Raw genomic sequence first — 144,179 nt, 5'->3', positions numbered from 1 at the left:
AAGTGTGCAAAATTTCATACTCATCCGTCAAAAACAATCGGTACAAAGTTTTTGCTTCACGTATTTAATATATCAAATTTTTGCCATCATTAAGGTAACAATATATCATATAAGAATATCCTAAATATACCGTAAATAATCATGACTTTACAAGGTAGAGTCGAAACTCTTTGAAAAAACTTTAAAAAAAGTCGTAGCGCATTTCCTTAGAAAATAGATAATAGCGATTTTTCGTAGTACATAATTTATATAGACCGAGAAACATAAATTCTGGGATGGCATTGCACATCTAGCAGGTGTGGCAGCATGCAGGTGTCATTGTGGGCTTAGATTAAGAACCATCGAATTTTGGGATTTTGGGGGAGTGGGGAGGGGGGGTGGGGCCTACTCCCGATACTAGTGCCACCCTTTGGAACCCCATGGTTATGGAGATATTATGGAGATATCCATGGTTAAAGTTTTGAGATTAGAAGAAGAATTTAAAGCTATTATAATAATTTTCGAGCACCGCGTCTGACTCCACCTTAGCACCTAGCTCCGGCGCTGCGGGAAGTGCTACTCATGCTCCGTTCTGTAGCTTTAACAAGTTATTTTCGAACAGGAGTACGTAAAAACATCTCAACTGCAAGATCAACAAACGATACAACTTACGGTACCCATGCTTCGTTCTGTAGCTTTCACACGTTATTTTCACATTTCACACGTTATTTTCACACTTCACAAGGAGAAGATTTGGAACTTAATCAACTACGCTACTCCGATGCGGGTTGGTGGATATATTCTCATTCTTATAATAGATGATACTCACAGGAGATGAGTAACGATCGCTATCAGATGTCTAAGATAACAAAGAGGAATGGGAGCTTAATCTGCTCTATGAGGCACGGTGGGATAGCCCAAAAAAGCAGATACCCAGACCAGTGAGAAAGATTTTTACACATACAAATATATGGATATTTGTATTCCCGAGTGGGAATCGAAACCGTAATCGTCGGTGTGTGAGCATCCACACGGTACACTCACCACTACACCAGAGCGATGCGAGTGATGAGATGATATAAAAATACACTTCCACAATTTTTCTCATCATTGTCATTAAAGAGACGTCTGAGAGAGTTGGGGCATTAGACAAGTGGTGCAATAATATAGTGTGTCAAAATATAGTGTGTCACTGTCCTGAAGCTTCACAAAATATATGCTACTTAGAAAATGGCTGATTTTACCTAATTTTCACGTCACAGTGGTAAAAGGCTAGAGGTTTGGACAGGAAAATGAAACAAAAAATGTAGATAAAATGTCACTTGAAGATTGCTTATCTACTTGGAACTAAACCGTATCAAGATCAGAAACATTTAATAATGGTAGGTCAACAAATTAAACGACTGTTACAACGAAAAATAATATTTTATACAAAGATAAAGTAAAACCAATATCAATGAAAGCTTTCTTTCACTCAACTTATATAAAAGTAGATATTAACTCAACGTCTAGACAGTTACACATAATTAAATTAAAGTCAAAATTTTGCACAATAATTTTATACAAAAAAATATTACAAAGAAATTTGGAACACAATCGGATTTTGCTGGCCACTTGGCGCAGTTTGTGCCCTGCTTTCTGTTGCGTTGTCTGCGGGTTGCGGGTTCGATTCTCACCTGAGTCTGGGTGTAATATAATATTTGTACTTATATATGTACTATTTCTATGTATGTTTATCAAAAAAAAAATAGTTATAGCAGTCGGCTGTTACCTATAACACAAGCATTAAGTTGCTTACCATAGGAACAGACGACCGTGTGTGTATATTATATAATATTTATTTATTTAAGTCATAGCCATTATTCATATTTTGAAAGTGGTTAACTTATTTACTAGATTGAAGACAGACCACCTAGTAGTCTATAGTGACGCTAAAGAGAACTATTGTATGATAATCAGTAATCTTTACAACGTAAACTTTTTGGTCTAGAATTCTCAATCAATTAATTATCTCGTGTTAAGTTATAATAGATATACAAACAACCTAAAATATACAAATTCATCATTACATTTAAGTGTACATTACTCACAGAAGAATATAAAGTTAGTGGTACCTATGCCTTTTTTTGGTATCTCAGGGGAACCCATTTACGGGTAGATCGTATGTCGACTTCTGCACTTGGGGGTGCAATACCGACCAAAGCCTTGCGAGGAGCCTTCGGCCGCTTTAATTGGAAGGTCCCGGATCTGCAGGCAACAAGATCCCTCCAGCGACAGGGTGGCCTCGGCGAAAAGGCCAGACTTCTCCTCTAGGGGACTGTCCGGCTCCGACGCCGTATCTAGCAGGACCATGTTCCCATCCCGGCCCAACACTGGCACAGGGGCGTTACTGGAGGCGCATTAAGTAGCGCCTACTACGCACCCCCGTTCGTCGCATGCGGAGGGAGGCCTCGTCGGCGACATCCTCTCTTACCCGCTCGTCATTCTCCTTCTGGGACATTACTGTCTCGCAGGAGGAAACCATCATCTTCCAGGACTCGTTGTCGCCGAGCATCGCGGTGATGACGCTCGGGAGTGACAAGTCCCCTGCGAGAACTGTCGTCAAATCACGAGGCAGCGCCGCCCATCTCGGTCACACCTCGAGGGTGTGCTGGGCCGAGTCCACCGCCGCGCCACAATCGTGACATCCAGTCGTCGGCTCCCTGTGGGCCGTCCGAGTCGTCCGACACCAGTATTCACCAAAGCAGCCGTGCCCGGTGAGAACCTGCGTCAGATGGAAGGTGAGGGACTTGCACTTACGGAACATCCACTGCTCAAAAACCGGGCGCAAAGCAGCCGTTACGCGTGTGCCATACTGCTGCTCCGCCAGGTCCTCCCCCCTCCTCCGCATTAGCGCTTCTTGCCCCTTCTGGCGTACCCGTAGGATCCCGTCCAACGCGGGGTTCTCACCGAGAGCCCTCCTATCCGAGACAGATGAGTAGGTCTCGGCGAGGACCTCCGCCACGAGCTCCCACGGGGTGTCGCCGGCTAGTGGTACCTATGCCTAAGATAGTCATCTCTTATTTTTTTTATTCTGATAAATCGTAATAACCTTAGGTCATCGTCATCACCTTTAAGTAAAGTACATTATATTATCGATTTATATTGATCACTACTAACTTGATGCTATTATCTCCTAGAAAACATTTTCGATTTTATTCATTTTACTTGAAACTTAATGTATATGTCACAACGATTTTCGATTACGTTGTCATAATATGAGACGAATTCAACTAATAGTCACAGGGCGCAAATAGTAACTCACAATATTTAAATTTCAACATATACTAATAATAATAATAATACATAATACTGGTGTGAAAAATAAATACACGATACTCTAAGATGAGTGGGTATGATTTGAACCAGCTACTTTACGAACCGTAATACGTCTTAAAATTACATGCTCCGTTTGTTTATTATATAACCCTATTTAATAAATAATTTATAACGATTATGCTTGCTAAAGGTGATGATAGTTTTAATCTGATTTTAAAAACCAATTATTATTTTACGTTAAATTTAGCGTATACATAGACTAGATATATAAAATTAATAAAGATTACTGTACACATTTCTTATTTTTACTAGTACGGGATATTAACAGGAACTTAAATTATGTTTTATCACAATATTTTATCAACCATTAATCATAGCTTTTACGACCAAAATAAGTAAAATATTATCCTACAACCATCACTTCGCGATAGTATTATGATAAATCGTATAAAAAGGAAGTGAATGATGAAACATAGACTGTTACTTCTCGTGTGCTATTTTTGTTTTAGTTGTTGATAACTTAAGTCGATAACGCAAAATGTTTCAGACTGTTTTTATACATAAAAAGAAACCACATGTTTATGAAATGTTTTTAAGTATAAGTTTTTAATCAAACATCAAACAAAACTTTTTTGAGCACGATTATGCTGCTAAAAACGTAACATAATTGTATATCAGTAATTGATTAGTTCGTAAAAGTAGTTTTTGACAGCATTGGATTTTCAAACTCTAATTGAGTTACGTTGTTGGTTATAAAAAAAACAGTTTCTGTTAATAATTACTGTCCGCTAAAAATAACTTAAATAAAGTAAAATCGGTTAAACCAGAAAGCGATTATAGGGGCGGATCTTGTTTCGCTCAAACGCGCGTGCGCCGCATACTATATTTACCCCGTACTTCCTTATTACACGTTCGAAAATTAATGCAAAATATAGTTTCCAATTTTGGAACGAAGTTCCTTACGGCAGGCTTGCCATTTGGCTGGGCGAGCGAACTGAAAAAAATGTGATACTAAAGCCGTAAGAAAAATACATAACGGAAGTGACGTAATATTAGTCACACAACTGTATAATATGACGTTTGTAAAAACTAAAATATTACAAGTAAACTTTTTTTAAATTATTTATGTAATTTTATACAGTCGACAAAAATAAATAAAGCCATATGTTTTTTATTTTACTTAATAGTTTGAATTATTATTATTATTATTTTGTTTGATTTATTTTATTTTACGGTATTTGTTATTTTCTAAAATACTAAATTTCCTAAATACTTTTATGTACTTAATTAAAAACCAATCAACAAAATTTAAAAAAAAATCAAGAACTAGAAAATATAATTATATAAAAATCAACATTTTTTTTCAAATTGTGATGCTTCTATGCTATCTGAGGGAACTTCGTTCCTACCTGGTGTCCCATGACACCATCTATTTTATATTTTCATTTGAATTACTTTGTATGTCTTTTTCATACTTACTCCAAATGTCGTTTATTATAATGATACAAGTATGAAAATATAATAAGTATAGTAATTTCGTAGTTCAGCCATTAGTTTATATTAAAATTTAATTTTCCATTCAGATAATTTCTGATGAGGTTGCGTCAAGGCTTACTGCGATGATTCAATTACGAGAAAACCCAAAGTCGGCTTATATTAAGAAAGCCGTTTTCGCCGCATGAGTGAAAGAAAGAAATGACTCGATGTCCCTTTCACGCTCGCTTTCGTTCCGCGGTTCAGAGGTACGCAGCGCGAGAGTGATCACGGGTTAGTTTTCAGTGATCGCGCGGCCGCGGCACTCTCGACCGGTGACCTCTGATACGTTTCCTAGTGCTAGTGTTGTGTATGTGTTCCATAACACGAGTAAACATACGTCAAGGAGCAAATTAATTGATACACAGGTATATTGTTTCATTTAAAGCGCTCTCTGCACGCGGCGCGGCACACACGACTGTCAACATCCTTGTCCTCAATTAAAACAATTTACAGCGATCCTCGTTTAAATTATATACTACTTGCAAATTATTACCGATAAGTATTTAAATATATCCGAGTATCGTTTTGCACATTAACGATTTATAAACTGCTGTATTAGTAATTTATTTTTTATCACACGAAAGTTTTTCTTAATAGCTTGTACCATATTAGTTAGTTGTATATTTCCTAGGTCTTATTATTTTTATTACATAAGGCTTAACATCAATTACATCCATAGATTGAAAGCACGATAAACGATCAAAGCTCGAGATTCATATTGAAACTAATCCAACCTTTAATCTTTCCCTTAATTATGTTATGTGATTTTCACTTGTACATGTTGTAAATCGTAACTATTGCGAAGTGTATACAGATTGTTCCGATAATAAGTCTATAAGTTTCAATTGTATAACTTCACGCTCTAAAGCAAAAGAGTAAAATGTTTCAACATCTACTGCTTATCACAACTTCATGATTTCTGTTCTGAAACTAATGGATTTAAAAATATATATATACTTGCATATTATTTGGTTTTAAAATTGATTACTATTGCTTAAATATACAAAAAACGGCATTGTTTGAATCAATAATAATTGCAATGTCATTTTATTTTATATATAACGTAACATTTTAATTAAAATTATTTAATTTATTAATTTAATAAGTATTTACTAATATTTTAATTATTTAAAAAATATACCTACAATGATGGAAATTTGTAGACAAAACTCTATCAGTATTCAGATGAAAATTATTATTAATAAAAAATAATAAATATTAGATTAAAATATTGATAATAATATTAACATCAAAATAATTTTATGATATTAATCTCAAACCGGTAAGTCGAGCCACAAAACCGGTAAAAGGCAACAAGTCCTTATAAATATTGCAACACTGTAATGCGACAGCCGCCTACGATCTTGACATTTGACGAAAACGCGCGCCATTCTTGTCTCACATCTAACTTTCGTATATATCTATCCCATTCATAATTTGTCTTAAATAAAAACTTCTTGAATTTTTTTTACTAGTTATTTAACGTAGTAAACAAACCATACACTTAGGGATTAGTTAACACTTTTGTTTATAACTTCCGTTCTTTGTATGAATTATAATACCACATGGTATACGGGGAATTTTGCAGGTGACTTGAGCCCGTCAGAATAGGTAACATACTTTGCACCTTGTGAAGTACTTCAACCATATAAATCTGTCAATAATATCTGAAAACTGAGAAAATTCCTTAATATGACGATTAAAAAAATCTATCCCTTCGTACGGTCATATACTCATCACGCAAACCGGCAGATTATTATTTTTCCCTTCTCAGAAACACGTAAAGCACATATATCTACTATGAAAATCTGTTGCTGATCTATTTGGCGCGAACTTGTGGAGGCCTATATGCAACAATCGATTCACTTCAGCCTATTGCAGTCTACTTCTGGACATAGGCCTCCACAAGTTAGCGCCAAAAATGGCGTGAACTCATGTGTGTTGCCATATCACCACGCTGGGCAGGCGGGTTGGTGACCGCAGAGCTGGCTTTGTCGCACCGATGACGCTACTCGGTCTTCGCGTCTCGGGTCTTCGGCCTGTTTATTTCAAAGCCAGCAGTTGGATGGTTATCCAGCCATCGGTCGGCTTTATAAGTTCCAAGGTGGTAGTGAAACTGTGTTATCCCTTAGTCAGCTTAGTTAGTATATTCTTCTAGCTTCTATACCTATTTCTTTGTGACTAACTATACCCTCTTCCTACCGCTGAACGTGCATTCATCATATAACCTTTTTTCTTTTTAGCTTCTAACTTCACAATCCAATAGGGTCCCTTTGAGTAAATCTACATTTAGCTTCCTGGCCTCCACTACCAACAGCTTTATGAAATAAAAGCATACATACAGATGAAACAAAATCTTTACCTACTGCAGAAGTATTTTTCGTTTCGCTACCGTCAACGCCGTCAGTTATTACTTTTATAAATACACCAATACGAAGTATCATTCATATATAGAATATTATTATTCATATAACCCTACATTAATCTTTATTATGTACTTATATGTTACATAAGGCAGACATATGAACAAGATAAAAGAAGTGTTGATTAAAGAACAATTTTCTGACGAGATAGAACTGTTATTTTATGATAATTTACATAATAAATATTGCCATATTGTGTATATTAATAATTTTGCTTTATGCATCAAACACGAATAGACTAATGCCATTAGCCGCCAAACTTATGTAATTCGATTGTTGAGCATTTATATTTTATATGCAAATAAATTTACGATAAATAACCAAAACTAAACGCATTAGTAATTTTTAATTCAATTGAAGTCCATCTCTAGAAATAAATTGTTGTATATAAAAAGTACGACACTCTTACGTAACTGACCATCCGACAAATATTTTTTACTGTCATTATTTGTTCTCAGTAATAAAATATGAAACTACTCGAATACGTGGATTACTAAACATATTGTTACCACTTGTTTCTAAACACTTGTAGTTTTTCTGACCTTTCATTTTGTAACTGTAAAAATTGGTCATGATATTATTGCTAGCTCCTTAACCTAGCTTTTGTCAATGCATGTGTTGAGTTTACTTGAAGACAACAAAATATTTGCAATATTTATGAATACTTAAGTTCTAAGTAATAAAACTATCAGTTATATTATATAATTTTTATTTAAGAAATTATGGAAAGTACTTAGATTTTATTCCGTTTAATAATTTATCAAAATAAATAAAAAATTAAATAAATGCTCTAATCTAATTATTTAGTTATTCTAGTTTAATCGCTAAAATTATAACTAACACACTAAATAGGGTGTTCTCATTTAATATATTACGGAAACAAAATTTAAGCAAATTGAAATACTATAGAACACTCCCACAGAATGTAGTCACGAAATTAATTTGGTTTTATTCACAATGCGTTACGGTTTCTCACGTACCCCTATTGTAAGCTACATCTATAGCTGCAGGAATTTACGACATGACGTAAACTATTGTTTTTACGCAACCATGTATCACCATCGCGTTATGTGATGACGACCGATGGCTACCACTATTTATGATTATTTTGACAACACAATAGCCTATACAAACAAAGACGTCTACTTAACAAAATTAAATAAAAATTTAAGTGATTTTAACACGCTCAGGCTTCAAGGTTTCAATCCTAAATGACCCTTCGAAAGTCAATAATGTATAATTTGCTATTGACAAATGATTAAATATAAGTATACCTAACTTTGTTTAATAGTTATACATATTCGTAAGCGATGTTAATTCAATCTACAGTAATATAAATATATAAACATATCTGCAATTGATTTCGATTATATATATAGTTTTGCAAAAGTGGTAATGAAGAAGTCACATAAACTTGGTTACCGAAGAATTTCGGGCAAGGCCGGTTGTGATCGATGTTTGACCAAAATGAGTCTTGCGCAAATTAACTACGCTTGTATACTGACGTGTTGACCGAGATGTATTCGTCTTATTTGCTGTTTCTTTTTTCCTTATGTTTACTTTTTTAATTTATTAACACGGTCAACCGTCTGATGGGCTAGTTTTAGATTGAACTCCTAAGTCTACCACAAAAATTTCATTTTCTAAATAGCATTCTAAAAACTGTTTAATGAATTTAGTACTACTATTGTTACAAATTAACTAAAAATTTAACAGTAAGCTTCCATAATATATACAAAATGTCTGGCAACAAATTACAAAATGTCGTCAAATGTTACGCAAATAAATCAAACATGTATCAACTTCTGTATAATGAAATATGAATCCTAACGATGTAATATACACACTATAGTATAGTCGTGACAAAGCAGATAATGGCGTAGAGATCGAAGATCCATTAGTGTAATGAGTAATTATAGACGCTTTGAGTTGGTGATTGCCTGTAAATGGTCCATGCTGCCTCGGGTCCTGCAGCTTAAAGATGAAGGCCGTCTTTTGCAATTTAATAGACATAAAATTTCTGGCGCCAAAAATTAACTCACTTAAAATTTAATTAGACTTTACAGCGACAGTTTTTATCTACAGTTTAAATATGACTTCGAATAATAATTGGAACTTTATAGTCCACGTTGTAAGATAATGAGCTGCTTTTTAAAACGTGGAAAACATACTTTTACAGACTTTTAAATAAGAATATTTTAACAACGGAAGTTAATTGAACATCATGTTTATATAAAATTTAAATAAAGTTTAAATTCCGGTTACTTTGCAAGAATGTGCAAATATATATATCTTTATTTAAAAAAAAAAACACATATACACACGCACACATATTCAAACACACGCAGACTTTATCGTTCATCTTTGATGCAATAGCGTAGCATGGAGGGGTTACCCGGGGTTATGGGGGGAAGGGGGCATGGCTCCGTGCGGCACACGAAAGAGGGGTAGTGAAATCACCACGATTTTTTCAATTAAACATAAATAAAAATACAGTAAAATTGAGAACCTCCCCCTGTTTTGAAGTCCGTTAATTAACATTATGAAAATTATGCTTGCAATGAGTGTATTTAATTAATTTGGTACAAAAAAAAAATTAAAATGACCCCTACTACGGGTGCAAATTTTCGGTGGGCCCCGGACGGCAAAATACCATGCTACTCGTACGTAACTTGTTTAATATCTCGCAAATCAGAGCTTTGTAAAATACAAATTACAATAAAGCATTTTACAATACAATACCATTATTTATTGATACGGATGTCGATCAATTTTAATGCCAAACACTTACGAGAAACTTAAGTTTACATTGGCAAATACGCCAAAGCCTTCCATGTCGAATTCGAATGAATCGAAATCCAACTTCATAATACACACGAGAGAAGGCTAATCCTTTAAAAGGCGTTATTAAATGTATGTACAACGTACATTTATGCTAAGTAGCTCATAAGTGATAAAATTTGATTTTGAAATAAAGCGTTAGTACTAAAACACAACTGTTATTGATTTACTGTGCATCTGCTAACTTATTCCTAGAGATACAAATATATTTTGTGTATAAATTAGTATCAATTTTTAAAACATACTTTTATGCCTAGTGGAATCAATCATTTATTAGAAATTTCGTCGATTTAATTTTTTGCTTATATTTTATATTTATGCTTTTATTAAACATATCGTTTAAACAATAGCAATTAATTAAGTAAATCCCATTTAGTTTTTCCTACAGTAGATATTTTCCTCTTGGCAACCAAAGGGTATTCTCACGATGCAAACAGGAATATTTAATCGAAATAAATTGTCATGGAGCCAATAAAAACGCACACAAAAGATATTTTACGTCACAGACTTTGCTATTACTTATTGTATATAGTCAAACGGAAAAACTTTTAAAGACCTGTCTCTACGGGGGATCTTTAATTTTTACCTCCGAATTTTTTTTCATTTCAACAGAGCTTTAGTCTCAGCTAATATATAAACTGTAATACTTTTGATTTAAGTAATTCTTTCATTTAACGTACATTTCGTACTCATATTTAAAAAATCTAATGTTTTGATTGACGTCAATAAAGCGTAAGAAAAACCAGCGTATTCGACGTAGCTCCAATGCCCCTAACGCGATTATTTTATTATATATTGATATTTCCCAATATAAGACAATAATATTTTGTCTTATATTAGACAAAGATATTTATAAAAAATACAAAATTTCTTAATTTATTAGAGATATACATAATATGCGAAATACTTATTGTTAAATATTAGCGACGTGAGAAAGCTTAAAGAAATACAGTACTGTATATTATTATATATACCTTATTATGTACATATATTACTGAAAAAAATCACCTCAACACAACCTAAATTTTGTTGTTTATAGAAAATGTGCAAATATTACACTCCTATTCAAAAGCCTTCTCTCCAAGTAGAGTTTTCATTAATCACGAAATGTTGAAATGCTGTGCAAATAATCTAATACTTACTTGTAGGTAAGTAAGATACATAGTTACGTATTTAAGTAATCTTTCGGCTCCTAGTTACGAAAAACTGTTGCAACAGATTCAATATTGTGTCTGGACAAAAGCATGTCTAGACCAACGAGTACCACCCAAGCAACGGCCTACTTATACCGTAATATGGATCGCGTTAAACATTTCAAAATTTTAAACTAGCTATAGATAATAACGTCCTCGTTATCACGAGCATAAAGTTTTACAACTACTCGTACAATCATAAGCTTAAGTCAAAGTTAAATTATAACAATGTCGACATAGAGTTAAAAAAGCCATTAAAAAATATAAATTTTGCATACAGTTATAGATATACATATAACAATATATCAATTGAAGAAATAATATAATAGAAGTTTTTTCAACCTAATATTATTAATAAAAAAAATTATTTGTTCAACATCATACAACTGTAAAAATCGTTCTAATCATAAAATCTTAGGTTTATTCGTAATTTGCGCATTTTATGCTGAAATAAGAAAAAAAATATCAAGTTCAATGTCCACTTCAATTAAAATAGATCAAGTTTTTACATATTTTATAATATATTTTAAACGTATAAAACACAGTACAAAAATTAAATTGCAACGACAGGTAATAAAGTTTATTAATTAACTGAAATTAACTACGCGAATTTTTTATAGAAAAGGAAGTTGGTAATTAAGCGTGCAAACGTACATATTTCTGCATTTTTGTACTTAATGGTCAATATTTTGTAACAATATTTTCGTAATATAAATATTTCATATTTTAATTATTTTAATAAATTATTTTATTTGCAGGTCATACTCGTAAGCTGATGTCATGAGACTAACGTGCCTTGTTATTTTAAATAAGTGATAATGCCGTGATTATATTCTTCGACTGTAATTACGCGTGTGTTGTGAAATGAAAAGTGAAATATCGTGACTCTGGTTAGCACGTGGAAATGAAAAGAGAAAAGTACAAGAAATCGTTTGTAGGATTACGGTAAGTTATATAGATATACGGTTTTATTTTACATTTTAGATAGCTACTTGATATCGACCACAAAGTGAATTTATTGTTGTCACGTTCGACAAGTCGTAAAGTATTTACGCTGACACTAGACTACTAAGTTACAGATTCTGCAGAATCATATGATGACTTTATTGGAAAAATTTGTAGTTTCTTTATAAAGGATAACATTTTTGTGAAAAAAACTGAATAAACTACTCGACCCAATTACTCGATGTCAATCCCATCCATATATATTAAAATCAGTCAATATTAATACACAATCATGAGTGACATACTTACAAATGAATTTTTTTCTTAAAACAAATAACTTATATATTGACCACTAAATTTGATGAAGACAAAATTAAAATCAAAATTTACTATATCCCAGTTAAGTCCAATAATTTTTAATATGACGTAATCGAAAATTGAATTGTCTGAATATAGAAATATTACTGTTTACAAATTCATTGTTAATTATACAGCAGATTCGAGATAAAACCACGAAGAAAAAGTATAAAAACTAATTATCTACAAAAGTACAAACTCAGTGAGCCAGAGCCTCAAGTTGCATTACGCTAAACACGGCAATATTTGCGCAGTGAAAGTGTCGTCTTTGAATACATCATGTCAAGACAATGTTATAAAACTTTTTAATATTTATTTTAGGTGCGCACGGCAATCTAATATTTTTATTTATTGTTTTTTGTTACTGTTTATTTTAGAAGGTCGTTTCAAAGTCTACTATTAATAATTACTATTAAAATAAGTATTTTCGTTATGTGACGGCTCGTTAAGTGGAACTGTAGACATAAACGCGCAACTTGTCTCCGATGTCATTGAATTTTGATAGTTCTGTGTCTATAAGTATGGACTTAATTTTTTAATATTATTAAAGTGAAATCTTAAAATTTACTTACTATTTTTATAAGAGCATCTGTTTTGAGATTTTTTATTATTGAAATTAAATTACAATTTGAATTTTTTTTTGGAGTTTATTGGAGTTTAGTCCTTATGAATCGATTTTCATATCAGGAGGAGTATAAAACCTACTGAATTAAGGACCTAGTTACGTTTTTGTTAACCCTATTGGGTTCCGATAGATGGCGTTATTTGATTCGTATATTTACCATTTGATATGGTACTAATCTTTTTCTTAGACTAGTAAGTCTTTTTTGTACCTATTTAGACAGTCGATTTGAAGTCGGAGCCGACACACACACTTTTTTAATTTTATCTACCTTATGTTCATTTTATTTGACCGCATAGACGGAAAATATAATCCGTATAAGTTTATCACTTTGCCTACTACTTATCTTACTTACTACGAACATTTATGCAGGTATTTTTTAATTTAATTTTAATATTATAATAAATTTAAAAATGACGAATAAAAGATATAAAATAATACAAAAAGCCACTTCTTTCGCTCCCGAGTACCAAAAATATTTTATAACAAACACCGTTACGTACGTATTTATTATATGAAAAAGGAATTTATTTTTAAATTTAAAATATTTTTTTTAATAATTTTTTTTTGTCTGAAAATATGAAAATAAATTATTTATATGTATAGGTACGTAACGTGCGTTCCTAAGCCTAAGGCCTTATATTGCGGCGTATCGAGTCTTTGAATACCTTCCGTATCACGCAAGCATTTCTTATAGAATGTTATTCACTGCTACGTAAAGTCAAGAAATATCCTAAGCACACTGATAAAGTTTATTTTTAAATTTTAAAACGTTTTAATTGTCATTAAATTAATAACTTATTAAAAATAAATAAATATGCTTAAATATCTTTATTATACATGCATTTAATGTAACTTTAATATCTGACATTTAATTTAAACATACTTAATACAATACAATAACCTTTCTCTTAAGTCCAAATAAACAAAATATTAAAAATAAAGTAGGTCGCTGAAAGTAATTATATGCGAGTCCTGACACTGAGTAAATACTTAAGATAAAGAAAGCTGGCTTTCTACCGAAGGTACTCTTGCGAAATACAGAACGAGACAAGGTCGTCACTGTTGACAGCTTTGTTTTATTTTTGCGGCGCAAAAAAGATCATGACCGTAAATGTTAATGATATTACTCCGGCACCAAGGTGGTTTGAAATATGAACAGCGCTGCGGTTGTTACTATTGTTTTACATTCGTTCAAGTGTTGCATTCGTTCAATAGCCACGAAATGATTGTATATTTTTATTTCAATTGGAATAAAGAAGACCGTAATTTACTTTTATCTGGTCCTTTGATACTCCATACTTCTTGTTAGAGTTATTTTGTACATATGATGATCGTAATTTTAACGTATTAACCTACTAATATTATAAATGCGAAAGTTGGTATGTATGGATGTATGGATGTATGGATGTTTGTTAATCTTTCACGCAAAAACTACTGAATGCATTTTAATGAAAGTTTACAATAATATACCTTATATATTATAATAACATATAGGCTACAATTTTTAAAGATAGTGTGTGAATTGTTTAAAATACAACGATAGTTGTCAAGTAAGTCGGAAAAAAAATCTGTCATCGGCGAGCTAATTCTGGCGTACGCTGCAAATACTGTAGAGTTTACACGTAGACAATGTACAAGATAAATGTTAATCTTAATCAGTCCTACGAAAAAATCCGTGACAACATATATCTTTTCTGAGTAAACCATTATTAACAAAACAGTGAAACATAAAAACAATAAAAATTGATAATATATTTCTAATGCACATTTGGTAGTACCAAATTGGTTTTTATATCGCAGAACCAATTTTGATGAATTTTGTTATGAAGATAGATATTGAGAAGATAATAAGCTACTCGGTACTTACTAATCCTGCGCAGACGAAGTCGCGGGTAACAGCTAGTTTGTCATATTTCCCTAAATAATGCAGTATTTTTTTTTTAATATATATTATAAAGATATATCCACGGGCTTATAATGCCCGTGTTTTTGTTATTTTGTTACTTGGTACCTACACTACTGCAGGAAAACCAATTATTCTAACTTAGTATCCCCAATGCAGACGTGAGTCCACCGACCAAAATTACAAGTAATGCAGTAGGTAGATACATACTACTGTACATAGAGTTTAAAAGCGATTATATGTTATTTATTCTTCATACATTATTAACAGCAATACAGGTAAATTAATGGATACAAATACAAATACATAATAATACAAATACGTTTACAAATTAAAGTAACAGTATCAAAAGGACTCAATCATTTTCAATACAATACATGCTTGTTTTGTAAAATATAGAAGAAGAACAGAATACAGAGCACAAAGGTTTCTTTAGCACTGTTTCATCGGTTGCTGATAAAGTCTACCTCACACATAGGACACAAGTGCCCTTAGGCATGCAACGCGACGCAATGAATTCATGGTACTACTATTTACAAGTAACCTTTACGGAAACGCTACTCATGCGTATCGTTAACTCGTATTAATCCAACAATGGCTTAACTCGTGTATTTGTTCAAATAATTAATGATATTTAAACTGCTAAATCACGATTTGGAAAGTAACTGGAGTCTGATACCAAAACAAAACAGAAGGCTATCGCGATCGTCGAAATATTTAACGATTGTGCAAATCGGTTTAGAGTTATATTCGTGAATATTATGGATGTTTTAGCAATATGGAATTTAATAACGGAATTTATAAACGAATCTGTTAAATTTTGTATGTAACTTCAGAAGGAAGTAATTCATCTAAAAGTTCCGCCAGTGCATGATCAGTCTTTAAAAACGTAATATTTTTACTTTAATATAGTATTGTAAGCATTAATTAAAATTTCATTAAGATTTACCTTTAATAAGGTCATAGATTCCATCGCACGCTTTGCCTAGCCACCTTGAACAGTCACCTCAATAACCACCGTACCGAGATCAGTGGCCGACAGGAAGTGTCATGCATAATAATATCTCATACAATTTCCAAGCACGCAAACATAAATCATCTAGCAAGAATTAAGTTGTATGATCAAATCTCTAATAAGGTCACATGCTAATCATTCAAAACAAATTCTTTATTAATATCCTCATATACATATATCTATATATTAAGTATATTAAATTTGTTTTGTGTTTACACTAAACGTTTGATCAAAAATATCATTGATTTTTTTAATTTCATTTAAATATTGAATGACTTAATAAAATAAATATTAATTACAAATTAAATAACCGGCAACAAATATTACAATGATGGACGAATAGGAACCACGCGTCAATAATGTTCACTAATGTATTACTGTATTATACAGTAGTCCAATGCTGCATTGACGACAATTAAAAGCATTATGTATACAACACTATTGGATCCTCAAAAAATATTGACTACTGTCTTACTATCCCACAAATATTACTTGTAGTAATGTTGCCTATATTCCAACTAAACAATATATTTTTCTAATGGTGAAGAATTATCAAAATCGATTCTGTAGTTTTATAGTTATATATCACCAATAAATCTTTAGTCTTACAATCTAAAAAAAATCCGTACAAATATCTATACAATACACACGGTCGTCTGTACCTAAGGTATGCGGCTTCTTGCTTGTGTTATAGGTAAAAGTTCAATGATATACTGCAAAAAATTTTTTCGTACAAATAATTCATAAATTATTAAACATATATATCACACCCAGACTTGATGTCTGAAACGAACTTACAACCCCTGGAGCAGAAAGCAGGGTCACTACAAACTGCGCCAACGGGTTTGTCTGTATGTTATTGATATTAATAATCCCGCCAATAACCTTTCAGTTCCATTCAATAGCCCAGTATAATTTTATGTAAGCCTAGATTTTGACGAAGTGTCTATTTACTGTCATTGTGCTATTTAGACCAAATCGATCGTGTACCTTGAAAGGTTCACCTAAATGTTCAGTCTGCGAGACTTTCATGTCTAGACATCTAACTAGACCTCATAAATAACAATATTTGAATATGTAAAGAATTAAATACAGCAAGATATTAAAATTTATAATGTAAATTAATCACTTAGAAACAAAAAGTAACTATTGTACAAATAATTATATATTTAGGTATTCCTATCTACTTTGAAACTTTGAACATGTCTATTATTTTAATACATATAAGTAGGTACACTTGTCGATATATACCTTCCGAAGCCGAAACCAATATATTCGAATTTTTAATACTAAGCGTTTATATTTATACTCGTAATAATAATTATGAAAAATTCTTGAGTCAACTTACATTTCTTCTTGAAGATGAAATTTCTTTATTGGTTATGCTTATAACCAACTATCAAGACCAAATCAACTAACTTCAAGACAAAAAAAACAGTGCAGCACTGAATTACGATATTAAATACTACATTTGTTATACAACATAATATTTTTATGTTGAGGAACATTTCTGCAAGGTGCATTCTAATTTGTAACTACACGGTTGCCTCGCAAACCCATATTTAAAATAATGAATTCTATCTAACAGTACTTCCTATATGTATGTATGTAAAAAAATTACAGTGAGTCACGTTACACCACTTGCCAGACATCATACAAACATTCTTTACTTTTACTTATGCTAATACAAAGCCAAAAACCATCTGCATATCTATATATTGTATATAAGTACCGTTTTCATCTTTTTTTAAATGTAATTATTATGATATAACAAAGAGGTATCAATCTAATTTCTATAAATTGTAGAGTTAGATAAACGCTTATTACACACACATTATTATAGCGATTATTTATATCTAATTAATGAGGCACTCAGAATAGGATTCCATCTCGTGATGCAGCTTTTAGACAGAGTAGATATACAAAAATTCTTAATCAACAGTAGTAACTTAATTACCAAATAAACACTTAAATTGAGCCATTAGGCACAAACAGAGGAGAACAAGATACCTTTTCTTTAAAACAAAATATAACATTGCGATAGCTGATATCGTTCCATGGATCACCACTACAACTAATAGCCATCAATTAAGAGCAACGAATACATACTGCTGCGACTAAGACGTTGTGAGTTTCTCTTTGACTAAATACGAGCTTGCTACACTCTTACAACTCAAACAAACAACAAACATCGAAAGAACCAGCTAACCTCCTTAAATAGAAAAAACATATAAAACCGATTTCGTAAAACTCCAAATAATGCGTAGATTATAGTCTAACTAAAGATTCATAAATTGAATTCCATAATTTTAAATGGTCTACCGTAATGTTGGGAGGATATATAACCGCACATTAAAGTAGCGTTTCTAGCACATTTATATATCAACATCTTTGATTTTGTAACAAAAATCTTACAATTGCTTTAACTCTAATTGCATTTAACTTACACTTACAATAGGCATTTTAAAATAAAGAACATTAATTTACTGTTCAAATTGAAAACTAAAATGTCATCAATTTACTTTTGTGTGAAAATTTTATCAGTATTTGCCTTAACTATTAAGCAACAATGATAACAGATGATAAATATCGTTTCTTTTATCAAATCTTTACAAATTGTAATTATAAACAAAAGATGGTTTTTTTCTCATGTGTTCGCGACATTTACTTACGCGTGACGCAAATGATTGCGCTGACTCTAATGCTTCTATCTAAAAGTTGCATAAATACTTACAGTACGTTGATAACTATAAAGAATGTAGAATAAAAATGATATTTAATTCGCATTTAGATATTTTTATCACATTTAACATCCGAATACTAATATAAAATTACTGTTCATACATAACTACATCGTTTAAGCAGCACCTAAGTTGTAAAACTATTCTTAGTGACAATTTCAGTGTGTCAGATACATAGGCACATGAGAAATAAAATGACTTGGCAGTATTATTTAGCTGAGGTTATTATTTTAACTGAGGTAGGGCACAGCACGAAATTTCCTGCATAAAATATGCAGCAGCCCGACTGGGGTAGTACCTCGACCTTACAGAAGATCAGAGATAAATAATAGATACTGTTTTCAAGTAGTGTTGTGTTCCTGTTGGCAAGTAAGGTGACCAGGGGGGGAATTGGGGATAGGGTCGGCAACGCGTTTGCGATGCTTCTGGTGTTGCAGTCGTCTATAAGCTACGGTAATCGTTTACCATCAGGTGAACCGTACGCTTGTTTGCCGACCTAGTTACATATTTTAAAAAATGTTTACTTTAGAATTCAATAATCATTACAAATTTTTATCTAATTTTATTAAAAATTCGTCATATTTAAAAATAATTGTGTTTGCTCGCAAACGAAAAAAAACCGACTTCAATTAAAAAATTATTTGTGTAAATCTAAGTAAAGCCTGTAGCTAAAACGCATATTAGCTAAAATAAAGCATTTATTAGACACACATTTAATAATATTTTTAAGTACTTTACATCTAAATATACAACCAATAATATTAAATACCTATGTATACATAAATATGTATTATTGGGTGTATAAAAAAAAAAACAAAAACCTAACGCTTTGTCTTGTTATGAATCGATGCTACGTATCTTGTGTAGAAGAAGAAGAAGAAATATACTTTGTTGCGCATATTACAAGCGAACATAACATACATCTTTAAAAAATAAAATTTGCAAAACAATATTATGCACAAAGGCGGTCTTATCGCTAGGTAAGCGATTTCTTCCAGACAACCTTGGGGTAGAGGAGATTTTAAAATAAAAAGAGTATGGTTATCAAAAGGCAAAACAGAAAATTAAAAACAAAGTAGATCCTACAATATAATAATACAATATAATATGTATCTTGTGTATGTAGTAAGTAGTGAGATATAGAGATGTGGAAGTTTTTCTACATTGGTCATTACTTAGAAGACAACGTTATGTCCAGTTTATTACAATCCCCATGCTCGCGAAGAGACAAAAACATGAACTGTCATTATAGCGTTACGTAAAAGGGATATTGGGCGAAGAAAGCGTCGTTAAATACGTCAGTCATGCGGGTACATATCGACGCACACACGGCACACCGCAACAAATCGCTTTAAGCATATTTTATTTCGCAACGCATTTTCATAAGTGTTACTAAATTGTATGCACATATATATACATTAACATAGAGGTTATACATGTGTTTTTGTATGAAAAAACATTGTGTCCAAATGAAATAACCCCTACCTTCAAAGAACAAGTTACACATTGACATGATCTTAAACCTCGGCTTAACGTCCAGACAGAGATATTGACACACATACCTTTTACGTAAAGGTCAGTAGCGGAAGTGATATTACAAATCATTGCCTTATTATGGCCTCGGAAAAATATTAATAAATCATTGTCATCATATCACAGAACAATTTTAAGACAACATCCGTGATGTTTCTCCTTATTGTTTCCTTGAATATCTTTATTACGTCTTTAATCATGTATGTATGGAAAAACATTTGTAAAAATTAGTTTTTTATACATACAATAGTTCGTGGTTTTAGATTTAGTAGTGACATGCGGTATATATTTTAATATATAGCTATACTAAAACGTTAAATTAATTATAATTTACATATTTTGAAGACAAAAAATAATATAGTATTTAATTTCTTTAAAAAAAAACTAAACTGCTGTGTGTTGAACTTCAAAAAAAATCCATGAAGCTATAAAATATTTTAACACAATGTGTTTCTAAAATTTGGCTAAAATATCACAAAAACAAGTTGGCCTTTATTTAATTTTTATATTCAAGCTAATAATGACATATCAGGACCGATTAAGAATTTTCGCTTAAGTTAGCTCGAATATAATAAATATGGGAGTACAAATAAAATCTTATAGATATTCTTTACTCACTTCGGACTGCGGATAATCGGTTATTGAAAGCAAGCCAATACATAGGATTGTTTAGAAGATATTTGTTTACAACTGAAGGTTAACGATGTATGATTCGTTTTATTCGTTTTTATTTATCATGGGAAGGAGTTCTTATTTTTTATTCTCAAGGTATTTTTATATAAGTCCTATAATATATATATTTTTTTTAAGTTTCTTTTTATGTGATAGAATAATCCCCTCTTACGTAATGAGCGCATGGGAGAAACTGCTTGCGCAATGTCATACATGCTTGTGATTGTTGCCTGCACTTTCTTTGCTTAGACTTCTAACCGTTGCACACACAGCAAAAAAATGTCTTGTGTCACTCTGCTGCGTAGCAATATCCATCTTCCAAATTGCCTAAGCGAAGTTTCTCTTTTCGATGTTGTTTTACAATCTCTATTCTATTATTATTATAACATAACTATTTGATAATATTTTAGTTATAACGTTGGGTTTGAATGAAGGAGCTAGTTAAATGATCGGTACTAGATTTTATGAAGTGAAGTAAAATTTATACAATTGTATTTAAAAACGATAAACAATACTCACTCATCGTTAAGACCTTGTAAGATATATTATTCTCTCATCGGGTTAATATATTAGGTATTTGTATAACTTATATATATATATATATATATATATATATATATATATATATATATATATATATATATATATATATATATATATATATATATATATATACATATATATATATATATATACAGGGTGTGGCGTAAATAGTGGTCCACCGTTAAGGATTCGATAAACCAGGTAATTTCCTATAACATATTACAATTTTATCCATTTTTACCCAAAGGTTCCGGAAATATTTTTATTTTTTATTTTTTTACGATATTTGTACCCCTTGTTACAAATTTGGTTGTAGTTTTAACAAATACCACAATTTTTTCATTTTGATTACTGGCAATTACTGCTGAACACTAGAGCTATCGTTTAATAACATGTTTTTAATGTAAATTTAAGGCTTTTAAAGAAAAAAATTGGTTTTACTCTACTTTAAACCCAAATTTTTAACATATCATGCTAATTCAAGAGCGATTTTTGTAAAAAAAATGTACTAAGCTGTCAGTGCCCATTCATTTAAAAATATGCCTACTAAATACCAATTTCAAAATGGTATCACAATAGCAGATCCTATTGTTTAACAGAAAGATATCCAATTTTAGTTGAAGAAAGGAAGATTTTCATTAAAATACATTTTAAAATTTAGTTGCGTTAATACTTATGATTTTTGTAAAAAAAGTAACTACACTGTCAGTGCCTGTTCATTTTAAAATATTCCTACTAAACACAGATTTTAAAACGATTTGCCATCCCATTAATAAAAAAAATTATTGCAACTTTAATTGAAAAAGACTTAAAATTAAAATAAAAAATTACTACTATTACAGAGTGATCTTGGCCTAACTTGTAAATTAGAAAAAGGCATTAATAAATAATTGTGTTTGCTCACAAACGAAAAAAAAACCGACTTCAATTACATCGACGAGTAATACAACGTAGATCGACGAAAAAATAGTCAAGCAACTACGCGTTATCAAAGATTACTCAACAAGTAGGTATCAGATCTCAATAAAATTTATATGTGACCACATGATAAACATTAGCTTTCGATTAAATTAAAAATTATCAAAATCGGTACATCCAGTAAAAGGTTATTGCAGATTTTCGAGAGTTTCCCTCGATTTCTTTGGGATCCCATCATCAGATCTTAGTTTTCTTATCATGGTACCAAACTAGGGATATCCCCTTTCCAACAAAAAAATAATTATCAAAATCGGTACATCCAGTAGAAAGTTATGCGGTATAATACACCGTAGGTCGACGAAAAAAGCGTCAAGTAAAAACGCATTATTAGATATAGCTCAAAAAGTAGTTGTTAGATCTCAAATAAATTTAAATGGGCCAAATTGACACACATCACCTTTCGATTAAAAAAAAAATTCTCGAAATCGGTCCACACGGTCAAAAGTTCGTCGAATTGAGAACCTTCTCCTTTTTGGAAGTCGGTTAAAAACAAGTCATACTGTCATCGTTTATTATTATTCTTTGACATGATTACAAACACTGTATATTCGACGTTGCAGAGCATGTATAGCTGCGAATGGGGGCCATTTCGAGCATTTGGTGTAATTTTTAGAGTGTTTGTAATCATGTCAAAGAATAATAATAAACGATGACAGTATGACTTGTTTTTTTTTAATACCTTGTTCTAATTTACTAGTTAGGCCAAGATCACTCTGTAACAGTAGTAATTTTTTATTTTAATTTTAAGTCTTTTTCAATTCATCATTACAGCCTATACAGTCCACTGCTGGACATAGGCCTCCACAAGTTTACGCCAAAAATAACGTGAACTCATGTGTTTTGCCCATAGTCTTTTTCAATTAAAGTTGCAATAATTTTTTTTATTAATGGGATGGCAAATCGTTTTAAAATCTGTGTTTAGTAGGAATATTTTAAAATGAACAGGCACTGACAGTGTAGTTACTTTTTTTACAAAAATCATAAGTATTAACGCAACTAAATTTTAAAATGTATTTTAATGAAAATCTTCCTTTCTTCAACTAAAATTGGATATCTTTCTGTTAAACAATAGGATCTGCTATTGTGATACCATTTTGAAATTGGTATTTAGTAGGCATATTTTTAAATGAATGGGCACTGACAGCTTAGTACATTTTTTTTACAAAAATCGCTCTTGAATTAGCATGATATGTTAAAAATTTGGGTTTAAAGTAGAGTAAAACCAATTTTTTTCTTTAAAAGCCTTAAATTTACATTAAAAACATGTTATTAAACGATAGCTCTAGTGTTTAGCAGTAATTGCCAGTAATCAAAATGAAAAAATTGTGGTATTTGTTAAAACTACAACCAAATTTGTAACAAGGGGTACAAATATCGTAAAAAAATAAAAAATAAAAATATTTCCGGATCCTTTGGGTAAAAATGGATAAAATTGTAATATGTTATAGGAAATTACCTGGTTTATCGAATCCTTAACGGTGGACCACTATTTACGCCACACCCTGTATATATATATATATATATATATATATATATATATATATATATATATATATATATATATATATATATATATATATACATAGAATACCTATTATATATATATACCTATTATATATATAGAAACCTTAACACACGATCTTTCTATTTAAATCGTTTCTGTTTTTTGTAATTATTTACTTTATATTTTTTCAAACACAGGAATTCCATTACGAAGCTACCTACTTAAATAGTTGTGGGCGTGTGCAAAAAATGTTTGAACAACATACATTGTCGATCTGACGTCATCGCGCGTGACTGGTTTTGTGGTCGTTTCAATCGAAAATTGATTCAATCATTAGCTAATAACAACAATTCTTCACAATCACAATTACCATCACAATCGCGAATTTGTCACAATACTAAAATACCTGAACAGTCTTACAATGTCTTTGTTAAAGCGGGCTGTCCTGTATCAACAGCTTGGGAAAACTTGATGAGTGATAAGAGATGATGAAACATATTTGTTCCAATAATTTTTGTTGGAATGAAATAGCCTCGTAGAATATATATAAGTATTTGTAAAATACACATACTTTCTTCTGACTATTACTAGTTCCTAGTAAATGTATAAACACAATGCTTTGAACTTACAACCATAGAGCAAAAAGCAGGACCACAGCAACTGTGCTAAAGAACCAATACCTACGTAAATAATACGTACTCTAATGAGGCTTCAACTAAATAGTTTGCTTCGAAATATGTGAGGTACATGAACCTACGTAATAAAAACTTATGGTTGCCAGTGCCACAGTAGAATACCAAAAGGATAAAAAACGACCATTATGAAGCCGATGACCTACCTTTTTACACAAAGGTATTAGGGAAATTATAATCTTAAATCAAATTTAACGTACGGTCAAAAATAATAACATGGCAAAGTACCTTGTTTATTTAGTAATTTAATATTTTATATCGCAATATTATATAATTAGAATCTACAAAAAGCGGGCTTTAAGCAATCTAATATAAGTGTACATAATTGTGTTTGCTCGCAAACGAAAAAAAAACCGACTTCAATTACATCGACAAGTAATACAACGTAGATCGACGAAAAAATAGTCAAGCAACTACGCGTTATCAAAGATTACTCAAAAAGTAGTTATCAGATCTCGATAAAATTTGTATGTAACCACATGATAAACATCAGCTTTCGATTAAATTAAAAATTATCAAAATCGGTACTGCCAGTAAAAAGTTATTGCGGATTTTCGAGAGTTTCCCTCGATTTGTCTAGGATCCCATCATCAGATCCTGGTTTCCTTATCATGATATCAAACAAAGGATATCCCCTTTCTAACAAAAAAAGAATTATCAAAATCGATACATCCAGTAGAAAGTTATGTGGTATAATACAACGTAGGTCGACGAAAAAAGCGTCAAGTAAAAACGCATTATTAGATATAACTCGAAAAGTAGTTGTTAGATCTCAAATAAATTTAAATGGGACCAATTGGCACACAAAACCTTTCGATTAAAACAAAATTTGTTGAAATCGGTCTACCCGGTCAAAAGTTCTGATGTAACATACATAAAAAAAAAAAAAAAAAATACAGTCGAATTGAGAACCTCCTCCTTTTTTGGAAGTCGGTTAAAAATTAAAACTGAACAACTTACTAGTTTAAAAAGCTAAAAGAAAATCACAATTAAGTAGCAAACTCAATGGAAATACATATTGCATGTAACATGTACAGGTTCGCCCTTACCAACTTCCTATATTATAATGACTATCGTAAAAATTACTAAGTGCAATAAAGAATTTAAAAAAATTAATATTTTATTCCGGTTCGGATGTCTATCCTTGTTGGTCTCCCCACCGTGAATCGGATACCACGTTAACCTTCGAGGTTTCCAGGTTGTTATCATAAATACCTGTTAACGATCTTTGCTCATGGTATGGAATATATCCGCATACCCGCAGTGGAGAAGCGTGGTGAATTAAACTCCAATACTTCTCCTACATGGAAAAAGAGGTCTTTGCCCATGCAGTGAGATGTAACAGGCATATATTCAAACTATAAGCAAATATCTAGAATACTTTATTTTTTATAAGGCAGTGTAATATTTTTATTACTTTGGACATAAAACCTCCACAGAACTCTTGTGATTACATTTTAGGGGATATTTTAAACTTCATTAAACAAAGCAGGAATTATAATGATGCTAGAATGATTGTAATCTAGTCTCGCACCCCTCAACATATCGAAACATCTAGTCACTTTTATTAGTTGCCTTGACGAGACGACCTCTTACCGACCTCCTACAACGAACAGGAAAACCGGATGCTTCCGCGCACCTGCGTTGCTAGTGATGTGTGTATTTACATGTTATTTATCTAATCACTTCTTATTTGTAGCGTTTTTAATTGATTATTGATAAAGTAAAGAGAAGAGAATTCTTTATTTTTATTTTAAGTTTAAACTGACTATTCTAACACTTTTTGTAATTAATTTACAGTTACAAAGCTTTATTATCCAAAAAAAACGCCTCACACTCAACAGCTCACACTAGGATTAACTCTTGTGTCGAGGGGTCCAGAAACACACAATACACAAACACAAACACCCAGACCATGGGAAACCCTTATATTCCCTACACAAATGTTTGCCATGTGCCGGAATCAAACCCGCGACCGTTAGCACAATCACCCAATTGTGACTGCTGCTTTAAGGCGTCGTCAAATAACTTGAATCATGTTGTTACTGGTCATTAAACCGGATGTCTCTACCCTTCATCAAAAAGATCATTCTCAAAATTCTATTGAATAAATAAGCAATACAAAAAAAATTGGGAGAAATGTCAAGGAATGTTATTAATAAATGTACAAGTAAGATTCTAAGCAATTAATAATTCAAATCAATTCAATTCAATTCAAATAATATATAAGTTCAATAATAAAGTAATACGTGAATGTAGGCTAAAATTCTTTTATTTAATCGCAATGAAAATATTTAAATATTAAATGTACGCAGGAAGCTTTTATAGACTTTTGCAATAAAACGCTTAATACATTTAAACTGTATTTTTTATATATTATTTGCTGTGTTTATATTATATATTAAACATTCCAATTTAATGTGTATAAAAATAATTATCATGATTTTATGTCTACACATATTTTTATTTTACAAGCTTTCTTAAATTATTAGTATAATTTTCAGAACATTGTAAAATCGATTCGTTTTAAAGTTTATCTAAACACGAAAAAAAAACTTGATTTTTGGCATGTTTGTGTCACTGTGTGACCTTTAAATCTTAAAACGCATATTTATTAATTAAACTCTTAAAATATGTTTTCATGATTAGGGGATTCACTAACAAGACAATTATAAATAAACCATTCATCTTGTAAAAGCGATTTGACGGATTTCAAACTGAGCCTTACACAGTAAAATATTGTGATAAAAGAAATTTTGTAACCGCTTCAATGAGAACACATACTCAGCTTACAGTATGTACCTACATTAAACATAAATTATCATGTATCATAATATAGACACTCTTTGATACAATTTTTTCATAATTTAATATGAACAAGGAGATAATAAAATTTAAAAGCTGCCTTGTTTGTTTTTATTATTGTAAATCACTTTACAGTAAAGCATTTCCCTTGGAATCGTATTATAATTTTTAATTATCCTTATAAATAAAAAACCTATATGCGGAAGAAATCATGTATAAACAAATGGATGTGAACTTATGCGTCTTATACTGCCGTTTAACTTAGACTGTAAAAAATACCTGTAAAAGAGTTATTTAGTAGTAGTAGATTAAAAATGACATAGCTAAACTCCAAGACTTCGCTAGCATCGTATAAACTATATCTACAAAGTAAACAAAATGTAAAAAATAATTTTAAATATTTATCCGATATATAATTGTAATCCTAGCTAACATAATAGTTAAATTTACATATGTAAATACCTACTATAGTAACTGTGCTATTTAACAAAGTTAAAAAACTATAATGTGCGTATTACAATGTACATAAATACTATACAATACTTGTTGTTTTTCAAGAATACACAGTCAATAAAATGTATAATATGCATATATACTCGTATGGTGGGTAGACAACGTTTAGTTATGAGCAAAATACTCAAGTTATTTAAAAGGTAAGGATCCTATTATTCACAGTTTTAATAAAAAGTTTCGTTACTTACATTCGATTACAATATACGTACGAATTATACATACAAGTAAAGCAATTCTCATTAAAATTTAGACGAATTGCAGTTTCGTAAACTACATTAAGTTTTTTTTTTACCAAAAGCCAAAAGTATGTGCAGGATGTTTCACAAGTAACCTCGGTACGGACGTGACTGACTAGATCAGATGTCAGAGCACATCAACTACACTGATTTAAATTTAACGCTTAGCTGTCCTTATTGTTAAGAACAACATAAAACGATAAAATAATACACACAATATACTCTATGGTAACTAGAAGTAAGTAATTATCTGACATTGCTTTATTACGACTTACAAAGCCTTGGACTGCTTGGCTGCATTATAAAATAATATTTATTTCATATACACACATTAAAAAAAACCACATATGTTCTATACGGTTCAGTACCTTAAGTTTGAGAGAGAAACAATCATTCCGTCTATCAATACATTTTTTTTTTGTTTTTTACAATAATTTATTTTTCATGACTAGCTGCGCCTCGCGGATTATCCAGCATATTTTGTGATCATATGAAAACGGCTAGATAAAAAGTAGTAACATTATTCTTTGTCTCCAGCTATATACGCATCAAGTTTCACAACAATTAGTTCAGTATTTTTTTGCGTGAAAGTGTGACACAACAAAGTGTGACAAACCATCGCTACATCCTCGCAAAATTTCACATTTATAATAATAGTAGGATAGAATAGATATACGTTGTATGTGTCGCAAAACAGATTTCTGCAATCATGTGTATGTATGTTAACAATGCAAAATTTAGAAATACCACAAGAATTATGTTTTTATTCGACGCATTAATTAGCACTTACCACTTACCCAAAGCTAATTGTGTATGAGTTAATTAAGCCAAACTCATATATTTCTTTTAAGTTTCAGCGATTGAAATATTTTAGAGTTCTCTTTTATTTCGTTTGAATAAATTTTCAATATACTATATGCAATAATGTTATATTAAGCCAAAGTAAAACTGCCTTATAATACATCTTATAAAATACAGAAAACGACTAATTATACCTACTTACATAGATGATGGGTTTAATTAAGAACACCTCGCTGATGTTTAACTAATATTTTTTAATATTTAGGCACTATAATTTTGGACGTAATTTTTAGAAATAAAATGAGCAAAAAACGACTATAAAAACTCTTAGTTAAGGACATGTCTACAGAGTTCATTCAACCAATTCCATGTAAAATATAGACATCATTAATCTGAATAAAAAGCAAGATAATGAATGTTAGCAAAAACTGAAAGTTATTAAAAATAAAACAAAAGGCTTTTACCTAAATATTGATTGTATACTTATAAATTTTTACTTGTACAAGAAGTAGTAAAATTAAAAGTAGTTTTTATTGTATTTTTTTTTTTAATTTTTTTATTTATAATAACGAAACGTTTTTTAGTGTAGTATATACGAAATTTTATACCTTCTTTTCTATTACATTTTTATCATTAAAACAACTTATTTACCTCTTATACCTTTGACTAACTGCTATTTAAATTGTTACTTATCAAAATCAATCAAATGGTTTTATAGAAACTTGAAATAACGGCCAGCTTTATTAAAATAAATCTACTTTTGTATAAAGAACTATTTCGGTATTTTTTTGTTACACTTTAAAAACCTGAAAGGCAAAACCAATAACAACGATATCTAATAAGCAGTCTTATACTTTTTGCATTACGCAAAACAAAAAACCATACAACAATTGAATTATGTGTGTGTGTGTGTATGTCTTTGTGTGTGTGTTATCAATTACTGTCTGTGTAAATAATTACAATCAGAATTAATAAAGAGGAGCAGTGTCCTATTAAAAACTGCAGAGAGTCGGAAGTTTTTTTAATAAGTCACTTTTCTTGGTCTTATTGGCGCTGTTAGCAGATATCTTCTTATGATGATCTTATATCTTCCCACTATATTGCTTTCGGTGTTGATGGGTTTTAGTCGATATTCTGGCGCTCGGTAGAGTCTCACATTCCGCCGCCTTAGCGGAGTGCGTAAAAGAATTTCCCATCATAAAAAATGTTAGCAGATATCTTGCTGTTTACGTTGTATTGTTAAGTTAGATTTCCGCTTCAAATCTGATTATACTTTTTATATAATTATTATAGTTTGTATACATCTAAAAATATTTTTTATCAGTCGCTTGCTACGAGTATATATAGTCCTATAAAACAAAAATTAAGCCCACCTTACCCTAGGAATTGACGACTGTGTGAGTATGTAAAATGTACATTTTATTTTATTTAAAACGTTAAATATGTCCAAATTATCTCGGTTGATTACGGATCCCCAGAATGTAAGATAATTATTTAATCATTAACAACAGCAAAAAAATATTTATACTTACGTTATGTTTCAATAATTTTAAGGTCAAGATTAAGCAATGAAAAGTATTAAAACTTATTTAATTATGTTTGACCTTAAGATTGTAAGACTTATTGATCTTGGAGCACATTTCAAGCATACGAGCATACTTTTAGTTGTACTACTTCAAATTGACATAATAATTGTATTTATTTTAAATGCTTTATATATATCTTCAACCGATTGGGCTGAAATTTTGTATACTCGTTTACTTTGGATGATAATGCATGGTAAGCTATGTGACGTCATTCTAAATCCTACATGCTGGACTAGCTATTTTTAATGTATTCTTACAATATGGGCGTCAAATTACAGGGTTTGTTAGGAGTAATTCTATAAATAAAGTAACGTCACTCTAAATCCAATATGGCGAACTACTAAAGATGGCGGACTAGTTATTTTTAAAACATTCCTACAAAATGAGTAATGGCAGATTTTTTTTCTTTTCGATAAACATTTTTCAGTCTGGTATTCTCAGCAAATCGAAAAAGCATAAAAAACGTACTCCCCATCCCTACAAGTCTGCCATTTTTTATTTATTTATTTTAATTAAGTCCAATTTACTTGAAGGTAATATATTTACTTAAGTTCTCTTGTGTAAATTTTGTTTTAAGGAATAAATAATGAAAAAGCACACTGGTTCCTTGTGGCACAGGCTTTTGCCTATCACAAGAACCAGGAAACTCATTATTGTATGTAAATATTTTTATGAATAAAACATTATTATTATTATTATATTGAATTTAAAGTAACGTTACTTTATTTTTGTAGTTACTCTCTGCAAACCCTTTCATCTGATACCCATATTAAAGCAAAGCATAAAAAATTTGGTCGCCATCTTTACAAGTCCTTCATATCAGATTTAGAGCTGCGTTCGCAACCCTACGATAATTACGAAAAATAAACGAATGAGTTATAAGCCATAGAAAGGAGCTTCTTGGGTTTTTGTACTGTCTTAACGTCAGAGCTAATTATTTCTCGGAGTTCGAGGATATCATGATGAACTAGGTTTCTAAGTAATGTGATTAAATGTGTAAGGATGATCTTAATACATGTTTGCCAAAAAGTGACACCATACCACAAGCCTTCAAAATATTTGACATCCTTAGTGAATAATATGCACATTTTTCCCATTCACTCCTTTCCTAATAGTCGACCTTATTGACATTAATAGTCGACATTATCGACTTATTGACTTAATCTCAGTCTCTCAATCTTCTCTTTGTGTTTCGCATGGTCAAATGACTGTACCCTTCTCGTATCATGACCTAATTTACCTTGCTTACAAAGCGTGTCCCCCAAAGGTATGAAGCAAAGTTTTACTCCAGTACAATTTTAAGCATGTGAACCTAGAACAACACTTGAGAGATGATGGTAAAAACATCGACTGGTCAGCAATATTGCTGTCAAATGACATCGATACCAGGTAGACTTCTTAACTGCTGAACTGATTAATAAAGAGGATTTATTTGTACAACAAACACGCTCCGGTCAGGCTGGTACGCATGAAACATGTTCCCACTCCATGGCTATCACCAGTGCTTAAAAGAATTATGGTGATACGAGATAAGGCCAAATCCAGAAATAAAAGGCAACCATTGGCGAAAAACCTTGATACTTACAAACATTACGCAACATCTGCAAAAGAATGTTTAGGGACGTCATACGTCACTATATTCGCTCTACGATTCAGCATCTCGTCGAGCACAAGTTTACCCACACCCAGTGACCACAAGGAATATCTTGGGTCACTGGGTGTGGGCAAGGCCGCAGAAACTTATCCAAGTTCTGTGGATTTTAATGCTTTAAATTTTCATTTTACGACTCCACTCCTCCCCACTTTAGCTTTTAACATTAAATCTGCTACTCTTTGAATTTTATTAAATCTTTTATATTCAAGTATCAGTCGCAGTAGATAGTATAAAGAGGCTTTCATAGCTCTGTTAATAATATATCTAAAGTTATTTCTTTTCCCTTCCATCTTTATGCAGATTATTTTCAGTTATATCGACACTTCGAGCGGACCGAGTCGCATGAAACTATTCGTGCATTAAATTTGGACCTAGATGGAATTCAGTCCTGGGCTGATATTTTCAGCCTTATCGTCAATCCTCTCAAATTTCCGTGCATAGTTTTTGGTATCAGTAGACAGAAATGAAAAATTAACTGGCTCTTAAAACTTAAATGGCTCCCAATCTGCCTTCGCCGTGACATGCACATTCTGTCGTTCCTTTACTTAGTATTTTATGATCATAATTCTTCTGCATACTTCCATTCTTGTTTCCAAATTCTCCCTCCTCCCTCATGTTTCAGGCGACCTTGCATCACTACGATGCTCGACATACCGAAGAGCAACTCTAACACAAACTTCCTTAATATATATGTATATTCAACATAATCCTTTTTTTATACTTTTAAAAAGAAGCTGAAACAACACCTTCTCACTCAAATTAATCCATAATAAATTATTAATTCGTAAAATATAATAAATTACTTTACATAATAAATTACTTTTATTATGTATTGTAACAGTCAGTTCACTCACATTGTGTTTCCCTCAGTCAGTGTCAGAGACAAAGCGATGCTGCTTTCAACTAAATCCTTATAATACAAATTGTATATTTTAGTATGAAGGATTGAAGTAGACTTGTTATAACTGGGATCAATTTTTAAGAAGTGATTAGACTTCCTGTGCATGTTTTTGTTATCTTTTCTTTATATAAATCAATTATGGAGTAAAAAATAATAACAAAAAAGTATAAGTAATGAACAAAACTACAAGATAAAGATGTCACATTAAGCTCAGGTATTCATCGTATGGAAGAATAATGACGTGAGTTGTTTTACAATTACAATGTTTTCCGAACAACGTCCGTCTCGTGAAACTCTTCTTTATAACGAGGTTTTTATTTTATTAGTCATCGAGCTACATCCTTTTATAAATGACAAGCTGTCCCTCGCAGTTTTTACCACGTATTTCCCGATATTGTACCTTGCTTATAGGTTGGCACAGCCACATCAACTGTTTGTTACGGTAGTGATTACGAATTTGAACCCACTCGTAACAAATTTGAAAAAAAAAATGTATACACATGTTGTTCATGATCTGTGCGTGCTTCTGAATCCTCGAAACAGGTTACACACCTGTGTTTCTAATGTGTTCATTCATATTATGTTAGAGTTTAGTGTAATGCTTATTATCTACATTTGGTTTGTCATTGATTTTTCAAAAAATTAATAATATTTATGATTTATTAACATTATACTTTTATGTGGTGTTCAATAAAGTGATCAATAAATAAAACCTGCAGTTTCATGCACTCTAATAACCTGTAGAACGTTGATCGTACTTATTTACTTACTTCGAAATTATTTAAACCGAGTTAATATCAAATGACACATAAGGCGAGTAAAACGAATCGATTTACAAATACTAACTTGTATTTTGATTTTTCACAGTCATTCGGTCACGTATTATAAAATATATCAATTATATAACTGATTTTATATTAAAATAAAATTATTCAACAGAGTTTTATATCTATAATTTAATAGATTTATCATTTTGATTATTTATTATGTTAATTAACTGTTTATACGTCATCGTCTTTTTCGAAGGTCCTGTAGTTTCTCTTAAGGAGAAAGCTTTATAGTATAATTAATTAATTAAAGTATGAAATAGGTTATTGCAATAAAATTTATTGAGGCAAAGGTAATAGTTTACTGTATTAAAACTAAAATAGAAACCAATTTGCAATTGAAATGACAATGGAGTTCCAGAAAATTAACATTCAGATAATATTTGTTTCTTTAGTTTATTGACATATTACTTATACATATTTAGAGAACTAAATATGTACAGATAGTTATAGTTCAAATCATGTCCGCGTGAAATGGTGCCAAGAATGCTGGCGATATTTTCCCGTTGAATCGCTATGCCGATTCTCTGCAGGCCTAGCATGCGTACAACGAGATATCTCTTGACGAGAGAGAGAGATAATGTCTACATCGAGTATTTTCTCGATTACCCTAACATGCGCACTACGAGAGACAAAATTCTCTTCCGAAGACTTCGCCTTGTCGAGTAGAGAAACTTGTGCTGCCCTTACAAAAAATATACCATTTTTTTATAATGCAACACTGGTATCATTCTAAATTTACACTACGTTTAATTATATTTAATTTTTTATTGAGTACTTTGATTGAGTATTAATTGACACTTGTCAGCATTAGACGTGGGTTATAACAGGTGAAACATGTTTCCTGTTATATCTGTTACTGTTATAGAAAAATCAATCCAAAAAAGGAGAAGGTTCTCAATTCGAGTGTATTTTTTTTTTAATTACCTCAGAACTTTTCACTGGGTAGACCGATTCCGATGTTTCACTCACTTTTTTATTGAAAGACATTATTATGCCTAAAAAGGTAAAAATTGTACACCTAAACCTAAGTCCTCACAAATAATAAGAAAACAAACTAACTATATACTATTTTTAATCGAAATCTAAACTATATTTACAATGAATAAAAAGTGTATATACAATTTAAAAAATATAATATGGAAAATAAAACGGCGTAAGTAAATGAATTTAATTATATATGTAAAACAATATGCTCGTGTTGTGCTTTATATCTTGTCGCACATTAGATAATTGTAATTCTATCACGCATTGTTTTAGAATAAAAAGCAACAGGGCGCAAATACGTTTTTTGTGCCATTATATGGCACACTTCACTCGACTTTTCGCGCTTCCCGCTCTTCGTATACCGAAATTATATAATTATAATAGGGAAACGCCATGGTATGCAAAAAATAGGCACCCGGTTTTATTTATTTTTTATTTATCGTCTTTCTCGTCGATAATATTGAAGACGAGAAGTTTCTCTTCTTAAAACGTCTAAATTCGACAAAATTACGATGTCATGTTAGCTTCCGTAGAGATAAATACCACAGATCACTAAAATTTAATGATTATCTCTTCTATTGACGTAACGAGAAGAGTATCACGTGCACGCATGTTAGCTACTGTAGACATAGAGAGATAATACGAGAAAAGGGGTAGACAAAATTTTGTCGTGGCGCGCATGCTAGGCCTGCTGGTCACATAATGCACCAGCCCTCTTGTCAGATAATATTGATTATTATTTTTTATTTTATTTATTTTTTTGTCACGAAAACGCAGCGCAAGTCAACCACATTGGGCATTCGATCCCTCTAAATATCACAACTGAAAACTATTTAGTTTTATGCCTGTACAAAATACATATTTTCTAAGTATTGTACAGGAAATTTTATTTTAATTTCAGTAAAAAAAAATTAACAACTTATTCAGAGATAAATTACTAATTATTTTAAATGGTATAACTAAGGTAATTACCATTCATAATCAGGTGCGTCATCAACAACAACAACCTTTATTATTTTAAACAGCCCTTTATTGAGGTTGCTGTATTTCTTGGTGTGCACCAAGAAATATCTTCGGTACGTATTCCATGCATCTACAAGCTACGGTATCCGATTCTCATCAGGCGGCTGTTTGCTATTTTGAAATATAAAAAACAGACGTTGTAAATATTTCCAGCTCTTAGAACAAGAGTTTTATAAAAAGTAACCTTGCAAGTATAACATAACAGGAAGCTATTATTAATTCAGCGCAAAGGAACGCCTCGCATGAAGCAAACGTACGTATAAAAAGGTCGTCTTGTGTTATTTTAACTTCCGTTACTTTTTCTTTTATTAGTATCCGTGCAAATTAAGATATTATTTTTTTTCAAATGTTTTTCAATTTATTTATTGAAGTAAAACTTCTTTATGGACGCTTGACTTGGGAGTAAGCTGGTAGTAAAAGTGTGATCGGGCGAGGCGAACGGAAGTTGAGAGGGAGATAGACATAAGATAGTGAAGTTAGAAAATTTTACTTCAATCGTGTGATCTAAAGCATACTAATTTTTTTTTTTTTGTTTGAATAAAATTACCTCCTGTTATAAATATTTTGGTTAGATTAATATCGCTTGTTGTAGAATAATTATACATTACATATTATTAACCTCCTATTATAAATATTTTGTTTAGATTAATATCGCTTGTTGTAGAATAATTATACATTACATATTATTTGAGAAATATTTATATATAAATAAAAATTTAATGAATTTTACTAAGCGCATAACTCGAGAATGGTTCGACAAATTCGCCTAATTTTTTTTTTTTTTGTATGTTCCTTAAAGCCCACGCAAGGTTGAATACTAAAAAAAATTACTATGAACTTTTGACAGAACGAAGTCTGTCCAAACAGCTAGTAATGAATATATGTAAATCTATTACAAAATTATTATAAAGTTGATATACAAGATGACAGTGTTGAAAAGATTTACGTACACATATAATACAGCTATGAAGGATTTAATCTACACCCAAAATAGCTATCTATGTCAGTAGAGTAGAACAGCATATTGTATCAGAAATCAATGATGTCTCCATAGAGCAAACAAATTTTCTGACTCATACCATTCTCTAAGGAACCTACAACAACGCGTTCCATCAAAATGACTCACACGTAATATATGTATAAAGATAGATTCCGGCTGCGGTTCAGATCAGGAGAGAAGTTTAAAAAAATTACCAAGTGAACTTTATAGAGTATATTATAACATAAATGAATGAATAAAGCTCGAGCAGGCTATATCTATATCCGGCAGGCAGACTACTGCTCACACGTGGTGATTTTTTAATCAGTAGGAGTCTGACATAACCCTCTAGCGCTCCCGTGCCGGAGGGTATCCATGATGGATTTTCCCCACGTAAAAAAAAGGCTATGTCTATATCCTATAAGATGTAAATTTTTAGTTGATTGCTTGATATTTTTACTACCTTAATTTTCATTTATTATTGTTGTTTCTTTTTTGTAAGTTATATTATATTTGACATTCCCAAAGCGTGTGTATCACCTTATGGCGAAATGTTTTAATTTCATTTCATAGAATATAAAAAAGTAATCAAATAATGCGTTATTTTGTCTTGTATTCATCATTATGACAATTATAATGACGTTATAAAAATAACAGAATTTTTAAGTTCTTCGATTCGTTCTTCGACATACCAAATGATAACATTTTATTTTTAAAATCTTGTTTTCTATTTTTATCCTTTATTTCACATTTCTGATTAATAAGCTGGCCGACAGACTTTGTCCTGCCTACGCGTCTAGCTGCAATGATTGTTGTTTTCTTAAATTTTTAAATATTTTTAGGTGAGAATTTTTTACAAAGTATTAGAAAAATTAAAAAAATAGTTTATTACTGATGACAGCCGTTCTCGAGCTTTGCGCTAAGCAACACATTTAACGATTCATTTTTATTTTGTAAAGATCAAAAGTGACAATGCTACTAAAAGTGATTTTGTCAAAGGCAAATAATTGCAAATTTCATCACGTTATTGTTCGCCGTGCGTCACGCGTCAGCTGTACGTGAAACCGTGCACGGAGCCCGCACTGCGACCACGCGACGTCGGCGCCGATGCAACAGTACCTATCTACATGTTTGATAACACGTCCTCATATGTCCATTGAATACTCCGATAAACTGCTTTACATTTATTTGTAATGTATAGACGCAATATGACTAGAATAATAATTATATACTTCAGTTATACATAGAACTTAGCGGTGACATAGCGTCGTTTGTGCGTTATATTGAATGATTATTAGTATATTTTAAAAGCAAAATTTACATAATTTATTCGCTTGTTTATTTTTTCGATACGGAAACCTCAAATGGATTTCGATATTACTCATTCCGTAGCTTACATTGTGAAAATTCCTAATCAGGAAAAACCGATGGAGCATTTGAAGATTATAAATCAAAATATGAAATGTCAATGAACCAGGTAACTGTAAAATAATTAGTACATTGACAATCCGTTACAAAATACTATGTTCATCTTTACATGTATACATACAGTATAAATGTAATAGTGATAAAAGTCAAAGTATTCATCTTACTTTGAATCAAATCATATATTGAGATAGTGGCATGTTTTTAGATGATTAAGAAAAATTTAAATGCTTACTAAAAATTACAAACTCAGTTAAAATTGAACTTTAGCTCCATACATCTTTAAAAAAAAATACGCATAGGTACTAACAACGGAAAATATAATAATCAAACTTTTAATTTAAGCAATCATACTATATGCTACGTCTGATCAGAAATATTACAAAATATAGTCAATAACAAAATTTTCAAATATCTGTCGAAATGGTTAGGATCCGTTACCAGTTAGCGATGCCATTCATCATTTGTCACGGAGATTCACACTGTGTCAGTGATCGTGACGATTTCCGCGCGATACACGTAATGAGATGAGAAGAACGAGCGCGTCGTGAGCGACAAAGGCGACGGAGATAAGCCTCGCTGAGAGCTACGTGAGCCGCCAGCGGCCGCCGGAACCTTGAGTGCTCCTTCCCTTGATATAATAATAAACCGCTCAGTCCGGTTCGAGCCTCAACCGACACAACACGACACGATTTAACAACAATACAACAAGATATCGCGTACGAACAATGCACCCCGAACGACTTCCTCCCGAGTGATATTGTGCATAGTGGCAACATTTACTCAAAGTGCATAGTGATGTTATGTGCCAAGATTGTATGTGCCATATTAGGATACACATAAATTTTCAGATAAGACATAGACAAGTGAGTAAAGAAAAAATATTTTAATTTGTGTCATAATTACTATTGAACTTAAAGACTTTCATTGTTAATTTCTGGTTTAAGTTGAGGCTAAACTAACATAAAACAAAGTTATGTCTTACCCATATATTCATTACAGAAAATAAACTTCACAAAATTTTGACGCACACTATTTTACCTCAATGATTATCACTGACGAAGGTAGTTTAGTAATAAATACTTCTATAATACTAATATCGTAATATATTACACAGTAATTACATAAAAATTATTACAATTCAAACAGTGTTGTAATATATAATTATATCCATAAATTGATAGATTAAAAGAAAATAATGAATCTAAAGCCTGTTACCGTACAGAATTGTTACATGCATCGATGGAAAACGTTAAACGTTATCGTTACGGTTTATATCATTAGATATATTAAAGAATAATATATAACTAAAGAATAAAATTAAAAATAACATTTGCATTATTTTATCTATGTACACAATGTAATAAAAATTACTGCATAATTATATTTTTTTGTTTCTACTTTCTATACTCATTTAATAACTAAACGAAGAACTTCAATACTCATAATAATTTTTATCGCTAATTTTAATAATAATTTTATCGCTTTTTAAATAATTTATTTTATTTATAATTTAAGTTTTTACACAGCACTTCACTCAACAACGACAAATCCAATTTCGCTCTCATTTATGCTTACCCCGTTCTTATGAGTTCTACCGTAAGGTTTAATAGCCTACATTATCTTCTGCGGTAAACTGATTAGAAGATCATGAATAATATCACGTAAAATCGCTTTTGCTAAGAAATTCTTCTGCTTTGTAATCTTACTGTAGATACAGGCGTTTAATTAAACATATTTAAAGCTAGTATTCGTTACTCTTGCGGCACAAAAGCCGGAACATCGCGATGGAACCACGATCATCACAACAATGCAAATAATTTCATTATCATACACTTGCAAAATTCAGCACACGAAATGACAACGACTTATTTGTAATAACAATACGGTCTGATTGTTGCTGAGATCGAAACAGTCTTTGAAAAGGTCACACTTCAATCAACTCAGAATTCATCACATAATTACTGACTTAGTTTATTACATTTTTTTTTAAAATATGTTTTTGCTTAGATACATTAGGATGTATTAAAGACAAACAGTAGCACTAGGGTGCTTTGAGCAAATTAACCGTGAGGATACGGCGTAGACGGCTGATTCTGTTTTAGATATCAATGTATCGATCAATGTACATTTAATAAATGTTTATCGAGTATATCATTGTACTATTTTGTGGAAACAAATAGATTAAAATAATTATATTTATAACTAGATGTGCTCGCGACTTTGTCCGCGTGGAATAGTGACTTTACTTGTTCAACGTGATTATTTAAATTAGTATAACTTTTTTATTTATGAACCGATTGACATGAAAAAAACACTAAATTTTAAGCTAAACTTGCCACAATATATTATTAAAAACCACTTTTAAATCGGATAAGCTGTTTCTGAGATTAGCGTGCACAGACAAACAGACAAAAATTCTGACAATCATTCTTTTGGGTGCTATTTGCGTTGATAAAGGTCCCAATAATATTTTTTCTCATATATCTTAAATGTACAGACAGCGACCTGTTACATTGTTTTTTAAATGTATTGGTGACAATACATTACTGTCTCCTCGAAGACTGTTCTTGGTTTGCTATAGTAAAATTATAGTTGGATAAGATCCTTTAATTATTGAAGAGTTCTTTCTTAATTTGCATGAAAATGTCACAAAATAGTAACGTGACTAATCGATTTTATCATTTTCATACATTTAAAATTGCATTTTAATGTATTATGAAATCGCTAATACGAGTATAAGTACATAAGTGTTAGTCCCACTTATCAGTTTCACATCAAACACGTTTTTAGTGTATAAATTATTAATAATTATAAAAATGTAAATTAAGCTCAATTTATCTCCTTAACTATCATTAGGTTATATTTGTTTCATGTGCTCTTATCAAACAATCCAATGAATATAATCAGATAAGGATATTCAAATAATAGTAATCGATAAATCAAAAATAATAACATGAAGTGTCAACTATCTTACTCAACGTTGCAATACTTGTTTTCTCTCTGACAACCAACAATTGTAATGTATATTATTATTGTACCCTACAATTTGACATGATTTTGAAAGCTAATGTTTACTTTTATTTTAAGGATTGTAATGAAACTACAACTACCTAAGTGTACCTACTACCTATTTACTTGTCTCGATAAAAAAGTAAATTAAATAACTTGACGTGATTGATTTTAACTATTAAAATTTTCATACTAAGGAAAGACGAGTACTCAAATCTCGCGACAAGCTTTTCCATTATATAAATTATGTAACGACTTTATAAGTAAATTGTAAAAGATTCAAAGTAAATTTTTTTTTCGTATTAGCACATTCAAATAAAAGCTTGTTTTTTAAAATGGTTTTTTACTTTTAATTTATTCCACTTCAATTGCAGATATTAAAAAAAAAGTGATAAAGCAAAATCTTTTAATAGTGATTATAGTGGACCCTTTTATTTAACACTTTAATCAATATGCATTACATTTTAAGAAAAAAAAAAAACAATTATTACAATTATTATTTACAGAATATGTTTTTATTATAGCTTCATTGAAATTCTTTAAGTACTATTTGTAGAAATACTTTTAAATAAAATTCTATTAAATATTTTATTATAGTACACGAGCTCGGGACTCGTGACTTTAATATAGATGAAGGCGACATAACAATAGAAAATACCCTTCACTCAGAATAAGTACTATTAAAGTTTTAGCATGCTGAATTTCAAATTTCGTTTATAGAGTATATAATTAAGTGTACAAAATTTTATACTCCTCCGTCCGCGCAATTTTCGTAAAAAGGACTACAAAGTTTTCGCTTCACGTATTAATATATAACATTACCCAGTATCCGTTTATTTGTGACATTTTTGTCAGTAGATGATGCCGATGACGTCATTTTAAAATTTTCTTAAAAACATTCTTGGCAACGTGTAACGAAAGAAAAAACATTAAAATAATTTATAAATATATCCATATTTTCGCACAAAAATAATAGTTACGAGTACATAAATAGTAACTTATAATTGTATTTTACTCAAAAATATGAAGGCGATAAAATAAATTACAGAAGTTATGTAATTAACGATTCTATTAACTTTCGTAACTGACAATAAAATTGATAAGGTGCCTTTGAACAAACGGATTTAAAGTAATGGATATATTATATACCGAAACTAACTGTATTCTTAAGTTGTGAATTGTAAATATGTATGTTTTAAAATTTTAAAGTAAATATTACTTAGAAGTTAGAAGCAATTACTGATTTTCAGCAAATAATTAATTTAATTTATTTTATGATAATTTATTAGCTACAATAACTGTATAATTAACGACAACACAAACAAAATCGTAAACAAAAGAATCAGAACAAGATAATAAAACTCAATAAGCAGACTTTGTTTAAATAAATTAATGATTCGTCATTATTATTTTTGCTATTGATCTAATAGTTAAGCTCTTGCTCTAGGTCTAGATGATTCCTGTTATTTAGGGTCCGTTTCATCGGTGGCGTTATATAACAGATAAAAATTTATATTGTATTTTTCTTTTTCACCATTAAATTTCAGTTTGCTAATGCAATATTTCTATTCGCAATTATAATCTTAAAGCTGTAGTTTATTAATTGAGATAAAATAGGTCCTATTTTACCTCCAGCTGTAAAAGTCTATTGTAACTTATGTGTAGGATAAACTTTATCTACAACCCAGGTAAACAGGCTCTTAGCTGTAATGTTTTATCATAAAATCTAGTGACTTCTACGATCACATTATTATTAAATACAGCATAGGAACATCAGTAGATACTTTATATAGACCTAGACTTGAGGCTTTTGAAGAACAATTGTGATGATTCTTTTTTTAATCGAAAGCTATTGCTTGTCGTGTGGTCCTATTTAAATTTCAACGTAATCCGAGATAGTGTGTATTTAATTGATTATTGTTTCGACTACCTACAATGGATTATTTTTTGAATTAAATTATAATCGATAAATCAGTGACTAACTACTAATACAAAGCAGTGACTTTTGTATAAATGGATTATCTTACATCTTTACATAGGTGACTTATATCTTTACATAGGTGATTCTTGAGGAAAAAAAATCTCTATCTTACGTTAAGTAGGTATGTTATCTACGTATCACCCAAAAACTATAGAGTGTAATTTGATGAGGTTTTCACAGTTGTATTTCTGAAAGTCTAATTTAAAAACTATACATATATATCTTAATACGCTGCTTATTTAACTGAAATATTTACAATATATTTTTTTAACCACCGTACCTAGCACAAAAAAAAATATGGCATTACAAATATTGTTTTTTAATGTTTACGCAAATTTTACTCATTTAATGAAACAACTTTTTTCAGATTTTATCGCGGTTTATTATTAACTTTTGATTCCCGACGTTTCGGATACTTTACAGCAACCATGGTCACGGGAGGACTGAGGTGTCAGACGTGCTTGGGACCCCATTATTAATATAATTAAATCAAAAACCAAGCATAATTCACCACAGATTAAAGACTCAATTAGCACATTCTGCGTAGATAGGACTATATAAGATATTGATGTATGTCGGGTAGTTTCGAATAACTTTGTAACGTTGGGACGTCTGACACCTCAGTCCTCCCGTGACCATGGTTGCTGTAAAGTATCCGAAACGTCGGGAATCAAAAGTTAATAATAAACCGCGATAAAATCCGAAAAAAGTTGTTTCATTAAATGGCATTACAAAGTTAACGGGTTCAACCAGTTAATAAATAAAACATATAACTAAATAGCGATAAGAATGTTAATTAATACGTTGCTAGTCAAATGTCATACGCCCAAATATGTCACTACATAGACTCTATAGTTTCTACTCTTTGTGCAGTAAAATATAGGATTCGTCAACAAACTAAGTAAAAAATTAAGAAAAAACATCGAGCCATTTATCACATATAAGTCATTTTAACACCTTCCGTTTCGCTAATAAAGCTCTATTATCTAAGTGAAAAAATATATAATAGCCCAAAAATAATTATTAAGTCATGCTGTTTTCATCGAAATGCCATGCCATTAAGCGTCACTATTCAAAGGTAACATAGACGTACATTATAAATATTAATACCAGCATTCAATAGGTAAGGTACTTAAATCAAGCAATTAATATAATTATAGCTTTATTAATAATTAAGTCATTAATCAACGTGTGTAAGCCAGAGCAATATAATAATACACCTTTAATATCTTTGGTAAAAAATACGAAATTGAAAAAAACCAGCTAAGTGCAAATTGGATCCGCCCACGAGTTTCTTCCACTGTGTAAAAATAATATATTATAAAAAACATAATGATAATATAATATCATATAATGATAAAATAATAGAAAGTAGTAATTAATAACATAAATTTTTTTCGTAATATGCAGATTTTCTTTATGTGTTACCTTAGATCGTGAACGAGATTAACTTAAAAACCTAAATTTGAACGTAAATCGAAAGACTATTCATTTAATATCACAAAATAATCAATTGTCAATTAAATGTATTACTAGTAATCCTTGCAGCTTGCAAACGGATGCTGGTGATTGATGAATTAATCTGTCTGTTGATTCAATCAATGAATAGGTACATAACATAGCCTCGTAAACATATTTAAACAAATAGTTATCCAAGATTACGAAAAGAATAAATACTTAAAACAACGACTCTAGAAGTCTTTACATACTCATTATATACTCAATTATATACTCAATGTATATAATGAATAAAAAAACAAAACTTAAAGTATTCATGCAGTATAGTAAAGTGCTTGTAACGAACGACCTTACGTTGACCTCGCTGTTCTACGTACCATTTAATAGTAGAACTCACTTGCGGAAATTCTCTAGGAAGACGTTATACAAATGTAATGACTACATTCTTGTTATTTTTACCAGATTGTAGGTACTACCTATATTGCTTATTACCATTATTCAACTCGATGCGAAATTATTAATTTGTAGAACCATCGATATATTTTTATCAAACGTAATGCTTTATTTTATACATTGTATTTTGTTTATCCTTTCTACACGGTTGAACAATAAAATATAGCCTGAACAGAACCAACTAAACTACCAATATAACCAACCTACCTATATATATGTAATTCACATAGTATTTTACGAAAATTCCGTTTGATCAATGTTATGTTAATTTTATCATTTCCTACTACTCCAAATAAATACGTTGAATAAAATTACAATAGTTGGCCTTACTTATATCAATACTAATTTCTTTGAACTACAACAAATCATTTATTTGAAATCAAGAAATAAAAAAGTAAATTTGATTAAAAATAAAAGAAAATGAAAGACCGCAAATAAGCGAGGAAAAAAAACAAGAAAATTTGGCCTTCTAAGAACGCCCCTAAGAAGGCCAATTTGGGATAATATATGATTTGTTTTTTTTTCTTAAATCAATGTTAATTTAATTATTTTTTTAAATATCATAGGGGATCAAACCTACATCTCCGACTGACCGTGTCGGTGCTTTAGCTTTTTATCCGCTATATCGAAATTTTTGATATGATGATTTTATATTCGGTCTAAGCGACTGTGGTGATGTAATATTTAAAAAAAAATGTTTAGAATTTCCTAATGTGTGGGTAACACAAAAATAAATATCGTACAAATCAATGTTAATTTACTTGAATTCGACACGATATGCAGCAAAATTATATTTAAGACGTTACGTAGGTACAGCAAAATTATATAATTATTTAAAAGTATACTTAAGACGAGTTAATACGTTAGTTTTACTATCTATTGAAGTGATTATTATGAGATTATTGAATTTTATTTGCGTAAATAATAATAATTACCCTATAAAGCTACGTAATTGTAATTAGTTATTTTAATGGAATTTAATTATAAGTTTTACTGTTTAAGTATAAACAAAATAATCACAGCGTTCGTTAATGTTAAGCGTCTGATTTATTAATGCGGCCTTGCCTGGAGTCTTCTGCAAGGTCGTTCAGAAGGGTTAAGTAAAACATAAGTGAAAACAGATATACCTCAAAATAAACTCTTGTTTCGTATTATTATTTAGTTTGATTTATCTAAAAAACAAAAGAATATTTTTACTTTTTTACAAGGTTGTTGACGTCTCCATTGTTCACCTACAATTAACATGTTATTACGAAGCTCGTATCGTCTAACTTTAGATTACGTCAGAATATGTTTTTTTAATGATTCGTCGATAAGATTTTTACATTCATACTTACTAAATTCGTAAATGCACTTCAAACAGATATTTGGAGTCTAAAACAACAATTCAACCTATATTATGACGCCATAACTCAACAACAGCTAAAAAAGAAATAAATGTAATCACTAAATTTTTATTCAATTTTCATATGATTTGATTTGTTTGATAACTACTATTGTTAACCTCATTTGAATGTGTACTTACCCGTGTACTAACTCTCCTTTTTTGGTCCTTAATTATATATACTAACCTTTCCATTTTATTATTATAAAAATAGGTTAATAATACGTCCCAGGATTACTACATAAATAAATCATTTACCATCTCGGTTCTAAAGTTAGAATGATCCTTGCATATCTCTGAAGAATAGCGTTCACCAGCGTTCCTAATTATATACTTACTTCTTATAATCGTACACGATTTACGTTCACTCGTCTCTGTTATTCGAATAATATAAACATTTTCGAGGCATAATAAAACTTATATAGTGCATTCTAAAACGATTCGTAATGTTATATTCCGGTTGTGTAAGAACGGGTAGTGCAAGGTTGCCCACTTACCTACCATTAGCTAGGCTAGTTAAATTTTATGCAGTTATGCATCTATTTATAAACTAGCTGTGCCCGCGACTTCGTCCGCGTGGAATTTAACAAAAAAGTTATTATTCACTTTGCAGAGTTATAAAATAAATAAGTTTCTAAAATAAAATTAGCCCTAGTTACTCCTTACTACATCAGCTATATGTCAGTGAAGATCCCGTCAAAATCGGTCCAGCCGTTTCGGAGATTAGCCGGAACAAACAGACAGACAGACAGATAAAAATTGTGAAAAATGTTATTTTGGTATAAGTACCGTGTATACATCCATATATAGACCTCCACAAGTTTACGCCAAAAATAACGTGAACTCATGTGTTTTGCCCATAGTCACCACGCTGGGCAGACGGGTTGGTGACCGTATCCATATGCGTTTAGTAAAAAACGGTTATTTTAATATTACAAACAGACACTCTAATTTTATTTATTTGTATAGAGTATAGATAATTCTACTTTATTAACAAAACTTCAACGGCCGTTTTATGAAATTAACTTACATTTGTTGTAGTTAAATTAAGCTTAATAATAATCATTGCTGTGATATACATAAAGCTACGTAACTTGTTTGCGTGAGATGTTGACCGCTGTGGAAAGAACTCTTTTAGAACCGTAAACTAATTTATAGTGGTAATAAGTAGAATGTAGATCCTTAAAATATATTATTATACAATATATTAATGTTTGAGATACATATTACATTTGAACAAAGTTTATTGTGTTTATTTTTACTCAAACGCGCAAAAAATGTTGTCTATACATTTTTTTTGTATTTTATTAAAGCCCCAACCCACATTAAAGACAAAATTTATTATTAATAAAGTCATAATTTATTAGAATTATTTGATAATTTTTTTTATTTGAGTCGGACTCGAGCACCGAAGGCTCCGTACAAAATTATTAAAAATATTTTATTAACTAAAAAATGCATGCTTTTCGCAATTTTTCCTTTATATTTGCTGTAAGACAATCCTTCGTACCAAATTTCAAGATTCTGAGTTCACGGAAAGTACCCTGTAGATTTTGATTCCCTTGCGAGTGTCGAAAATTGCCAGCATAAACGGATGTATCTTTTGATTGCTTTGGATTAGAAGTTTGATTTTTTCACAACTCCAAGGGACAGCAGACCTGAGTTTTTGATATGAATTTCAGTTTGATACCTCCTCAGACCGACGACAAAGTATTTACTTTATAACTAGATAGTAAAAGTTTTAAAGTACAATTTTTTTTTTTTCTTTTAGAGTTTCAAATAAAAGCTTGCTTTTTAAAAAGGTTTTTTACTTTTAATTTATTTTACATTTTTTTAACATAATTATCTAAATAACAACCAAAACTTTTAAAACTTTGAAAGGACAATACTCAATTACAAAAATCAATATAACAAAAATATAGGTATTAACTATTTTAAAGATGGCGTTGAAGTCAGTCTCCTTAAAAAAAACCTGGGCGGCGCGCAACGATTTAGCTCTTCTATGGGTCTGAAATAAATAAATAAAAAACAAAACGTATTTTTAATCATTTTAAATAAGCCTTTTTTGTCAGCCTTATGTCAGACTCCTACTGACTAAAAACCACCACGTGTGAGCAGTCGTCCGCCTGGGTGGGGCGAGATGGGGTCGCGTTAACATTCGCCACCTCACCCCGGCAATATCGCAGGACGTAAAATTAAAATAAAACAATTTTGAAGAAATGGTGCGTAGTTGAATTTTTTGTTCGAAAATGTCTATTTTTTATCAAGTTTTGCATGTAAAAAAATAAAAATATTCATCGCAAATATTTTATTTTTCATCCTGCGATAGCTGTTAGTGTATTAAATAACATATTAAAATTTGAAACGAATTGACTAAGTAGTTTTGAGTTTTTGCCACGCGTCAGGCAGAAAAAAGTGGTTTTGGGACAAACGCGTTAATTCTCAAGAAAATTAGATTTGAACGTTTACTTACGATTAATCAGCTGTTCCACCACCGTTTTTCAGCTCTCAAAACTAAAATATTTCCCTTAACTACAACTCAGGTAAAGAAACCGAAGCACCGACCGATTACTTTAACACTGACCTTTTAATAGGTTTTACAACATCAAATACTAAAAATATCGTCACCAAATTTTAACTGTATACTTTTGAAATACTATACTTTCGAAATATGAATGAAAGAAAGATTTTTCGAAATTTCTAGACCATCGGGTCCTCTTAAAATAAATATTACAAAAATCAGTCGTTCACTTACAGTCAATATACCTAACTCAATATTAGCAGGTGAAATAGAGTATATTTATACATCAAAACAAATAAATAAAATTGGAGTGTCTGTTTGTAATAATAAAATAACCGCTTTTCACTAAATGCACGTGGATGTATATACACGGTACATATACTAAAATAACATTTTGTTACAATTTTTGTCCGTTTGTCTGTCTATCTGTCTGTTTGTTTGTTCCGGCTAAACTCCGAAACGGCTGGACCGATTTTGACGGGAGTAACTAAAGTTACTTTTATTTTAGAAATTTATTTTATAACTCTGCGAACTGAAAAATAACTTTTTGCTAATTTCAATGTGGATGAAGTTACGGGCACAGCTAGTATCGTAATAAAATGTCAAGGCGCAATAAATGGAATCTAATCAATTGCTGACATTTAAATAATTATTGAGATTCATATACTGTTAAATCTCACTGCGGGTTATTTAAAAAAAAAAATTCTTTCAACAATAAGTTCACTCTTCAGTAATTAATATCGCATATATAATATTTTAAATTTTACACTATAAGAATAAGTAGATAATACCAATTACCTAAATTTGTTTTTATTTAATCACTTCACAAAAAAACTGAGCCCCGTGTCTCGTTTATATCTGCAGTGCATAATAAAAACCGCTTGCAATATTAATTACACGGTTAGAGAAGTTATTGGTCGAAAAAACCAGCATACTCTTAATTCTCTTTGTACGGCAATCTTAAATATCTCATTACTGGGCCTTGGCTTGAATACCAAATATCTGTCGTTATGCTAGGCTGTCATTTAAGAAGGTTGTACTAAAGCACCACTCAATGCAAACTTGTTACGGTGGGTTCGAAGCCCACTAATGTCAGCACCACTCACTCGAAACATTACCAATCGCACAGGTGACTGATCCATTTATACTACTTGATTTATGATTACAGTGGTGAATAAGCAATGGAAGTCCAAGTGAGCAATATAAAGCAATTAGCAAACGCTCTGAATGTATTTTGCGAAATAGATCCGCGTACCAAACTTAGATTTAGCTCCGATTCAAGTGATATTTAACCAAGCGTACCAATTGCACAAAATGGTTTGCGTAGCGAATACTATATAAGATTTAATATTTACTCTAATCTGATACTATGAGTCGTGGCGCTGTAATTTACTAATAGAAACAGTTTCAACTTGAAACTCTCGTGTATTAAACAATTCATACAACAAGTACGGGTAAAAAAACAAACGCTCTTGTGTCGAAATACAGTGACCCAAAAGACGTAACCTCGTAATGTCTTTCCAACATATTTTTAAAGCATAATTCGTATTATATCAGTGAAACGGATGCTGTTCGCAAACTAATAGCAAGGTCAAGTTCCGTGTCGATCGGAACTTACATGTCGGTTATGTAAGACCGACTCTTGCGCCGCTAAAGTGAACTAATCGTGGGCGACCTATAACAAATAAAGAACTCGTTCACCTTAAAAAGAAAATATGACATCAAACTTTAGCCACCATTAAAATAATGTTGTTACAAGTATCAAAATAAGCATTCACATAATTGGCAACATGGATAACATAATTATCTACGAGTACTCGTAATACTTGTAATAAACGTGAAAATTATCTCTACATATTAATAGGTGAAGTTAAAACTTTTTTACGAAAATTGCGTGGACAGAGGAGTATGAAATTTCGCACACATATAGTTTATAAAGAGAAGGAGTGCAGAATGCTAATTTTTTTTTTTAATTATGCATAAAAATATATTAAATCAATAAAAAAAACATTACATACACTGCCATGTATTTGACATACATACACATGCATATTATACTCTTTTCTTGATTTTCAGTCAGTAGTCAAATTGAAAAATTAAAAAAAAAATTAATGGTAATTATGGTCGAATTTCGAACTATGGGCGACCACTAGTATGAATAAATATAGGTACGTCATTTATACGCCGATCTAATCAAAATTATTGGGCGTCATTGGAACCTGAAAATTGATATATAACCTAAATTACCGATGTAAGCCGACATAAGCGACTTATCTTAGAACTTGTTTCCGTATTGTGTACTTTGATTACGCGAGTGCCTTTCACCCACACTGATTGAGATGAGTTTCTTGAGACGACACTGACACGACAACCCACTATTTGAATGCTAATCGAGATTGAAATGAAGATAGCTATAATTAAGTACAGTTTGACCAGGGACAGTCAAATATTTTATAAACTACATGTCAAATTTAGTACAAGGAATTATTTTATATTTTCTATTTGAGTTAGTTAACCAGTTCGTAAAACTAGACAACTCTAGTTATGAGTTACTCTAAAAATATAGAACTTTACTTGCCATACTCTTCTTTTTGTCTGGAAAAGATATCCGGTGAAAAACAAACAAAGCGCAATCTTGGCAAACATCCATTTAAGGAAGTTAACAGCAATGAACGTACCATCACCTATAATAACGTGGCACGAATAATTTAATATCTACTAAAATAAGTAAATAAATATATACATACATTACTCATCATCACCATCACTTCACCCTACCGCAGTCCACTGCTGGACGTGGCCTCCACAAGCTCGCGCCAAAAATAGCGTGAACTCATGTGTGTTGCCCATAGTCACCACGCTGGGCAGGCGGGTTGGTGACCGATATACATACATATAAAGAAACAATGTATGTACTTAAAACATAAGTGCAAACAACTCATTATGCCCTAACCGTGAGTTTTAAAGGCCATTCGTAATAATATTATCTGCGGTTATTGTTGGGTAATATTTTTACAAGGACAAGCACTAGCTTGTTAGCTAATAATGACTGTTGACAAAGTTAGTAATAAACGATTGAACTTCCTTATAATTAAATGTCCAGTGACATAAGAAAAATCATTGTCAAATCTTTTTAATCTACTATTCATCTAAAATTCAAAACGTGAAGGGTGAAGGGAATCGACGAAAATTTCACTAATAAACATTCTAGGGTAGGGAACCTAGAATGTTTATTTTGAACAATTTTGAAATTAACAAAAAGCGAGAAAAATAATAATTATAAAAACATAGTTTTAAAACCTTTCATAATACAATTTGCAATTGCACTTAACCTGTATTATGGTTTCGTGTAAGTTGGTTTAATAGTGGACAGGAACCCTTAAAAATACGTTCCAGCTTATATCTCGAACAGCCGAGTAGGTACTTAGAATCTACTGGACCAAGGTACTTTAAGTTTGCTATACATTTGAAATTCAATGACATTCTGTAATACCTATAGGAAATTAAATATTATGTTTGTTAGTATTGGAGGACCATTTTTACTCAGATTTAAATATGAAAAGTGAACATATGCCCGTTACGAAAAAAAATTAAGATAACGCTGCTACTTATTGATAAGAAAAAATTCGGTTACAGTTACTGAGGCATTAATATAACAAAGAGCTTTAGACCGATTCTCAAACATTTATGATGAAACCATGGCGAAACAGATTATATGTAGTCATAGTTGACAATCAGTTAATCTTTTAAAATCCCACGGGTAAAAGCTAAAACATAGACTTGCTTAATGTAACCATTATTAATAACAAAAAGTGATAAAGGCAAGTAGATTAACAATCGACTGACTGACTAACTGATGACTATATTTCCAGTGCCGCCGAACCCTATTCCTGTTTTTCACTGAAAATGTCCTTTTACTATGACCGCTATTACACTAAATTAAAATGTTCTTTATACAAAAAAAAAAATCTATTTATTTCTATATCGTCATTATCTTTAAAAATATGTTTTAGCACTATACTAAAGTAGTCTGAGTATTGACATTCATAATTATTTAAATTATACGTAATTAATATCATTTTACGCGCTATATAACGAAGTGTAAAACTGGATTAAGAAAATTAATTCGATTTTGAAACAAGTAATACTCGTGATATATGTGCAATATTTCAAAAAATAAAGTTATGTTTACACCACTCAATTTTAGAAAATTTTAGTTATACATTAAATAATTTTTAAAGAAATTAAAAAAGTAATAAAACAATATCGTTATTCCTAATAAAAAAATTACACAATGTCAGTAGCGATTTTTTTATCATATGTTGTGGGAAAAATCAGTAAAAACGTGTACGTAAAAAGCTCGAAGCGGGTCAGTATGACCAAATACAACAATAAAAGAATTTTGTTTACACGAATATTATTGTTAGTCGAGATATATTTTTACACATTAAGGTTAACAGGGTAACGGGTTGTGAAGGTTGCATTCATTATATAACAGCATAATTAATTACACGTATGTATAATTTTATCTCACACATTTGTAATGCGATATATTCAACACTAGTGAAAACAATGCGACTTTTATGGCTGTTAATTAAAAGTTGTAATATTTTTTTTCCTGTATCAAATTATTGTATTCGCTCGCAAATAAAAAAAAAACGACTTTAATTTATATAGACATGCAGCCGAAAAAAAAGGCATTTGTCAGATTTCGATCATATTGAAATAAGACCACAAAATAAGCAGCAGATTATTAAAACAATAATAAACGAAATCGATAAATCCAGTAAAAAGTTATTAGGTAACACAAACAATTCAGTTGAATTGAGAACCTACTCTGTTTTTTGACGTCGGTTTATTAAAATATTAGCTACTCGTGCCTTAAATCATGTGCTCTATAATAATGTACAACATATATTTTAAAATCTAGTCACCTTATTGATGTCACATATCGGAACATAATCGTAAAGCAAGGACGAGTCATTAGTATCAATCGAACATCCTTATTATGAAGACCTTGCTTTTGACCGGCCGTCACAGGCATCCTAATGAACTCAAATCAAAATTATAATTTAAATAAATATTTTTGTTACTAAAATATTGGTAATTTGGTTAGTAAGCGTATGACTTGAGAACTACAGGAACTACTTATTTGTATAACTTTAGACCAAATTACTTCATACTTTTTGGGAAATAAAATTATGTGGTGTCATGGGACACGGGATGGTCATATTTAATCACCAACTATGAATTTTTATTGTTAATTAGTAGAACATTTTTTTTTTAATTTTGATGTGAAATTATCATGAATCAATACATATAATAAAAAGTTAATATGATATGTTTCTGCACGTTAATCTCAGAAACAACTTATCCAATTTAGATGTGGTTTTCATTAATATATTGTAATAAGCTTCACTTAACATTTAGTGTTTATTTCATGTCAATCGGTTCATAAATAAAAAAGTTATGCTTATTTAAAGAATCACGTTGAACATGTAAAGACCCAAACGACGGTGCTTATAATCCGAAATAAACCAAAAGATATATCCAAAAATACTGTCCAAAGTCACTTTTCCACGCGGACGAAGTCGTGGGCACAGCTAGTTTTAAATGTACTTGCTTCAGTGACATATAGCATATTGTAGAATGTTGGGTACTCCGTAAGGGATACATGTGAAATAAAAATTTAATAAATAACTAATTAATCTACGTATCACGATGTATGTAAGCGATAAACTCCGAAACTACTGAACCAATTTTTATCAAATTTTGTAAGCATCTGTTATTTGGTCCAACTTTGGAGATAGGGTAGTTTTTATTTCAATTGTTGATCTCAATATTGTTATTGTAAATTAAATGTTTATTATAGGACTTTAGTGTGTATTTATGAGTTAGTTCTGTAAAATCCTAATAGATGGCGGTTTGGAATCTAAGTTGCACAGATATCCAATAGATAGCGCTGTATCTCTATTTCTAGATTATAGATGGCGCGTTTGAATATAAAATTTACCTATATTTTGATAAACTATAATTACTGAGCCACAGCAACGCGGGGCTGGGTCAGCTAGAATAATAATAATTCAAACTAGTCATGACTTGTCGTTGTCATGACTTGTGTTGTCGCCCTCGCTACGACGGTCGGGTCATCGGGTGTATAATAATCGACCTTACCGCTTCTTCTTCCGGGACCGAGCTATGTCTTGATATATAATTATCATTAACATATAAACTTAATATGTGTGATTATTTCTTTTTGACTTAAATCTAAAATATTTATTTATAATTATTGAATGATTGTTATAAAACTAATACCTATAAAATATATCATAGCATCATTTATTAAAGGTATTTTTGTTTGGTGATTTTGAAGTTTGCTATTAAATTTTCGAAAACTTTCTCATCAGGCAACATAACATAACAGATATACACGCATAAATTCCAAGATACACAATACACTATTTTGTGGTACTAAAAATATATCAATCTACTGTATTATTATTATATTATTGTAACCTACAGCATTTAAGCTTAATCATTTTCAATTTAGGTTGATCAAAATAGACGATTAAAAATTTCTTTATCCTAATAAATTTATTTATTTGTTACAGCATATACAATAAAATATTTATCGAATTTATGATTAAGTATGTATTTTATTTATTTTTTTTTTTTTAGAATATTTTTCTTATTAGTAATTTTTAGAGACACTTAAAGTATTATTGTTTTATCTACAATAACATAAGAAATACCTGCAGGTATAACAGAATATTTCTCCGTGGTAAAACATAAAAGAATGTCAAAAAACAAACCTATAGAAAAAATATCATAAACCTCATAAAAACATGGACAAGTGCAGACCAAACTCTCATAGATCTTATAGTCTCTCATAATCCGGTATAGGAATTTGGTGTGTAAATCCATATTTTTATGATGTTTATGAAATTTTTTTTCATGGCCAACCATTACCAAACCCTGAAAAAGAAAATTATCTCGCTCGGATAAATTTATATGTTTTTGCCCTAGGTCATGACAAATATTTTATTTATATTCTTTAGTTCGACACATCACATTCACATTCTTACATCGTCTTTTTTAACAAAAGTATTTTTCGGATGTTTACAAAAAGTGGAACTAACTAAGACGCCTATTATATGTGTCCGCTGCATGTATCCGGTGGTACATTTTAAAGTTTTCATGTCAAGAACGCTGCCTGTAAGGCCGGTAATTTAAATACAAAATAATTATTATTCCTAACCGACTTTGAAACATTGAGATAAATGTCCCAGTTTAACAAAATAAATTTTATTTTTGCATTAGTTTTATATTATTTAGCCTGTACATTTACGTTCTAAATCGCTATTTGTAGAAACATACTATATTCGGTACCATCAAGCTCTATAGAACTTTTCATTAAGAAAAAAGAAGAGTCAAAAGAAGGATAAGCCAAAGAAACTTCAAAGATGCATAGGATAATTCTATCATACTTGTCAATGTAACTTTTCTTTAAAATATTTTTAAAGAACTTGTTGTCACAATAAGATAGCTAATATAAGCATTGTAATCTATTCCAATATTCCTCGTAATTCATTATGTTGAAGGAGATTGCTCAACTGATCAAAGGTTAAATATTTCAATATTACGAGTACGAACATTTATGTTAAAGCAGACAAGAGAAGACAATCAATTGCTTTACTTTATAGATAAGCGATAGATCTTCAAGTACATTTATGGTTAACGTTATAAAAAAAAATATCTACTTACGTTACTATAAAAATAAAACTGTGGAAATGCAATAAAACAATATTGTAATTTTCATCTTGAAACTCCTAGAATTAAATACTATTTATTAAAACAATACAATTACAACTAATTTATAAAAGACCATAAACTTCTAAGAGGCAATACACCTAGGGGGCTGTAACAAATTACTGATGAACTTTTAATTTGTATAGCTCATACCTTGGAATGCGCATGTTAGTTTTATAAAAAATAACCTTTAGAATGAAATCTTGCAATTAATTTTGAAAGATTCCATCTTCGAATTTAATCGATATTATCTTCCCTTGGCATAAAAAGTATAATTTATTTATTTTACATTGTTTAATTTAGCTATAATCGTATAATTACGAATAATATCAAATTACAACTATCTTTTACTTTACTTATACACATTCAGCCTGTTACATCATACATCCCACTGTTGATTTAGCTCTAATTTTTAAACTTTTGGGATTCGCCAACCCGCATTGGAGCAGCGTGGTGGATTAAGCTCTGATCCTTCTCCTGCGAATGCGTCTCGATGTAGTCACTTTATTGTCAACCCAGACAACGTCGCATCGAAATGATATGTAACAGTTCCGTTTTGTCTGATTGTCTACTGTGTCTAAATATTTTCGTCATCATAAAACTATATCCGGCCATTCTACTAAAATACTATTTTTACCTGTTTTACCTCGCTTCAGCCTGTAATATCCCACTACTGGGCATAGGCCTCTTTCCCCCATGCAGGAGAAGGATCAGAGCTTAATCCACCACGCTGCTCCAATGCTGGTTGGCGGATATATTCCCTACTATGAGTAACGATCGCTATCAGGTGTGCATGATAACAACCGGGACCGACGGCTTAACGTGCTCTCCGAGGCATGGTGGGGAGACCTACAAAGTCTGCACAAACACCCAGACCACGGTAAACACCTGTATGGCCAATACAAATGTTTGTCATGTGCGGGGATCGAACCCGCAACCACCAGCGCAACAGGCACAATCCATGGCTGTGACCGTTGCGCCAACGCGACGTCCAGCATCCGGCGTCTACCTGTTTTACTACGAGTATATAAAAACCCAATTTCTTTAGTGCTTTGTACAATGTTGATCTTGACATAAACAAGAAATCAGAATATTCCGTTGGGATGATGTTCAGGATTTTTATCTAATCTAGGCATTTCATTTTGTAAAAAGTTTGTGGACCACATTTCGAATAGCGCTTTTTGTAAAATCATCATATTCGTTAATAACACTCAAGCAATTTCTTTTCTTTTTTGGTGGTTTTGAAGGTCTACTTGATTTCGTGTCTCCAATAACCTTAAAAAACTAAAGACATCTAATAATCTAATACTATTAAACGAGCAATTCTTGTATGCATATATATATATATATATATATATATATATATATATATATATATATATATATATCCACACAATCCAATATCGGTACAACGATTTTCACGAAATTTAGTATGCAGGGGGCGATAAATTGATATAGCTAGAATTCATTTTTAGAAAATGTCGTTTTTTCTCTGTTTTTAGGCAATGAAAAAATGGCTACAATATCGTTAGAATACGAAGGTAAATTTTGCAATAGTCAATAAAGTTGTAATAGCTCAAGTGGGAAATCGACCGGCCGGGATCGACCAAGAAGACCACGGTTGAAATCCCCATGTCTCCAGATCGATTATTTCTTTCCTTTTTCTTGTAATTGCACTCATGATTTTTTTATTTAAATACCCAGTTCATATCTTTTATTATTATGTCGGTAAAATCAGATAATATTATTCATATTTTATCAATATGTAATTCGTATTTAAATATGATTTCCAAAAAACACTATTTACTAAAAATACCGAGCTAAGCTCGGCCACCCAGGTACTATATATAATATGATAATTTTATTTATTATTTACTTTTGCGTAATTTGTAATTTATTTTAAATGTTTAATTGATTTATCCATTTACAATAAATAATGTATACCTAATATTATATTTTCAATTAAGTAAAAATATTTACCCTGTACACCGTAGAGACATGAATTCCTATTGAATTTGATATTTCTGGGCAATTTCATTCAACTATAACAATCAGAATCTTTAAATGATTTAAACAAATTGTATATATATGTAATTTGTTTTTCTGTAGATTGCAAACAGTATCGTCTAGTTCACTTACTAAAACACGTGCACAAAGGTAGCCAGTTAGTGAACTGAGTGTGCATGTAACTATAGAGTTTGTGTGACATGAACTTTTTACTATGCTGATAACGTGGACCAATAACAACATAGGCAAAATTTTCGAAACTCGTTTGTTAAAAAAAACAGACTATAGCTGAAAAAAAGCGTCATAATCAAATTAACGATGAATATAGCGTTAATCGTGTCAAGTACGAGACATGAAAGGAACATTGCAATAAATTCCTATTCGCTTTATTTATCATTATCAAGAACAAGGTAGACCTAGACCTCCGGATGTAGTTTTTATTATAGTTATTTTACTCTTAATTTTTATTCAGAGATTATAATCAAACCTTATACTTATTTTGTTTTTTAAATTAAATTCATAGATAATATTATTCGCGGATTCCAGGGTCGCGATGTTTCTATTTCAATTTAATTTAAACGGTTGATTAACCAAAAATCTGAAAAAATCTAATATATAAAATTCTCGTGTCGCGGTGTTTGTAGTTAAACTCCTCCGAAACGGCTTGACCGATTCTCATGAAATTTTCTGTGCATATTGGGTAGGTCTGAGAATCGAACATGTATTTTTCATCCCCCTAAATCCATTCCAGTTGGGGTAGTCCACCCCAAATTTTTTTTTTTCATTTTTAAATATTTTTTTTTTATTATTTTATAATGATTTGGCGTTGAAAAATATATACAACCTTAAATTTTCACCCTTCTACCACCAACCCTTATTTTTAAATGGCGTTTAGCGGCAAGACAACGTTTGCCGAGTCAGCTAGTTTTGATATAAAATTTTAGTTTTAGTGATACAACATCGAAAAATCGTAGTACACCAAAGCTTACATAGCAAACAGCCCGATGAACTCGATAGATCCATTGCTAAGTCACATATTTATATAAGTTATTATTAATTAGTCAATATCATTATAAAAAGATATGATAAATTATTTAAACTTTTAATTATGTAGTAGTATATGTCATGGCAATAAACAAAACCTCTTCCATTTGATAACCTTGTCCAGAAAAAATAATAAAAACTTTTTTGCGTACATATTACCAAACTAGCACAATGAAAATTTAGTTTTTGTTTATCATCGTTCAACTAAATGCCTCTCTGCCACACATTAATATTATGTTCTGGTCATTTATAAAATAAGGATATCGCATAATGACAACTACGAGTATAACACACAACTACAGCCCTTTTGCGAACGCTAAATTCACGGAATCTTTCACTGACACTAACTTAAAGCAGAGTGGCGAAATGAGCCAGGATGAACATCTATAGGATGTTCCCACCTCTAAGAATAACTTAATACCAGTCCAATATACTCGAGTGAGTCATATATAATATATGTCTATTCCAGCCTGGGTGAGTGATGAAGGGGTGGTTTGATGCTTTCCGCGAGGAAAGCGGGCCGACCCTGTACGCTTATCACAACCGCACAGCCGTCGCAGCCGACGTGCCTGCACTTGCGCTGCTTGTCGCCGCACTCACACTCTACCTTGCGTTCCTTGTGATCTTCCCCGGCATCAGGAAAGAGGTGAGAGAAGGTTTTATCTTTTCTTAATATGTATGTGAATACAGAATAGCATGAATATTGTAACGTAATAGTAAACAGATCTTACCCTACCATAATGTTGTATTATGACAACGTTTTACCATTCTTACCGTGCCAGGATGTACGAATTCAAATTCAAACTCACTTTATTGCGAAAAGACATACACAGTGATGTTACATTTTAAACAATCACAAGCTATCTTCTACCGAGTGACATGCATTCTAGATTTGTTTTAATTTTACGGTGCCCAGACGGGCTGCAGCGTCTTCGGTGCGACAAAGCCAGCCCTGCGATCACCAACCCGCCTGCCCAGCGTGGTGACTATGGGCAAAACACGTGAGTTCACGCCATTTTTTGGCGCGAACTTGTGGAGGCCTATGTCCAGCAGTGGACTGCGATTGGCTGAAGTGATGAAATCATGAAAATGAATTATGTTAGTTTTGTTTAAATGTATTATAATTTTGTTACAATTTATCCATTTAATAATAATAGCCAAAACTTTATTGGTGTAATTTAAAAAAAATATATGTAATTATTGACAAAGACAACAGTGCTATTATATAATTGGCAAATTAGATCATATCATGAAGGATTATTTTTGATAGGTCATTAATATAAACTATGAAAAATATAGAACACAAAATGCTATCTTAAGGTACTCCATATTATTTAACTCACATAAGTTTCGATAAATAATTAATTTGTTTAAAAGTTTTATCCTCAGGACAGGTACTAGATTTTGGTGTTATTTAAATTCTATTGTTAATAGTTTTTCGTCTTGCTTATGAGTATACTGTGATCTACAAAGTCAAATGCTTTAGTTAAGTCCATTGATAATGCGCAAACAGAGATTTTGTTATTAAATTTTATACATAATACAAGTGTAAAATTTATTAGTGACCATATTTACATTCTTATGTTATGTTTTTCGAAAACCCATTTTTTCTTCTGCGAATATTTTTTTTATTTTTTTCAATATCATAATCTATAATCTCTCATACAAAGTTTTCTCAAATATTTTTATTAAAGTAGTGATGAAAGCTATAGGTCTGTAATTATTTATGTCTTCCTTATCATACTTTTTAAATAGTGGTTTTATAATAACTGTCTTTAGTTTATTAGGAAAAACGCCATGAGGCATAGATAAATTTACAATATGGCTTAAAATTGCGATATTACCTGTGCTACATATTATAAATATTTAGTGGATATATCGTACTCGTATATTAGTATTTTGGAGCTATTTAATAATTTTGTTTATGTCAAAAGGTGTAGTAAGCCACAAGAATATAGAATTGAAATTGCTTAAATCAACTCTAAAGGGCACTGTTTTGGTGGACTGAGATACTTAATAATTATTAACTAGGTCAATAAAAAAATATTAAAAATATTTACTAAACCGTTTATTTTATAACGTTTATTTTTGTTTAAATTTAATTGTACTATTTATTTAAATATTAAAAAAACAATTGAACGTTTATGATTTTTTATCTTTTTGAATAGTTATATGTCAAAAAACGGTGACTATTGAGAAAAAACAATTTTGATAGATAATTAATTATCTGATCTACAATTTTGTGGAAAAAAAACAACCCAAATTTGACCCAAATTTTTTTTCTGGGTGCTGGATCGATTAGGACTTTTCACATTTCATTTATAATAGTGTTTTGAACAATCCTACCAATTTTTAGCCAAGTGTGAATTTTTGTAACCTCACCCCTATTTTTTTATCTAATTTCACCGGACTATATACCATGTATTTGACACACACACGCATATAGACTATTTTGTTTATTATAGAAGTAAAGTAAAGTAGTAAAGAAGTTATAGTCTTTGATAACAAAACTTTAATAATGTTCAAACTTATAATTTAAATCAATTATGGTCGAATTTCGACCACTGGGCGACGACTAGTTTATCATTACATAGTATAAAACAAAGAATCCTTCCCGCTGTCTGTTTGCTTAGATCTTTAAAACTACACAACGGATTTTGATGCAGTTTTCTTTAGTAAGTAGAGTGATTTCAGAGGAATGTTATATGTATAATACATACATAACATAGTAAAGGAACACTGATAGTTTTTGCAACCTTGCGAAACCGAGGCGGGTCGCTAGTATAATATAATAAAGACATAGCACGTGAACACTAAAGCACAGATTTTGCAAATGCTTAGTTGCTTACTTAGCAGCCTGATAATATAATTATAACAATAAAAAGGTTTTTTGTTTTTAGTCCTCTAACCGTGACTATGTTATTTTTTTTTTCAGAGATTTTCTACATTCACGATCGTCACCCTTAGTTTATTCGTAGGAACTGTGATTTTAGGTAAGCACCTTTTAATTTATTAAAATGATATCAATAGACAAGTTTTACTCATATAACACATCATACCTTAAATTTTAAAAGATATACACTATTTATTATTTTCGTATTAAACAAATTTTTATACGATAAAAAATAAAGATACGTTCGCAATTACAGTGTGTAAGCATGGATCATCGTGGCACATAGCGGGTTCAAGGGTATCTCGAGCCGCGTACCGAGCCTTCTCCGCCGAACGACTCGACTGTTGGCTCGCCGTCCACGTCGGCTTGGGCCACGTCAACGTTACTCTTGCTGGTAAACCTTATAAATATTTATTTATTTATTTATTTATTTATTTATTTATTTATTTATTTATTTATGCATAAAAAAGTTAAAGCTAAAATTACAGTAACCCAATGCGTTAGTTAAGTTGATTACTAATTCTACCTCTATCTACATATTATACATATTACATAAGTTAAACAAGGAAAAACTAACTTATAACTTTTAGCCAAGTCCTATTGGGAAGAGAGTAACCTCTGTTAGAATTAGGACGATATTATTAGCACATGAGCCAAACCGCCATTTTACGTTTCAGCCTTATCTTGGGGTAACTTATCTACAGGAGACCCAGGGGTGGACTACAATGAGCAATTTCGTTGGGAAGACGCTGGCGCAATTCAGGAATGGTACCGTGCCGGACTTTTACGAGGTCTACCATATCCCGTATTGTCTGTCGCAGAACATTTTGCAGCGGAACATGAAGGTTTTGAATGGGGCGCCAAGTATCGAGCAGCTGGATACACAACTGCAACGTTATTATGGTATGAAAGAATGACAATTAGTTGTGGCGTTGCTAAGCTGCAACTTCAATAAAAGATTTTATCTTGCATAATTGATCACAATTTATGCGAATATTTTTTTGTTTAAAAAAATATTTTCTTTAACACACACGTATCTTTCAAGAAAAATAATATGGTATGATCATTCACAAAATCACAATATATACCCAAACATTTTTTTTAAGAAAATAAAATAAGACGTGACTTCTGAAATTTGACCAACACATCGGGGGAAAAGAAGTGTTTTTGTTCCATCTTATCATTTGACTTTTACGTTATTGGAGTCAATAATAATATTGTTAAATAAGATAATTATGTATTCAATCTTAGCAACGCCATACATTTGACACCTATCAGTCAATTTACTCAGATAATAAGAACCTAATCAGTTAAATCGAATGTTTCAGGACGTCGCTGGCACTATGGCTACTGATGAACCTCCTACTGGTCGTGGTTCCGCGATATGGAGCGTATGCTATGGCGTCACTCGGTGTCACATTGTGTGCAGCGGCCGGAGGGTACTGGGCTTCACTGCCCAATGTTCCCTTAGTAGTCAGAATTGATGGATCCATGCTGTTCTTTTCCTTAGGCTGGTGTTTCTGGCTAGTTTTAATTGCAGGTATAATGAGCAAAATTATAATAAGTAAAATTATAACTAAACTAAATTTTGCACCTTTTAGTAAGCACATTGATTTTGATTGTTTAAAATCAATTAAAAAATTAGTAAATAAATGAAGGAGTCGAAAACTAATAGTCATTTTGTACGTAAAATAATAAACTATTCTTGATGATGCGTTGGCGCAGCGGTCATAGCAATGTATGTTTATGTTTGTGTATTGTGTGTTTTCGGATCCCCGATACAGTAAAAAATCCTCGGAAGCGTTTATTTATTTTATGCTAAATCTCAGAACTTTATAAAATATTTACTCTAAAAGACTAAAAGTACTAAATGATCATCTGTGTTTATTTAAAACACACATCGCTGCTAATGTGTAACATATTAAAGTAAAACACATGATCGGACGAAGCTGTAGCATAATATATATCTTGCTAAATATAATGAGCAGTGAATATAACTTTATAGAAAACCAAAATATTTAATCGTGTTATAAAGCTCCTATTTTACATTGCTGAATATTTTTTAGGTTGTATTTGCGTGGTAGTTGGTCTACTAATTGCCGCATTGGACCTTATGTGGCCACACCGTTTCTCTACAGTTCTAGAAGTGGACTACGACACGCCGTACGACAGACACGTCCTCATAGTGGACAGTCGACAGAGAGCGCGCCCGCAGACTCAAAGTTCGCTACCTTCTAGAATACTTAGGTAATAGAAAACTCTGCTTATAAACTAATTAAAGCTTTCATTATATATCTTTAAATGTTATTAGTTATATGTAGTGCGCTAGTAAAAAAAATCGAAAGTGTTCTGAAAGTAATTATCTTACCTTAGAGAAGATAAAGGTGCCTCTCCTAACAAAAAACTCATATAAAACTACCAGAACCACGCTCTAATTTTTTTGGTTACAATAATACGATAGAAGTTTTAATAGATGCAATAGATACAAAAAAAATGTAAAAGTAATTAAGTAACGAAAATCGTAAATTTTACTTAAACTAGAACTAAGTTATAAACAAAAAGGATGACGCGAAAACTTACTTTTGCAATCATTTAGATAGAAGATATTTAAAAAATCTCTTCTTATTTCAGAACAGTGTTCCTATAACATAAAAAGTTTAATAATTATTATTATACGAGTACTACTATTCTTATTATATTACTTTACTTATTCTGTTATGTAGAATCAAATATTTACTTACAAACTAATTTAATATCGATGAATAAAAATGCCGCATACTATAAATGAATTTTTTACTACAGGAGACTATCATCAAAGACTCGCGATCCCGAGCGTCAAGTGTCGATGTCCATAGTGAATGAGAGTGGTGGTCGAGACAATCCCGCCTTTCAGCATGAACAGCGAAAGCCCAATTCCCCGTGGAGGTACCCTCTGTTCAGACGACAGATAGATCGGTGAGCTATTATAAAACATCATTATTTCTATCTTGTTTTTAAGAGCTTTATTTTAGGCGTAAGGTAAAGAGAATAATCTCTTTGCCTGTTAAGTTTACATAGAAAAGCGCATAATATGTGGCACTACATTCGCAAAAAAGGAAATTTAAATTAATTAAAAACTTTTCACATCAAAACATTTATACTATACCGCTATATAGGTACCTACATATATATACAAAGAGAAGCGGAGTGAAACGAAATATACGAAAATTTTGCAAGCGAACGAAGAGAAATATGCTAACAGCCGAGTATATTTATTTATATATAAGTAAATAAACATTTACGTAAACTTTTATATTTTACACATATACATTTTTTTAATGTGTAGTTTTTTCTGTTTCAATACACATACTAAATTCTTATTTTTCAATTTCCATCCAAAGGGTAGCTGGAAGAATTTGCTTTATGCGATAAGGCTGCCTCTTGTACTTTTTCTTGTTATGTAATTTATTTTAATATTTTTTTCTGGTGTACAATAAAAAATACATTATTAATTTCAAATTCAAATCGTATTTTTTCGATCACCAGTGCTATTTTGAACAGAATATGAACTTTTATTTGCTGCATAATTAAAAGTTTAAAGCGTCACTTCTTATTTCTACTCTCAACGGTCTAAATATAAGTTAAGAAACTTTTTTGTTTCTGCAAAATTAACTCTCAATTAATTTCCCAAAATATAAAATATTTCAGTGTTGATTCGGCGTCCAGTATGGGTTCAAGTATAAATGGTAACAGTTCCGGAATCAAAATGTCACCAATAGGTAGTCCACCTTCTAATTCACTTTCAATGTCGCCACAGAGGTAATATTTAAAAACATAATATAATAATATATAACTTAAAAAGTTGGTAAACTATTTCATATTCTAAAACCTTTATATTCACAGATATCGACCACAACTACCTGCTACAGAACGTGTTAAAGATATGTGGTGATAGCGACTAAGATAAAGAAATATTTGTGATTTCAAGTGATACAAAATCAAAACAGAGATAACTGTGTTTAAAAAATAGTCGGAAAATATATAGTGGTGGAATGATAGTATTATTTTAATTAAGAAATTATAATAAGTGAAGCCTATCTCTATTTTATTAGTATATAAGGGACGTGTAAATATGTACCTAATTTAGTTGTAAGCAAATTAAATTATAAACGAACAGTTCCGTCCAGTGTCATGGTTATAATAATGTATCTAAAGTTCTGTACCTCGTTTTACTATTTTTGTATAGTTTCATAGATTTAAGTCTACGATTATATCGACAGAAGTGAATGCTTCGTGCCATTTGTAAATATAACGATGACGTTAAAATCACAACTACGAGTAGAACAAACAGATAATTAATATCAGTTGTAGTTTTTTAAAAAATAACGTAAGATGAAATCAAAACCATTTAAGTAGGGCTTCACGAGAGGCTAATAAATTGAGAAAAAATAATAAGTAATTGACACAGCTTATTTCTTTTTAAATAGATTTGACATAAACATTTGTTTGCATTTTTACAAAAAAAAACGTATGTTAAATAAATGTTGACTAAAAATAAAATGATTTTATTTGCAGGAGTAGGAGTCATTTAGTGAAATAGTTAATAATAAGTTATTTATTTTGTAATACTTGATAAAATATCGAATGAATCAGCCATTTTATTATCACAATCTTATGCTACTCATTAAAATACTTATAAATATATACCTATACGTTTTCAATGTTGTGAAAATGTGTTTGCAATAGTGATAATGTATTTCAACTTTTCTTTGTAATTTGCTTTAAAAAGTGTGAATACATCGAAATATTTATTGTGATCAAAATACATCAATTTAAAATGTGACTTATCGTATTTATTTGCTTTTTATTGTTTCACTTACCTTCCAAATTAAATAAATGAACTGTTTTAATATTTATTAAAAACACACAAACAAATAGCATAGAAATAAATTTGTTGATTAGGTGGAAAGCGGTACGAAAACAATTTGTAGATAGACCCTTTAACTTGTTTGTTCTTTTACAAGATGTTCAAGATTGAGTTGACACAAAAATGCTTCCCAATTCACGTAGCCTTCTTTTATCAATGTATCCGCTTCAGACCAAAGTTTACACTGCAAAAGAGTTAAAAAAATATACTACAATTAGAATGAAAACATTTTAAAAATTTTAATTAATACTGGGAAATGCATTTACGTACAGTTCCGCCGCCCGAAGGCAACGGGAATGCGGAGATTCAAGCGCGGCAGAACGCGCACGGACTACCCACTAAAATCCAGTGATGACGACGATGACGTCATATTGGGGCGCCACGACATCGCTAACACATGCAGCCGTGACGCCCCGACGTTAGTCTCTCCTGTCCGGGCCGCCTTCGCCTAAAGTGCACTTCACGGACTCCGTGAGCACTAAATTACATGGCGTCGAGTGAGAGGAATGGTGCCCTGCCCTTACCCTATTGCGATGGGTAAAGGAGTGCATATCGACTTCTCCTACTCCCTGGTCGTCTCCTGTGGAGCGGGTCCGCATGGGTGTCAGCTTCGCGCTGCCGCTTGCTGGCTTACTTCAATAGAGAAATCTTATTCTATTAGTGGCAACTGAATATGAGGCGTTTATTTACTATGGTATATACACTTTATAATAATACGTAGTACGTACAAACGCTATATACATATAAACGAATATACATTGAAACTTACCTCTGTATCTTTAACTGGAGGCGCATGACGAACAACCTTTTGATAATCCGCCTCAGTGAGATTGAACACCGGTCGTGTTTGGAAGTCTAGAAACGACATCAGGTCTTCACAAATAATGTTGCAATTTTCATCTTTTTCAAGGCTAAAACATAAATATTAATTATTTATTAATATGTTATAAAATCAAATAGATAATTTTTTAACAACTTTTGAATTTCAACGAAATTGTCTTCTTAATCATTTCAACTTTTGTCTACATTCATTCAACCCATAACCAATAGTTATTTTTAAATGATTCAAGTCCATCCACTTCACTTTTGTGACTGCAATTTATGTACTCAAAATAATATTTAGTTGTATATTCTTAAAATTTTTCTTGGAAGTCTCATAACTTACACGACTAAGACGTGGTCTATCGGCAGACCTAAATATAACATTTAGGAAACTAAGTAACCAATTATTGACAATAGATACATAGAGCACTGTGGGTAAATCCTATCTCATGAGTACTCACACGTCCAGCATGCAGTCCATGAGGTCGCAGGAGATTGGCAGGCGGTGCGCGCGAAGCAACTGCCGCAGACGCGCGGGTGATAACGCCCCGCACCCGCCCTCGTCCGCGTGCCGCAGACCCTCAACCAGTCGCGCGCGCTCGTCCCACAGACCGCGCGTCAGCTCCGTGAACACCAGAGACCTACGAGATATTAACGCATATGAACACTTTTGATTCTACGGTACTTACTGCGATTAGAGGCCAACCATAAATTACGTCACACGTTAAGAGGGGGTACAGAGTCGACGAAGCGTGACATTAGGTTACAAGAGGATGAGGAGGGGTTAACACATCACATTTCAAAATTTTTCATATAATGTAACATATAATGTAACTGATGGCAAATATTAAAACATGATATTTTTTTATTATTATTTTATTGATTTTAGGGACATTTGTCCTACAAGGACACGCCCCATTGTAACTTTTACAAAATAATCGCAACACGCACAAAAAAAAACCTAAACAAAAATACCTCTATTACTACAATCTAGTTACATAAATCAGCAAGGGATAATTTATAAAAATTAAAAATCATTCTAGCAGATCCTGATAAGGGATCCGATAGAATACTTTGCACTACCCCAACATCGAACGAACAAAGTTTTAAAATTTCTAAACAATACTTGTCTCTGAGTCTGCAATTTGCCACATCCTATCAACAAGTGATATAAATCTTCTTTAGTTCCACATGTATCACAATTAGGACAGTCAATTTTTTTCATAAGGAATCCAAAACTCTGACGAAATATGTCGCGACCTAAGACGATGGGCTATTATAATATACAATCTATTTATTTTGTAATGGTTAAACCAGGGCACGGGAGGAGGCTGACTTTGAATCGTGCGATACCAAATTCCTTTAATTTTGGATATTTCATCGAAATGTTCTTTCCAAATACCACAAATATCTTTTTTGTATTTAACTAGAACTTCTGAATAATCTGGTTCTATATAAATTTCCTTTCTTGACTTTATTCCTTCTTTAGCTAATCGGTCAACCTCCTCATTTCCACTGATGCCGATATGGGACGGCACCCATTGTAAAATTAAATTGACATTAATATATTGAAATTGGTACAATTTGCTTATTATATTATAGGCTGTAGGTAAACCTCTTTTCCCTAAACTACACCCTTTAAGATGTTTCAATGCACTTTTACTGTCTGTCAATATAACAACATTTTGTAAGCCCAAGTTCTGAACATAAGTTAGAGCTTCTGAAATAGCAATCAGTTCTATTGACATCGTAGACAAATTATCCGTTTTTATTTTTATTTTTTCTTTAAAATTTGTTATTGGAACATAAAATGCAACTCCGGACCCGTTCCCACATTTCGATCCACCAGTGAAAATTCTAATAAAATCTTTATATAATTCATAATAAATCATTTCTCTTCTAGAACATTACATTTAATCGTGTTTACTTCATAAGAATATTTCGACTTAATAACACTAAGATTACATCTAAGACAAGTTTGCGTATTTATTCTAGAAATAATATTTGGGCAAAACATGATATTTGAGCAAAAATATTAACTATTAACTTAAAAATTAAAGTTTAAATTGTTTTGTTGGCGAACTAACACTCGCTGTGCTAGTGTTAGGAACCGACCATTTATTTTGATAATGTATACGAATAAATAAAATTGGAAAGTCTGTTTTTAATATTTAAAAAATCTGTACACATAAATAAAATGAAATTACCACTTTTTACTAAATGCATAATTATGTATATATTTCATGTGAAATTTTCATGTAGGTACTATATTTACCAAAATAACATTTTTTTACAGTTTATGTCTGTCTGTCTGTCTGTTTGTTGTGGCTAATTTCTGAAACGTCTAGATCACTTTAGTGGCAAAAGTGGCAAGCTGTGACAAGGACGGGGGAGTGGTATAAAAATCATAAAATTCGTGTGACTTAGACTTAATAGATGGCCCTTTATTATTTTTAAACTCCCGAAAGTTCGACATCGTTACAAGCGCTAAAGTCACGGGTGACTCAAAAGTACTTAGGTATAATGACAAAAAAAAAATAAAAATAAAAAACTTATAGCGTATCAGCACGGATATTGAGTGCTCGGTGACAGAGTGGGGACCGCATCGTGCAAGGGTCGCTAGCAGATTAGTTTTGTTCAGTAAAAAAATTATAAAAATAAAATGTAAAAGTATTTAATACATACTGATTAAATATCTTTATCATTATTCAATAAAACAAAAAGTTGGAGAAAAATTGAACGACCGCGCTCAATATCTGTGCCTATAATTATACATTACTATCTTCGAAATCTTCAACCTAATACAAAATATCTTATCTAATAAATATCTTGGAGAACTACTTTTGAACTATAGAAAGTTTTAATACATTTCAATAAATTAAATTATTAAAAAATAAATCTTATCATCATAAATAATAAACCTGATCATCTCTCGCCGAGGATTTTTCTCTTTACCAATATCGCCGCGAAAATGTCGAATTAGAGTTAAATACTCGTGTTCCGTCATTTTCTCACACATTATTTCCTTTAAGGCTTGTCTAAAAAGATAAGTATATATATAACATACAACAAATTTTATGAATTTTTTAAATATTAAAAATAAATATATGTAATTAAGATATTTAAAAACATTACTTGAAGCATCTGACAGACATAAGTTCTTTTTTATTCGGCAAAACTGCATCCATATATTTAGCCACGAAATTCTTATAACCATTTTGTTGGGACGCAAGAGTTCGACGAATTTTATCCATTATCAAAGCAATGTTTGCCATCGGATACTAAAACAAAAATAGCATTAGCGTTCTTTTTATTAACACAAACATCGTATTAGGTTGACAATAACTATTTTAAGATATTTTGATACCCTCCTCGGTGCACACGAAAAAAGGAAGTTTGTAAAATTGACTAAGCTTTGAAACTGCCATTTTTATAATTTATACACATAGAACAACGAGAAACACAAATGCTGGATATAGGACAAAGTACTCCTCATCTATTGGTGAGGAGAATTTTCTCTTAGATTACTACAAAGATTATAAATATAAACGTACCTCATTCGGGTGGAGTTCCATGTACCTTAAAGCATACTCATCCGCAGCGATGAGACGAAAACGATGCTTGTTAATTACAAGCTCATTACCAACCCACATGTCTTTATCTGTATACGCAGGAGGTTCCTTTGGCACGAAGAAGTCCACATCTGGCAGATACATTTTATCACGTCGAAAGAATTTTCCACCCTAATACAGATTCTTTTTTCACAGTCAGCTCATTATTACTTTTCATCATTACTTAGAACTATACTAACTCATATCATTCAACCCATAACCATTGATTTTGACATTTGTGGTAAGTGGAACATTATTGTAACCATGAATGCTTCATCATTACAGCCTATACAGTCCACTGCTGGACATAGGCCTCCACAAGTTTACGCCAAAAATAACGTGAACTCATGTGTTTTGCCCATAATCGCCACGCTGGGCAAGCGGGTTGGTGACCGCAGTACTGGCTTTGTCGCACCGAAGACGCTGCTGCCCGTCTTCGGCCTGTGTATTTAAAAGCCAGCAGTTGGATGGTTATCTCGCCACCGGTCGGCTTTTTAAGTTCCAAGGTGGTAGCGGAACTGTGTTATCCCTTAGTCGCCTCTTACGACATCCACGGGAAGAGATGGGGTGGCTATATCCTTTAGTACCGTAGCCACACAGTACAGTACAGTAGTAGTGTAACAACGAATCCTTAGGCAGACATTTCAAATTCTAATAACATTCATCGGCTATCTTTCACCTTGGTAAACATGATTATTATTTTATTTGCTTAGTTTTTCTAAAATATTTCTCAATGTCCTTATTTAACTGGTTACAATACTATTATAATTGTGTTGTTTTCTTAACATTTTATAACATCGATACATTTAAAAAAATATAGTAAAAGAATGTCGGTCAAAATTAACAAAACATTCCATAAAGGTATAGCTTTTACAAACAAAACCGAATTGTAGAAAATACCTTAAAACCAGAGTTACGCTCGCCTAGTTCAAAGATACCGATGGTGTCATCGCATAGAAAGTATTTGATTATGAAATAACGTCTTGCGTCATCGGGGTTATCGTTAATCAATCTAGCTGCAAATCGAAGTATATGGGAATCGAAGCCAACCCTAAAATAAAAAATATATTAGAAATAAATACCTCGAACTTATTGTTAGTGGGACTTTCTCATGAATCGAGGATCTGGAAAAACACGAAATACTCCAGCCATAGCTGTGACCGCTTCGCCAGCGCTTCCCCATTATAATGGGGAATATTATATACAATTATTATTTACATTATAATACAATTATTCCCTCTAGGATAGCAAGGAAACATTGTTAGCATTGTTAAATAAAATATAAATATATTGATAAATAAAAGTTCCTACAAATTTGGCCACCCAAACCGGAATTGAAGCTTTTAAGTCACAAATATTTTGGTAGGATATTATGACACATTTAAAAGACATTCTTTTTTTTCATTATAATAATGTTGCAGAAAGTCAAATAAACAAAATTGAAAAACTTACCTATCTTTGTGCAAAAATTTAATGAAATCTCTATGTGGAGCTTTTGGTTCAACAGTCCGACAGTTCTCGGCAGAATCATCGTAGGAACCGTAACCGTTCCACGGAGGTAATTGACGCTCAGACATGTTGGCCGTTACGCACTCGGAACTTGCGTCTCGTGGTATTGGTAAAGGAGTAAACGTGTCTGGAATAAAAAAAATATGTGATATAATGATTTGCTAAATATAAAATGATTTTCATAAATTATGAAAATAATGTCGATGATATCGTCGATTAACAAAATACCTTTTGGGACGATACCAAATTTTAAATTTCAGTTGACATAAAAAAATAAACACATTTGGTAGTCTTAGTTTAGCTTTCACACTTGAATAAAGATTTTTTTTAAGTTGTAATACTTAATGAAATCTCTTCCCGCCGTAAAATAGCATTGTGGATTAAGTTTAATCTTTTTTCTATATGAAGTAGGCGTTTATCGACCAGTGAAATATTTAAAGGTAGTTTCAGTTCAGGTATATGTGTCATTACTCAATTATATAAACAATTGCAACAATATTTAAAAAAGAATTAAGTAAGTTCAAATAATATGTCCTACCAAACCCATAGGTGACTCGATAAAATTCTTTAGTAAAAGGGTCACAATCAGTAAGAACGACTTTTCGACCGTAAACATTAACGACAGCTCCGATGCTCAAGTCAGCGGGACCGTATGAGGCATATTGCGGCCCACCGGTCATCTCTATATGCGGTGGAATTTTCTGGAAATATGTAAATTTTCATCAAAATCAACGATAACCTCCTCACCTAAATATTTTGCTGTTTTATTCTGTAACGATAATATAAAACTGAACAAATATAAAAAATTCTTACTCTTGGTAATCTCATTCTTTTTAAAAACATGGGACCAGCCTCCATCCCAGAATTCGGCGGTAGAACTTCTTTTATTTCCATTGTATCATCAGCTAAGAAATAATGTAACTCTAAGTGATGTATGATTCCGAATTCAGTGTCTCGATCGTCCCAATACCCGTAAAATCTATTAAATAAAAATTTATATATACAGTCCTAAAAAAACAAACTATCAAAAATAATGTAATAAATACGAATTCTTACCTCAGAACCTGCCTATCAAAATCTAAGAATTGGCGAAATGGACGATGCTTTGGTGGTCGAGTAGTATCAGGAGATCTCTAAAATATAATAGATTTTTTACCGATCTCATGATATACTGATTATAAAATAACAGTAGATGAACAAACATTCCTTGTTATAGTCTAAAGTTTTCTTAATTAAAAGAATCATAATATAAATATACCTCAACGGCATCAGGCCAAGGTTGTGGATCGGGAACATTAATTCCAAGACGATTCAGAAAAACTCTCGTAAAGTTATCACAGTTAACAATCTATAATATAGAACATATGATTAATGATAGTAAAATTACATGAAAATAAACGTCGTCAAATACACCAATGCAGCTGCACGATCTGATTCTTGGTAGAGCAATAGCGATAATATGACACTAGTTAATTAAGAAAAACTCACATATAGTGTATACGCTTCAGTCTGTAATATCCCACTGCTGGGCATAGGCCTCTTTTCCCATGTAGGAGAAGGATCAGACCTTAACCCACCACGCTGCTCCAATACGGGTTAGCGGATATATTCCCTACTATGAGTAACGATCGCTATCAGGTGTAAATGAAAACAACAGCAAGGCATAAAACCGTTAGTTTTTGAAGGAGCACAGATGTATAACAGAATACCCTCAACACTAAAAGGTTGATAAACTCAATGCATTTATGTCCAATAGTGTTAAAATGTCTAATTGCTAATCAGCCAGTCTAAAGAATGTAAATGATTGGTTAATACTATAGTTTGATATTTGTAATAAAATTAGTTTTGATTGTTGTTGTTAAATTTTGTTGTAAATTGTTTTACTTGACTATAATATTGAGTCTAAGTGTATGCAGACTGACGAATGTAAATGTATCTTTCTGAACTTTGTAATATTGTTCTCGAGTAAGTGATTGTATTGTCTTATTAAGAATAAATTTCTTTAACCCTAAGTCTGAAACCAAACAAAAAGGAAAGCAAAATAAAAGTAGTAGTTACGTCAGTTTATAAAGATAGAGCTATATTATTATTTTGTAATGGTTTGTAGTTTAAAAAACTAAATTCGTTAAATAAGTTGTTACCTTGAAAACCTTTCCGTAAAATTGTATTTCACGACCAATGTTCAAATCTAGGACATCATAGTACAAATCTGTGCTGAACGGAAGACGAATTCGTTGGCGGCTAATGAGAGTGCCTGTTTGTGTTTAATGATTAGAACATTTAAAAAACACATCCAGAAAGTTATACCTACTAGATATATACGATTCAGTCTGTAACATTCCACTGTCGGGCATAAGCTTCTTTCTTCATGTAGTAGAAGGTTTAGGTCAGAAATCCAAACCGTAAACAAATGCTTTTACAAATACAAATATCCATCCTAAGCGAGAATCGAACCCGCAAACCATCGATGTTTTAAGTGACTACACGCACGACTACACCAAAGCAGTTGTCCTACTGTATAAATTTATTTAAAAAAAATGAAAAAGCGTAATTATCAATTTTGAAAGTTAAAAAAATTGTGTAGGTAAGTACTTAGGTACATGTTTTCTTAGTATGATATGTAATTTTTATTATAAGTTCCTCCTTACCTTGCGAAAGACCACTATTTCCAGTTTTTGGCTCGATTACCTTTATTGTTCCGTCTTCAAGAAAGAAAAAAATATCAACTTTTCGCAATATGTGAGCAGACAATCGCATTTCATGAAGAGTTTGTTGGAAATAAGCTTGAAAGTGCAATATCTGCATACCAATAACATAATTTATGAAACTCAATCTACATTTTTTGTACCAACAATACCTTATATAGGTAAAATACGATAAACATACATTTTTATCATACATGATCCAACTGGGAAGATCAGGAGCTTGTTTCCGGCAGTACAACGAAGGGACACGGTTGACTCCGTCCTTCTTATCCACTAACATATTCACTTTATCTACAGATGTGAAAACAGGACGTACTCCAAAGTTTTTCTTTCCAATCTGTGATTAAAATACCACATTACAAAAGGGTATATTAACAAAATTATTGTATACCTATCTAAGACAATTATTCATGGGCTTCTCACAAAACATTCTTGTTAAAGTGGTAATAAAGTCCCTTTATTGAAAATTAATGAAGTTGTTAAGTGATCTGCTATTTACTTCAACTTTAAGTTATCTTACCAACGGGTTGGATCCATATCCGGGCAATAGTGGCAAACGAGGGTTTCGTATCGCCATAATGGTATTAAACTATTTCTCGGCTTATAAAATGTGTTAATATATGATAGCAAAATTCAATTCAACATAAATCATCAAAATGTAAACACATTACAAACTCGGTTAAAAATATTAAAAATTACTGACAAATTACAATATATATCGTTTCTATAGCAACGTATACACTTCCCTCTGCGTTCCTATCCTATTTACATCATAAATGCAAAGTTTATGGGGATGGATAAATGTATATTTGTTACTCTTTCACGCAAAAACTTCAAAACTGATTTGAATGAAACTCAGTATGTAGTAACTTAAACTTGAACTTAAATTAAAGGATTACACAAAGGTAGGTAACACAAAGGATTTTTATCTCAACATTACTACGTGATCGGAAATAGCACAGGTAAAACCGCGATTACAATTTCGAATGAAATTCCAAATAAATAAAAATATTTCCCGTTGTAAAGTAATATATTAAAAGATTAAAATACAAATATTAACAATATCAACTCATCATTCAGTCACACATTCTCAATTGAACAAACTAGGTTCACTTTCAACATCGTCGTAGAAAGAAAAATATACTATTATAATAATTGTGTTTGCTCATAAACAAAAAAAAAACCGACTTCAATTACATGGACAAGTAATACAACGTAAGTAGACGAAAAAATTAACAAACGCACTAGTCGTCGCTACGATTTTCAAGGGTTTCCCTCGATTTCTATGGGATTCCATCATCAGATCCTGGTTTCCTTATTATGGCACCACACTTGAGATATCTCCTTTCCAAAAAAAAAAGAATTATCAAAATCGGTTCATAAACGTCGAAGTTATCCCCGAACATACATAACATAATATATATCCGGTCGAATTGAGTAACCTCCCCCATTTTTGAAGTCGGTTAAAAAACTGATACAATTTGATTATTAAGGCTTTGAAAAAGGTGATAATAAATAATTAGTTTTGGAAAGAGCTGCTTTAACTAATTGAAGCAACGTCTACAATTTATTCATAATGTGACCTCAGAGCGTGAAGGTGCGTTGCTCGTGTCATCGTTCCCAACGGACCTCGATCAAAGTTTAAAATTGCATAGGCGACAAGCTACATTCATAAGTGGGACGATCAAAATGAGGGTACAGATCTACAAATAGCTCGAAGCCGCATATGAAGTTTGTTGGTTAAGGACGGAAAATTGTAGTCGGTTGGATTGGTGATTTTAGTTCCTTTTCATAAATTATTTAGTTTTAACTTTAGCATACGCAAACGTTCTTTTTAACTACGAATCTTTTTTGTAGCATAGATTTTTGTTACATTTCGTGAATTGATCGCAGAGCGTTATTTATCAAAGATATTAACTATGAACTTGTTTTTACGTAAACAATCACCCAAGTTTGTAAAAAGTGTGTGTCTGTCACCTACTAGTGATGTTCCGGATATCCGTATCCGTATCCGCGGATACCCGGGGGAAACATGAGATCCGTATCCGTATCCGTATTCGTCACTTTTCATGCGGATCTTTTACGGATCTTTTATTAATTTACAAATTCATTTAACAGGATAAAATGCCGCATAATAACTTAGATGATATGATTAAGAAGTATAATTAACACTTTCGAGGAAAGTACGTGATAGTTCGTCAGAAGATAAGATTATCATAATTATAATGGCACAACGTACTATGACGTTAGAAAAAATACGATATTGTACGCCAGAACATTCATTCTAATATGTGTACCTTGCGTCACAACATATCAGAGTACTCTAAACTTTATTGTCATATTGAACAATTATTTGCGTATGTCAAAAAGATGGACAGTTGGAACTTTGCGACAACGTTACACACACGAGTAACGTGTCAATACGCCCCTCTAACTACCCGCATCCCTGCATTTAGTAGTCCCTGCATTAGCTATTAAAAGTTGTAGTGTTAATAACAAAATATACGTTTTGTATAACTAGCTGACCCCGCAAACGTTATTAACCTTTTAATAACCCCCCCTCCCTTATAACTTAGGGGTATGAAAAATAGATGTTGTTCGATTCTCAGACCTACCCAATATGCACACAAAATTTCATGAGAATCGGTCAAGCCGTTTTGGAAGAGTTTAACTACAAACACCGCGACACGAGCATTTTATATATAAGATAAAATGAAAAACAAATAACTTTTGGATTGATACAACTTTTTAGGATTTTATCGCAGTTTATTAAGCTTTTTAGATGCCCGACGTTTCCTGGACCTGATTCCTAAATAATTGTTTCTCGCAAACGAAAAAAAAACCGATTTCAGTTACAATAGTAGGCATCAGATCTCGATCAAATTTAAATGAGACCAGAAGACAAACATCAGCTTTCGATTAAACCAAGAATTATAAAAATTATCCCACTCTCTAGTGGATAATATACTCGGTACGTTATACGATAGTCCAAACCGAAGTAGTTTCTAATAACGTTAACGAAACCAAACGAACCGTTACATAAATACGTGTCATCAAAGATTACTCATTATATATCCATCAAATTTAATTGAAACTACAAGACAAGCACAAGCTTTCGATTAAAACAAGAATTATTAAAATCGGTGAATCCAGTGAAATGTTATGCGGTATAATACAAACGTAAATCGACGAAAAAATAGTCTAGTAAATAGGTATTATTACATATAGCTTGAAAAGTACTTGTTAATCAATCTCAATTAAATTTTAACGGGGCCACGTATACGCACCACCTTTTGATTTAAAAAAAGAATCATTGAAATCGGTTCATTCGGTAAAAAGTTTTGAGGTAGCATACATTAAAAAATATAGACGAATTGAGAATCTGCTCCTTTTTTTTGAAAATCGGTTAGCAAAAAAATACGCGCGCAAGGCAAGTTGAAACCTGTTTTACCGATCGTTACGGCGGGCGTGACGTCAACTATCGTTTTCAGGTCACGCGCCGACACCGATTGAGTGAGTAAATAAAGATCCGTATCCGCGGATCTTGACGCTAAATATCCGTATCCGGATTCGTATCCGCGGATTTTTGACAGTCCGGCACATCACTACTATGTACGCACGTAACAAGTTGTACTCTATTGACTAGCTAACTTCAGGGTGTCGGTTTTTTTCGTAATGGTGTGCGCGCGCATCGTAAAAATTTACTTTCATCATTTTTCCCTAACGTGCCAAAAGATTTTTATTAAATATTTGATAAGGCTGTATGATGCGAACTTTTTGTCTTTTTCCTAATGTATTCTTATTCTTATTCTTGAAATGGCTCCCTTGCGGATTTGCCAATATCAGAGTATTTAAACTTTGCTTTATTTGGAGTTATAGTGGGAGTAAAGTTCGGTTCCAAATTCCAATTCCGGCACAAGTTTGCCTGAAAGAAAAGTTAACTTGCCTAAGACAAAAAACACACAAAGATATATATAAATATAATAGTAAATATATACTTGGAATAGTTAACTTTTGTTAGATATCTCCATCCCGTTATAGTTTTATATTGTTAGTTTCAATGAAAGTGCATAAAGAAGTAATAAACGGGGAGAAAACACACATTAATAAGGATTTTAGGTCAGTAGGACGTGGAATCTCAAGCGGAAGAGCATCATACAAAGAGAATCGTAATTTAGGACAAGAAACAAATAAAATATATAAAAAATACATTTTCTGGAGTGCCTTCGTCTAAACCACATTCACAAATAGAGGAGTCATCTTTAATTCGTATTGTAAGAATGTAACAATTAATAAAAAAAAAGTCAACTGTCAACTTGACGTCTGATCTATCAATAGTGAATTGAATATTTACTTATGCCAAACTCATATTATTCACGTTTTATAGACTCAAGTTTTGTAATATAGATAAATGGATATAAAATATAATACGTCATAATCAAACCTTATATTAATAACATATGATAATTGAATAGTTTGTCAATATAAAAATAACAAAATCATAATTCATACTTAAAAAGCCTAACCAATAACATAATAATTGAAAACATACATTTTTATTACCTACTTACTATTAGGAAGTTATTAAAAAATAACTATTGAAACCAAAATGATTGATGTGAAAAATAAAGTCAATTCTTTCTTCATATTTAATTCCAGTTTTGGTCCAAAAGAAGGCGAGGTATGTATATAGATTATATTTAGTTAAATGTAATTCATTTTACCTTCTATAATATTAAAAAGATAATTTTTTTTAGGAACTTAAAAGAATATTATTCTTTCACCCCAACCAAGTCCCCCCTGATGCTCGAAAAATGCAAGTTGGATTGTGTGAAGCGGTAGTTAAGTTTATGACGTTAGTATTACATTGGAAAATAAATTATCAATATATATATATATATATATATATATATACATGAAGATTTTATATAAAAGATATTCAATTATCATTTCATTAAATATGTGATAGTTGAAATGTGCTATATTATTTACTTTTAATTTTTATAAAGCCATTAAGCAAAGAACTGAACTGATATTATTTTTTGTTTATATATATATATTTTTTTTTAATATTAGGACCTTTTCTTCACAACCATGTGAAGCACTACAAACACAAACAAAACGATATATTTTCTATCAGCCAGAGAAAGGATACTGGATGGTTCTGGTAATAAAAATATATAATATATTTATAAAATTAATTCAAAAACGGAAGTTGTATAATGATCATGAATCCATATTTCAAATTTTAGGTTGTTAGAATACCTTATGCAACTAAAACTGTAACAACATTAGGAGAAAACAAAGACACAATAGTAAGTATATAAATAGTAATAATACTTGTAAATACATATTTATTAAGGTTTATTCAAATTATTCAATAAGAGTCATTAAAAGATGCTGCCTGTTTATTTTAAAGCAATTCATTGTATTAAGCATACCTATATATATCATTTATTATCATTTGTAAATCTCATATGAGTAGATATATCATACTCATAAAGAGTACCTAAATACTTTTAACATTACTCTTAACTCAATTTTTACACTCTTTAATTAATTAATTTTTTATAGAGAACTCTTTAATTTAATTTTTTACAGAGAATCAACTTTATACAGTAGTACAACTGCTCTGGTGTATTGGTGTGAATATCCACCTAAATAAACACCCACAGTTTGTGGGTGTGATTCCCGCTCGGGATGGATATTTGTATTCGCACAAATATTTCATTCTGGTTTGGATGGATTGAACCTTGTGGGTCTTCCCACTGTGGCTCTGAGAGCATGTTAAGCCGTTGTTCCCGTTTATTATCATAAACCCTGATAGCGATTGTTACTCATAGTAGGGAAAATATCTATCAAAACACAGTGGAGTAGCGTGGTATATTAAGCTCCCATCCTTCTCCCAAATGGAGAAAGAAGCCTATGTCCAGCTGTGGGATGGTACAGGCTGAATTCCATGTGATGCAATGCGACAAATCATATCATCACCATGATCATTTCAGCCTATCACAGTCCACTGCTGGACACAGGCTTCAACAAGTTGCCGCCAAAAATAGCGCGAACTCATGTGTTTTGTCCATAGTCACCACGCTGGGCAGGCGGGTTGGTGACCACAGGGCTGGTTTTGTCGTACCGAAGACGCTGCTGCCCGTCTTCGGCCTGTGTATTTGGAAACCAGCAGTTGGACGGTAATCCCACCATCTGTCAGCTTTTTAAGTTCCAAGGTGGTAGTGAAACTGTGTTATCCCTTAGTCGCCTCTTACGACACCCATGGGAAGAAAGAGGGTGACTATATTCTTTACTGCTGTGACTTTACTCCCATAGCCACACAGGGAGACAAATCATATTTTATAATCTACTTTTGAATTGCATATTTGAGAATACACTATACAATTATGGCAATATTTAAAACATGCATGGTCAATAACACTGATTTATTTATGAAATTTGTTTTTATAAAGTACAATCATTATTTTGTATATCAAATATATGGCCATATTATACTAGCAATGTTTTACTGATAATTACTGCACTAAACATAGATTTGTAGTTTATATACATGTGCCTATGGTTATTTTGCAATATTTAACTAAGTATTACATTACAACTAATCTTTTTAGGTAGAACCATCTGTGATGTATGATTTACTTGTCTCTGCTTACAAGATATTTAGGATGTTTATAGGTCCTCTTAAAGATATACCACCCGATGATATATATAATAAATGTGAAAATTTTTTTACACCTGTAAGTTTTTTCTTCTATATAAAACATAAGTATTTTAAATTTTATTTCTAATTTTCATCTTTTTATTTAATTTAAATCTATAATTATATTTACAGTATATTATGTCCAGAAGTGTTCCAAACAATATAAGCAATATAATTCAAGGCATTAACTATTTGCCATTGGAAAAAAACTCCTTTTTTAAAGTGATGTGCTTCATAGATTTGCTTGAGATAAACTATCCAGAGTTTAAATGTATTTCGTTTGTATATAATGATCAACTGATATGGTAAGAAAAGTTTATTTAATTAAAAATTATCGTTTCTATACAAATAAATAAAATTGGAGTGTCTGGTTGTAATATTAAAATAACTGCTTTTTACTAAATGCATATGGTTGTATTAGATGTATATATGGTACATATACCAAAATAACATTTTTTACAATTTTTGTGTCTGTCTGTTTGTTCTGGCTAATCTCTGAAACGGCTGGACCGATTTTGACGGGATTTTCACTGGCCGATAGCTGATGTAATAAGGAGTAACTTGGCTACTTTATTTAAAAAAAAAATATTTTATAACTGCGAACTGAACAATAACTTTTTGTTATATTCCACGCGGACGAAGTCGCTGTCACAGCTAGTTGTAAATATATTTACACTTTATTGTACACCAAACAAGAAATAAAATAAACAAGCAACATTAACAATAATTAGTAGAAAAAAATATACAAAGGCCGTATTGCTTAAAAGCAATCTCTTCCAGGCAACCTTAGGGCAATGGAGATATATCTACTAGTATACATGTTTCTTATATTTCAACAGGAATGGCCTTGCCACAAATGACATGTTGACACTATATCAATATTTAGTTCAAACATTGTTGCCGAAACAAGTTGAAAAAGAGATACAAGGTGGAGCAGTTACGGCTGCTCAAAGACATGGGCGTTATATTAGTCCTCCAGACGGTATTCGTACTGAAGAAGACCTGCAAAAATTGCATAAGGTATATCTGATGCGCGAAGATGACACGGAAACTAAACAGTATTATCTTGTTATTTATAGAACTCTGAGTGCTACAGTATGCTTCACGGTTGATGGTGAGCTCATCTCGAATAAAATTTATTAAATATACTATCAGTTACTAGTTATAAGTATTTTCCGTATTTTTTTTTTGTGGGTGTTTTTACTAAAAACTAAAATAAATTATTCTTTTTATCTATGTGAAAATAAAAAAAAATATATAAAAAAAGTGCCCAAATAAGATTGGAATTTAGGCGGCTTCTTATATTGTATAATACATTTTTTTTTTTCAGTTGATACAAGTCTCAATATTGATAATTTTAGAGCATTAGATGCATTTATTGGTCCACAACTATCTACTATTGCATCTTCAATAAGTGAACAGTGTACACTTCATGCATTGCAAAATGCGCAACTAGCCAGCTCGGAACATAAGTTCTTATATTTTAACAGGCTTAACTTAGCATATAAAACATCTGTAAGTATAATACTGTTTATAGTTAATACATACTAATATTGTCTTGTTTTTTAACCGACTTCAAAAAAGAAGGAGGTTACTCAATTCGACTGTATATATTTTTATTATGTATATTCAGGGAGAACTTCGTCGTTTATAAACCGATTTTGATATTTATTAATTTTTTGTTGGAAAGGAGATATCTCAAGGGTGGTACCATGGTACGGAAAGCAGGATCTTATGATGGATCCCAGAGAAAAAGTGAGGGGAACCCACGAAAATCATAGTAACGACTAGTGCGTTTGTTAATTTTTTTCGTCTACTTACGTTGTATTACTTGTCGGTGTAATTGAAGTCGGTTTTTTTCCGTTTGCGAGCAAACACAATTATAGCTCAAAAATTACGCTTCAGCCTGTAATATCCCACTGCTGGGCATAGGCCTCTTTCCCCGTGTAGGAGAAGGATCAGAGCTTTATCCACCACGCTCTTCTAATACATATTGGCAGATATATTTCCTACTACGAGTAACGATCGCTATCAAGTACACGATAACAACAGAGACCGACGGCTTAACGTGCTCTCCGAGGTACGGTGGAGAGACTCACAAAAACTGCACAAACGACCAAAAACATCTGCATCGCCAATACAAATGTTTGTCATGTACGGGGATCAACCATTGCACCAATGTGTCGTAAAAATTAACATAAAAAATATTTCTATTTTTTAAGATAATCTTTTGTATAAAAACTTTGTTGTAGTCTCATTTTTGCATAAATAAAATTCAAGCAACAAATCAATAATAATACTTAGGACATTCATTTCTTATTTGAAAATAAGTCATAAAATGTAAAACTGTGAAAAACATTAACAGTCTCATTTTTAATTGTCTAATGCTGAGTTGCACGAAAAGAAATTAAAATTTAAGTAGTGATTAAACTAATTTAATCGTAAGAATTGTATGAAATTCTTGTGATTAAATTAGTTTAATCTCTACTTAAATTTTAATTTTGTTTCATGCAACTCAACGTAATAATTATTGTTTTAGACTCCAGTATCCTCTTTAACTCCTTCTACTACTATAAAACCCGAAGTATTAAGTATAATTGCTGGCATACATTCTGATAGGAAAAGGTACTTATTTTTCTATTTCTGGTGATACTTTAAAATAATTTGTATATACTAATTGAGGAAATGTATCATTTTCAGTCTTGGGAATTATGGTGAAGTTATTATTAAAACACCAGATGAATACTGGATTGCGGGAAAATCATCTAATGACAGGGAGTTCTATGTTATAATACAAGATAAAAATGCAAATTTAAAGGATATTGCAGGTAATACTGATATTCCTCAGAATCTATTAAAATTATTCTATAATCTTGATATTTTATTCTTTTATTACAGATGAAGTAAAAAGAATGTGTGAAGATCAAATGAAAGGTATATTCTTTTATCCGATGTAAATTATTAAATAAAATCACACATTTGATATTATTTGTTTGAAATAGATGTATAATAAAATTTGTTGTATTAAATTAAATTATTATTAATAAAAAACCGGTTATAAAATGCAACATATCTTATACACTTTTATTTAAATAATAAATACAAATCTTATTTAAATGTTATAAGCTTAACAATAAACAATTGCTAATCCGTTGCTTTCTTTTCTTCACTTCTCATAAACTTATTGTATGTCTTAACAATGAGTTCCATATTTTCATATCCCCAAGATAACAATACACCAATCAAACATAACATCCCAATTGTTATATGTGTTAGAATAGATTTATAAAATATATTGTTTTCAGAGAGTTTACAGATACAACCAGCTATAAATAAAGTAATTAAAAAGTATTTTCCAACATAAAGCCCTTGAAGAGGCCTATAATCGGTATCTTTAGTTTCATTATTTATAAAATGAATACTATGCATAATTCTAGCAAACATATTAATACAATTTGAAATAATAAATCCAACTGGTCCTAAAACATATGTCAACACATATGAAAGAACTAGAAAGCTAATTGAAAAGAAAACCATTATATAGTTATAACTGTTAAGTTGTGCACTGGTCATAGTTGCAAAAGTGTAACATTCAGTAATTCCATTAATAGCCATTAGGAGGATAGCTAAGCAATGACTCTGAAGTAGTTGTACTGGTAATCCACTGGCAACAAATTCTTCTCCCCCATATAAAGTAAGAAGAGTCCGAGAGTAACTAAATCCAAAAACAAGAACGATTAAACCAATTGAACTAACAATCTTACAAACTTGTGACAAAACTGTACAAGATTCTTGAATTTTATTTTGATCCTGTTTATATAAAGGCAAGTCTCTGCTTACCATTTGAGTAAAATAAAAGTAACTGCTATCCTCAATGGGTCGAAAAACAAATCTAGCAGCTAAACTACCTAAATTATTTACAACATCGTAACTTGCTTGTTCAGCAAAAGTCATAACAGGACTTACTGACATAACATATTTTTCTCCTTCTGTTAATATTTGCTTGACAACTCCTTGTTTGGCAAAACTTAAAGTAAGTGTATTCAATTTTCTATTAAATGATGAGTTTATAGAGCCAACATACTTAGGAAAAAAATCTCTTAGAGAAGTAAATTTAAAATCATCCATATTGTTATAAAGTCTCTCCAAAATATTAGATGGAAGTAATTTACTTTTTAATGCACCCTTAGCATAGAGCGGTTTGTATTTAATGTACCAATAGAAAAATAAGTAATAGGCTAAAACAATAAATGTAATACTTCCAACTTGAGCTACTGAAAAAGCTATAAGAGCTAGTGACTTATCATAGATTATAATAGACAAAAATAATATTGTTCTTACAAAAATATGTAAAGTGTCAAGAACAACTTTAAGCTTTACAAAACAATATAGTTGTGCAACCAAAGCAATATTTGCAGAGCATAGTTCTAATATACATGATAGTGCAACACTCCAGCAGCCAAACTCATACTGAAAGGCATGCTCTGGATGACCTAATGGTAATATATTCAGCCATATGTAAACAAAAACAAATGACAACAAACAACTGAGGGGTACACAGAGCCAAATTTGGTTTATGACATGATACCACATGAATTCACCATTTTGACCAAGACAAGCACGCTGGAATGGCTCTCTACTCAAATATAGAATGGTGCTTTCAAGTAGTAGTAATCTGACATTCATAATACCAATAACTTCATGCCCCACATTCCTAATAACCCAGGCGTTAATGATAAATGTTACACATCTAAATAAAATTTGTAATAATATATTAAATGACGCATTTTCAAGGCTACTCATTAACAAATTTCGACCCATTTTGTTAATCTCAACTTTTGTGATCAAACATTTACAGCAATGCTTTCAGACGGGGATGATTGTATGCTTCTCTTTACAACGTATATCTTTTTGTTTGATATGCATATGACAAACCAGTGATCATCATATGTTATGGATATTTTTTTAAATTTCTCATCTGGACCAAACGCAACTGGATCAATACTGTAAATAAAAAAGATAAAATGAAATAAGAGAATATTTTTAGTATAAATAGAAAGGGGAGGGATTTGTCAAGAAATTGACTGCGATAGTCTGAAACGAAGCAACATATAGAAAGTATCTAATTCTTTCCGTAACAAATTATTTTAACTGCTGTATGCAAATACATAAAAGAATTTAATTGACATTCTATACGTTTTAGGCATATTTTTCTAACCTATGAGAGAGGCTGATAAGATCAGTTATAATAATTGCAACACGCTCGTCGTTTTCGAGTTCACCGCCAGACTCTAAAACTGCACCGTCCTCAGTTAATATCAGATATCCGAGTTGGTCTGGAATTTTTTCCATTATAGCTGAAATTTCGACAAACAATAAACGTAGAAGTACACTATATTTATTTATTTATATATGATTCATACCATTTATTTTTTAACTTCAGAAATAAGTCAAACAATACGTCACAGTAACAGTGTGACTGTCACACTGACAAAGGGTCATAGTCATAGCTTAACGAAACAAAATCCTTCAGGGAGCCAAAGTAAAAGAAGAAGAAGAACGAAACAAAATCGCTTGCGTTTATAATTTTTAACTGCAACGAAAATCAATAATTAAAAATAATATCCCATTGAAAGGAGATTGGATAAACCCTATAGAAAATAATTACTTACCCTCCAAAAAATGAATAAGTTTTTAGTCGACGATCGACGCTCATATATTTTTTAACCGACTTCCAAAAAAGGAGGAGGTTCTCAATTCGACTGTATTTTTTTTTTTTTTTTATGTATGTTACATCAGAACTTTCGACCGGGTAGACCGATTTCGACAAATTTTGTTTTAATCGAAAGGTGGTGTGTGCCAATTGGTCCCATTTAAATTTATTTGAGATCTAACAACTACTTTTCGTGTTATATCTAATAATGCGTTTTTACTTGACGCTTTTTTCGTTGACCTACGTTGTATTATACCGCATAACTTTCTACTGGATGTACCGATTTTGATAATTCTTTTTTTGTTAGAAAGGGGATATCCCTAGCTTGGTACCATGATAAGGAAACCAGGATCTGATGATGGGATCCCAGAGAAATCGAGGGAAACTCTCGAAAATCCGCAATAACTTTTTACTGGTTGTACCGATTTTGATAATTTTTAATTTAATCGAAAGCTGATGTTTATCATGTGGTTACATATAAATTTTATCGAGATTTGATAACTACTTTTTGAGTAATCTTTGATAACGCGTAGTTGCTTTACTATTTTTTTGTCGATCTACGTTGTATTACTTGTCGATGTAATTGAAGTCGGTTTTTTTTTCGTTTGCGAGCAAACACAATTATATTTTTTACTTTTCTGTTCCTATCATAGAGCAACTAATAAGTTTTTATCTTTGGTAGATCTAAATCTACAAATTATAAAGTACTCTGTGGGTAGGTATATCTAGAATATGTCACATGGAGACCTACCCCACCCCAGCCTGCAAAATAATGATCAATGAAAAATGAAAATGAAATCAAATATTTTCAAACTCCTATATCTTTTAATGTATACAATATTTTAAATTGCTCAAAGTGTCAAAAAACTGCTCACGTTGCATTTATAATTGCTCAAGTATAGTTTGGAACAGACCCACTTCCCTTAATTTTTAAATAAATATAAAATGTTTGAACAAATAAAATAATGATATTTGTAAAAAAAAAAATACTAATCGATAGATTTTCAATAGTTCAATTCAACTACGTTGTTCTTTTAAACTGCTCACCTTAAACTGTTCAATTAAAAATCAAAAAAGTCGTTGAAAAATATTCTTTTATCAATATTTTCAAACTCCTACATCTTTTGATGTATACAATATTTTAAATTGCTCAAAGTGTCAAAAAACTGCTCACGTTGCATTTATAATTGCTCAAGTACGGATTTGAACAGCTCCACTTTCTTTAGTTTTTAAATAAATATATAAAGTTCGAACAAATTTAACGTTTATATCATAAGATAAGGTAAGCGCTGCGGATGCGCATAGACAATGATGGGAAGCCAAAAAAATTGCGGATATTCGTAATAAAAAGATGATAATCGTTCGATTTTCAATCGGCGCACGCGCAGCGTACACCTGTCTTATGATATAAACGTTAAATTTGTTCAAACTATTTATATTTATTTAAAAATTAAGGAAAGTGGAGCTATTCCAAACTGTACTTGAGCAATTATAAATGCAACTTGAGCAGTTCTTTAACACTTTGAGCAATTTAAAATATTGTATACATCAAAAGATATAGAAGTTTGAAAATATTGATAAATGAATTTTTAATGACTTCATTGATTTTTAATTAAATAGTTTAAGGTGAGCAATTTAAAAGGAGAACGTAGTTGAATTGAGCTATTGGAAATCTATCGATTAGTATTTTTTTTTTTTTTTTTACAAATATCATTATTTTATTTGTTCAAACTGTTTATATTTATTTAAAATTTAAGGAAAGTGGATCTGTTCCAAACTATACTTGAGCAATTATAAATGCAACTTGAGCAGTTTTTTAACACTTTGAGCAATTTAGAATATTGTATACATCAAAAGATATAGGAGTTTGAAAATATTTGATTTTAAAAAAAAAAAATTGTTTTTTAATTATATAATTTGAGGTGAGCAATTTAAAAGGACAACATAGTTGAATTGAGCTATTCAAAATCTATCAATTAGTATTTTTTTTATTACAAATATCATTATTTTGCAGGCTGGGGTGGGGTAGGTCACATGGAGCCGTAGACAGAGTAGTTTACTCTGTCTACGCATGGAGCTTTCTCTCCAAGCTCCATGATATGCCACCAGCTGCGTGCCCAGATTTAGTAGATTTCTACTTTTTTGGTAGATTTCGAGGTACCGGTAACAGTATCTAGTAGGTATATTTTTTGGTATATTTTGGTAGAATTCACGCTTTTCAATTATTCTGGTACTTTTTTTCTTCATATGGCAAACCTCTCAAAAAAATTAGGGTATTCTTCTTTTCATCGAATGGTTTGTAATTATCGCTTTCTACTATTAATTATTCGAGAGGAAAAGCTGTTGGGGGAATCACAGATGTATTGAAAAAAAATGATTATGTAGGTTTATCTTTAATTTTTATTCCTTTCGTAATCGTTCGTGCCATGAGCCAGTGGTGTAAAAGTTACCAATTTATTGGTGGTGAATAAATACCAATAAAATGATTTTAGGGTATAATTTCCCGATTTACTCAATTATAGTACATGAAACTTAAATTATTCGAGTTTTGAGGTTGTAACACTGTTTGTACCTAAATTGAACCGTACATAAATGGTAATTCCCGGAGGCATTTTATACTGATCACTTTTTAAACAAGTGAATCTAAGCTGTTTTTCGTAGGTACTAAGGTTTGAATATTATTGTCTTTGGAATGTAGGGGCTTCCCACAGTTATCAATTCCGAGTGTCACAAAATTTCAATAAAAACTAGAATAGATTATCCTTTAGTATGTTGAATGACATTAGCCCATTTTGCCATATCTGTTATACCGGGAGCCGGTATGGTCAACAGACAGCCCATTTTTGAGATAGACTTTTACTGTAACTGGATTTTCTCCGTATCTAGTAGGAATCAAGTCAATTCAAGTTAAAAATCTTATTGTAAATTGAATAATCTTTATTCACTTTCAACCATTTCTATATAAATACTCAATTATAGCTAACATAGAACTTTCAACATAGGGTACTATGATATTTTTAGATAAGTTTCGGTTATAATTTTAATTACAACAGTATTTGGAAGTTCATAAAATATTTTATTTACAACTTATCACATTAGGTATAAAATACAACTCAAACTTCAAGTGCCACCATACATATTTTTTACACAACACATGTTCTTAATATAGTCACAAAGAACTGCCACTTAACAAGTCCTCAAAAGTGGGTATAATATTTCAACCTAATTTTAAATGACTTATGCCGATATGGACTAAGATGATTTGTTTATTAGAAACTTAAGCTTATAAACTATGTATTACAAAAGTATCGCAGCACTATATTACATATATCTTGAGTAAGAGTTAAACAAAAATAACTCAAAAATTTGGGTCAAAAATTACATACATTTAAAAACGTAGTTTTTGGAAAAAATATTGCAACTAACGGAACTTTTAGACATTTTCTAATATTTAGATAGATTAAAGCATCAAAACAAATCAACAGAACAATACAGTTCTAAGAAATATTTCAAGATGTAAGTTGATAAAAGTAGTAAAAAATGGTTCATTTTGGTACCTGAGAGGGTAAAAAAGTATGGATACGACTTTTCGTATAACATATTTTCAAGGTATGGTTCTCACGAGTATAGTGTTTGTTTTTTTACTAATGTACATTCAAAACATTTTTATCTAATTGGGGTATATGAGCTTTGCACTTTAATATGTTACACATTGCATAGGTAAAAAAATTGCATTCCGGTCACATTCCGGTAACGTAACGGTCAGTTTTTTTAAAAACACCAAAAATGATAAATATAAATATACCAAAATACTAACCAGAGAGCTGCCAACAGAATGTTTTGAACGCTAAATCTAACGTTTTTTGATAAATTTACCACTGCATTTGAGTAGTTGATATTTACACATTTAGTATAAGTACTTTTATAAATTTTTGCTAATTCAAAAAATGAATATTGCAGTCATAGCTAATGATAAGATCAAATATAGTCCCTGATTTCGTGGGATATTGCTTGTAGAATACAAGGGTTAGCAGCACTGATATTTCTTGTAGATTAAAAGGGTTGGCAGCACTCTCAAATAATGATGACTGTAATCCAAACGAATGACGCAACCGAGGGAACTACAATGATATATTTTACCCAAAATATTGCTAATAATAATAAATATACATAGATAGATAGATATTTTTAATGAAAATGAAACCTACGTAAATAAAGAAATAAATACGTAAAAATATTACTTACAAATACATAAATATACATATCGATGCCTAACAGCCAAAAAGGGATAAGCAACATTTTTTGAGAAATTGAGTTGTATACATAGTTAGACGCAGAAAAAAACGACGATTCTAACTATGTATACAACTCAATTTCTCAAAAAATGTCGCTTATCCCTTTTTGGCTGTTAGGCATCGATATACAGCCTTAATTGTCTTACTGTTTCACGATTTGGACAAATATACTTACCTTCCTAATTCCCACTGAACTGGCGGCATAAAGCGTTTCAGACTCCTGTGTGTTCCTGAGTAGCTGTGCGTATAGGTATACTACTGTTTGTGTGATGTGTTACTGTTAAGTGTGATGTGGCTCAAAGCAGGTGAACACGCACAGTGGAACATTGCACTGCCTGCAATATGCAGTTGTACGTTTTTTGCATACAGCGCAAAATCTGCGCTGGCGTTCGTGTTGTTTTCCGGCCAGAAAGTCATACTGAGCCGGAAAATGTCCCACTGGTCGAGCTGTACCTGCTGAGGGTGAAAGTGGCTTGTGTTTTGCGACCAATTCCCTTACCAAAGTTTCACGGAACCTTCGGTGGGTAAGAGGTCGCTGTGTGCGGAGGAGTATGAACGCATTCAGGACACTAACATTTAACAGACGTCTGAAAAACTTTTTGTACCACACCCGATTCCGCCGCCTTTCTATTGGGTACATGGCAATCATTTGATCTTTGCGATCAACACCACCCATGCACACATTGTAATCGGGTACTATTGAGGGCTTTAGTACGTCGCCACACTTCACCGTTGTTAACCCATGATACGTCGAGATAAGAGAAACGAGGTTCTTATCTCGCCATACCACCAGATCCACATCGCCTGAAGTGCAGCCACAAACTTGGCCTACAGCCAAAGCTCCCTTGGTCAGATTAGTCAGTTCAGTGGGAACAAACTGACGGTTCAAGCGAAGAGTGCCAACACAGTCAAAACCCCGTACCTTTAACTCTCGCGCAAGCGCAGGAGAGTTATAAAAGTTATCCATCCAAACCGTGTGGCCCTTGTGCTCAAGACCATTGAGAAGTTTAAGCACAAGTGCCGGCACAACCCCAGACAAAGGACTATCTTGTGGAGATTCGTCATGCCCTACGTGCACTTCAAACCGCCACAAATAGCCAGTCTGAGACTCACAAACCTCGTAGGTTTTGATTCCGACTGTGGCTGCTTTATTTCGGATGAATTGATTAATATCTAACCAACCCTTCCACTGTGTCAGACTTTCGTCTAATGCAATATTTTGTGATAAAATATATAACTGTTGGAACCGCTGGTTAAGATGATCTGTAATAGGACGCACCTTAAAAAGCTTTGCCTCCGATCGCGTCATTGTGTGTGGGTTGCAGTCATCATTATTACAGAAGTGGAGACATTTAGAAAGCAAGAAGTAACGGTCAAAGCTCATCGTTGCTGAAAACCCAGGAGAAGATAATAAATCCTGGGCTGTATTCCAGTATGAGTCTGCACGTGATTTCACAATAATTCCAGTCGCTAGGAGTATTGCGAAATACACGTACAGCTCATCTGGATTCGTATCCCGCCATCGCGTGATACGACTGGTTGGCAAAAGTAGCCCCTGATGAATTATGGCCGTTACCTCTTGCTGAGCATATCTATTTGTCTCCATTGAAATGTGTTCCATTATTTGGCGATCCCATATAGCAGTAAATGCCTCATATGGGCTCGCCAATGGAACTGTGGGACCACAATTAATTTCGGAGAATGGTTCCCTTCTCAATTCAGGAGGAATTTGAGATTCTGAAAACCCTCTCCACTTAAAATCAAACTTATTGTATGGCTCGGCGCTGGCTTCGGGGTCGGCACTGGGTTCAGGCTCTGCGTTGGGTTCGGGCTCGGGCTGGGCGCTAGGTTGGGGCTGCAGGCCGGAGGGAAGTTGAGGTGGCCACTCAAAGTCTATAGCAGCGTTTATCGGTGGCACCTCAGTGTCTTCCTCAGACATAAAAAGTCTTTCAGTTCTCCTCAGCAGATGCACTGGTTGAACTAAATCTTCATCTTCATCTTCATCATCGCTGTCAGCATCCTCTTCACTGCCTGTATAAATAATAATAATATACTGTAGTCTGTTTTACCTATGTAAACAGATATATATATATATATACTACTAAAAGATAGGTCTGAAAGAAAAATATTCACTTACCATGATTCAAGATTCGGGCAATTTCCGCGTCCCTCAAAGGACGAGCCCTGACGGCTGATGATGAAGATGAAGCCCCGTCTGGAGGAATCCTTAGAAAATAAGAAAATCAGTACCAGTATCGTAATAACTAAAAATATAATTTTGCTCATTTTTGAACTTACAAGCACCGCCTCGAAGCCGGAACCTCCTCGCCCTTTCCAGTAGAGTCATTATTTCTATAACAACAAAAAGATGTAAATATTTTTTCTTGTTTCATAAAATAAAACTTTAGAAACAAATAAAATAAAATGAAAACTTACGCGGGTCTCTTTACAGTGGTAATTCGGGGAGTTGACTGCCCGCTCCCACCACATTCAACATACCTGCAAATATAGGTATTCCATGTTAATTGTTACGGTTGATAACTAATTGCATTTGAAAATTTAAAAAATAACAGTATACTTACAGAGCCGGAGACGGTGGAGCCGAGCACATCGGAGACTCTTGACTCGTAGAGGGGGAGGGGAGCACCATTTCTTGTATGGACGACCATAAGGATTGGTATCTACAAAAAAAAGTGTTAATTTTATTACCATATACCAGAATAATGAAACACTTACTATAGAATAAACTATAATAATTTAACATTAATTTACCCTTCAGGTACTGTCTTCACTGACTGCAGCTCCCTCCTCCTGCTTTCATGGAGTGGCCTTTCCATAGCATGAACCTCGTTATAGCTCTGCAACGATCCACTAGTTACACTGAAATATAAATTAATTGTTTAAAATACTTTATTCATTATTAATAATATTTATAAGCATTTTGTTAGTAAAAATAAGAAGCAATTACGAGTCAGAAACTGAGGGCCTATGAGCACCAAGACCAGCAGTACCAGCACCAAGACCACAAACACGACCGCCGCGCGTGCGGACACGGCCCCTACCCTGCGCACCACCTCGAACCCCGCGCGTAGTCGCTCCACTTCCACGTCGTTTCCGAGATCGTCGTTGTCTTCTTATATTAAAAAAGCAGAAAAAATCAAAGTTCATGCAAACACCGAAAAAAGAAACAATGCAAAAGAAAATAATGCAAAAAATAAAAAAGTGCAAACATATTTTTTCGTAAAGCTTCTTTAAAAATAGCTCAATACAAAAACCAAAAGAAAAACCGATAATGAAAAAAATTGCAAAAATAAATTAAAATTTTAATGCATACAAAAACATTCCTGAGGCATATCCATACTTAGGAAGCATCCCAGAAACACAAAAAACATGACTGTCAAACGTATGCTGTTGACGTAACCGGCTCCCGGTATGAGACTATGTACTTTACATTTTCATTACAAATTTCATGTTTTTGAAAGAAATATAATGCTACCTATGAAATATATCAAAACTAATTATTTTTACGTCTTAGATCTAACATCAACTTGCCTTTTCATCCATTTTTGGTTGAAATATGACGACAATAAAATCGTCGTCACGTGTTCGACATTGAACATGCTGATAGTTACAGACCGATTTTTAGTGAAAATTAACAGAACTATTATATAATTTGTACACATAATCAATAATTACTTACCCTTCCATCGTTTTTTCTAATATTCAGCGAATCACTTTAAGATAAAACACAAGTTTTCACCAACAAAAAAAATAAGTAGTCACCTAGGCGATGGCGGAGTTTTGACTGACTCGTGTTTAAATTTTTTACACTAAAGCTGCGCGAGATTTTGGCTTCACTAGTCAGCCTGTTTCTTCTTTATGCATTTGTAACGTGTTAGAAAGGATAGGGTATATACAATGACGTGCTTTAGAGCGATTATGAGAACACACTTACCCATACCGGCTCCCGGTATGTCAACAGTTCCGGCGAAAATGTGTTTATACCGGGAGCCGGTGTTTCAACATACGAAAGGTTATAGATGCTAAGAAACAGGGCTTTCAAATCAAATTAATGGACTCAGCTTTATGACAATGTTACCTTACATAAAGAAAAATAACCATAACTCGACCACAATTTAAAAAATACCTATATTTCTATAGATTTTAATTTTTTAGTAATAAACATTGATTTATCTAATTTATGGTATTTTCTTTGTTCATATTATTGTTTTATCGTTATAATCAAGGGAATAATTATGCTTCTTCGTTGTAACACAACAGCGAAGAAGTGTAATAGATTTTTAGTATTTTGTCCTTCTCTTTTGGTAAAATTTAGTAGTTTTTAGCCTCCACTAGCAGTAGATTCGCTAAATGAAATCTGGTCACACTGGAATCACCACCAGTGTAAAGTATTTCCAAATATTAATCGAGTCGTTTTCCTGTTTCAACAAAATTATTTGTAATTAAAACGTAAAAAGGTAAGGTATTTTATATAATTTTGTTTTAAAGAAGCACTTGTAATATGTCGCATAATTTTTTTCACTTCATTACGCCATATAGCTAGCTGATAGAAATGATTAGTGAAGTATACATATTTGTTATGATTCATTACATTTTCCAAAGGAATAAATACTGTTTTGAAGACATTTCATGAATCGATTCAATGAGTTATTTGTTCGGTAACTAATTTAACATAATAATATGCGTTATTTTGATACGTGTAATGTTGCTGTAAAATCGATGAATGATAAGAAAATATTTTATTAGACTTGAATTGCAAATGACTGAAGAGGACAGAGTATACAACAACATGTAACGTAAATTATTGTTTGTTTATTCCACACACGATTAAGAGGAAAGGGTACCGAAGAGACTTTTCAAAAATAGGTATTTGAATAAAATGTTTCTGTCGCGCTGCATGCCGCTACCGCGCCCCGCACCATCTCCGCTCCGTTTTTTCTACGTGTGACTGTCGCGTTCTTAGTGTGCGTGCGCCGGCTATTCAGCTATTAATTGTTGACGATATTTGAGTATTCGCATCTTTCGTTTCTTATTGACTACGAGTACATATAGCGCATAGTGCTATTTTTCTGAATTTGGCTTGTTTTATTGAATTTGTTCTGCATCGTATTGCTGTGATTCGGCTTTACTATTATTGGATTTCGTAAACTACCTATTATTATGTTTTATTATTTTGACTTGGTTACTCTTTGTGACTTGATACATTACTATATTTTTGTAGGTAATTATCGAAATACTTAGGTACTTTATTTATGAATTAGGTATGTAATTACATGGTTGAGGTGTGTGTAAGAATGGGTATTGAGATACATACATAATTATAGTGTATACATGTAGTATATAGTATAAGTGTAAGAATAATATATATATTATGTAATGTAGTACATACATAGTATAAAACGTTTGTCTTAGTACCTGTATAATTTGTAATGTCTCATGTTTGTCGCAGTTATTAGTACATAGGTATAGGTTATATGTATTAATTAACATATAATTGCGGCGATATAATAATGGTTAAAAATAATATTATAATTAAAGAAAAAAAAAACAAGAAAAGCCGCCTGCGTGAAGAACAACTATTAGAAAGTCAATTAAAAAGGCCTGAACAAGATAAAAATTCAATAATTACACAAAGATAGCTAAATAAATCACAACAATTTCACACATTATGTACTGTACACTCACAAAAATCATGAAGGCGGCTTTTTCAATTATTATTTTATTTATGTTTTTTTAGTTAGGCAAATTACGTAATCTATTCAATTTTTTTAAAGAGTGGTTGATTAACATGACATAACATAACAATACACTTTATTGTACACCAACAGAAAATAATAATACGTATCAAAATGATTTTTAACCGACTTCCAAAAAAGGAGGAGGTTCTTAATTCGACTATTTTTCTTTTTTTTTTTTGTATATATTTTACTTCAGAACTTTTGACTGGGTGGACCGAGTTCGACTTGTACGCAAAGGAAAAAAAGCCGACTTCAATTACATCGACATGTAATACAACAAAGGTAGACGAAAATATAGTCAAGTAAATACGCGTTATTAAAGATTACTCAAAAAGTTCTTATCAGATCTCGGTAAAATTTAAATATGACTACACGATAAACATCAGCTTTTGATTAAATTAAAAATCATCAAAATCGTTACACCCAGTAAAAAGTTACGCGGTATAATACAACGTAGGTCGACGAAAATAGTCAAGTAAAAACGTATTATTTATATAACTCGAAAAGTTGTTGTTAGATCTCAAATAAACTTAAGTGAGACCAAATGACACACACCACCTTTCGATTAAAAAAAAAATTTGTTGAAATCGGTCCACTCAGTCAAAAGTTCTGAAGTAACATACATAAAAAATACAGTTAAATTGAGAGCTTTCTCCTTTTTTGGAAGTCGGTTAAAAATAGAAACCGATTTTACACGTCTATAGAATTCCTAAGTCGACAAGCTTGAACAGTGAAAGATTTAGTATAAAAGAAAGAGGAGTGAGAGGGAAATTCAAGAAGTAAGCTTTCCTCAGAACGAAGACTGCGTTCATTGGAATCACTAAGAAATTTAAATCGTCGTTTTAGATAAGCAGGTACAACAGGGTTAAAATGAATAGAGTAAAGTAAGTTGAGAATATACGTATTCCCGCAGTAGGGAATTGGGTGCCACTCAGGGCGTAACTACTGCCGTATCAGCCGTATCGATGATACGGGGCCCCCTATTTACAGGGTATTACAGGTAAGGTGTGTAAGCAAAAATTAGTAAAATATTATCCACAATGTCACTTAATCTTGTGCTTCCTGGAAAAAAGAATAAAAAAATGGCATACATACCTATAGAGTTTTCACTTCAGAAATGACTGAAGTCTGAAAAGCAATCCCCTTTTATCCAAGTCAAGCGTGCGCCCAGTTGTGGATAACATTCTGTATCGTTTATTTCGGGATTCAGTTAATCATTATGAACAATGAATTAATCTTTTTTTATATAAGAATGGGGCACACAAGCAGACGAAGCCATCTGATTTATAACGGCTACCGTCGCCCATGGCCTTTAGAGAAAAGATGTAGACACTAGACGCTTGAAAACCCCCAAATTTTAGTAAGGTCATTCCACACTTTGAATGTACGCGGAAAGAATGCGCACGAAGCTCACACATTGGTTGCAAACCACTGGTGGATACTATTAGCACCACTAGACTTCTTGGCATCGAAAGAATGCAGAACACGACAAACGACACTGCTCATAGTGCACATTACGCATCGCGTGCTCGCACTGTGGAATGCTCGATGGTGCTTTTCCCTCATCGTCAAGAGTTGAATTCGACGCAAAAAGAGTGCAAAGAATTTTCGCTTACTTTTTCGCATAATGTGCCAGAGAGCATTCAGGTTCGCGCAATGATGGAAGTGTAGACTAAAAAACGTTACCTTCGACAGCTTTTGTAAGAAACAAAAGGCACGGGTTCCATTTGGAAAGCCCAATAGTCTCTCGCCAATTCTGCTGTGTTTGAACTTTGCCCTAGCGATTTACTACCTGTAAGACCTGGAGGCAGCGTTGAATCTCTTCTTCAGGTTATGCGCCTGTGAATCCCCCTTATAGATGCGGAAGATTCATAGGAATTCACTAATAGTATTGGCCTCACAGGCTGAAGCGAACGATCCCCCGCATCTATTGCTGCAGGTCAAGGCTAATAACTCTCCAACTTGGAACTACAAGCTCTTTAATTTAGCTTAAAATCCGAAATTCAAAACATTCATTCCATTAAAGAACTCATGGAATTATTACTGATAAAATTCAATAACCTTGCATCCAGTTTTCCGGAGGTATTAACTTGATGTTTTTCAAAACTAAAACTGATAAAAAATTAACTAAGGATTTCGATGGAACAGGAACAGCTACAGCAGACTACACTCACTATTGTCTATTCTAGGAGGAAGTAATAACTTATAATCAATAAATATTTATTTTAATTCAATGCAAGCATTTTTTTACCCATCATTTGCCTGCCCCCCCCCCCACTAATTTTGATACAGGGCCCCAAGGTTCCCGGGGTTCCAAGGAATGCTACGCCAGTGGTGCCACTTGAGTTTTTTACGCAATCCAGAAATATGATTCTATTTGCGAAGTCCAAATACGAATTGCATAGGTACATAGATTCGACCAAATTTAATAATCTGCTCCTCAGTTATGTCAAGAAAACAACTAAGCAATTTTTTACCGATGAAAAAAAAACAGAGGTTCTAAAGTCGCCACGTACCTATATTTATTTATGTTTGACTATGCATAGCTTTTTACAGAGTATTCCGAAATTGATAAAAAAAATATATATATTGGAAAGAGTAAACCCCGAAGTTGTTTTTCGCCTAGGAGGCGAGGAAGAAGCGCGGCTCGCAGCTTGCTTGGCATAGGCATGGAAAAGAGCAGAGTCCTAATTTTTTAAACTTTCTTATTGTATTTTTTATTAGTATTACGGTAATAATAATCATAATATACTTTTTTGAAATCCTTGTATTGAGCCCTTTAATTTGATACCAAAAACAAACAACACAGTTATTTACCATAATTATCATTGTTATTTGTTAGCGAAACCCTTCGTTAGCCCAGGTTTGCACAGTGTTACAATAAAAACCGCATATACAAATACGGTTTTATTGTAGTTATGAAAAGAGAAATTATTTAATTTTGTTAATACGAATTTTAGAAAATATCGACTAAAAATTACATCACTAGTGTATCGATATAATTGTCGACTATGAGGCATCACTTCGCTGGCGTATATACGTATTGCTTTGACCCTTCCCTCCCCCAGACCTATCCCCCAAAAAGCAAGAAAGTGACAACTGCAGCTCAGACCGTTTTAGGTATATAATTTTTAACCAAAACAGTGTTTCGTAGTCGACTGTTTTCTCCTCAAAACATGGCAATTTTTTAAAAAAAAATTTTTTAGAATATAAAAGAAGACTTCGGCTATGCCCCTATGTTTTCATTTTTTTGAAAATATGCGTATATATTTTTTAATGAGTGTCTGAAAATGTACAAAAAATTATGCAGTATTTTGAGTTTTTGAAGTCTCCTAATTCCTATGATAATAAGAATATGAAAAAAATCAAAACATAGGGGCATGGTCATGGCAGCAAAGAGTTCTATGTCACAAAAATATTTGATCTAGTGTCATTATCCAGGGAGAAAACAGTCGACTACGTTTGTATGGAGAAAGACCCGGTACCCTTTCCTCTTAAGACTGAAGGCTCTTTTTTTTTAGTACTATGAGACAGTATATCGAAATCGGAAGTAAACTGATTACGTTAAATATAGCATACTAATTTAGAGCATAAAATAATAACAATTTTAATAAAAATATTATTACGAAAAAGTCATTAAATGACACAAGAGTGTATGCTACCTCAAATTGCTTATTTTCAACTCTGCAGGATGTCCATATCTTCCAAACTACTGAATATTTAAGTTTGAAATTTATGTATGGTAAAGTTCAGGACATAAACTATCTTTCATATGTTTCGAAAACACGATTCCATAAAATTTTCTCGATACAAAAATATCGCAAAGTTACCTCTATTTTTGTATTGAAACCTTAATATCTCAGTAAATATAGAAGGTATGGACTTGAGATTAAGCATGGTAATTAAAATAAGCATGAAGAACATATTATATGTTGCGTTTTTAAAAAAATAATTATTGGTAATGTTTGTGGGGAGAAAATACATATAATTCACGCGATAAACAACCAAGTGCTCTCAATTCTCATGTGTGTTAGTACGGGTGAAACCTGAATTTAAGCTGAGATAGTGTAGCCCCTTAAGTTATAATAAACTAGTAGCAAACTTGTGGGTGCCTATGTGCCAGCAGTGGACCATATTAAGCTGAAGTGATGATGATGATGATAAACTAGTTAAGTTATAATAGATTGTGAAAGTTATCTTGTAACAACTGTATACACACTCAGTTTATATTAATTAATGTTTGTCTAATGTTCAGTTTGAGATTAGAACTAAAAAGTTCCTTGTTTTTTGTAGGGAAAATGTTAAGTTTTCGTCCTAAACTGGGGACAGAGCGCAGCAAGGAATGGCGTTGCTGTTTCTGCCTGCACGTCCGCACTGGAACTATACTACTTGGCACATGGCATTTGGTAATGAAAAGATGGGCTAGTCTTTAGATTAAGAACTGTCATTTTGAAGTTAGATCGGCTAGGGTTAATTTTGTTATTGTTTTATATTTATTAGGGTTTTTATTAGAGTTATTTTTTTTAATAAACTAATTTTGCCGATATATGGTCAAATTTTGAGCTTAGATAATTCGACAGCCCTTAATCTAAAGACTTACCAAAAGATGTCTTATAAGTAACTAACTTACTCCTCAGACATACTGTCTAGCAAATTGTAAATGATTGCTAAATAAGTTGTAGAATAAGAGAATATTTCTGAAATTTTCCATTTTTTTTTTTGTCCAGTTTTCTTAATTTTTCATTCCATAAGAACCTACTAGCAATGTTAGAAAACTTAAAAAAAGGTGAATGAAATTGGTTATTGCTAAGTTTATGGGCTGTCCGTTTAAAATTAGTATTATGGATAATATTATTCATAGTCAAGTATATTATATTAAGTTTTTAATATTTTTTTTGCTTTTATAGCTGTTACACCTGATAGCACTGGGATTTCTGGCAGCTGTAGTGCGTGACCCCAGTCTATTAGATGAGTTGGAACGTGATTCAGCACCAGTCTCTGCCAGGGGTGAGATAGGAGCTGCTATGCCTACTCCTCTATCTAATGTTGAGACGCGTCCTAGCCTCTACCCACAACATGGATCTTCACATCCACGAGATCACAGTCTTATATATCGTAAGTTTTTTATGTCAAAATCTATTAGTATGTTAAAACAGTTTTTTTTAATTCTTTGAATGAATGTAGTTTGATTGTCGGGTCAGTCATTGAGTCACTTTACTTGTCACTTTTTACAGTTATGTCAGTTATTTATAGTCCGGTCAAATTAAACCAAAAACTAGGGATGAGATTACCAAAATTCACACTTGGCTGAAAATTGGTAGGATTGTCCAAAAAACTATAATAAATGAAACGTAAAAAGTCCTCATCGATCCGACACCTGGAAAAAAAATTTACTCGGGGTCAAAGGCATAATGGGTTTTACACGATTTTTAGCAAAAGTAGTTAGTACGTAAGTAGTAGTGCAGTAGTAGTAGCTTAGTAAGTTTTATCATAAAATTAGCCCAGATAAAAATTGTAGATCAGACAATATATATATATATAACATACCTATAAAAAATGTCCAAATGCTTTTTTGCCTAAGAGCCACCATGGGTCGTAAGACATAAAAATGCTTTTTTTTTTCAGGAGAGCCATTTTTATTACCGTTACTGTTAAAGTTCGTTTGAGATACATCTTTAATCAGTATTTTTACTTTATATGATCAATAATTCACTTAAAAATATAATGTCTGACTCTAAATGAAATAAAAAATAACTCATTTTAGTTACTTACGACTTTATATCATAATTATTGCAAAAACGTCGTATCTTGTTGTTACAACCTTATGCTTTCGATCAGGTTGTTATTGACTTCGTGAATAAAGTCGTATGATTGAGTTACGACGTTATGCTCCGTGTAAACTATCATAATATCTAAAAAATGGGTCGTAAGAAGCGTAAAAATCACAAATTTCACCTAAAACAACCTTGATATGATATGAAATGTAAAGAAGAAACGGGTAAATGAATGTTATTTTAAAAGGTATAATCGTAGGTATTTTTGGTGCTGTATAGCGTTCACGCAGACGACGTCGCGGGCAGCAGCTAGTTATAATAATCGAAAACTAGTCAGATGAATCGCTACTGTTCTGTTCTGCAACAATGCCACTGTGAGATAGTTGTTGATAAAACTATAAGATTCTTGAAGTATGTCCTTGACAAAGACTTAATACATCATTAAATTTTGCGGATATAATAGGTAATATTACTAATCTTAAGATCAGTGTAACATGGAACTAAAACTTCTGTATTTAAAATATTGTCATTTTTCTTTTTAACCGACTTCAAAAAAGGAGGAGGTTACTCAATTCGACTGTATATTTTTTTTTTATGTATGTTCGGGGATAACTCCATCGTTTATAAACCGATTTTGATAATTATTTTTTTGTTGGAAAGGAGATATTCCTAGTTTGGTACCATGATAAGGAAACCAGGATCTGATGATGGGATCCCAGAGGAATCGAGGGAAACTCTCGAAAATCTGCATAACTTTTTACTGGGTGTACCGATTTTGATGATATTTAATTTAATCGAAAGCCGATGCTCATCCTGTAGTCACATTTAAATTTCATCGAGATCTGATTACAACTTTTGGAGTAATCTTTGATAATGCGTATTTACTTCACTATTTTTTCGTCTACCTACGTTGTATTACTTGTCGATATAATTGAAGTCGGTTTTTCTTTGTTTGCCTGCGAACACAATTATTGATGTATAACTTTTTTTAGTTATTAAGCTCATATTATTTTCATCATCAAAATGATAACGATAATTCTTGCGTATACATACAGCGGTATCTCTCACAGGAACCCATACAACCGGCGCCTAGCCTTTTTTAAAATGCCTGAACTTAGGACTCGAAGAACAGTCCATGACCTCCTCCTTTTCCACAGATTTAATTTCTTTTATAAAATAAACCTACATTGCCATGGGGACAATTTAAAATTTTTTGAAAATCAAAACGCGGTAATTATTCTTCCTTCACTTTCTATAGCTTCTTTTTTATCATTTTCCTCCATTTCTCTAGCTTTAGTCTTCTCATGTGATTTTCTTGTTTTTGTTTTTCTTCTTCAGTCATTGTATTTTTATTTGTATAGTATATATGGCATTCCTTATAGATATCCTTTTTCGGTTTATGAAATGACATATTAATTAAGTTTTGATTCATTATATCACGATTACTAGCGTGTTAACTAATTTAGTTAAGATTTATAACAGTTATAGATTTATTATTATAATATTCATTAAGATTTATAATCCAAATGAAGAGTTTTCTAAAAATTTGGATATGTGTCATCTGATTTGAAAAATAAATTTTATAAAAAGGGTACAGTTGAAATGCTCAGTGATCCATATCTCTGAATATTTCAAGTGTACCCTTATATATGATGTGATGTTACTTAATAATAATTTAGCAGAAAACATAAATTTATTATTAAAACATATGTTTTCTCATAAATTATTATTAAGTAACATCTCATCGTACTAAGTAAATCATAATAAACAGATTGTTACATAAAATATATTAAAACACTTTGTATAATCATCAATTTAAATTTGTGTCCATTGAAACTGCGTAGATGATGTGGATGTGGGTGCACTGGTTACAGTGTGTACACTGGCTATCACACTCATGCTGATTTACGGAGCATCGCGCGGCAAGCCGGCCCATCTGCTGCCTTTCTTCTGCCTACAAATATTTGACTTTGCTATCACTGTGTAAGTGAAATTTCTGTATTATTGTATGTACTAGCTGTGTACATTTATCCATGTAATTTTATATTTAGAATATAAGGGTAAGAAAGCCCATGCATTTGTCATGAACTGATCTAACAATATTATGGTTGTTGACTAAATAATATTTTGTATCAAATTTATACTGCCTACAAAGGTGAGCGTGCGTCATTTGAATGTTTCTGTAATCCCCCCACACTACATGTATATGTAAATAAAAACTATGTTTACATTTAATAATATTATCATTGCAAGAAGTTGTATTTATGAGCATGCAAGTAAAATAGCGTAGGTATGTTAAAATAAATTAACAAATAAAAGTTTAACGTTATTTATAACATAATTTTTCGAATTAATCGTCAACTTTTCCACAAATGGATAGACCACTTTTGAAAATTACTCCTGTATTATTTCAATATAAAAAAGAAATAGAATTAATTAAAAATAATTAAAATTTAATGTTAGAAATAAAATAAAGCATTTGAGTTTACAATTATGTTATAATTATTATTATTATTAAATGTTAACTTCCTCAATAAAGTGGACGAATAAATTTCAACATATTAAGCAATTTTCGAAACACTGACTCTTCAACTTTATTACGGTAATATAGTTATACCAAAGTAGCTTTGTATTTAAAAATGTAAAACGCTCAATTGCTTTAAATCTTATATGTTTCTTATCACGTTTACCAATTATGTAATTTTTTTATTACGCAACATATCAATCGTCACCTACAGAGAATAAGTCGCGTATCATGGTCGTCATCTTGTACGTAAAACGTCGCAACATGCAACGTCACATGCAGTTGTGCAACGCTGCCTGACATATTGGTCATCAAAGGAAGTCCATATTCATTTTCCTATAAAGGAAAAGTTAAAATAAATGGTTAAGTTGCCATTCTAGATTGGCGGATCTCATAGTGTTCTTCAAAATGTAAATGTTTCCCTACGATATTTTTGTTCCCCGTTGCGCACAAAAAGGCTGTCTGACCTTAGTTGTACGTCCTCGGAAAATTCACATATTACAAAACGACGTTTTTTTGAACCACGATGTTCCTTGAACAACTGCCTTTCACTGGGCTGTATATTTAACTCGAAAGAAGCCCTAATACTTTACCTTTAAAGTTAATTAATCGCAATTGTATCTCCGGCACAGACTGACGGCGACGGGCTACCTGTGCTACCTGCGCTCCATCCACCTGCTGGTGAAGGAGGCGCGGCACGTGCCGTGGCGCGAGCAGCTGCTGGAGCTGCCGGCGCCCGCGCTGGCGCTCGTCGTGCTCTCCGCCTTCCTGCTCGCCGTGCTGCTCAAGGTACGGTATGGCAAATAAACCAGACTACAAACTTATGTTTGGCAGGGCTACTTTAAGTACTTCACATGTGCACGTGCGCAAGCTCACGTAGGGCCTTGAACTCAATAAAAAGGTGAATATAAAATGCATATCGGGACTAATAAATAGTTTAATTTTCACATGTGTCCGTCCCTCAGGGTTACTGCATCAGCATGGTGTGGCGCTGCTACAAGTATTTGACGATGCGCTCGCACTCGCTGACGCTGACGCCCTTCGTGATCTCGTCGCCGGCGAGCGCGGCCAACTCCGCTCACAGTCCACACGCGAGCCAGGCGCCGCCCTACTCCAGCCTGCTGCCTGACTATGAGGAGGCCGTCAAGCAGGCGCCGCCGCCCTCCTACCACGCCGCCACGCTCATGACCTCCGCCGATATGCCGCTTGCCGCTGTGAGTTTTGTTTTTTTTTTGTGATTTGATTGTGATTGTGAAGTACTTTTTGTAAAAGTAAAATGGATTTTTAATTAGAATACTGCATTCTAACCAAGTTTCAAGTTTAAAAACTCTTATGTAGGAGTTGTTTTTTTTTTTAAACAAAATTAAAACCAATCGTAGACTATTGATCTCAACTTCAAATGTGACATATTATAAAAAATAAAATCTACAAAAGACTGTCTAAACCTAAAAGAAAGTCTGACAAAAGAGTTGTTATTTTGACACATTCCTCTTTTTTAGTTTTTTTCTGTGATATTCCCCTTGACCTATAGATCGATTATTTTATTTTATTTTTTTTGTCGTTCTAGCCCTCACCACCTGCAGAGCAGAACCAACAAGTGTCCACCAACACGGTCGTAATGCTCCCCCAGCCGGGAGTACAAGCTCGCGTTTGAATCTCTTTGCCTTTCACTTTCCATCGCGATCTTCAAGCTGCGACTAATATGAATCGCAAGATTTTCGCATTCTTCTTTGCTAATTTCTATGAACATTACATGTATATTGTGATTTAAATATCCTAATCTGCGACTGAGAATCGCAAGCTTCGATAAAGCAATCATGTTATTTTTTCAGTTTAGTGGGAACTTAATTTCAACAAATTTTTCTATCATTTTAATTGTACTGTGGATCAGTCATATACAATTTATGTTATATAAAATGGAAACATGATTATTTTCATATTTTCATATTTTCACTTTTTCACTTTTTTTTTTTTTTGTTTAATAAAATGGCCTTATGTTTTGGGCAATCTACATTAAAAAGTACAGTTATACTAGTATATGTCAGAAGTAATAGTAGAATATAGATAAATGATATAATATAAATATTACAAGTTATGTTTATTATTACAAGTATGTTAGGAATTTTAAAATTATAAAAATCTATTTTCTTATGATTTTTAAATGAAGCATAAATTATTTATTATTGATCATGTGAAATAATTTTCAAATTTTGTTATTTTTAATACTTTACTTATTACTTGTATAAAAATCAATCATTTACGTTAATGTCTAATTATTTATGTTTGCATAAGTTTTCTTACCAATAATATATTTTATTTTATTATTTCTAATCTAATATATAATCTGCTCCTATAAATATTTGTTAAGTACAAATATTATTTATCAATTTTAACATTACTTTAATTTTGACTTTTCAATTCTATGTTATTTCTATATATTAAAATGTAGTGGTGCCATTTTGTTTTGTTTAAAATTTTTATTTTTCTACTCTAGATTTTTTTTATGCAATTGCTTTATATAAAAATGCCATTAAAATAATATTAACATTCCAAAATAAATATGTATTATTATGAGAAGATTAAATTGATTTCTTTAAATAAAAACAAAACATTAACATATTAAAATTAAAACATAATAATTGTAGTAACAACAGTTTCTAAATTATTCGTATCCTGTCGGAATACTGATAATAATGTGAATTTGGGAGTCAATTCTTGTAAATCTGTTGTACCGTCCGGTTTTGATTGAACTAAATTTAAATATTTTTATATATATTGCGTTTCATTCATATGATTATATCATTGATTTCTAATGTGTTATAAATGTTTTGATTTTATAATCTACAAATTTATATTTTTATTTAGTATGAAGGATTTAAGAAAACAAATACCTTTTTTTAAAAAAAATACTTTATTTATTAATCGATTATTTGAAATGAATGAATAAAGATTTTACCAAGTTTTCTTGAAGAAAAAGATAAAAAAAATGGCACTTTATAAAACCTAAATAATATAATCTGTAGTCTGTAGTTACCTAAAGACATGTGGGTTAAGATTAAAAAAAAAAATTAAAAAATGTTCAGTCGAAATGCATGTTTGTAATCAAAAATTGTTAAGCATTTCTTATGATTTCAAAACGGCCTATGTGTAAAAAAAAATTCAGAAGCTTATCTAAAATAAAACAGATGATTAATGTACTTACTTGTTTTGTAGGAAACACATAAAAAATTACATTAGTATATAAGAAATTACGAACATATTTATGAAAATTTTATTTTTCGATTACACGTGTGCCAGTAAGCATTTTATAAGTTATTTTATGCTGTCATATCTTATGTATATTTAAAATAAATTTTAAATAAAAATCGTGTTGTTAGGATAGCATACTGTGCTGAGTTCATATGTAACCATATATTAATCACTTAATTGGCGACGAATGTACGATATAATTTATTTTTAAAAATAAAACATAGACTGTGTGTGTGTGTAGTTTTATTTTTTCGTCGTTCCAATTATATATTTTTTTATTTCAATTAAGCTTGTCCTATTGGTAAAATATTATTTGTACTCTTCCGTTAAGTTAGTTTCCGTTATATTGATGTGATTATAAAAAATATTCGATATAATCGTTCAATAGTATTGAAAGATTGTAAAAATAAAGATACATACATCAGTGACGTAGCGAGTTTAACTCGCGCCCGAGGCACAATACCGTTTTAGCGCCCCCTCCCCATTCGAACTCCATCCTCATTAAAAAATAAATTTTTTTGCGGACCGTTTGGCGCCCTTTGTGAGTAGCCGCCCGGGGCATGATGCCCTTGGCTCCCCTCGCTACTCCACTGACATACATCGTAAATATTCCTGCTAAACGCAATCATCATAAAAATTAATTCATATGATTAATCTACTGCCACTCATTTTCCATTGTTTACTTAATAATGTAAAATATAAACTGAAAGGAGGCATATTCGTTTGCTCAATTACTGTACCAAGATGGCCTTGATCTGTACGCTTATGACGTGACATCAATCTGACTAATGTGTATGATTTTATGAAGTTTTTGGCTCAGAGCGCTGAAAACTAGTCCAAAGTAAACTAGATATACATGTATAGGAAAAATCATAATTGACAAGTGCCATATTGCCCCTGACAACTGGGACACGAGCCAGTAGCAAAGACATTAAAGCGGAACATCCCTTCTCTTTTATTTTACGTAAACGTTTACATTTTGTATATAGAAACAGGCCAATGCCCAGGAGGGGGATGTTATAAGCTGAATCAATCTTATTTCCTTCTTATCTACTCGACTAAAAGGACTTACCAACTTTTCAGATTAAGTTGAAAATTTGTCTACCGTTACTTCGGTAACATTTCCAAGATGAGCTAATGCTACAGTCGCAGATTATCTGAGAAATGGTTATATTCCTCAATAAAGTGCTTGGACCACAAAGATTGATATTAATCAAGTACATACTTATTCCAAATTATTATGCTACATATATATACTCACATACCGGTCCACCGACATGACGACGCACATCATGGAGATATTACGAAATACTTAATAAAATTCATTTAGCATTATCATTAAAATCAATACACCCCCGGTTCCTCATCGGTTTATTTTTTAACCCCTGATAAAAAGTGGGTCATACTCCCAAAAGAATGAAAAGGTTTTTTTGTATTCTTATTTAGATAATGTAATTTGTATGCAAATTAAATAAAAAAACTAGACTACTTTTATTTATTTTTCTAAAGTAATAATCCTTAGTAAAACAATTTAATTTTACCTATGGTATCTACGTTCTACACGATGAAGGTATGTGAGAGACTTCTACCGGATTGTTTTGACTACAGTAGTCAACTATGCAGTCATAATATATAGTAGGTACCACTTTGGTTCCATGATTTAAGTCTGCTTATGTACTTATTAATCAAGGTTTTCAAACGCTTTCCATGCGTTTATGCTGTAAAATTCTTTTTCGATGATTGTAGTGTCTAGTAAAAGACCGTAAAATATAAATCCTTTGTTAAATAAAATTGCGTGCGTACAAAGTATACATGTCAGAAGTGAAACTTCTTTGGCAAACTAATTTTAAAAAATGCGTGCGTACAAAGTACACATGCCAGAAGTAAAACTTCTTTAGCAAACTAATTGAAAAAAAATAAAGTCACGCCGTGTTCCCAGGCGGTCACCCATCCAAGTGCTAACCGTGCCCGACGTTGTTTAACTTCGGTGATCGGACGAGAACCGGTGTATTCAACGCGGTATGGACGTTTAAAATTCGTGACTCGTGACGTTATTGTTAAAATATATATATAATACCAATCATATTCAAGTAGTTTTTGTTTGTAAATTATTTTAAAATTTCAAAAAATTAATTAAAATCGTTGGTGTCGTTTAGCAATCATTCAAATATTAAAATGGTTGAATTTAACAGATTACAACAGTCATAAAATAAAATATGAAAGCACGTAGTAAAATTGTACTACTGCATACTTCATATTGTACAAAAGCATTGAACAAAGATTTCAACTATTCAACGTATTTTGGTAGTATTTATCAATGTCTTACAACATTAAAAGGTCAAAGTGACGAACGCAATTTACAAACAATGCATCGGGCATGCGCGACCGACGTATGAGGGACTAACTAGCATTGCGCTCCGTCGCCGTATCACGCGTTCTCTATTTATATCGACGACTTCACCTCCCCGCGGCTCTCTGCACTCACGCAAGCGCAATGCGCACCTGAAACGCAGAAAGTAAAAATTGCACATCATGAATTTGCTCGGCGTAGGGCGCCGCGATATTGGACAGTCGTTACAAATCGCAAATTAGTTGTGCGAGGACGAAATCGTCGCCGCAGTGTCCATTGCGTCGCGAGAATGGCTGATGCCTGCACGGCACCGGTGCTCTCCGATACTGCAGTAGTCGTACGTCACATAACAGCTGAAGCGCCGGCTAAAGCCGAACGTTCGTGACGTCTCTCGTGAATAGCGAGCCGCAGGGGACCGACACCATGGCGTCCACTATGCAGCTCGAGTTCACACAGGCTATGACCGACTTTAAAACAATGTTCCCTGATATGGATGACGACGTAATTGAAGCGGTACTCCGAGCTAACCAGGGTGCAGTGGATGCAACCATTGATCAGCTTTTAGCGATGAGTACAGACAATCAAAACGAAAAACTTCGTTTGGAGATGGAAAGAGTTGAAAGTAGCTCGCCATCAAGACGCAAAGACTTAATTAAGCGGATATCTCGTGGTACAGAAAATGGTGACGATAATGATACTACAGCGCTTGTGTAAGTTTATGATTAACATTAAAAAGTATAATGTGTTTGCTAGCTAGAATTTAGACATATCGTTGTATTGAAGTAATAATTCTTTAAATAATTGTGTTTGCTCGCAAACGAAAAAAAACCGACTTCAATTACATCTACGAGTAACACAACGTAGATCGACGAAAAATTAGTCAAGTAATTACGCGTTATCAAAGATTACTCAAAAAGTAGTTATCAGATCTCGATAAAATTTAAATGTGACCACATGATAAACATCAGCTTTCGATAAAACTACAAATTATCAAAATCCCAGTAAAAAGTTATTGCGGATTTTCCCTCGATTTCTCTGGGACCCCATCATCAGATCCTGGTTTCCTTATCATGGTACTAAACTAGGGATATCTCCTTTCCAACAAAAAAAGAATTATCAAAATCGGTACATCCAGTAGAAATATAAGCGGTATAATACAACGTAGGTCGACGAAAAGAGTAAGGTAAGGTAGAGGTAACTCGAAAAGTAATTGTTAGATCTCAAATAAATTTAAATGGGACCAAATGACACACACCACCTTTTGATTAAAAATTTTTTTGTCGAAATCGGTCCACCCAGACTGTATATATACTGTATGTATAAATACAGTCGAATTGAGAACCTCCTCCTTTTTTGGAAGTCGGTTAAAAATGTAAAAATATAATCCCTCTTCAAAATAAATTACGTAGGAAAACAGCTCTGAAACTCTCTGAAAGTGATTTATATTGATATGCAGGATACATTGTAAAGGTCTTCTCGTGATGTCAAACTTTTAACTTTAATTAAACCCACAAAAATGGCTGATAGTATCTACGGGTAGACGTCAGTAATTCTGTAAATATATCATAGTGGAACTGGAATTAAAAAAACAATTTATCTACAACGATATTATAAGATCCTTTATATACATAACATTGCTTTGAAATACTGCTCCTATTTATTTGTATGTACTACCTTGATCCAATAACATACTGTTAATTATCATAATGTTGTTATATTTGCCACATTTAGCTTCTCGTTATATTAACTTTTACTACTTATATATAATTTATGTAGGTACTCTTAACTGATATATTTATCAAATTATTTTGTTTTTCTAGAAATTTTTCATTATATAACTTTTTTAACAGATAAACTACGCCGTCGATAAAATAGAAAATAACATGCATTCTCATTTATATACACGAACGAGAGAATATAGATTCGCATGATCATCGTGAGTTTGGCGTACCTACAACAGCTATAACAGCTATCAAAACGTATAATTTACAGTAATTTCCGCTGAACCCGACTTCAAATAATTTGGAGTTAAAATAGTTAATTAAACTTTTTTTTTAACAAAGTAAGCAAAATATCCTTGTCTAATCAAATTTATTTTTATACTCATGTTTCTGTATTTGTGGATATTGTTAGTTCTTGGTACATCTACCTATACCTATAAATAATCATAGGGGAACACCGGGCAAGATGGGGTAGTTAAGGTTTAAAGCTCCAGAAATCGTAGGGGTTCATGGTTTCATAATCATATTTATTCTTAATCAGGCTTATAGTTATCAATCTTACATATTAAATTTAAATCAGGAACACAGCACCATAGAATTGTTAATAATATAACAAAATGTAAAATATGACATATCACCCCATCATGCCCGATAGGTCGGGTAAGATGGGGTGGGCCTAATGGGCAAGATGGGGTATAGCCATTCTCTCGAGTATTCAGGAGTGCAGAACTCGCAAATGAATGTTGCTTCGGCATCATTATCATCCACTCCTGCGCAGCCATAATGTAACCATTTACCACAAGAAGAATAAGCAATCCAAAATTTCTTGGAGTCGAAATATAATCCTGTAGAATGTAGGCATGGAGTGTTTTCTGTTTCAACATCACTCTTTTCAGAAGACGACTGTTTAATACGTTTCTTTGAATTATATTTCTTTGTGGCTTTAGTCTTGAAATAGGTTTTGTTTCTCTTCCTTTTTCTGTTTTCGCTCCTTTTTTCTCTGTCTGATTTCCTTGTTTGCTTTTTTAACTTTTCTGTCACATTTTTTTAAAATAAATTCTTCTAACTTAACTCTTAACAACTTCTGTTTATAGGGTAAAGAGGTTATGATAGTAGTTTTACCGTGTTTTTTCGTAACTTTTAATGTCTTTTTGGTCACTGGAAGAGGCAATAGTTGCTTTGGGCTGGCTAATGCACTAAATTAGGCCAATAAGAAAATCTAGGGGAAGGACACAAATTTAAATATGTGTTAATTTCAGTTGTACTAGTTGTCACAACTGTTGAAGTAGCAGGATCTGTAACAACAACTGCAGTGCTCATTGCTGTTTTTGTAAGAGGTGCTGCCACAGTATCTACAGTTAAAAAAACCCGATTTCTATGTCTAGTAAATAATCCATCAAGCTCATCCTCTTCTTCTTTTTGCGAAAATACTGGTACTCAAAGGTACCTTTACATTCTTTTTTAGCCTTTTTTACCTTTCATTCCAATGTAGTTTGTGGGACTAAGAAAATTTTTTCAGCCAACATATATCCCATTTCTCGCTTCAAAACAACTTCTATCGCCTTATTCAGTGCTTCCCTTGACCGTTTTCCTCTTCCTGAGTTTCTTTTATAAACATATATGACTTTTTTTAAATATAAACCATCCTAAAACAATATATAAAAAAAATATAAATACTCAAAATCGTGTCAGGCAATATGGGGTATCAGATACCCCATCTTGCCCGTTGATTCGTTTCAAAATTAATATTCAAACAAAAAAAAATTGAATAATGTTTCATAACAAAACAAGTTATTACCTGTTACTGCAATGTACTGTAGATAGGGTTAACCGAGGTGCCGCTTAAAATTCACCAAATACAAGTTTCATGCACTACGAAACGTACATATAAGAAATTTTAATACGAACAAACGAAATCTACTTTTCGACGATAACTAAAACAAATGAATAGCCGCCATGTTAGTACTCGTGTGACTAAGAGCTGTCGTGGCGGCCAGTAGCGAGATGGCAGAGCGAATGAGATTGATCAATTTAAATCACCTGAAAAGCCTGATGCCCCGTCTTGCCCACCACCCCGTCTTGCCCGGTGTTCCCCTACTTATAATCAAGCAAATTTTAAACTTTTACGTTTAATCTTTACTTTCTAACGTAAGCATGTTTTTATTAACACGTACGAAAAACGCAATGTCTTTATTAAATAAAGTCCAAAGTTTTAATTTTATTTTGATCACGATTCAGCCTGTAACGTACCCTACTCTTTCTCCATATAGGAGAACGATTGGAGCTTAATCCACCACGCTGCTCCTTTTTATTTCCTATTATGAGTAACGATTGCTATCAGGTGTCTATACACACATGAACACGTTAAGCTGTCCAAGACCGACAGCTTAACGTGTTCTCCGAGGCACGGTGGGGAGACCAACAAGGATATACAACAAAACCGGGAAGAAATATTTGTCCACATATAGCCAGCCCGAGCGGGAATCGAACTTTTGACAGGGTGGACCGATTTCGACAATTTTTCTTTTAATCAAAAGGCGGTGTGTGTCATTTGGTCCCACTTAAATTTATTTGAGATCTAATAACAATTTTTCGAGTTATATCTAATAATGCGTTTTTACGTCACTATTTTTTCGCCGACCTACGTTGTATTATTTGTTGTATTTTGATGGTTTTTAATTTAATCGAAAGCCGATGTTTATCATATGGTCACATTTAAATTTCATCAAGATTTGATTACAACTTTTTGAGTAATCTTTGCTAATGCGTATTTACTTGACTATATTTTCGTCTACATACGTTGTATTACTTGTCGATGTAATCGAGTCGATTATTTTTCGTTTGCGAGCAAATAAAATTATTATGTTGTTTAGAATTTATTTACTTTCGTGTCTAATATTTGAAAAAACGTTAAAGGTTTAATGGTTAAAAGGTTAAATGTGCTGTGTGGCTACGGCACTAAAGAATTTAGCCACCCCCTCTCTTCCCGTGGGTGTCGTAAGAGGCGACTAAGGGATCCACACAAGGTTCCACAACCACCTTGGAACTTAAGAAGCCGACTGATGGCGGGATAACCATCCAACTGCTGGCTTTGAAATACACAGGCCGAAGACGGGCAGCAGAGTCTTCGGTGCGACAAAGCCAGTACTGCGGTCACCAACCCGCCTGCCCAGCGTGGTGACTATGGGCAAAACACATGAGTTCACGTTATTTTTGGCGTAAACTTGTAAAGGCATATGTCCAGCAGTGGATTGTATAGGCTGTAATGATGAAAGGTTTATTAAAGACAACCGCTTAAAATTTAAATCAAAGGCCACATTCAAAACATGTCTCATCATGTCAATATAATTTTTACGCTAATTTTTAATCAATAAATACTGAAATAATTGAAACCAATTGCCACAATGCTTTCACCATTTAAGAACTACGCTACTTAAAATTAACATAATATGATACACACAGACTACAGTAATGATACTTTACTAACGGTACCTGGGTAACCGAGCTGGTTAGCTCGGTATTTTTAATAAATCGTGTTATTTGAAAATCATATTTAAATACGAATTACATATTTATAAAATATGAATAATATTTTTTTACCAACACTAATAAAAAATATAAATATATATAAAAAATCAAAAATATAAAAATAATTAAAAATTATAATGATAAAATATGAATAATATTTTTCGATTTTACCGACATAATAGTAAAAAATATGAATTGGTTATTTAAATAAAAAAGAATGAGTGCAATTAGGAAAAAAAAGAAAAAAATAATTGAATGATACATGGGGATTTGTACCACGGTCTTCTCGATTGATCCCGACCGCCCAATTTCCAGCCGAGCTAATACAACTTTATTTACAGATGCGAAATTTACCTTCGTATTCTAACGATATTGTAACCATTTTTTCATTGTCTAAAAACAGGGATAAAATGACATTTTCTAAAAATGAATCCTAGCTAGATTAATTTATCTCCCCCGAAATTCCCTGCATAGTAAATTTCATAAAAATCGTTGGAGCCGTTTCCGAGATTCAGATTATATATATAAGAATTGCTCGTTTATTAGTATAAGATTCAAATGTCAATGTGGTTAAAACTACGAATGAAGTTTATTAGTAGATTATTAACCAAGGGGATAAAGCAGTGTCTTCTGTCGCGGGTGACGATTTAAATCGCGAGCGTAACGAAGGACTCAAGATTTACTCCCGAGCGTAGCGAGGGTGGTAAAAACGTAAATCACGAGCGAAGCGAGGGATTTAAGACGAGTCCTTAGTGTAGCGAGGGATTTAAGTTCACCCAAGACTAAGACAGCTATATCACCAGGGAAAATACTCTACTTTTCGTACCATTTGCAAAATAATTAAACAATAATAATTTCAGATAATCATTTATTAAAAATAATGACAATTAAAAGTAAAACTTAACATTCGAAACATTGGTCCAATTATTGATAGAGAGAGTTACATTTTTGCTTGGTACATTTATTGTTGATGAGTTGATTTAATCAACATATTATATTTCAATTCTCATACGGCCTCGTCGGTTTTCGTAATTTTATTTAATAATCATAACTGCATAATAAATATGTATTCCTTTTTCAAAAAGATGTATAATGCTTTATATACAAACTCAATGGCGTAAACACAGATGTAGTTCAGTATAAATTTCGGTAAGTATTCCAAATTTAAATCAGATTCTCCATACCATTCATCCTCTAGGGGGACCTAGAGGATGAATGAAATTCAGTACAATTTTCTTTCCCTGTTTTTAACAGATTAAAAATGACAATTGTTATGTTCGCTTTTTGTGGCATAGAATGTCACTTTTTGAGCAAGTGGTACGAAAAATATAATAAAATACTTATTTTATTTTACTGTATTTTATTTACTATGAGTATATATTACTAAGTTCTGTGTTTGTGTTCGAATATTTGTATGTTTGTGTGTATGTATGTGTGTGTGTGTGTGTGTGCGCGCGCACGCGTGTGTGTGTGTGTGTGTGTGTGTATGTGTGTGTGTGTGTGTGTGTATATGTGTGTGTTTGCGTGTGTGTGTACGTGTTCGTATGCGTGTGCATGTGCGTGTGCGTGTGCGTGTGCGTGTGCGTGAGCGTGTGCGTGTGCGTGTGCGTCTTGGTGTGCGTGTGCGTCTTGGTGTGCGTGTGCGGGTGCGTGTGCGTGTGCGTGTGCGCGCGCGCGTGTGTGCGGGTGTGTCTGTGTGTGTGTGTATATTTATATATGTCTGTAGTGTATTTATATATAGATATATATGTTTACTACCTTATTGTTACCGCCTACAATATTTTCTGTTTGGCCTAAAGGTTGACTGGGAGAGAATGCCACTAGGCATTAAGTCCGCCTTTTGTTACAACTGTTTATATTGTTGGACAATAAAGTATATAAATAGATAAAATAAATAAAATAATATCTACGTTATGGCATGGTATGCACTTTTGGCACTTCATTTTCCAGTGTGAAAATCTATCCACAAACGAATATCTACTGTTTAATTCTCTATGAGGTCAAATATATAATGTTTTAGCGACCCGTCCCAGCTTCGCATGGAAGCAATACTTATACTAAATATAAAATAAATATATATTAGCATAAAAAAAAGGTGTTTAATTACGACATCACAATAGAAACCTTTAAAACTATCACTGTTCCTCTACTATATTATGCATGTATTACCTATACATATAAACTTTCCTCTGAAATCACTCTATTTAAAAAGAAATCGCATCAAAATCCGTTGCGTAGTATTAAAGATCTTAACATACACACACACAGTGGGAAGCGACTTTGTTTTATATGTATATGTTGCAGTCAGAACTCTTAACCAGTTAAAAGTACTATTGACTAGCGAAATCAGTCAAAAGTACTTTTGACTGGACAAGTTGGTCAAAAGTGGTTTTGACTGAAAATTATTGGTTATTAGTACTTTTGACTGCAAATTCGCGGTTAAAAATACTTTTGACTGACGCTCTCCGTCAAAAGTAGTTTTAAATGCAAAAAAGCGTCAGTCAAAAGCACTATTAACTCGTTAGATGTGAATAAATTTAGTAAATGATCCTGATAAACCATAATAAATTTATGCCCGCGATCTTCTTGCGACTGCATGTCAATCAGATCGACTTGGCAGCGCCTGTTCATTTCAGTGTGCAGGATCGGTTTCTAAACCTGACCCATCCTTTTCTTGTTTTTCTTCCTTTAGCATACTTCGCACATTGATAAATATATATTAATCATTTCTTTTGTAACATTAGCGTACTTTTTTGCCGTTTCATTCTTAAGTCTATCGCGACCACCATGCCCTATAGAAATATGAGCAGCATCAATAATGTCGTAGATTTCCTCAGCCGGCAAAAATATTTGACAGGTTCTGTGTTTGTAACTAATTTTTTTATACCACAAACTTCAATGTGTTAAAGCGTTGTAGTCTACTGTACTGTAATGGTGTTTCCTTTTCATTAAATTTCGCGTCTTCCACATCCATTGCAAACTTTTCAAATTTTTCTTTTGTTATCACATTAAAATGACTATCTTTCATATCTTCCATCGCTAAAATTCTTTGCAAAAAGCCTTCTTTCTTTTCGTAGTCACTCATTTTTGTTCTAATATCAGCACGTTCTCCACTAATAATGAGTAATATAAAAGTTTATATGTGCGTTTGTCGTTATTTTTATTGACCACCTTAACTTTTTAAGAGTTTTAACTGATACAACCAATCAAAACCACTTTTGACGAAATAATTTAGTCAAAAGTACTTTTAACCAGCTCCATTGGGCAAAAGTACTTTTAACTGTTATTTTAGTCAAAAGTATTATTGACTAAAGCAAACGGTCAAAAGTACTTCTGACTGATTTTGCTAGTCAATAGTGCTTTTGACTGGTTAAGAGTTTTGACTGCAACATATATATCACTATGTAGTGATAAATATTGTGCAATAAAATATTAATAAATAAATTAAGCAAAAATGTAATATAATAGATGATTTCAAATGTTCGAGTCAAGCTTTTGAAATTAAAATTCTCTGCTTCAATCTACATTCTACACTTATAATCTAACTACTTTACTTACCTAAGATATTTTTAAAACAAATCTATGCTTATCGAACAAACCGTAGTACTAATCGCAATTTAAAAGGTGATACATACCTATTTAACAAATATGAACGGATAGCGGAGTTTTACTGATAAGGCTTCGTTGGCACTATTAGGGTGCAGTGATCTTAAATACATTTTAACAAGATTGAAAATATATATTTCAATACAATACATTATTATAGGTTATTGTTGAAAAAACTTTGTAATTTAGATTCTTAGTAGACGCGTGTGTGTTCTTAGTAAAGTACCTATTTACTCGTTGTATGTACGTAAACATTTTAAATTATTATAATGAAACAACTTATTCGGATTTTACCGCGATGCCCGACGTTTCGGATACTTTACAGTAACCATGGTTATGGGAGGACTTCTCCCGTGACCATGAACGTGCTAAGCGAAAATGCGGTTTCATTATAATGAGTGAAATTCGCATAATTATTAGAAAACAATATTGTAAATTCAGCCTTGTTTAGAGATTTTAAATTCGAGAAATCTCATGATCGAAAGGTATCATATCGAAATTTGTAGGTGAAAGAAAAAATGTGGAACTCGTAAAAAAATCTGTCGCGTATACAGATTGAACTGTTTAAAGTTGTTAAAAGCCTTTAAAGAATTAGTTGTAGAAAATATATGTAATTATAGTTCAACTCCTTCAGTACTACCTACCTACTTTTGAAGTTATTACTTAATTAAATAGGTACTTAAGGATATGATATTTATTATTAAAGATGCATTCCTACAAATTTTTAAATAATGTTCGTTCCATATAAACATTTTGAACTTAAAAAAAGGCAATTCTAAATTAGGTATTTCAAACGTGCTGTTTCCTGGCTCAGACGAAATGGGTGGGCAATACCTTTTTTATTTCAGATGGTGGCGGTTCGGTGAGCCAGAACTATAGGATATTTCAAAATAGTCTTTCTATGATTTTAATAACAACTATTTCGAGTGTAACATACAAGCAATATCGGAAAATATTTGAAACGAGACCCGAAGATGAAGCAGCAGAGCTTTTAAAAGTAAATCCTTACTGTGACGATTTTATGGCTAAGATTATTATTTCTGTTTGGTGTATATATGTAAATACCACCCCACTATTAAGGAGTTCTAGCCATTATCTTCAAAATTTAATCAAATCACCACTATTAACCGACTTCAAAAAAGAAGGAGGCTACTGAATTCGACCGTGTATATGTATATTTATGTATGTTTGGGGATAACCATCGTTTATGAACTGATTTTGATAATTATTTTTTTGTTGGAAAGGAGATATCCTAAGTTTGGTACCATAATAAGGAAACCAGGATCTGATGATGGGATCCCAGAGAAATGGAGGGAAACCCTAAAAAATCCGCATACTTATTTTTTTTTCATTTAGTCGAAAGCCGATGTTATCACGTGGTCACATTTAAATTTCATCGAGATCTGATTACAACTTTTGGTTTAATCTTTGATAATGCGTATTTACTTGACTATTTTTTCGTCGACGATGACGATGTAGGTATTACTTGTCGATGTAATTAAAGTCGGGTTTTTTTCGTTTGCTGGCAAACACAAAAAATATTTGAATATTAGTTTTTTTTGGTCCATATGCATAAGGTTATTAAATTCTATATTTAATTCTATCTTATTCTATGTACTATCTTAGTCTATCTTATTGTATGTACTAAAGAATATATAGCCACCCCCTCTCTTCCCGTGGGTGTCGTAAGAGGCGACTAAGGGATAACACAGTTCTGCTATCACCTTGGAACTTAAGAAGCCGAGCGGTGGCGGGATAACCATCCAGCAGCGTCTTCGTTGCGACAAAGCCAGCCCTGCGGTCACCAACCCGCTTGCCCAGAGTGGTGACTATGGGCAAGACACATGAGTTCACGTTGTTTTTGGCGTAAACTTGTGGAGGCCTATGTCCAGCAGTGGACTGTATAGGCTGTAATGATGAATTCTGTCTATTCTATGTTAAATATAATATTTTACAAATGTCATTGCGAGCAATAGACGAAATAACGTAGGTATTTTATTGTGTCGTAGTTTTTTATTTTTATTTTTATTTAAGTGATATATCCATAGGCTTATAATGCCCGTGCTTTTGTTATTCCACTGTTTTTTTTTTTTTTGTTTAAACATGCATCTATAATTTACTGCAACTTTAGAATCTTAGAAACCTTAGACTAGTTATAGTCTTAAAATTTCTAAAAGTCGACGCGAGTCCACTGATCAAGACTATTCTACATATTGTTTTTTTTTTTAATATAGTTATTATTTTTATTATATTTACACTTATTTGCTAACTACAATATATTTACACTTATTTTCTAGCTACAATATATGTACACTTATTTGCTACTTACAATGTACACTTAACCTATGTTATTGTTAGTAGTTAGGTACTTTTTTTATGTGCTTAGAAATGTTTTTATCCATTTTACTTTCTTTTTTAATTTTTTTTTATTAATATATTATATGACTAATCCTATCTTATTAAGTACATATATAAAGCCTTATCATTACAATAACACTATCCTATACCTATTCTATTACATTTAATTTTATTATTATTTATATTAGATATATTACACTTTGATCTACGCACAATTTATACTTACAATACAATGATGTCTTCACACCACTACATTTTCCAACATTTTGAGCACATTCTCAATGACGGCAACATCTCTATGGTGAATGGCCATCTTGAGACTGTGCTCAAGGATTTTCTTGTCGGTGTAATAGGCACAGGTGTTAGTGTGTCTAGTCACCGCGACTGCAGCGTGCGAAACGCTGTCGTGGATCTTGAGCCTCCTTGTATTTGTCTGGAAGACGATGACGTCCTCATAGGTCTGGCCCTGCGCCTCATGAATGGTTAAGACGCGCGATCCCTCACCGGACCCGTATCCCTGGTCAGTCAGCAATCTCTTCTCCTCTTGCGTAAATACCAGGTCCAAGGTTCGGTCCCTTCCTACAAGAATGCGCGCGCCTGTGAGACTCTCCACTCGCAAAGATCGGATCTTTGTGCTTGAGCTGTACACGGTCTTGTAAACCTCACTGATGGCAAAGGCGACGTCTTTGGGGTTACGATGCGTGCAACGTGCGACAACTCGCACGAAATAGTCGTTAAAAGGGTTGGTTTACAATACCGCATTTCGAACAGGTTATCCCTGTCAATGAACGGCAGTTGGTTTATGTCTCCGATGAGGACTACCTTCTCAGCTCCCGATAGTCGGGCGGCCAATACTATGGCTCCGCAATGGTTCATGAGGGCTTCGTCCACCGTTAGGCGGTTGATTTTTGAAACCTAGTAGTTTAGTGTGTCGTAGTTTTACATCGAAAGGTTATACATTAAAGCTATACATTTGAGTACATGATTTAGGTTATTACTTTTTCTTAAAGAATTATTGGTGCTTACTAATTTTAATAATTTAATAGTTATTTATTGTTATCTAATGTTTACGCGATATTTACTCATTATAATGAAACAACTTTTTGGGATTGTATCGTGGTTTATTAAGTTTTTTAGATACCCGACGTTTCGGATATTTTACACCAACCGGTCACGCGAGGACTAATTTAATAGTTATTGCTTTAAAAAATTTGACTTATTTTAGGACAAAAAATAATAACAGGGAAATTATATATAAGGAACCACTAAATTTGATGTTAGGGCTTAATTTGGTAGTATAGGTTTATGAAAAGTAAATACTCTTTAAATCTATTAATAAAATTTTATTATTTACAGGGATGTTGATAACGATACTGTACCACTATCTATAAAAAGAAAATGGATACCTCGAATGCTAGGTCCCTTGCCTCCTATGTTCCTCCGTATACCACCGACTACTGACGCAAGAATCGACCTTAGTTTAGACATGGATGACGATCGCATTGCAACATTTCTACAGAATGAAGAGTTTATGGCGGAGCTGCGGTGGAATCAAGAATTTATAGCTGCATTGGATAGTGAGCAAGGAAATAAAACGAAATGTCACGATGACGAAGCGGCATTTAAGGAAAGACTAAAAAATATGGGAAAACGTAAGTTCAAACAACACAAACAAACCTTTATAAAAATGTGATAAACCTTTAAAGTGATAACGTGCGACTTCAACTCTTCTTAGACATCAACAAAGTTACTGGGTTGTGAATTTGTAATTTATATCCACAGTACAATACATACACCTATATTTGTCAATATATTTTTATTAAGGATTATTCTGTGATCATTTATATAAATTTTGCTGTTATAATATCTTTGAGGAAAAAACAATATCATTAAGTACGTAAAAAGAAATTGGGATTTTACGAAAGCCGCGTCATTGTCTAATTTTGTGTCATTGTCTAATTTTTCCTTACGTATGTAGATAGGTACATATCCTATCCAAAAACTCATAGATATTTAATATTTATGTGGATAGGACCTAAGATTTTTTTTAATTCAAACATTTTTATTTTTTAACCGACTTCCAAAAAAGGAGGAGGTTCTCAATTCGACTGTTTTTTTTTATGTATGTTACATCAGAACTTTTGACCGGGTAGACCGATTTCGACAAATTTTGTTTTAATCGAAAGGTGGTGTGTGCCAATTGGTCCCATTTAAATTTATTTGAGATCTAACAACTACTTTTTGAGCTATATCAAATAATGCGTTTTTACTTGACGCTTTTTTCGTCGACCTACGTTGTATTATACCGCATAACTTTCTACTAGATGTACCGATTTTGCTAATTCTTTTTTTGTTGAAAAGAGGATATTCCTAGTTTGGATCATGATTAGGAAACCAGGATCTGATGATGGGATCCCAGAGAAATCGAGGGAAACTCTCGAAAATCCGCAATAACTTTTTACTGGGTATACCGATTTTGATAATTTTTGATTTAATCGAAAGCTGATGTTTATCATGTGGTCACATTTAAATTTTATCGAGATCTGATAACTACTTTTTGAGTAATCTTTGATAACGCGTAGTTACTTGACTATTTTTTCGTCGATCTATCTTGACTATTTTTTTCGTTTGCGAGCAAACACAATTATAATATAATAATACATACACAACTCAACAGTAAAAATTAAATTACAGTTTGTATAATTTATTACATATATATACATATTTCTGACTTAAAAATTAAATTTAAAAAATAATGTTTTGTTTAAATCAATGAGGATTATTGAATTTCAATTAATGCAACAGTTCTAATTGATTGAGGCGTCCCAAGCGAATGTAAAACAGCTCGGACTCTCCGCAATCCCCACAGTATTAGGTACCCTGTATAGACGTGTCCTTCGAACAAATGTGTAAAACAATTGCTTAGACTTGTATTATAGAGTACTTGTTATAAAATTGTTTAAATATATATGTTTTAGTGTCACGAAAGAAATTCGCGCAGCTCTCCAGGATGTTCTCCCGGGGTGGGTCGCGACGAAGCGGTAGTGCACGCGTGCCCTCGCGAGGTCCACCCGACAGTCTTCTGCTGCAAGAGGAACACAGCGACGACGACGACCGACCGCAGCAGCAGAATATAAAAATATAAAACGTGTCTCCGTTCCATACGATATCGTCACGATTGAGTGTCTGAAGAAAGACTATTAAGATGGGCCTTAATGTATTTATCGGAGTTGCACAAGGTTTCGCATAAGACTGGGATTGTTTAGATAAGGTTGCATTAGTTCGTTGTTATTGAAAACCTGTAGAGGGAAGGTTGTATATTGTTTAGATTACTTTGTTAAATCGAAACACTGAGGGTGTTTTCCTAAAAATTAAACGATATCCATAAATTATTGTAAATAATTGTTGTTCCAGCGAGTTCATTCTGGTAGTTGGTGGTCATTGCTTTGTTCTTCCGCAATCAAATTATTCCGCTATGCCTCCGCTAACATTTTTTTGTTACCTAACTCAGTGAGAAGGTACTAAAACCATTTTTTTCACTAGCCTCGATTTTATATTTTTATATTACTAATCACAATTATATCACCACGCGCGTATGCACTGTTACTGTATTAAATAGTTGTTATAAAACCTAGAACTTTTTTAGTTTAACCAGTTTTTTAAAAGCTACCTAATAAAAATACATGATAAATAACATTATATTTTATTTCCCCCGAATACCATATACCTAAGCGCGCAACCTCATTTTATACAAAAAATTTACGAGTCACTCTTTAAATTTCGACTGAACATTAATTACATTTGTGTAAAGATATAAGTGTTAGTTCTCTAGTAGTAGTTAGTTCTTTATACGTATAGTACATATTATTCTTATTCATGGTCAATAAATAATCAATCTATGTAGGCGAAAAAGAAAAACTGCTTTTCTAAGCACGTATTATCATGCTAACTATAATTATGCGACCGTTCAATCGTAACAACCTTATACATGGTATAGACCAAGTAATAAATAAATACACTATTTATAAGACCCCGCGCAGTTTGAAGAATAAAGATAAGTTTGAATATTAGATACATATTCGTTAACATCGCATGTGTTGTAAATTAACATATGATTGAAATCTAGATTGAATGAAAAGATTTATTTTTATTTCAAATTATAAAGATTATATATATTATACTAGCTGATCTAGCGAACTTCGTACCGCCTTATTTTTTCTTAAATATAATAATAACATATATCAAAATAACATAACCCTATCTTTCAAGGTGGATCAAACTGCACACGGTGTTAAAATTTAATTAAAAACTATTAGATAGTTTAAGTGTAGTGTGAGAGATCGCGGACAAAAAACATGACGCATAATTTATATATATTGAGATTATTTATAAAAACGTCCAAATATTTGATTGACGTTTTTATATAAGGTATTTTTCATAAAATAAGTGTTATTTTTGTTGGAAATGTATCTGTGGCAAATTGACATCTACTGTCATTGTAGAACTTAAGTATAATTAATTGTCTTCCGCTTCTCTGTATCACTTTTGCTTAAGAAAATATGGCGTCTGTAATAGTGTGTCTATTTGTGTTAAATAAAGAATACTGATTAATAGACTGAGTTTTTCACTGCACATCATTATAAATTTCATTAGGTTATGGGCCCAGTCCACCAAAATTATTAAAATTCAGTCAGATGACAAAGTTTGTAGGGCAGTGTTAGTCAAAAGGCTAGGTTAAGACACACTAGTAACGAGCACCCAGTTGGTTCACATTTTTTATTCAAAAGCAAGGATAAAAAAAGGGGAATATAAGCAATGGCACATGCGGTGAACCAAATACCACAATTAGAAAGTGGAAATTTCACAAATTGGCTCTTTCGAATAGAGATCGCCATGGATGAAAAAGGGTGTGTGAATGCAATACGTAAGAAAACAGATTTGAAAGATGCAGAATTAAAGAAATCGGACGCCAAGGCTCGCAACATCATCGTACAAGCACTTTCAGACAAACATTTGGAGTATGTGAAGGATTCTGGAACAGCATATGAAATGATTGAAAACTTGAGAAATGTATTTGAACGAAAATCAACAATTTCGAATCTATATTTAAGGAGGAGCCTAATTAATTTAAAATGTAAAAGGCAAGATAGTGTTGAGGAACACTTTAACAAATTTGACAAGATTATTAGAGAAATAGAGTTGAACGGCACAAAAATGACAGAGAAAGATAAAGTATGTCAGTTATTAATTAGTATGGAAGGAGCATACCCACACATAGTGACTGCTCTAGAAACTTCAAATATAGAACTTAAAATAGAGTTTGTAAAAAGTAAGTTTTTAGATGCCGAGCTAAAAGAAAAGCAAAGTTCAGAAAGTAAAGTAAGTAAACAAGAATATGTATTTGAAAGCAGCTCTATAAAATGTTTTTCATGTGGTGAGCCAAATCACATAGCCAGAAATTGTACAAACAGAGCCAGGACAAGTAATCCACAAAAGCGAGGTAGAGGAAATTACAGAGGATTTAAAACAAAAGGAAAAAATAATAGACCCCGAGCATATTTAGGAGAAGAAAATGATAGTAATAAAGCGATAACATTCATTGCTTCTCAAGCTTATACAGCAGCTACATATGAAAATGAGATAGAATTTGTAATAGATTCGGGAGCATCGTACCATATGATTAATACAGAATTTGAGAAATATATGACTGATATACAAGAGATACAAGAAATTAAAGTTTTAGTTGCAAATGGAAGTATGATATCAGCTAAAAAGAAAGGTAATTTATCAGGAATATGTAAACAAGGAATAAAAATTTTACTAAAAGATTGTCTTATTATGGAGAAACTGTCACACAATCTTATATCTGTTTTAAAGTTGAACGAGAAAGATCTAAAAGTTATATTTAATAAAAAAGGTGTCAGTATTTGTCGAGGAAAGATAGAAATTAAAGGAGATATTGATGGAAAACTGTATACATTAAATTTAAAGTTAAACAGAGAAAATATGTTAATAACAGAGAAGACAGAAAATAATTTATGGCATAGGAGAATGGGACACTTAAACTATCAAGGTATGAAGATACTAGGATTACCGTTATCTAAAGAACGATGCACAATATGCATGGAAGCTAAAGGAACCCGTTGTTCATTCAGTTCAACCCCAAAGCCAAGAACAAAGAAAATTGGAGAATTAATTTACTGTGATATTGGTGGCCCGATAACACCTATAAGTAAAGATGGAGAAAAGTACTACCTTACAATAATAGATGATTATTCACATTTTATGGAGGTTCACTTACTAAAAACAAAGGATGAAGCAAAAGATTATATAATAAAATACATAAGAAGACTTAGAAATAATGATATTAATGTAAAGAGAATAAGAACCGACAGAGGCAGAGAATTTGTGAATGATGACCTAAAATTATTCTATGAAGAGAATGGTATAGTACAGGAAACTACTTGTAGTTATACTCCACAACAAAATTCAATATGTGAGAGGATGAATCGGACACTAGCAGATAGAGTAAGAGCTATGTTACTGGAGACAAATCTTCCAAAGTATCTGTGGGGTGAAGCCATGAGGTGTGCAGCATATGTCATAAATAGATCACCTACAAAAGCACTTGAAGGTGACACACCGGCGAGAGTATGGTATGGAAAGAGTCAGCTAGATAAAATAAGAGTTTTTGGCTCGAAGGCATGGTGTGTACTTCTACCAAGGTTAACCAAATTGGAACCAAGAGCGAAGCCCATGATTATGATTGGATATTGCGGCTCAGGTTACAGACTATGGGATCCTAAAACAAATGATATAGTTGAGTCCAGAGATGTACGATTTGATGAGTCAAACTACAGATATGAAGAAAATGAAAGAATCTCACACATAGATTATGATGAAAACGGAGAGAGCGAGACATCAACATCCAAAGAAACCCCTTCTACTTCTAAAGAACCAGAAATAGAACCATCCAGCAGTAGTGAAGAAGATGAAAGCTCAGATGACGAGAAAAACTGCAATAAAAGAAAGAAAAGAGTGATAAAGAAACCAATGAGATTTCAAGATTATGATATGTCGAATATAGCATATGCTTTACTATCAGAAGATCCAAAGAGCTATAAAGAGGCAATACAAAATGAGGAATGGTCAAAAGCTATAAATAGCGAGATGGAGGCACTTCAAAGGTTACAAACATGGGAAGAAACCAAGTTACCAAGAGGTCAAAAGGCAATTGACACAAAATGGGTATTTCGTACCAAGACAGACAATGTAAAGAAGGCCAGGCTTGTCGCCAAGGGATTTCAAGAGGAAACCACCCACAATGTGTATGCGCCAGTGGCTAGAATGACCACAGTCAGATTATTTTTGAATAAAGCAATTCAAGAAGATTTACCCATAAGACAGATGGACATACCTACAGCATTTTTAAATGGAGATTTAAAGACAAATATTTATATTAAATATCCTGAAGGATTGAAAAAGAAAGAAGGATACGTGTTAAAGTTAAGAAAAGCTTTATATGGTTTAAAAGAGTCACCACGTTGTTGGAATGAAAAGCTAAATGATTTCCTTATAAAGAATGGTTTGAAACAATCCCCACATGATTTTTGCCTATATACTGGGAAAAATGTGTATATTTTAATATTTGTGGATGATATCTTAATAGTTGGAGATGGTCAGTCAATAATACAAGAGTTAAAAAAGGAGTTTCAAGCTAGAGACATGGGAAATATAAGTAAATTTTTAGGAATGGAAATTACAAGACTTAATCAAGGAATGGAAATTAAACAGACACAAATTATTGAGAAAATTTTATTAAAATTTAATATGCAAGATTGCAAAGGTATAAGTACACCGATGGAAGTTGGCCTGAACGTTGACGAAAAAGAAGAAATCCTGACCAACATTCCATACAGAGAACTTGTTGGGTCACTTATGTATCTAGCGACAATCAGCAGGCCAGACATTGCATATGCAACAGGTTTTATAAGTAGATATATGCATTGTCCAACCGCCACATTATGGAAAGCAGGGAAGAGAATTCTGAGATACCTGAAACAGACAAAAGAAAAAGGATTAGTTTATAAAAAAGAAGAAGGTAATTATTTACAAGCTTTTTCAGATGCGGACTGGGGAGGAAACCGTGTAGACCGCAAAAGTGTAAGTGGAACTGCTATCTTTCACCGAGGAAATTTAGTCAGCTGGAGTTCGAAAAAGCAGTCAACTGTTGCGCTATCAACAGCTGAATCGGAGTATATTGCAGCAGCATTAACTGTAAGTGAAACAGTGTTCATTATTGGAGTGTTAAAAGACTTGCAGTGTGATAAAGACTTAAGTTGTTTACTATTAATTGATAATCAAAGTACTATTAAAATGATTGAAAGTTACGAAAATAGTAAAAGGTCAAAGCACATAGATATAAAGGTACATTTTATTAAAGACATTGTAAATAAAGGATTGTTAGTGTTAAAATATATACCTAGTAATGAGAATAAAGCAGATTTACTTACCAAGTCTTTGTCAAAAACAAGACACCATTATTTGTGTAAAATACTTGGTATAGACTTTTAAGTTTAAAAGTGATTTAGTTTTTTTTTAGTTTTAGAATAATTGTCTTTTGTTACAGCAGAAAGTTTGTTTTGGTTTTGTTAGTTAAAGTATTAATTTAAGTTAGGTATTACGAGTTTGTTTACTTTCAAATGTCAATGTCGATTTGAAAAATGTCAAAATTGGAATGTCAAAGTAGAAATGCCAAAGTCAACTGACGTGACATTCCAAGTATGTGTTGCCATGTTATAAATTAGTTTGTAGATTTTGATTGTAACAAGTCCAAGTTTATTTTTTTAATTTAACAGAGCAAAAAATAGAACTTGAACTTGAGCCGGGGTGTTGGAAATGTATCTGTGGCAAATTGACATCTACTGTCATTGTAGAACTTAAGTATAATTAATTGTCTTCCGCTTCTCTGTATCACTTTTGCTTAAGAAAATATGGCGTCTGTAATAGTGTGTCTATTTGTGTTAAATAAAGAATACTGATTAATAGACTGAGTTTTTCACTGCACATCATTATAAATTTCATTAATTTTGTATTTTGTATTATAACGTTATTTTGTATTATAAATTTAAAGAATTTAAAGCAATTAAACTTAATATATACGCTAAGGTTTGTTTGTCTCCCTTTTTTAAAAAAAAACCTCACAATTAGTCTACATAAATTATATATATGATCGTATCGTAATATAATATGTCACCGGTCACCAACCCGCCTGCCCAGCGTGGTGACTATGGGCAACACACATAAGCTCACGCCATTTTTGGTGCGACTTGTGGAGGCCTATGTCCAACAGTGGATTGCAATAGGCTGAAATGATGATGATGAGATAATTGCTTGCTCTACCGGCATCCACAACTCAAAAAAGGTAAATCGATTGATTTCACTGAATCATTCCAGTTTATTCTGCCAATTCAGTTAGAGTCAGTATAATTATATAAATATTCACGTCGCGAAATTGTAAAAGACGCGTTTTATCTTATACTATTAAGCGAGCAATTATATACATATATATATATACATATATATATATATATATATATATATATATATATATATATATATATATATAATCTGAATCTCGGAAACTGCTCCAAGATTTTCATAAAATTGAGTATATAGGAGGTTTCGGGGGAGATAAATCAATCTAGCTAGGATTCGTTTTATCCTTGTTTTTAGAGAGTGAAAAAATATCGTTAGGATACGAAGGTAAATTTCGCAACTGTCAACAAAGTTGTAATAGAACGGTGGGAAATCGGCCGGTCAAGATCAACCGAGATCATGGTTGAAATCCCCATGTCTGTATCGATTATTTTTTTCCTTTTTTTTCTAATTACACTCGTTATTTTTTATTTAAATAGGCAGTTCGTATTTTTTATTATTATGTCGGTAAAATTGAAAAGTATTATTCATATTTTATCATTATTATTTTTAATTATTTTTATATTTCTGATTTTTTATATATATATAATGTTTTATTTTATTTTATTTTTGTATATTATGAACAGTAAAACAATGATTGTGTTGCTCTGAAAAGAGAAGTTATTTATTTTCGTATATAAACTAATTTACAAATTATTATTTATTATTAAATTATTTAAAAACTAACCTGAAAAGAGAAACAACATTTAAAGCTATTGCTTTACCAGTTCTTTATAATAACTATTATTTAAATATTTACAATTACAATATAATTCTCACAATCGTTTAATATGAAAAAACAGCTCCATAGCAACCAATTCGCAGATCAAATATCCATCAAAGAACAATTACAAAATAAACTAATAACTTAAATGAAGTGTCACGCACTTTGTTTACATCTCCCCCCCCCTTTTTTTTCTAAATTACAAAGTTTTAGTGTCATACTTTACTACTGGAATAAGTTTTGTAATATGGAAGAGGTTTGATTCTGCCTTTTTGTGACCGTGTCTATTTTATAAATTGAATTGGATATTTTGTCTACAATTTCATAAGGTCCTATTCTCAATTCATCAAGTTTTTTTCGGTTTAATTGGTTTCCGTTTTCAACGTATACATAATCTCCTACTTTTAGTTCATGATGTTTTCTGTTTTTATCAAATCTTTTTTTATTATAATTGTGTGATTTTATACTATTTTCTAAGGCAATTTTTCGGTCTTGCAAAAGACAATTATGTATTGTATTTTTCTTCAGTTCATCTGGTAGAACGTCAAATTTTTTTCCCTCCAATAAATATTTTGGAAAGAACCTTGTTACACCATGTTCAGTTTCGTTATATTTTTCTGTGCATTCGTGAGCAATAGTTGTCCAAGCAATTTTGCCCTTCCTTTCATTAATCTTGCAACGAATTTTATTAACCAACGTTTGGTTTAACCTTTCATTTAATCCGTTTGTAAATGGTGCATTTACTGCAGTGAAAACTATAGGTATATTTTCTTTTTCTAAAAACTTTTTAAAATCTTTTGAATTTATGCCTGGATATCATCTGATAAAATCATGTCAATTTTATAATCTTTTGTTACTTTTTGGGCCAGTTTTATAAAATCATTCGCACTTTGGGTTTTGGATGTCAAAATATAGGCGTAACGAGTGAAGTGATCTACTAGAAGATGTAAATATTTTTTGGTTGAACGAGTACCACCAAATCCCCCTATGGTATCTATAGACACTATTTCAAACGGATAAGTAGCGGGACCTAAGTGAGACATTAATCCAAACTTATATTTTCCTCTAGATTTATTTTTTATACAGACATCACAATTTTCGCAAACTTTTTTTATATTGTCCAATAAATTTTTGGCGTGATAAAATGGTTTAATCTTGTTTTCCATTTGTTGTCTGCCTATGTGACAGTAGTAGTGATGCACATGTTTTATAATATTTTTACTAAATTCCTCAGTTAATACAATCTTTTCATTTTTTCCTATCTTTTTATAATATATATTATTTTTTAAAATAAGTTTATTTATATTTTGTTTTATTTTTTCATTTTCATCTTGATCATTTCGTATGTCTTCTAATTTTACAAAATTTACTATTTTTAAACTATTATCTTTATTTTCATACGATTCTAACACTGGGTTTCTGCTTAGAGTATCTGCCTCTATATTATATTTGCCTGGAGAATATATTATTTTAAAATCGAACTGCGACAAATAATATGTTAAATCTCCTAGTTCTTCGTCCGTTCTGGCTTTAATATTCATTTTTTCTAAAGGTTTGTGATCTGAATAAACCGTGAATGTTTTTCCCATAAGCCAGTGCTGCCAGTATTTTACTGCCTCTTTTATTGCTAAGCACTCAAGATATATTGCTTTTTTCTTTTTTTGGGAGTTATTTAATTTTTTTGAAAAGAATGCACAAGGTTTTTCATCACCGTTGGGTTGAATTTGTTTTAAAATCGCACCTACACCTTGTATGCTAGCATCTGTATATATATGTATTGGCAAATCTGGATCAAAGATGGCTAGAATAGGTTTTGAGCAAAGTAATCTTTTTATAGTATCAAAAGATTCTTGGCATTTATCTGACCAAACAAATTTTTCTCCTTTTCTTAATAAATTATGTAAAGGGTCCAGTATAATTGAAACATTTGGCACATATTTTCCATAGAAATTAATTTTTCCTAAAAATTGTCGTACGTTTTTTTGTGTTTTTGGAGTTGGAAATTCTTTTATAGCAATCAAATTATCTTTTAATGGAGTGACAGTATTGTTTTTTATTATGTGTCCTAGATATTTTACAGAGTCCTGTGCAAAATTACATTTCGTGAATTTTAATTTAAAGCCTTCTTTTAAAATTGCTTCCAATAACAAAGATATGTGCTCAATTTGTTTTTCGAACGTTTCAGAAAATACTAAAATATCATCAATGTAATTAACAGTAAAATTTGACAGATTATATTTTCTTATAATGCTACTTAATATTCTTTGAAAAATAGCGGGAGCAGTTTTTAAACCAAAAGGTAAGCAAGTCCATTGGAAGTGTGCCTCTTGAGTAACAAATGCAGTTTTATGTCTATCTTCAATTTTAAGAGGTATTGACCAGAACGCTGAGTTTATATCGAATGTTGAAAAAAATTTACATTTCCTTGTTTTAACCATTAGATCCTCGATTAGCGGAAATGGTTGCGATTGGGGAACTATAATTTTATTTAATTCGCGAAAATCTATACAAAGCCTCGATCTCCTTCCTTCTTCTTTTTTAAATGCTAGTGTTACCGGAGCGGCAAAAGGGCTATATGACTCCTCAATTAAATTATGTTTTAGCAGTTTTGATATTTGATGTTCAATTTCTTTCATATCCTCAACAGAACATCTATACGGTCTTTTACTACAGTATTTATCTATTAACAAATCAATATGGGCTTCATAGCCTTTTACAGTACCTATATCATATTTGTCTTTAGCAAATACTGAATTATATTTGCGTATCAATTTATCAATTTCATATTTTTTTTTTATTGTCTAAATTATTTAATGAAATATCAAAATTATCGACTATTATATTTTCATTAAAGTTTATTTTATACCCATTATTTATAGTTTCTTTTTCATATACTTTTGTAATATTTACACCTTTTTTTCATAAGATTTACCTTCTTTATTCTCTATAGCACTACCTGAACTGCCAAGAATTTCTTTAGTGCTATTAGGTTGCTTTTCTTTATCTTTTATGTAGTCTTTATTATTATTGCTGATAGCATTTTGAGTTATACATAAATTCTCATTTTGAGTTAAATGATATTGTTGTATACAGTCTAACCCAACAAGAAAATCATAGTCGAAGTTGTTTTCATCTATAACAAAAACATTAACATGTTTTTCAATTTCGAAAATTTTAAATTTTAGATTTACCATTCCTATTGATTTTTTTACGCCATTAATAGTTTTTAAACCTGCATTTTTATCATAAGTATTTATTTTTTTCAAAGATAATAACCTTGAATTAATTAAAGACACATTAGATCCTGAATCATATATTCCTAATGTTTCTACAGTGTCATTAATTAGTAATTTAATTTTTATTAATGGCGGCACTATTAGTTTTTTTGATCGATTTCATTTAATTCTACCTCTAATTCAGAATTGTTAACACTCCTTATTTGAGCTTGTTTTGGATTATCGTTATTTTTATTTTTGAACCAACATAGGGATTCATGATGGTAACGTATACCTTTATTCTCTTTTTCACAAATTTTACATGGGCTAACCAAGGGCTTCACATTTTTCTCTATAGTTTTATTTTTCGAAGTTTCTATTTTTTTATGAAATACTTTTTTTTGTACCATATGCTCTAAGCTTCTTAAGTTATGAAATAAGTCTTCAGTTTCATTTAAACTATTCCTATCAATCATATCTGCAATAAAGTTCGGTAATCCGGTGGCAATCAGATCAATTATAGTGAGTTTATTTATGGACTTATTTATTTCTAATAGTAGTCTCTCTTTCTTTAATGCATACTCCAGTAATGAGCCTTCTCTGTATTTAAATAGCATTGCATACCTGATCGGCGACCAACCTTTATCCGCATATGTTTCACAAAATTTCTTTTTCCACATTGCCCATTCTGAATTTATTGTATGCTTTATAAGCATGGAACTATACCAGTCTAAACAAGAATCTTCTAAAAATAACCTAAAAATTTCAATTTTTTTGATATCTTCTTCTATTCCTATACGGGTACATTCCGATTCAAAGGTAGTCATCCACTGCGACACATTGCTAATCTTGCTATTAAATTTTTCTATTACAAGTTTTTCTACCACTTTCCCCATATTAAAGGGTTTTACTGAATCTTTCTTCATTTCAGCGAAGTTATCTATGATTTTTGCTAGAGATTCTTCTGAAAACCCTGTTGTAGTTTGTGGTATTGTTTGTTCCTCCAGTATGTATCCCATAAATTGTTTATTTCCATCTTCATCACAATAAGCCGCTTTCATCTCCGGGTTCATGGATATCCATACCTGTCGTTTCTCATGCCGTTTTTGTAATGTGGACTTTACTTTCTGAAATATTTGGGTATGTACTATTCCATCATGTAATTTTACAGGTTGTAACTTATCTGGGATCGCAAAAGTCCGGCCATCTAAATCCGTGATTCTAGTTACACAAATAATATTTGTTTTCGTATCTTCACTGGCTTTGACTATGAATTCGAATTTTAATTTTTCCATCTTTTCTGGTAACAAGCTGTAGAAATGTTGTTTTATAATGTTTTATTTTATTTTATTTTTGTATATTATGAACAGTAAAACAATGATTGTGTTGCTCTGAAAAGAGAAGTTTTTTATTTTCGTATATAAACTAATTTACAAATTATTATTTATTATTAAATTATTTAAAAACTAACCTGAAAAGAGAAACAACATTTAAAGCTATTGCTTTACCAGTTCTTTATAATAACTATTATTTAAATATTTACAATTACAATATAATTCTCACAATCGTTTAATATGAAAAAACAGCTCCATAGCAATCAATTCGCAGATCAAATATCCATCAAAGAACAATTACAAAATAAACTAATAACTTAAATGAAGTGTCACGCACTTTGTTTACATATATTTATATTTTTTATTAGTGTCGATAAAAAAAAATATTATTCATATTTTATAAATACGTAATTCGTATTTAAATATGATTTTCAAAAAACACGATTTATTTAATTTTTATAAAATTTTTATTATTATTTTTTAAATTTTTATGAATTTTTTTTATTAATTTTTTTTATCAGCATTATTTTTTAATTCTTTTTTATTTTTGATTTTGTATATTTTTTATTGTGTTCGGTAAAAAAAAATACTATTCATATTTTATAAATATGTAATTCGTATTTAAATAGGATTTCCAAAAAACACGATTTGTTAGAGCTCCTATCAGTTTTTGAGAAGCAATTACTCTCAATCTTGTAATTGTCTAATTTGTATCAATTTTAAATTTACCGTTATTTTTTATTTTATATTATTTTATACATTGCCTTTGTTACACATCATGAGTTAATTCATTATTAATAATTGTGTTTGCAGGCAAGCGAAAAAAAACCGACTTCAATTATATTGACAAGTAATACAACGTAGGTATACGAAAAAATAGTGAGAGATACGCATTATCAAAGATTACTCCAAAAGTTGTAATCAAATCTCGATGAAATTTAAATGTGACCACATGATAAACATCGGCTTTCGATTAAATTAAAAATCATCAAAATACAACAAATAACAAAAAAAAAAAAAATCAGATCTTGATGAAATGTGACCACATGACAAACATCGGCTTTCGATTAAGTTAAAAATCATCAAAATCGGTACATCCAGTAAAAAGTTATGCGGATTTTCGAGATTTTCCCTCGATTTCTTTGGGACCCCATCATCAGATCCTGGTTTCTTTATCATGGTATCATACCAGGGATATCTCTTTAAATATTAATATATATTTATATATATATATATATATATACATATATATATATATATATATATATATGGTCGAATTGAGTAATCTCCTCCTTTTTTGTGTCGGTTAAAAAATACTTCATCCAAACCGGCACCGAAACATTTTAACTCTCTCTTCTACTAATCCTTCACGATTTACTAAAAATACCTGAGCTGAGCTCGGTCACCCAGGTACTATATCTTAATCTGTACTAAACTATACAAATATTATAAACCTGAAAAGTTGGTTTGTTTATTTAAACGAGCAAATCACAAACTCTACTGATTCAAATTGAAAAATTCCTCTGAGTTGGAGAGCCCATTTAAAGGGGAAGGTTTAAGAATAGAGAAGGCTATTATTAACCCCCGATGCAAAAAGAGCGGTGTTATAAGTTTGACGTGTCTGTCTGTCTGTCTGTCTGTCTGTCGTCTGTCTGTCTATGGCTCTGTAGCTCGCGAACGGATGAAGCGATTTCAATTTAGTTTTTTTTTTTGTATGAAAGGTGAGTTACGGGCGAGTGTTTTTAGATATGTTTGATGAAAATCGGTTGAGTCGCTTAAAAGTTGTGGAGGGTGAAATTGGGGAAGAGTAACCGAATGTCTGCAAATATAATCTAGTGGGGTCTCAAATGAAAGCGAATCACATGCACATTACAAAATAATGTGTTCAATGAAAATCGGTTGAGCCTTGAAAAAACTCTGGGGGTAAAAATGAGGAAAATACCTAATATCTGCAAATATATGTGGTGGGGAGAAACAAATTCAACATTATAATAAAGTGTACCTATAAAAAGTGTTAAATAAAAATTAAATTAAAAATTAAAAAAAAACCCCGAAACAATAACCTGAGTTGCCTTTAAAAAGTAAAAAATAATTAAAGAAACTCAATCTAAAAGTACCTAAGTATGTACGAGTTTTAATAATTCTAAAAAAAAATACATCTCTCTCATACAAACATCACACTCTCATACAATTTATTTCCTTAAATCAACACGGGTGAAACGGCGGGGTACAGCAAGTCTTAAATATAACATTTAAAGTCATCAACCATTAATAAAATTAATTACCTGGATGATATTTCGTTAATAGTGCCCATGCGACAAGATTTTTTTATTACTTCGATACAGACCTAATTAAGTGATTAAGATTATTTTGCTGAGTTGCGCTGATTTTTTAATGAGCCCCTCTCATATAGTCAAAATTAAGACAGATGGTGCGTGCTGAATAGATCGGTAGTTGAAACGACATGCGCCCGGCGACGCGGAACGCGAAAGTATCATCTTATAGTAAAGACTTCTACGCTATGCACTGTTAACTGCTAACATAAGTTTTACGAGCACTTTTTTTTTTTCATCTGCATATACTTTAGCAGGGTGTAGGGGGTTTATCTTAACCGTACTGAGTGATGCATTGCGAAAATCAAAATAAAATTTAAAAATTCCTTAGTGTCTTTTGACTAAGTTTTTTTCTACGAGTAAGTATTAAGAGCCATTTCACAAAAATCGGTAACAATTCGCGAAATTGTAATATTTTTGACGTCGTTAATCTCAGTATAGAATGCAATAATGTCATTTATATTTTTGAAATATAATAGAGCAACCTTTGTTGTAGTAAAATAATGAATTAGAATTTTGATTTATTTTGTATGTACAAAATTATTAACCTTTTCATCAACCGCCTCCCTGGGTAAACGGTCGAAATGTATACTTTGAAGTTCTATTTTTCAATAACCTCTACCTTAAAACTGTATAAAAAAATATGGTAATATGTAGAATAAGTTTTTGTTGATACGTATTGCAGATTTTTTTTACATTTGTATCTCCATTAGTCTGTAATAAAATTGTAAAGTTACAAATATTTTCCAAATAAGTAAAATTTTAAAAGCGATATGTTTCTTAGAAAACAAAGAAATTTTAAGGAACTATCTCTACCCAAGTAAACTTACATCATTTACGATCATAAAAAAATAATTAAAATATTTAATTATTTTTAATACCTTTTGTATTAAAAATAAAAAGATAGTATATAATACCACGCATCAAAACCCAGTAAATCAGTCGAGCGCCAGCGCTCTTAAGCTGGCCATTAACGATCAGTTTTTCGCATCAGTTTAACTGATCAGTTGTTGGCGTCACTTAAACTGATCGCGCAATCTTAAGGTGGGCATTGGCCCACCTTAAGATTGCGCGGCTCGTACGACTCGCGCGATGCGACCAAATTTACCTAAACTTACAGAGCGAAAATTTGTGAAATGGCTAGCTTTTCATTCGAATTTTCATCAGAAAATATAAAGGATAAGATAATTTTTATCCTTATTTATACTACTTTTTTTGTATGCGGACTAAAGATATTAATTGCAATATTTTTATATAAAGCTTAAGGCTCACGAACCGATAAAGTAAATAAAGAAAAAAAAAACAAATATAACTTTAACTTTTCAACTTTACACAATTCTCATTTCACACATTTACGCCGAGTTGCACGAAAAGAAATTAAAATTTAAGTAGTGATTAAACTAATTTAATCGCAAGAATTGTATGAAATTCTTGTGATTAAATTAGTTTAATCTCTACTTAAATTTTAATTTTGTTTCGTGCAACTCAGCATTAGTCTCGTTATCTACGACTCCCTAATGGAACAAATGTTACAAATATAGTCAACGTGTGAAAGATCCAGCCGAAACGACTCACGAATTATTTAGTAACGGGACTAATGGGAGAGAAATACGAATCCATATTATATATTGCTTACCCATTATACAATATACTCTAGTAATATAAAGGGAAACATGTAGTTATGTTACAAATTATTACTTATCTTTGTTACTTAAGCATGACATATATTACATATTAAGTGCTTAGTCTCATACTACAGCAACGATGATGTGCAGAAATAAGACTCTAGCAAAAAAATGATAAGTAAAGGCTCGTTTCTTAATTAATATTGAAGATTTTTAAAACTAAAGTACGAGAAGATATTATGTGATTAAAAGGGACTGAATACAGTGGTCGATGCTATAACTGGTCAAGACAACATTAAAACGAGTTGTCCACTCTAGTCTTTATTCAGCATATGTAAACAGCAATGAGTAAATTATTTTAGTCCTAAGAAAAATGCATTCAAGTTTAATGCCCTCTATTATACAGGAAAAAATAAATAATGAGTTTAGTCTTGGTTTTATTCTACTAGGTTAAGAATATGAAGGCACGCATCCGCCTATTTCGCTGGAAATATTCGAAATCTACCGAAAGCTGAGCTTACAAAAAGTGCACAAAAAAGGTTTGGTCAGTTATAATAACTGCCAGTGAAAAACGAATTAGCAAATCTATTGAAACCAGAGAAAAAGGTTACGTTAAGGTTAATTATGCTTTGACAGAACATTTACATACCTCACTAAGAAGAGATATAAAACCATGCCACCAGTTGCCTTCATTTTTAACCGACTTCCAAAAAAGGAGGAGGTTCTCAATTCGACTGTTTTTTTTTTATGTATGTTCATCATTACAGCCTATACAGTCCGCTGCTGGACATAGGCCTCCACAAGTTGACGCCAAAAATAACGTGAACTCATGTGTTTTGCCCATAGTCACCACGCTGGGCAAGCGGGTTGGTGACCGCAGTACTGGCTTTGTCGCACCGAAGACACTGCTGCCCGCCTTCGGTCTGTGTATTTCAAAGCCAGCAGTTGGATGGTTATCCCACCATCGGTCGGCTTCTTAAGTTCCAAGGTGGTTGTGGAACCTTGTTATCCCTTAGTCGCCTCTTACGACACCCACGGGAAGAGAGGGGGTGGCCAAATTCTTTAGTGCCGTAGCCACACAGCACATTTAACCTTTTAACCATTAAACCTTTAACGTTTTTCAAATATTAGACACGAAAGTAAATAAATTAATAAATTCTTTAGTGCCGTAGCCACACAGCACTTTTATGTATGTTACATCAGAACTTTTGACCGGGTGGACCGATTTCGAC

General features: G+C 31.9%; 7 protein-coding genes and 1 pseudogene across 8 annotated transcripts; 4 read left to right on the top strand and 4 right to left on the bottom strand.

The window, feature by feature from the left end:
- The first annotated feature begins 60,685 nt into the window (after window positions 1-60,685).
- LOC123656357 (dual oxidase maturation factor 2) lies at window positions 60,686-67,919 on the top strand. Its single transcript, XM_045592049.1, has 9 exons — window positions 60,686-60,850; window positions 63,140-63,197; window positions 63,354-63,491; window positions 63,775-64,000; window positions 64,426-64,637; window positions 65,164-65,344; window positions 65,900-66,052; window positions 66,785-66,895; window positions 66,980-67,919. Exons 1-9 carry the CDS (start codon window positions 60,686-60,688, stop codon window positions 67,026-67,028), a joined length of 1,293 nt encoding a protein of 430 aa, XP_045448005.1. The 3' UTR covers window positions 67,029-67,919.
- A 57-nt stretch (window positions 67,920-67,976) lies between these two features.
- On the bottom strand, window positions 67,977-77,227 carry LOC123656356 (EF-hand domain-containing family member C2-like). Its single transcript, XM_045592048.1, has 16 exons — window positions 77,171-77,227; window positions 76,832-76,987; window positions 76,594-76,744; window positions 76,087-76,199; window positions 75,204-75,293; window positions 75,002-75,078; window positions 74,759-74,924; window positions 74,484-74,646; window positions 73,889-74,072; window positions 73,337-73,487; window positions 72,380-72,568; window positions 71,961-72,106; window positions 71,747-71,863; window positions 69,287-69,466; window positions 68,773-68,914; window positions 67,977-68,187 (listed from the first exon to the last, which is right to left on the bottom strand). The coding sequence occupies exons 1-16, from the start codon at window positions 77,225-77,227 to the stop codon at window positions 68,077-68,079; spliced, it is 2,193 nt and encodes a 730-aa protein (XP_045448004.1). The 3' UTR covers window positions 67,977-68,076.
- Window positions 77,228-81,231: 4,004 nt separating this feature from the next.
- Window positions 81,232-86,515, top strand: LOC123656700 (vacuolar fusion protein CCZ1 homolog). Its single transcript, XM_045592362.1, has 11 exons — window positions 81,232-81,331; window positions 81,408-81,505; window positions 81,727-81,817; window positions 81,903-81,965; window positions 83,274-83,399; window positions 83,495-83,667; window positions 84,202-84,476; window positions 84,693-84,877; window positions 85,902-85,987; window positions 86,063-86,190; window positions 86,261-86,515. Exons 1-11 carry the CDS (start codon window positions 81,260-81,262, stop codon window positions 86,317-86,319), a joined length of 1,356 nt encoding a protein of 451 aa, XP_045448318.1. The 5' UTR covers window positions 81,232-81,259; the 3' UTR covers window positions 86,320-86,515.
- Window positions 86,421-88,198, bottom strand: LOC123656698 (protein RFT1 homolog). Its single transcript, XM_045592360.1, has one exon. The coding sequence runs from the start codon at window positions 88,181-88,183 to the stop codon at window positions 86,507-86,509; it is 1,677 nt and encodes a 558-aa protein (XP_045448316.1). The 5' UTR covers window positions 88,184-88,198; the 3' UTR covers window positions 86,421-86,506.
- On the bottom strand, window positions 88,118-88,860 carry LOC123656705 (ragulator complex protein LAMTOR4 homolog). Of its 2 annotated transcripts, XM_045592367.1 has the most exons (3): window positions 88,786-88,860; window positions 88,581-88,719; window positions 88,118-88,366 (listed from the first exon to the last, which is right to left on the bottom strand). In XM_045592367.1, exons 2-3 carry the CDS (start codon window positions 88,712-88,714, stop codon window positions 88,207-88,209), a joined length of 294 nt encoding a protein of 97 aa, XP_045448323.1. In that variant the 5' UTR covers window positions 88,715-88,719; window positions 88,786-88,860; the 3' UTR covers window positions 88,118-88,206. The 2 variants fall into 2 exon arrangements, with proteins under 2 accessions (XP_045448323.1, XP_045448322.1); XM_045592366.1 differs by having other exon boundaries at window positions 88,581-88,851.
- Window positions 88,861-97,754: 8,894 nt separating this feature from the next.
- Window positions 97,755-109,445, top strand: LOC123656701 (lysosomal-associated transmembrane protein 4A). Its single transcript, XM_045592363.1, has 7 exons — window positions 97,755-97,848; window positions 103,423-103,535; window positions 104,037-104,244; window positions 106,748-106,886; window positions 108,060-108,216; window positions 108,393-108,638; window positions 108,995-109,445. The coding sequence occupies exons 2-7, from the start codon at window positions 103,428-103,430 to the stop codon at window positions 109,079-109,081; spliced, it is 945 nt and encodes a 314-aa protein (XP_045448319.1). The 5' UTR covers window positions 97,755-97,848; window positions 103,423-103,427; the 3' UTR covers window positions 109,082-109,445.
- Window positions 109,446-112,591: 3,146 nt separating this feature from the next.
- Window positions 112,592-112,709, bottom strand: LOC123656796 (annotated as a pseudogene).
- Window positions 112,710-113,112: 403 nt separating this feature from the next.
- LOC123656703 (CUE domain-containing protein 1) lies at window positions 113,113-127,933 on the top strand. Its single transcript, XM_045592364.1, has 3 exons — window positions 113,113-113,736; window positions 125,596-125,891; window positions 127,218-127,933. Exons 1-3 carry the CDS (start codon window positions 113,450-113,452, stop codon window positions 127,382-127,384), a joined length of 750 nt encoding a protein of 249 aa, XP_045448320.1. The 5' UTR covers window positions 113,113-113,449; the 3' UTR covers window positions 127,385-127,933.
- Window positions 127,934-144,179: the final 16,246 nt, after the last annotated feature.

Source organism: Melitaea cinxia, chromosome 9, assembly GCF_905220565.1.
Source record: "Melitaea cinxia chromosome 9, ilMelCinx1.1, whole genome shotgun sequence".
NCBI lineage: Eukaryota > Metazoa > Arthropoda > Insecta > Lepidoptera > Nymphalidae > Melitaea > Melitaea cinxia.
Note: the sequence above shows the minus strand (reverse complement) of the source record. Positions and strands in the feature narration are given on the sequence as shown.

Bases quoted from the DNA above. Each gene is read 5' to 3' on its own strand.
- LOC123656357 (XM_045592049.1), top strand. From the start codon at position 60,686: ATGAAGGGGTGGTTTGATGCTTTCCGCGAGGAAAGCGGGCCGACCCTG. The intron at 64,638-65,163 runs GTATAATGAGCA...AATATTTTTTAG, and splicing joins CTGGCTAGTTTTAATTGCAG to GTTGTATTTGCGTGGTAGTT. The intron at 65,345-65,899 runs GTAATAGAAAAC...TTTTTACTACAG, and splicing joins CTACCTTCTAGAATACTTAG to GAGACTATCATCAAAGACTC.
- LOC123656356 (XM_045592048.1), bottom strand. From the start codon at position 77,227: ATGGCGATACGAAACCCTCGTTTGCCACTATTGCCCGGATATGGATCC. The intron at 74,647-74,758 runs GTAAGAATTTTT...ACATATTTCCAG, and splicing joins AAAGAATGAGATTACCAAGA to AAAATTCCACCGCATATAGA. The intron at 68,188-68,772 runs GTAAGTTTCAAT...ACTCTTTTGCAG, and splicing joins CTCCAGTTAAAGATACAGAG to TGTAAACTTTGGTCTGAAGC.
- LOC123656700 (XM_045592362.1), top strand. From the start codon at position 81,260: ATGATTGATGTGAAAAATAAAGTCAATTCTTTCTTCATATTTAATTCC. The intron at 81,332-81,407 runs GTATGTATATAG...AATTTTTTTTAG, and splicing joins TTGGTCCAAAAGAAGGCGAG to GAACTTAAAAGAATATTATT. The intron at 86,191-86,260 runs GTAATACTGATA...CTTTTATTACAG, and splicing joins AAATTTAAAGGATATTGCAG to ATGAAGTAAAAAGAATGTGT.
- LOC123656698 (XM_045592360.1), bottom strand. From the start codon at position 88,183: ATGGGTCGAAATTTGTTAATGAGTAGCCTTGAAAATGCGTCATTTAAT.
- LOC123656705 (XM_045592367.1), bottom strand. From the start codon at position 88,714: ATGGAAAAAATTCCAGACCAACTCGGATATCTGATATTAACTGAGGAC. The intron at 88,367-88,580 runs GTTAGAAAAATA...TTTTATTTACAG, and splicing joins CTTATCAGCCTCTCTCATAG to TATTGATCCAGTTGCGTTTG.
- LOC123656701 (XM_045592363.1), top strand. From the start codon at position 103,428: ATGTTAAGTTTTCGTCCTAAACTGGGGACAGAGCGCAGCAAGGAATGG. The intron at 104,245-106,747 runs GTAAGTTTTTTA...GAAACTGCGTAG, and splicing joins AGATCACAGTCTTATATATC to ATGATGTGGATGTGGGTGCA. The intron at 106,887-108,059 runs GTAAGTGAAATT...TCTCCGGCACAG, and splicing joins TTTGACTTTGCTATCACTGT to ACTGACGGCGACGGGCTACC.
- LOC123656703 (XM_045592364.1), top strand. From the start codon at position 113,450: ATGGCGTCCACTATGCAGCTCGAGTTCACACAGGCTATGACCGACTTT. The intron at 113,737-125,595 runs GTAAGTTTATGA...TATTATTTACAG, and splicing joins AATGATACTACAGCGCTTGT to GGATGTTGATAACGATACTG. The intron at 125,892-127,217 runs GTAAGTTCAAAC...TATATGTTTTAG, and splicing joins ACTAAAAAATATGGGAAAAC to TGTCACGAAAGAAATTCGCG.